Source organism: Mobula hypostoma, chromosome 16, assembly GCF_963921235.1.
Source record: "Mobula hypostoma chromosome 16, sMobHyp1.1, whole genome shotgun sequence".
NCBI lineage: Eukaryota > Metazoa > Chordata > Chondrichthyes > Myliobatiformes > Myliobatidae > Mobula > Mobula hypostoma.
Genome location: NC_086112.1, coordinates 45,052,251 through 45,157,049, shown reverse-complemented (window position 1 = coordinate 45,157,049; position 104,799 = coordinate 45,052,251). Strand labels below are relative to the sequence as shown.

Below are 104,799 nucleotides of genomic sequence, written 5' to 3'. Positions count from 1 at the left end.
GTGAGAATGGACAGGATGATGATAGGGCAAAATTGTAGTCAGTGGGATGAGTTTATGTGTAACATGGGGGCAAAATTGAAAAGGGTGATGAGTATTGGACTGAAAGTGTTATATTTGAATGCACACAGCATACGGAATAAGTAGATGATCTTGTAGCACAGTTAGTAATTGGCAGATATGATGTTGTGGGCATCACTGCGTAATGGCTGAAAGAGGATCATAGTTGGGAGCTTAATATCCGTGGATGCACATTGTATCGAAAGGACAGGCAAGTAGGCATGGTAGCTCTGACGGGTAAAAATTAAAATCAAATCCTTATGTAATGCCCTGGCTCATATTCTTACTGCAATGTTGTGTGCATGTCATTTTGGCAGTTCTGTGAGAGCTGCTTGTTTACATGCTTGTTTCATGAAGATAAGAGATGAGGAGAAATGTGTGTCATCTGGTTAGGATGGTCAGTTAGGGGAGGTTTCTCTGGTGAGGGACACTAAGGTTGGGCTTGTTTTTTTTTCGCGAGGAGATGAAGAGAGGAGACACTGGGGAGAACCGGTCACAGCATACAATCTGATGGGAGACCCATTCATTTGAGATGGATTCCAAGTGATGTTCGGAAGGTGGTGTGTGCTTTCACGTTGACTGAGGGCCCAGCGTGTGAGTGACAGAGAAGTTCAAGATGAGCTCCAACTTGGGCTCATTTGACTGTTTAATTAGAATGGGCCCTTTTCTTTCTGTTATTCTTCACTAACCCTTCAGTTAAGATTCATAAATATAATTCCTTTAATCTTACACAGTGTACTGTCTGTTATTTTGCGGCATTAATTTGTAACAGGGTAGCAAATTGCACAGCATCCACACAAACTGGGGTTTGGGGTGGGATCGAGCGCGCCTCAATCTTACGAGTTTGGAGAGGCCGGAAGTTGTCTTCCCTAGACTTGGGCAGCCAAGGAAACCAAGATGTTTCACTTAGAAAGAGATGACATTGGATCGGAAGATAATAGAATCCTTACTGATAGAGTTAAGAAACTGCAAGGGTAAAAAGACCATGATGGGAGGTATATACCTGCTACCGAACAGTAGCCAGGATGTTAGATATGAATTACAATGGGAGATAGAAAAGGCATGTAAAAAGGGCAATGTTATGAAATTCATGGGGGACTTCAATATAGGCTGGCAGGTAGATTGGAAAAATCAGGTTCGTCACGGATCCCAAGAGGGAATTTGTAGAATGCCTTTTACAGATGCCTTTTTAGAATGCTTTTTAGAGCAGCTTGTGGTTGAGACTACTAGGGGAAAGGCAATTCTGGATCGGGTGTTGTGTAATGAACCATTTGATTAGGGAGATTTAAGTTAAAGGAACCCTTAACAGGACATCTTGCTTGACAAATCAGTTCAAATTCTTTGAGGAAGCAGGATAGACAAAGGAGAGTTAGTGGATGTGGCTTACTTGGACTTTCAGAAGCAATTTGGCAAGATACTGCACATGAGGCTGCTTAACAAGATAAGAGCCCATGGTATTACAAGAAAGATACTAGCATGGATAGAAGACTGGCAGGAGGCAAAGAGTGGGAATAAAGAGAGCCATTTCTGGGTGACTGCTGGTGACTAACGGTTTTCCTCCTAGGTTGGTGTTGGGGCTGCTTCTTTTAACATTATATGTCAATGATTTGAATGATGGGATTGATAGCTTGTGGCCAGGTTTGCAGACAATACCAAGACAGGTGGGGAGGGGGGCAGATAGTATTGAGGAAGCAGGGAATCTGCAGAAGAACTTGGACAGTTTGGAAAAATGGTCAGAGAAGCGGCAGATGGAATATAGTGTGGGGAAGTGCATGGTCATGCACTTTGGTAGAAGGAATAAAGGCATAGACTATTTTCTAAATGAGAAGAAAATTTTAAAAATCTAGGGTGCAAAGGGACTTAGGAATATGTGTGCAAGATTCCCTAAAGGTTAACTTACAGGTTGAGTTATTGGTAAGGAAGACAAATGCAATGTCGCATTCATTTCGAGAGGACTAGAATATAAGACCAAGGATTTGATGCTGAGGCTTTATAAGGCATTGGTCAGACTGCACTTGGAGTATTGTGAGCAGTTTTGGGCCACTTATCTGAAAAAAAGATTGGATAGGGTCCAGAGAAGGTTCACGAGAATGACTCTGGGAATGAAAGAGCTAACATATGAGGAACGTTTGTTGGCTCCGAGTCTGTATTCACTGGAATTTAGATGAATGAGATGGGAGATCTCATTGAAACCTATCAAATGTTGAAAGACCTAATAGAATGGACGTGCCAAAGATGTATCCTATCGTGGGTGAGCCTAGAATCAGAGGGCACAGCCTCAGAATAGAAGGATATCCATTTAGAACAGAGATGTGGAGGAATTTCTTCAGCTGGAGTGTAGTGAATCTGTGGAACTCATTGCCACAGACAGCTGTGGAGGCAAAATCATGACTGTGGAAGTCAATAGTTTCTTGATTTGTCAGGGCATCAAAGTTTACAGTAGAAGGCAGGAGAATGGAGTTGAGAGGAATAATGAATCACCAATGATGGGTTGGTGGAGCAGACTCTTTGGGCCAAATGACCTAGATCTGTTCCTATGTCTTATGGTTTTAGAACATAAGAACATAAGAAATAGGAGCAGGAGTAGGCCATCTGGACCATTGAGCCTGCTCCGTTATTCAATAAGATCATGACCGATCTGGCCATGGACACATCGCCACCTACCTGCCTTTCCCCCATAACCCTTAATTCCCCTACTATGCAAAAATCTATCCAACCTTGTCTTAAAAATATTTACTGAGGTAGCTTCCACCCTTCATTGGGCAGAGAATTCCACAGATTCACCACTCTTGGGAAAAGTAGTTCCTCCTCATCTCTGTCCTAAATCTACTCCCCCAAATCTTTACCACTACTTATCTAGATTGCTTTTAAATGTTGCTAATATGCTTGCCTCCCCTACTGGTTCTGACAATTTATTTCAAAATATAAGGAAGCTGCCCCCGATGTCCATTTCAAATCTCTTACCTGCAAAGTTAATCCTATGTCTTCTTGTTTTTAGCACCATCTCCCTGGGGAAAAAAAAATCTTAATTTTTTCCCTGTCTGTGCCTTGTGATCTTATATACCTCTTTGACAACACACTTCAATTTCCTGTGTCCCAGGAAATGAGGTCCTAGTCTACGTAACCTTGCCTTGTAATGCAGTCCCCCAAGTTTAGGCAACACCTTCTCCACACTCCTAGTTTAATAACCTCCTTCCTGTGACAGAATGTCCACAATGTACCAATATTCAAAGTGTAGCTTCACCAATGTACTATATAACTGCAACATAACTTCCCAAATTCTTTACTCAGTGCCTGACTATTGAAGGCCAGATAGCCAAGCACCTTCTTCACCACCCAGTCTACATGTGATGCCACATTCAGTGAACTATGTACTTGCATTCCTAGGTCACTCTGTTCCATAATCCTCCCCAGGGCCCTACCATTAAATCCTAATCTGGTTTGATCAATCAAAATGCCATACCTCACATTTATCTGGATTGAAAGCCATTTGCCAACCCTCAACCAACATACCAAGGTGATTAAGATCTTCCTGCAATTTTTCAGAACTTTCTTCATCATCTACTACACCACCTATTTTATTATCACTAAAGATGCCTTGTAAATTCACATCCAAATTATTCATATAAATTAAAAACTACAAAGATCCCAGCACCAACCCCTGTGGCACATCACTAGACACCAGCCACCAGTCTGAGAAACAACACTCAGTCATCGCCCTATGTTTTCTAGCTTCGAGGCAAAAGATCGTTGGTGTATATTGTGAACAATTGTGGACCCAGCACAAACCCCTGAGGCACACCACTCACCACTGATTGCCAACCAAATAAGGCAATGTCTTATTTTTAAACAAGTGTAAACTTTGTCGATAACAAGTAATTAATGCGCTCAAAAGTGACACTGGAATGCTAAGTTCAGAGTGGGGATGCGAAAAGGAGAATTGCACTGTATCAATGGTCGTGCAATTAACAATAAAATGAGACAGCCGTACCTAAAATTTCAAGGCTTATTCTGACAATGCAATATTAAATGAGGGTGGAGTAGTTATAGATTGGAGATGACAATTTAGAAAATTTTAAAAAAGATTTTCAGTACGAATTAAGTCGAGGTAAGCATGAGACAGCACTTCTTGGAGTACAAGTGCGTATTCCGATTGGAAAATACACATTACGCACCCCCAAAGAGAAAAGAACTGAATCCAACTTTCATTGGTATGATTGGATTGCCACTATCCAACTGATCATAGCAGGAAAAATGTGGTTCTGTTTTTTTTTGCTTCGGACATTTGTGACCTTTTTCACAGCATATATAAATTGTGTTGGAGCAGAAGAAATGTCCTTGACATGTGAGACAGATCAAGTTTCTATAATTGGACCAGTAGACTTGGCAGCACAAAAAGAAAAAAACACTGTCCACTGGAATTAAAACCAAAAAAGAGCAGAACTAGAAATCGAGCAGATGGGGCAGCTAATGTTTCTGATCAATGGACTTGATCTACTTAGTGCTTCCAGCATTTTATGTTTTTATTTCAGATTTCCAACATCTGGATTTTACAGATTTTTCAGCCCCCTGGAATGTTCTTTTAAAGACATAAAAGAGCAATAGGTTTGTACCTGAAATAATTAACCTTTGTAGAAAGACAGAAAGGTGCAATGGGTAACTATAATTAACTACAGGCCTGCTGGGTACAAATGACCTTTGGAGGGATCCAACATCGGTCAATCAGTTGAATCAAGGGGCTGCTTGCTATAATTGGATAATAACCAGGGTCAGGCTCTTATTTCAGGTTGGTCAAGAAGTAACAGGTAAATATTTGTAGCTTGGCCAAGAAATACTCTTCTATGCCGTGTAAGCTTAGAATTGGATTGGTAATTGGTAATGGTTTTATTATTGTCAAGTAACCAAGGTACAGTGCAAAGCTTTTGTTTACGTGCCATTCAGAGTCAGAATCTGGTTTAATATAACCAACACACATCAAAGTTGCTGGTGAACGCAGCAGGCCAGGCAGCATCTGTAGGAAGAGGTGCAGTCGACGTTTCAGGCCGAGACCCTTCGTCAGGACTAACTGAAGGAAGAGTTAGTAATAGATTTGAAAGTGGGAGGGGGAGGGGGAGATCCAAAATGATAGGAGAAGACAGGAGGGGGAGGGATGGAGCCGAGAGCTGGACGGGTGATAGGCAAAAGGGGATAGGAGCGGTTCATGGGACAGGAGGTCCGGGAAGAAAGACAAGTGGGGGGGGACCCAGAGGATGGGCAAGAGGTATATTCAGAGGGACAGAGGGAGAAAAAGGAGAGTGAGAGAAAGAATGTGTGCATAAAAATAAGTAACAGATGGGGTACGAGGGGGAGGTGGGGCCTTAGCGGAAGTTAGAGAAGTCGATGTTCATGCCATCAGGTTGGAGGTTACCCAGACGGAATATAAGGTGTTGTTCCTCCAACCTGAGTGTGGCTTCATCTTTACAGTAGAGGAGGCTGTGGATAGACATGTCAGAATGGGAATGGGATGTGGAATTAAAATGTGTGGCCACTGGGAGATCCTGCTTTCTCTGGTGGACAGAGCGTAGATGTTCAGCAAAGCGGTCTCCCAGTCTGCGTCGGGTCTCGCCAATATATAAAAGGCCACATCGGGAGCACCGGACGCAGTATCTCACCCCAGTCGACTCACAGGTGAAGTGTTGCCTCACCTGGAAGGACTGTTTGGGGCCCTGAATGGTGGTAAGGGAGGAAGTGTAAGGGCATGTGTAGCACTTGTTCTGCTTACACGGATAAGTGCCAGGAGGGAGATCAGTGGGGAGGAATGGGAGGGGACGAATGGACAAGGGAGTTGCGTAGGGAGCGATCCCTGCGGAATGCAGGGGGGGGGGAGGGAAAGATGTGCTTAGTGGTGGGATTCCGTTGGAGGTGGCGGAAGTTACGGAGAATAATATGTTGGACCCGGAGGCTGGTGGGGTGGTAGGTGATGACCAGGGGAACCCTATTCCTAGTGGCGTGGTGGGAGGATGGAGTGAGAGCAGATGTACGTGAAATGGGGGAGATGCGTTTAAGAGCAGAGTTGATAGTGGAGGAAGGGAAGCCCCTTTCTTTAAAAAAGGAAGATATCTCCCTCGTCCTAGAATGAAAAGCCTCATCCTGAGAGCAGATGCGGCGGAGACGGAGGAATTGCGAGAGGGGGATGGCGTTTTTGCAAGAGACAGGGTGAGAAGAGGAATAGTCCAGATAGCTGTGAGAGTCAGTAGGCTTATAGTAGACATCAGTGGATAAGCTGTCTCCAGAGACAGAGACAGAAAGATCTAGAAAGGGGAGGACAGTGTCGGAAATGGACCAGGTAAACTTGAGGGCAGGGTGAAAGTTGGAGGCAAAGTTAATAAAGTCAACGAGCTCAGCATGCGTGCAGGAAGCAGCGCCAATGCAGTCGTCGATGTAGCGAAGGAAAAGTGGGGGACAGATACCAGAATAGGCACGGAACATAGATTGTTCCACAAACCCAACAAAAAGGCAGGCGTAGCTAGGACCCATATGGGTGCCCATAGCTACACCTTTAGTTTGGAGGAAGTGGGAGGAGCCAAAGGAGAAATTATTAAGAGTAAGGACTAATTCCGCTAGGCGGAGCAGAGTGGTGGTAGATGGGAACTGATTAGGTCAACGGAGCAGAGTGGTGGTAGAGGGGAACTGATTAGGTTCTGAAGGTTCTGATTAGATTAGGAACTGAAGGGCTTCCCTTCCTCCAGTATCAACTCTGCTCTTAAACGCATCTCCCCCATTTCACGTACATCTGCTCTCACTCCATCCTCCCACCACCCCACTAGGAATAGGGTTCCCCTGGTCCTCACCTACACCCCACCAGCCTCCGGGTCCAACATATTATTCTCCGTAACTTCCGCCACCTCCAACGGGATCCTACCACTAAGCACATCTTTCCCTCCCCCCCCCCCTGCATTCCGCAGGGATCGCTCCCTACGCAACTCCCTTGTCCATTCGTCCCCTCCCATCCCTCCCCACTGATCTCCCTCCTGGCACTTATCCGTGTAAGCAGAACAAGTGCTACACATGCCCTTACACTTCCTCCCTTACCACCATTCAGGGCCCCAAACAGTCCTTCCAGGTGAGGCAACACTTCACCTGTGAGTCGACTGGGGTGATATACTGTGTCCGGTGCTCCCGATGTAGCCTTTTATATATTGGCGAGACCCGACACAGACTGGGAGACCGCTTTGCTGAACATCTATGCTCTGTCCGCCAGAGAAAGCAGGATCTCCCAGTGGCCACACATTTTAATTCCACATCCCATTCCCATTCTGACATGTCTATCCACGGCCTCCTCTACTGTAAAGATGAAGCCACACTCAGGTTGGAGGAACAACACCTTATATTCCGTCTGGGTAACCTCCAACCTGATGGCATGAACATCGACTTCTCTAACTTCCGCTAAGGCCCCACCTCCCCCTCGTACCCCATCTGTTACTTATTTTTATGCACACATTCTTTCTCTCACTCTCCTTTTTCTCCCTCTGTCCCTCTGAATATACCTCTTGCCCATCCTCTGGGTCCCTCCCCACTTGTCTTTCTTCCCAGACCTCCTGTCCCATGAACCGCTCGTATCCCCTTTTGCCTATCTCCTGTCCAGCTCTTGGCTCCATCCCTCCCCCTCCTGTCTTCTCCTATCATTTTGGATCTCCCCCTCCCCCTCCAACTTTCAAATCCGTTATTCACTCTTCCTTCAGTTAGTCCTGACGAAGGGTCTCGGCCTGAAACGTTGACTGTACCTCTTCCTAGAGATGCTGCCTGGCCTGCTGCGTTCACCAGCAACTTTGATGTGTGTTGCTTGAATTTCCAGCATCTGCAGAATTCCTGTTGTTTTCTGGTTTAATATCACCGGCACATGTTGAGAAATTTGTTGATTTTGTGGCAGCCGTACAATGCAGTACATACATGATAATGGAGAGAAAACTGTGAATGACGGTAAGTATATACACACTCACACACACACTTCCGAGGCCGCCAGGCTGACACCGGGAACAGTCCGGGCTCCGCGGCGCAGGGGTCTGGGGTTCAGGTCCCGGGGGTGACGGCCTGGTAGGGATCTTGGACAGGACCCCTCACATTGTGCTACATCTGTCCACAAAAACCTTCAGATGAGACTGACAAGAACAAGAAGAGTCATGCCAGCTCAGACATCGTCCGGATGAACAAGGTCTGCGCCAGTGGTTGGGGAACAGATTCCATCTACTGAGAAATGGAACAAACCATAAATGGACAAGAAGACTGGACAGCATAGAATTAATGGAATGCTACTTTAACAGCAACCCACATGACAGAGGATACATCAAGCACACGTGGGGACTCTGGCAACAACAAAGATCATCGGCCTGCTTCACGGAAAAACAACTGGTTATCCAGCAATCAGTTACTGTCAACAGAGGATTGCTATCACATCTTGAATTGGAAGACATACAACCACACAGCAACTTTACCGTAGAACCGTGCTGATCAGGAAACGTGAGTTCAAACCCCACCTCCACAACTCACAGACGACGCAAAGATAAATGTATCACCTTGTACACGGGAAATGCAAGTTCGAACCTCACCTCGGGGCATATCGCCGCTGGTTGCTGCAACCAGAGAAATCACAGCTAAAACGGCGACTGTCAATCACTGAACTAGGCTCCCTGGACTTGGTGATAAAATTCCATCAGGCAGCATGCTAGAAGCAGCCAATGAAATATGACTCACAATCACAACCTCCAACAGAACTGAGATCAATAATTTGATATATGTATCAGCTGCACCAACGGTCCTAGAAATGCTGGGCTACAAAATGAAATACAGCGGAGAATAAGTGCTATAATAACTTGCCCCCCTCACTCCCGAGACAAGGATTGGAAGCCAAGATGAAAACCACAAGGGCGGAGATCAGCAGACTAACTGAGCTGCAGAAAGGTGGGAAGACCAAAGACTCATCTCGGCTACTAAGAAAGTGCAGAGGTATGTCCATAGCCGAAACCCTGGAAACTGCCAAGCAATGGTTAACCTCTCTGGCTACAAGACTACAGAGGTACACTAAAGATGCAGAGGCCCAGGCGAATAAGTGCACTCTTTTCCAAAACACCAGGAAAAGTTTTCGCACATTTCCAGAGCAACAACATGCCAGTACTTGAACCAACCGAAAAGGGAAGTGAGGAGTACTGAAGGAGTACATGGGAGAAAGAAGCATCACATAACACCAGTGCCCAGTGGCTGAAAGAACTACAAGTAAGTCTCTGCAACCTCTCGGAGGAAGAACCAGTCACCATCACAACAGTAGATGTCTAGCAACGGGTAATATGAAGTATGAAGAACTGGACATCACCAGGGCCTGACATGATCCACACCTATTGGCTTGAAGAAATGAACAGCAGTACATATATGATTGGCAGGTCAAATGAACCGGCTGCTAGAAGCAGGCTCCCACCCTGACTGGTTAGCTCAAGGAAGGACAGTACTCACAATGAAGGGTCCTCACAAAGGAACACCACCATCAAACTACCAGCCTATAACCTGCCTGTCAACCACATGGAAGCTCCTATCAGGCATCATAGCCACCAAATTGAAGGAACATGTGTGTAAATTCCTGAGCCCTGCTCAGAGGGGGATTGACAATGGAACCATAGGCTTCAAGCACCACTGGTAGACAAAACAAGACTCCAAGACCAGGCAAACCAACCTAAGCACAACTTGGATCAACTACCAGAAAGCATATGACTCAGTGCCCCACATAGGGATTAGATTAGATTAGATTATGAGGACACGCAGTCCTCTTTTATTGTCATTTAGTAATACATGCATTAAGAAATGATACGATATTCCTCTGGTGTGATATCACAAAAACACAGGACAGACCAAGACTGAAAAACTAACAAAAACCACATAATTATAACATATAGTTACAACAGTGCAACAATACCATAACTTGATGAAGAACAGGCCATGGCACAGTAAAAGAGTTCAAAGTCTCTCAAAAGTCCCACATCTCATGCAGACGGGAGAAGGAAGAAAACTTTCCCTGCCATGCCCAACCACAGTCCGACTCTGAGTCGTCCGAAAAATTTGAGCCTCCGATCAGCCCTCCAACATCGAGTACCGAGCACTATCTCTATCCGAACGATTCAACCTCAGCCTCGGTCGCCAGCAGCAGGCAAAGCCGGGGATTTGGGGGCCTTGCCTCCGGAAGATTCTTGATCGCCCAGTAACAGCGGCAGCGAACCAGCGTTTCAGAAATTTCTCCAGATGTTCCTCTGTGCTTTCACGTCTGTCTCCATCAAATCAGAATTGTCCACGGCCCCTATTTAACAGAAATTATATCATTTTCACCGGAGAGCTGCGCGCGCGCATCGCACTACCATCTTCTTCCCCCGCCTCATGCTGGAATGCCTGTCTCTGTACAAGGTCAACAAACACTAAGGACCTTCATCAAGAACTCAATGGGTCATTGGAGGACAATGCTAGAAGTTAACTTAAAGCCAATAGCACAAGTGTCCATCAGATGTGGAATAGACCAGGGTGAAGCACTATCCCCAGTGCTGATACCCCCTCAGCCAGATCATTTCAAGTGTCGATATGGGTATAGGTTCAAGAGTGGAGTGAGCATCAGCCATCTGCTGTACATGGACGACATCAAGCTGTATGCCAGAAATGAAAGAGACTAATCCACTGACAAGGGTGAACAGCAGAGACATCGGGATGTCATCTGGACTGGAAAACTGCAGCTGGATGGTGGTGAAAACAGGCAAACGCATCAACACTAAGGAGTCAGGTTACCTGAAGGCCACATACCAAATATACAGGACAACTACAAACACCTGGGGATCCTGCAGGTACATGGATGCCACGATGAGGACACAAGGAAGGCTGCAACATCCAACTACCTCCAAAGAGTAAGATAGATCCTCAAAAACCAACTGAATGGGAAGAACAAGGTGAGAGCCATCAACACACTCCTCCTACCAGTCATCAGATACGCAGCCACAATAGTGTGCTGGCCAAGGAATGAACTGGAAGCTGCTGACATCAAGACCCCAAAACTACTAACAATACATGGAAGATTCCATCCAACACCCAATGTCGAGTGACTGTACATCCACAGGAATAAAGGAGGATGGGGACTTGGAAGTGTCAAGGCCACAGTCCTGGAAGAAATGTGAAACATCCTTGAGTATTTCAGGAAGATGACCCTAAGGACAACTTGGAGAATACCTCAGACAGCAGGCAGGGGACATGGAAATGGAAGTGGGTGAAGCAGAGCCAGAGGACCAGAGGCCATGACAGGACAAGCCATTGCACGGGATGTACCATCGCCAGATATCAGAGGTTACTGACATAAGAAAGTGCCACCATTGGCTGCAAATGGCAAGGCTGAGGGACAGCACAGAATCACTGCTCACAGCTGCACAGGAACAGATACTGAGCACAAGAGCAATAGAAGCAGGGGTCTACCACACCAGACAGGACCCAAGATGCAGACTGTGCAAGGAATCCGCTGACACCATCCAACACATGGCAGCAGGGTGCAAGATGCAGGCAGGTACAGCATACACTGAATGGCACAACCAAGTTGCAGGAATTGTGTACAGGAACATCTGCACTGAGCATGGATTGGACTCTCCTAAGTCCAAATGGGAAACAACTGAGATGGTACTGGAGAATGACAGAGCTGAGATTCTGTGGCACTTCAAATACATGATGATAGGTACTGGCCAACCAACCAGACACCAGGCATGGTAATACTGGACAAGGAACAGAAGAAAGCAATAGTAATAGATGTGGCAATCCCAAATGACAGGAACATCAGGAGGAATATGAGAAACTAGAAAAATACCAGTGATTGAAAGAGCAAATAGAAGGGATGTGGAAAGCTAAAGCCAGAGTAATCCCGGCAGTGATAGGAGCACTTGGAGCTGTGACATCTGGACTGGGAGAATGGCTCCAACAAATCCCGGGGACAACATCTGAGATCTTGGGCCAGAAGAGTGCAACACTAGGAACAGCAAGGACACTACGCCAAACGCTCAAGCTCCCAGACCTCTGCAAAAGGACCCAAGAAAAAAATAGTTAAATTAAATAAGTAGTGCAAAAATAGAAATAAAATTAGTGACATAGCGTTCATAGGTTCAATGTCCATTCAGAAACTGGATAGCAGATGAAGTAGCTGTTCCTGAATCGTTAAGTGTCTGCCTTCACTCTTTTGCGACCCCATACCAGATGATGATGCAGCCAGTTGGAATGCTCTCCATGGTACATCTGTAGAAATTTTCCAAGTGTTTTTGATGACATATCAATTCCTCTCAGACTCCTAATGAAGTATAACTGCTGACCTGCCTTCTTTATAATTGCATCAGTATGTTGGGACCAAGTTAGGTCCTCAGAGATATTGACACCAAGGAATTTGAAATTGCTCACTCTTTTCCCTTCTGATCCTTCTGTGAGGACTGGTATGTGTTCCCTCGTCTTACACTTTCTGAAGCCCACAATCAGTTCTTTGGTCTTACTGACATTAAACAAAGTTGTTGCTGCGACACCATTCAACTGGCTGGCATATCTTGCTTCTGTACGCCCTCTCGTCACCTTCTGAGATTCTGCCAACAATGGTTGTATCATCAGCAAATTTATAGATGGCATTTCAGCTGTGCCTAGCCACACAGTCATGGGTGTAGAGAGAGTAGAGCAGTGGGCTAAGCACACATCCCTGAGGTGCACCAGTGATGATTGCTGTTTCGGATCTGCACAGACTGTGGTCTTCCGGTTAGGAAGTCAAGGATCCAGTTGTAGAGGGACGTACACAGGCCCAGCTCTGGAGCTTTTCAATCAGAACCAGAGGGATGATTGTGTTAAATGCGGAACTCTGCTCAATAAACAGCATCTTGACATAGGTATTAGCGTTGCCCAGGTGATCCAAGGCTGGGTGAAGAACCAATGAGATTGCACCCACAATAGACCCATTGTGGTGATAGGCAAATTGCAGTGGGTCCAGATTCTTGCTGAGGCAGGAGTTGATTCTAGCCATGACCAACCTCCCAAAGCGTTTCATCACCATAGATGTGAGTGCTACTGGATGGTAGTCATTAAGGCTACTCACCCTGCTCTTCTTGGGTACTGGTACAATTGTTGCCCTGTTGAAGCAGGTTGGAACTTCTGACTGTAGCAACGAGAGACTGAAAATGTTATTGAACACCCCACCAGTTGGTTGGCTCAGGTTTTCTGAGCCTACCAGTTACTCCATCAGGGCCTATTTCCTTGTGAGGCTTCACCCTCTTGAAAGACAACCCCTTCAGACTCATCATTCTATACATAAGTACATTAAGGTCGTACAAAAGGAGGGAAAAAACAGAATACAGAATATCTCAGAAGGGGAATTTATTTTTATTTCTTATTTTTAGTGATACAGTGTGGAGTAGGTCCTGCTGGCCCTTTGAGTCACGTTGCCCCAGCAACCTCCAACAAACCTGATTAATCTTAACCTAATCAAGGGACAATTTACAATGACTGATTAACCTATCCAGTACTAGAAGACATAGGTTTAAGCTGGAAAGGGAGAGATTTCATAGAACCTGAAGGACGGCTTTTTCTCACCAATAGGGTAGTCAGTGTACTGTATAGGCTGCCAGAGGAATGGTTGATACAGGTTTCTAAAGCAAGGAATAAAGGTGTGGACAATGTTCTAAATGGAGAAAAAAAAGAAAACTCAGAGGTGCAAAGGGACTTTGGAGTCCTCATGCAGGGTTATCTAGATGTTAACTTGCAGATTGAGTCAGTGGTAAGGAAAGCAAATGCAGTGTTAACACGAGGAATTCTGCAGATGCTGGAAATTCAAGCAACACACATCAAAGTTGCTGGTGAAGAGGTACAGTCGACGTTTCAGGCCGAAACCCTTCGTCAGGACTAACTGAAGGAAGAGCTAGTAAGAGATTTGAAAGTGGGAGGGGGAGGGGGAGATCCAAAATGATAGGAGAAGACAGGAGGGAGAGAGATAGAGCAAAGAGCTGGACAGGTGATTGGCAAAAGGGATATGAGAGGATCATGAGACAGGAGGCCCAGGGAGAAGGAAAAGTGGGCGGGGGGGGGGAAACCCAGAGGATGGGCAAGGGGTATATTCAGAGGGACAGAGGGAGAAAAAGGAGAGAGAGAGAAAGAATGTGTGTATAAAGATAAATAACGGATGGGGTACGAGGGGGAGGTGGGGCATTAGTGGAAGTTAGAGAAGTCAATGTTCATGCCATCAGGTTGGAGGCTACCCAGATGGAATATAAGGTGTTGTTCCTCTAACCTGAGTGTGGCTTCATCTTTACAGTAGAGGAGGCCGTGGATAGACATGTCAGAATGGGAATGGGATGTGGAATTAAAATGTGTGGCCACTGGGAGATCCTGCTTTCTCTGGTGGACAGAGCGTAGGTGTTCAGCAAAACGGTCTCCCAGTCTGCGTCGGGCCTCGCCAATATATAGAAGGCCACATCGGGAGCACCGGACGCAGTATATCACCCCAGCCGACTCACAGGTGAAGTGTCGCCTCACCTGGAAGGACTGTCTGGGGCCCTGAATGGTGGTAAGGGAGGAAGTGTAAGGGCATGTGTAGCACTTGTTCTGCTTACAAGGATAAGTGCCAGGAGGGAGATCAATGGGGAGAGATGGAGGGGACGAATGGACAAGGGATTTGCGTAGCAAGTGATCCTTGCGGAAAGCGGGGGGGGGGTAGGGAAAGATATGCTTAGTGGTGGGATCCCGTTGGAGGTGGCGGAAGTTATGGAGAATAATATGTTGGACCCGGAGGCTGGTGGGGTGGTAGGTGAGGACCAGGGGAACCCTATTCCTAGTGGGGTGGCGGGAAGATGGAGTGAGAGCAGATGCGCGTGAAATGGGGGAGATGCGTTTGAGAGCAGAGTTGATAGTGGAGGAAGGGAAGCCCCTTTCTTTAAAAAAGGAGGACATCTCCCTCGTCCTGGAATGAAAAGCCTCATCCTGAGAGCAGATGCGGCGGAAACGGAGGAATTGCGAGAAGGGGATGGCATTTTTGCAAGAGACAGGGTGAGAAGAGGAATAGTCCAGATAGCTGTGAGAGTCAGTAGGCTTATAGTAGACATCAGTGGATAAGCTGTCTCCAGAGACAGAGACAGAAAGATCTAGAAAGGGGAGGGAGGTGTCAGAAATGGATCAGGTAAACTTGAGGGCAGGGTGAAAGTTGGAGGCAAAGTTAATAAAGTCAACGAGCTCAGCATGCATGCAGGAAGCAGCGCCAATGCAGTCGTCGATGTAGCAAAGGAAAAGTGGGGGACGGATACCAGAATAGGTTCGGAACATAGAGTGTTCCACAAAGCCAACAAAAAGGCAGGCATAGCTAGGACCCATACGGGTGCCCATAGCTACCCCTTTAGATTAGAGGAAGTGGGAGGAGCCAAAAGAGAAATTATTAAGAGTAAGCACTAATTCCGCTAAACGGAGCAGAGTGGTGGTAGAGGGGAACTGATTAGATCTGGAATCCAAAAAGAAGCGGAGAGCTTTGAGACCTTCCTGATGGGGGATGGAAGTATATAGGGACTGGACATCCATGGTGAAAATAAAGCGGTGGGGGCCAGGGACCTTAAAATCATCGAAAAGTTTCAGAGCGTGAGAAGAGTCACGAACATAGGTAGGATGCGATTGAACAACGGGGGATGAAACCGTGTCGAGGTATGCAGAAATGAGTTCGGTGGGGCAGGAGCAAGCTGAGACAATAGGTCGGCCAGGACAGGCAGGTTTGTGGATCTTGGGTAGGAGGTAGAAACGGGAAGTGCGGGGTGTGGGAACTATAAGGTTGGTAGTAGTGGATGGGAGATCCCCTGAGTGGATAAAGTCAGTGATGGTGTGGGAGACAATAGCCTGGTGCTCCTTAGTGGGGTCAATGTTACTCATGTTGAGTGGACTAGAATACAAGAGCAAGAATGTAGTGCTGAGGCTTGTTAAAGCGTTGGTCAGCACTTGGAGTATTGTGAGCAGTTTTGGGTTCTTCGTCTAAGAAAAGATGTGCTGACATTGGAGAGAGGATCCAGAGGAGGTTCATGAGAATGATCCCAGGAATGAAGGGGTTAACATATGAGGCACTTTTGATGTGGAATTCATTGCCACAGACGGCTGAGCAGGCCAAGTCATTGGGTACATGTAAGGCAGAGTTTGATAGGTTCTTGATTAATCAGGGTGCTAAAGGTTATAGGGAACAGGCAGGAGAATAAGGTTAAGAGGGAAAATAAATCAGCCACGATGGAATTGTTGAGCAGATTCAATGGTCCAGGTGGCCTAATTGTGCTCCTATGTCTTACGGTTTTATAATGTTACAGTAACAGAGAAAGTGCAAAGCAGGTAGACAAATAAAGTGCAAGGTCATCTCGAAGTAGATGGTGAGGTCAGAAGTTCATTTTGACATGTATTTGAGAGGTCCATTCAGGAGTTTTATAATGGTGGGATAGATGCAGTCATTGAGCCTGGTAACACATGTTATTATGCTTATGGTAGAATAATGATTGTATGAGTTTAAGCCATTGTGGAACTGCGTATCTGGGTAGCCTCCTTGCATGTGCTCAAATAATACTGGTGAACAGAGGAATGAATCCAGACTGATTACTGTGGATATCAAAAGTGACTCAACTCCTGTAAGAGAACCTTACAGTGTGGTGTATGATGAGCCGACTTGTTTTGCAGGTTCGCCACTTCAAAATTCATGAGATCAAAGCTGTTGTGTGCAGTAGAATGGGACTTTCTCAGTTAACCCCTCAATGGCTCTTCCTTCACTCACATTGCAATGCCAGAGGAGAATAGAGTTTGCTCATGGTGTAGGAAAGCTTAGAGGATGCAGGGAGGTTCAGGACATTAGGCAGAGCCGGAACAGAATCTTCAGGGTTAGGCTAGGGTGTTGGAGTTGTACGTGCTTGGCAGGAGTGAAATTACCATCCATGGCATTATGAGTGGATGCTTCTAAGTCAGACTCCATTGTTAATGTAGTGACTTAGTGGCGAGCTATGAGGGTGTCTGGGGCGACGACTGATTTGGGGAAATTTTGGACTGTGGAGACTAGGCTTGGCCCAACGCAATGGAGAATTGTCATGGTGTAAATGCTTTGCGTCACTTACAGTGTGTCTATGTGATGCTGTTTTCCAGTGGTGCACATGGGACATTCAGTGTCTGTGCTATCTGTGAGCGATGACACACAGCTGCACTGGGCACCACTGTACAAATATAACTGCCTCTTTGTGTTCATGCATCAGACATGTTGAAGACCCTGAAAGAAATCCAAGAACTGGATGGGTTGCTCATTAAGTCCCGGATTGGAATTTCTTACCTCACAAGAAAGCTGTCCAACCTGACAGAATTTTGAGGCCACATGTCTCGTTGGTGACTCTGCTGTTTGGAATTCAGATCTTCAGCTGCAGTGACTGACCTCTCAGGAACCCAGCTATGGGCATCAAGCCGAGGAGATATGAACACACGATCTCCTAATTACCCTCTAAGTAATGCCTTACAACAGCCGACTTGAACTTACAGATGGACATGTACATATACAATATCCTTTACGGTTGGCTGCCCTGTTATTGACAACCTAGACTTGCAGCTCCTGATGGCTTCGTTAGGAAATGCATCCAACAGGGCTGTGCACTCAGAAGATTCCTGTCAGTGCCGGCTTCGTTTTTTTACAATTAGTGTGAATATTTTGACATGAATAGTGTTGACTCCCTTCCCAAGAGTTTTACCCCTATATGATATTCAATGGCCTTGACTGTAAATTGGCTTACATTAGGGTGCAAATGCATTCGGCTTATTGTGAAAAGAAGACAGGATTGATCTTGGCTATAATGCCCCTTCACTGGAATACCCTAACTTTGCTCAGAGCAGGTTGACCAGATTGGAAATCTTTGTTTCACAAAATGAGATAGTATTGTGTTTCTTGGTGGTGTTTCCCTGCACATTTAATATAGTCTAGAAGGCCTTTAACTTCTTTGTGGCTGAAAAGTTGATGCCTCGCTGTGGACACCACCCTTGGCTAAGGCACAGAGACAAGTCAGTGCCCGTGGAACTGTGGTAAGATGGCTGTTAATGCATTGGACAAAGAGCAGAATAGAAAATCTTTATAGAAGAAGTATGGCCACCTTGTAAAGGATATGGGCATCCATTCAACCACAGTCCCTCATGAACTGCTAACACTTTACATTGATGCTGGTTGTGTTCTAATTTGCTGCTATGTTTCTAACATGACAACAGAAATATTTTACAGGTTGTAAATTGCTTTAGGATGTTCTGAAATGGAAATGATGTAAAAACAAGCCTTTGTGAACAGAAAGATACTCAAAGAGAAAGATACTGAGAATAAAAGAGCAAAGGAAGAGATAAAGGCAATTCAAGAGATGATCCGTTTCAGTTTTGGAGCTATTTATTTAAGTAGGTGATGGATACAGCCAGTGCTTCTGAATCACAAAACACTTGTGTCAGTCTAGGACCAGAAATTCTGGGCCAAGTATTTGCTATATATGGGCAGCTGCTAAAATGGGGTATTTGTTGTTCCCTTCTGGATGGGACAATTTTCTCAGATAAGTGACATTCACCAAGAAGAAATTTGTCAATGCTATGCTCAGAATGGAAATTCAAGGCCAAATAATTTCAGGTTTTGTTACACAAAATGAGATGGCACCGTTTTTTAAAATTTGAAGATGTTTCCTTGTGTGATGGATATTCAAAGTCCAGGGACAGGGGGCATTTTTTTTTTGCCAAGCAAAGATGTCTAGCCTAGCAGCTGAAACTTTTAGAGATCAAGGGTTGTTTTTTCAGTAAGATAAACATCCAACCAATATTCTTTGTTTAGCATGTTGTCATAAATGGGAGCCAATCTTCAGTTGTTAATGTAAAAGTCAAGCAGTAATCAGTTTGAAGTTAAAAGAACAGCTTTGCAAACAGACACACTGCCTATTGATCACAGGATACTGGCCACAGCACCTGGACTGAGAGGGAGTGTAAGACAATGGGGTTATTTAAATGGGCTTGTTTCAAACCAGACAACATGTCTTAGTCATTTAGTTCAAGGAAGCTTGCAGACCAGATGGATACTATCACACATCATATCAAATAGCTGACCTGTTAATAGTTGTATGCTGTTAATAGTTAAAGGTTTGTATGCTTAGAGAGGTAGCCTTAGACTGTGTAAAAAGGGTTTCTGACAAAATATCATGTCTGCTTGAAGTCACGCAAGTGACAGAGAAGCAGTATAAATGTATCAAGCAGTTCATGCTCATCAGGAATGATTAAGGAATATCAAGAAGAAGGACAGAAAGACTGGTGACTAGAATCCATTCCGCTGACTTCAATTTCTGTGATGGACAATTTATCCACCTGCAGCACTTGTATGTCTTTTTAGCTTACAGGAATTGTATCTGTGTTTCAGAAATCCTTCCAGTTTTAGACAATTTTTGTAATTTGGACATCTTTTATAAGATAAAAATCCCCTGTGAGATTTAAATGTGCTTTGTGAGTTTTGTCTGGACTTAAACATGAATCACCAAAAATAAATGAACTGTGCTTAATCTACTTTGCCAGCTGGAAGTATCTCCTCCTTGGTACAGAGAGGTGACCCACTGCTCAAATAGAGGCTGTTGGTAGCTAAACTTGCTGTGAAGGATAAACAGGCGAGTGAACTACTTTTTGAAGAGTAATTGGCTACAGTGTAACTTCCCCTTTAATGAGGGTACCTGTAGCCATCTATATCAGATAGGGCTTAAGGTTTTCGTTTCAGATTAGAACTTTGTGGTTAGCAAACTGAAATCACACTTGCCGGTGGCCCAGAAGACCCGTGGATGATAGGAGATGGAGCGTGGTCGTGTTGTGGGAGTGAAGTCTGACGTGAAGGCGCTGCTCACCCATTGGGCTCCAGCGGGCAGTGCGGAACACACTCTGCTCACCTACAGATCTCAGCTTGGGTTCTCTGCAGTGACTGCATATCACTTAGCTAAATGTTATCTCCAGATATAGTTACAGAGAAAAGCTTTCCAGTCTGTCACTGAAGAAGTCTGGCATTTTCAGTCGGGGTGAGTTCCTTTCTCGTGCCAGTTCTTTACTGCACACATGGCACAAGACAAAAAAAGTCGACCTTTCAAAGCAGCATGATGTTAACATATTCTGTAGTCTTTTACTGAAGTCATCCCTGGAACAGATACACCTTCTGACATTTGCAACTGCTTTTGGTTTAACAAAGGTAGTTTAGTTACATACAGTTGTCAATTTAGCATTTACCTACTGGGTGATACCTAGTGAGGTGCTACAAAAGATCCTGAATTAACTTCAATTTGACAATGTCTTATATCTTCCCTGCTGGTGGGAGACATGTCTGTCAAAACAGTATGCATGTTCCAACCTCTGACTGACTTCAGTCTTGATTGCATAGTTCCAACAGCTGTTCAGTGCTGGCTTACCAACGGGGACTTTAAATAGATTCTCCAGTCCGATACTTCCACTGTGCTTCACTACGGCTGCAACTGCAGAAGAGAAAGGAATATTGCCACAATGTCGGACCAGTCGCCTTTTGACGTTGATGTGGAAACCATGACTCGATTTGTAATGGAACAGGGAAGGAAAGCAAAGGGGACGGGGGAGTTCACTCAGCTTCTGAATTCTCTGCTAACTGCAATCAAGGCCATCTCTTGTGCCGTGAGGAAGGCTGGTCTTGCCCATATGTGAGTCCTTGGCCTTTGGTTAGCTTGTATACTACAACTGCAATGTGTTGCAAAGTAAGCAGATGCATGCAGTTTGTTTAATCGTGCTTAGAAAATATACTCTATATTCAGAGAGAAATCAATGGTTTCTGTTTTTCTCAGAAATCCTGCAAATGCTGGAAATCCAGAGCAACACACACACACACACTCACACACACTCACACACACACTCTCACACACACGCACACACACTCACACTCACACACTCACACACACACAATCACACACTCACACACACACATACACATACACACACATACACACACACTCACACACTCACACACACACAAACACACACACACATACACACACACTCTCACATACACACACAGACACACACTCACACACACACACACTCACACACACACATACACACACACACACTCACACACACTCTCACACACTCTCACACACACACACATACACACACACTCACACACACACTCACACACTCACACACACTCACACTCACACACACACATACACACACACACATACACACACACTCACACACACACATACACACACACACACTCACACACACACACACACACACACACACACACACACACACACTCACAATGCCGAAGGAACTCAGCAGGTCAGGCAGCACCTATGGCAAGGAATAAACAGTCGAGGTTTTGGGCCGAGACCTTTCTTCACGCCTGATCTGCTGAGTTCCTCCAGCATTTTGTGTTGTTGCTCTGGATTCCCAGCATCTGCAGAATCTCTTCTGTTTATGATTATTTTTGACTTTCTCTTTAAAGCTACCCACTTACTATGATTTTCTATTAAATGGTTTGCTTAATTTCCACTAAAAGCTGCAGTCATGTTAAATAAGACAAAAGCCATCAATCCACTCACTCAGGAGTCAAACATGTAGAATTGGCAGAGGAAACCCTAGCTGATTTTGTTGCTCCTTTCCTCACCCTTCTCAAGGTTTTGCTGAGGCAGCAATCCCGATATTGCAACATCCATACCACAGCTCAGTGAACTGTAAATTTGTTTTTTAACTAATTCTGAGCAGTTCAAAGTACAGGGAGTTTTTACCTTAAACTTGAACGCTGGACAGATTATGTAATTTTAGATTCTTAAGAATCTTGCAATTAGAATAATTTTTTGCAAACTTTTATAATTGAAAACATTGACTGGGTGTTAATAAATACATATTTTATCTGTTTAAAGCTTAAGAACCATAGTAACAAATCAAAATTATGTTCTATAATTTGTCAGTGTAGTTTATTTCAATTTTAAAAATAGGTCTATTGATGGCGTGTTACTTGGCAGCAATATATTCAGATTGCTCTCCCTCATACAATACATCCTTTTCTCAGATGATAAATATAAAGGGAGCCAGATCAATTTTTTTTTACCAGATTTGAGGGTTTTCCTCGTATGACCTCTTCTTCAATTCACAGCATCTGCCTCAGGCTCTCAGCAAATTCATAGTTCTCACAAAGTCCGAAGTTCACAGGATCTCGACTGCTTCTCAGACTAGGTTCCAAAACGCCAACTTTGCTTGTTCCCGACTCGACATCAAAGTTCATAAAACTGAAGTGTCATGACTATTTCTTTCTCCAGAGAAGCCTGCGTATTTATGAAATGTTCTCTTTTCGGGATCTAAAACATTTTGCTGTTCTGTCATCTTCCAGCAACTATTTTTATTTTGTGCCACTTCAGAACAGCAATTATTGTCCAGTTCAGCCCGTTCACTTTCTTTAACCACCTATTTTTGATCATTGCAATGAGGTCCCTCAATGCCTCACACATTAACTTTTCCCAGTAACAACTCTAATCTGGCTTTCACCAGCTCCTTCGTGGAACTCTGCCTACGTCACATTTCTTCATCACTACTGCTAAAACCTAACCTGTACTTTCGTCAACTCTTCTGTTACCATGTGGAGCAACTTCTTCAATGCTCTTCACTCAGTTTATCGCCCATGTCTTCACTTATTCTCAAACTGCCCTTTATTCTGAATTCACAGGTTCAAATCATCTACATAAAGCTTCACAGTTCCATAATCTTTTTGCTCATCTAACTCTGCTTCTTCCATGTGTCCTATTAATCATAGTCCTTATTTCTGCAGCTGGCTTTATAAATAGCCCAATAAGCCTGACAAACAAAATCACCTCAACTCTGCACTGAAACCGATTCATTGCTTGTCTCCATTCATCCTGCCCTGCCTTGTGTCCTATCCTCTGCAATTTTACCACAGCCATCAAGTGTTGTTGATCGCTTCCTGAATTAATGCCTTCCTATTAACCTTTCTTTCTAACTCTAACACCATATAATTTTTAATATCTTTCCTTCCTCATCAAGGCCTCAAATGTTGCAAGTAATGAACTTTTACATTCTGGTAGCTGTGTCTATCAAATGGTTCTACTTTACAGTAAAAGACAAACTAACTAGTATATTCCTTGTTGTGTTTGATGAAGACGGAAAGAGCCGAGCACGCCAGGATGCAACATGCAGGATATTCAACTGAACTTTATTGATAACTCTGCTTGTACAGTATGTGAACTCCTCCCATGTGGGAGTGGCTATCTGAGTGATTAATTGAGTGATTCAGTTCACTTATGTTCCTTACATAAACATAAAAAAATTACCAACATTATAACAATCTTTCTCTTTGTTTTAATGGTCTCTCTCTCTCTTTATTTTTCTTCTTTTTTTCACCAATTCCTTTTTTTTAAGAACAGTCTCATTTTGTGAAATGTTTTCAACATTAGAACTCTTTTTAAAAAACGCTATATCTAACAAAAATCAGGGTAGACTTCCTGAACACTCTGGCCAAATGAGAGGATTATTCTGCCCAATTAGCCACTTGCCCTAACCTATTAGGCTACGGAGTGCATCTCTGTGGCGGGACAGATAAATGACCCAATTCTTGAATAGATCTGTCCACTTCTGGTAAGTGGTCCTTGTCATAACGATCAGGCCACTCTATTTCTTTCCCTACCTTTCGTGGACTTTGAAGATGCACAATTGCATGCCTGTTCCGCCTGATTTCACCTTGTGATGTTCTGATCACAACAATTGTGGTGCGTGCTGCCGGACTATTGTTCTTTGGTGAACTGGTCTGAAACCCAAACAGCTTCACCACTCCTGAGCAGCGACGAAGATGTTGTTCTATGTTTGAAATCCTGCTTGCTCTTCGTCTTCTCTCTCTGTGTTGAGTCAAAATTTCACACTTTGTCTAAGTCGGATAAGTGAGGTTGGAGAAGGGAAGGGAGAACGGGCAGGCTTGTTCTCGGTCTCTGGCTCATTGACAGCTCTGATGGACTGCAGCGATTCGCAAGAGGTGTGGAGCGTTAAGCTAGCCGTATTTTATAGGGGTCTTTTGCCTTTGCTAGGAGACTCTAAACTGTTCACACTGCTCTTTCCACTTCTCCATTTGCCTGTGGGTACTGTGGACTGCTTGTCTGGTGTTTGAACTCGTAATCCCTAGCAAAGGCTTTGAATTCTGAGCAGCTGAATTATGGGCCGTTGTCTGACCCAAGTGTTTTTGGTATTTCACAGCGAGTGAATACAGCTTTCAGATACTGTATAAATGCAGCTGAGGGTGTAGAGCACAGCTTGGACACTTCAGCGTTCTGTGAGTAGTAATCCACAGTGAGAAGGTATTTGTCTCTTTTCAGCTCGAAAATGTCTGTGCCTGCAATTTTCCATGGAAAGTCTGGGAATTCTGTGGGACAGAATGAGAGGTTCAGAAAGGTTCAGCATGATTTTTATGCAGTTTCCTGCATGTTTCACATTGCTTTAGATAACCTCCATGGTCTAACCCTCAGACCAGGTCACCACACAGATTGCCTTGCTCTTAGGCGATATTCTGTCCTTGGTGGATTTGACTGATGATTTGGGCATTCAAGCACTATGCTCTGGAGCACCTTAGCTGCAAACCCTCAAGAATAGTGAGTGTGTCTCTTTCAAGTTAGTAAGGTCTGAGTCTGTGAGCTCCTTTTAAAACAGCTGGCCATCCATGCTCACATTATTGCATGACCTTGCTGCAGATTTGGTCCTTTTTCAATTCAGCACAAATTTCCATAAGACCATAAGATATATGAGCAGAAGTAGGCTATTCAGCCCATTGAGTCTGCTCCACCATTCAATCATGGGCTGATCCAATTCTTTCAGTCATCCCAACTCCCCTGCTTTCACCCCATACCCTTTGATGCCGTGGCTAATCAAGAACCTATCTATCTCTGCCTTAAATGCACCCAATGACTTGGCCTCCACAGCCACTCATGGCAACAAACTCCACAGATTTACCACCCTCTGACTAAAGTAATTTCTCTGCATCTCAATTCTAAATGGACGTCCTTCAATCTTGAAGTCATGCCCTCTTTTCCTAGAGTCCCTACCATGGGAAATAACGTTGCCATATCTAATCTGTTTAGGCCTTTTATTATTTGGAATGTTTCTATGAGATCCCCCCTCATTCTCCTGAACTCCAGGGAATACAACCCAAGAGCTGCCAGACATTGCTCATACAGTAATCCTTTCATTCCTGGAGTCATTCTCGTGAATCTTCTCTGAACCCTCTCCAATGTCAGTATATCCTTTCTAAAATAAGGAACCAGTTTACTCTGTGATGCAGGAAAGCTTTCACATAGTTGAGCTTCTGTGAGGGTAGAGTCAGCTTCCATCCACTCACTTCTGCATGGCATCCTCGACCGAGTGAATGGTGTTGCGAAAGATTTGCCGGGGACATGTTCAATGTCACAACAGTATCACATAAGCCTCATCCTGAACCTTTGCAGACATGGAGGTAATTCATCCAAATGTTTCGAGCTGAGGAAGATGACAAAAGTAGCTGGTAGTCTGTTTCAAGTGGGAATTTAGTACCTAGCAAGTAGGTGAAGCGTTCACAAGCCCACATCAGAATCAGTGTCTCCTTTTCGATTTGGGCGTAACATTGTTCAGTAGGAGTCAGTGCTTTTGATGCATATGCCACTGGTTTCCATACACCACTGCAGTTTTGCATGAGCACTCCCCCTAGGCCAAGGAAGAGGCATCTGCTGAGAATTTGGTTGCTTTGTTCAGATCAAAGAACGTCAATGTTGATGGAGAGATAAGCTCTGTTTTAAGAGATGAGAATGACTTCTCCTCTGGTACATCCCAGGTCCAAACATTTCTCTGAGAGAGGAAATCACGTAGTGGCTTAGTTTTCTCTGCCAAATCTGGAATGAATTTTCCCAGCTGGTTTACCATGCCAAGGAGACTACAGATCTCTGATACATTTGCAGGTTGTTCCATGTTCTGAACTTACAGTTTGTCTGAATCTGGTCGCACTCCCTCCGAGGACAGTTGGTGGCCAAGGAACTTCAACTTCAACTTTGCAAATTCACATTTCTTTTTGTTCAGGGCAAGTCCAGCCCGTTTCAGTTTCTCTGAGGCATGTTCCTCACTTGAGCCTCCAAAGGTGAGTATACTGTTTATGTGGCAGACTACTCCTTCTAGTCGCTACAAAATTTGGTTCATCCTCATCTGAAAGAGTTCAGGGGCTGATGAGATGCCAAAAGGGTGTCTCTTGAAGACATAGCATCCATATGGTGTGATAAAGGTTGTGAGCTTCTGTGACTCAGGAGCTAAACAGATTTGCTAAAACCCTGAGTTTGCATCTAGTTTGGTGAAGAACTTTGCTCCACCCAGCATACCTAATGTATGCACCGCAGAGGGCAGAATAAACTTCTCACACCTCATTGCATTATTCAATTTTGTTAGATCAACACAGATCCTCACTGAGCCATCTGGCTTGGGAACAGTAACCATGCCCACACACCAGTCAGTAGGTCCATTCTCCCCATTCTCTCAAGGTCGGCTTTAGCTTTGTTCATCAATGCGACAGGTATACACCACACTGTGGTCAGAGCATAGGGCATCACTCCTGGCCTTAGCTGGATAAGGTACTCTTCTTTCATCAGCCCCAGGCCTGTGAACAACCTAGGGTACTTCTCCTGCCACTAAACATTGCTTAGTGAATCCTTTGCAATGAGGTTCAGCTTCTCGATAGCATGTCGTCCCAGTAGTGGTGAGAAGACATTCTATACAATGTACACATCCACTTCTAACTGGTTCTCATTTTTTACAGATGGACGTAGTAAACATTCTTTTCATGCCGAGCTTATGTTTCCCTGGCCCCATGAGCAGGTTTCTTGTTGGGTTTAGCATATTGCTTGTGTTCTTCACCAGTTTTGTGAACATACATTCAGGGATGGCTGTGACATCTGCCCTGGTATCCATTTTGCAACTGAATCGTAGTACACCAGCCTTTTCTATTTGAATCTAATGCCCCAGGGAAAGCTTTCTTTTCATCTGAATCATGGTCTTCTTTGGCCTCCTGAAGAACTGTTTTTGAGTGACAGTCCCTTTTATAATGGCCAACTCTATTGCATTTTTGGCATTTCACTCCTTTTGCTGGAGGGAGCCCTTTGATGTGCAATGGAGACTTGCTGCATCTCCTGCAGTTGGGCATTTTACCTGCTCTTTGTTTCACTTGTCTGGTCTGTTTAAGCTGAGCTCTACTGTCACCTCTTAATGACTGCACCTTGTTTCTACTGTTCTTTGTGTACAGCTTCTAGCTTTACCTCAGCATTGTTTTCATGCCTGAGTTCTGCCTGTTCTCACTCTGCCTGACCATAGTAATAGCCTTCTCCAGTGTGAGATTTGCCTGCAACTGCAGTCTCTCTGACAAGTTGATGTCTAGTAGCCCAACAACAATCCTATCTTTAATGAACTCATCTCTCAGATTTCCATATCCACAGTTGTCTGACAGAGCATACAATGCCGTGATACAATTTCATCTGGCTCCTTGTTTCTGGAGTTGAACTTTGCCCTCTCATATATCACATTTTGCTTTCATGTGAAGTACCCTTTATCCTGCACTATTTTGTACTCCTTTTTTTGAGCATCTGTCAGTCCTAATCCACCCATGATATCCTCAGCTTTGTCCCCCATGGAGTTTATCAGTATGCTTACTTGATGCTCTTCTAAATCCTGGGTGAGATTGCTTGAACCCTAAATCTCTCAATTTGAGACATCTCTCAAGGTCCCTGGGTTTAGAGAAGTCAGATGTCTCAGAGGGGCTTTATTAGGTAAATAGATGTAGGTACTGCAGGTATTTTCTCCATTTACCTGTTTGCTTGTTTAGAAGTTTATTTATTTGGACTACGAAGGTCTTCTTGTTTCTCTCTGAGAGTTTGATTGACTTCTCTGAGCTCTCAGCTGTGTCGATGTCTCTGTGCACTTCCCTAGGCTAGTGGCCCACAGATTATTACAATGTATTCACCTTTGGGTGCAGCTTGAAGGAGTTGTATAGCAACCCTGGCCCTCTCTCAGCTCAGCCTCACGGTGCATACAATTACCAACTAGCATAGGCAATTTAAGTTGATAAGCATCTGGATATTTGTTATAGATACAGTATATGTGATAAGAACAGATTTACTCTAAATTCTTTCTTCTTGGGGAATCTCACTTGGTCTGTAGCACCAATTCGTTAATGATCAACCACTTCTTGACAGCACGTTGTGTTCTATATTGAAGGAGAGTGCAGAGCACACCAATGCTCCAGCATGCAGGATATTCAACTGAACTTTACTGATAACCTCGCTTGTACAGTATGAGAACTCCTCCCATGTGGGAGTGGCTAACTGAGTGGCATTGGAATAACACTAACATGAGGAAATCTGCAGATGCTGGAATTTCAAGCAACACATTGCTGGTGAATGCAGCAGGCCAGGCAGCATCTATAGGAAGGGGTACAGTCGACGTTTTGTACCGGGACCCTTGGTCAGGACTAACTGAAAGTAAGAGATAGTAAGAGATTTGAAAGTGAGAGGGGGAGGGGGAGATCCAAAATGATAGGAGAAGACAGGAGGGGGGAGGGATGGAGCTAAGAGCTGGAAAGTTGATTTGCAAAAGGGGTATGAGGATCATGGGTCCTTCTCCTTTCTTTCTCCCTAGGCCTCCCGTCCATCCCACGATCCTCTCATATTCCAGGGTTCTGATGTTTCAGATGTGATAGAGGCAGAGGAACGAAAGGTGGGGGGGGAGCGGGTAGCATTGCTTGTCAGGGAAAATGTTACAGCAGTGCTCAGGCAGGACAGATTAGAGGGCTTGTCTACTGAGTCCTTATGGGTGGAGCTGAGAAACAGGAAAGGTATGGCCACATTAGTGGGATTGTATTACAGACCACCCAATAGTCAGCAAGAATTAGAGGAGCAAATCTGCAGAGGGATAGCAGGCAACTGCAGGAAACATGAAGTTGTAGTGGTAGGGGATTTTAATTTTCCACATATTGATTGGGACTCCCATACTGTTAGGGGTCTAGATGGGTTAGAGTTTGTAAAATGTGTTCAGGAAAGTTTTCTAAATCAATATATAGAGGTACCAACTAGAGGGGATGCGATATTAGATCTCCTATTAGGAAACAAGTTAGGACAGGTGACGGAAGTGTGTGTAGGGGAGCACTTTGGTTCCAGTGATCATAACACCATTAGTTTCAACTTGATCATGGATAAAGATAGATCTGGTCCTAGGGTTGAGGTTCTAAACTGGAAGAAGGCCAAATTTGAAGAAATGAGAAAGGATCTAAAAAGTGTGGATTGGGACAGGTTGTTCTCTGGCAAGGGTGTGATCGGTAAGTGGGAAGCCTTCAAAGGAGAAATTTTGAGAGTGCAGAGCTTGTATGTTCCTGTCAGGATTAAAGGCAAAGTGAATAGGAATAAGGAACTTTGGTTCTCAAGGGATATTGCAACTCTGATGAAGAAGAAGAGAGAGTAAACAGGGAATAAATAAGGTGCTTGAGGAGTATAAAAAGTGCAAGAAAATACTTAAGAAGGAAATCAGGAGGGCTAAAAGACTTTTGGTACATTGGCCTTTATTAATCAAAGTATTGAGTATAAGAGCTGGAATGTTAGGATGAGGTTGTATAAAGCATTGGTGAGGCCAAATCTGGAGTATTGTGTTCAGTTTTGGTCACCAAATTACAGGAAGGATATTAATAAGGTTGAAAGAGTGCAGAGAAGGTTTACAAGGATGTTGCTGGGACTTGAAAAACTCAGTTACAGAGAAAGGTTGAATAGGTTAAGACTTTATTCCCCAGAATGTAGAAGAATGAGGGGATATTTGATAGAGGTATATAAAATGATGATGGGTATAGATGCAAGTGGATGCTTTCCTGGTGTCATGGATTCTTGATTACCTGACTGGCAGACCACAGTACGTGTGCTTGCAACACTGTGTGTCCGACAGAGTGATCAGCAGCACTGGGGCTCCACAGGGAACTGTCTTGTCTCCCTTTCTCTTCATTATTTACACCTCGGACTTCAACTACTGCACAGAGTCTTGCCATCTTCAGAAGTTTTCTGATGACTCTGCCATAGTTGGATGCATCAGCAAGGGAGATGAGGCTGAGTACATGGCTACGGTAGGAAACTTCGTCACTTGGTCTGAGCAGAATTATCTGCAGCTCAATGTGAAAAAGACTAAGGAGCTGGTGGTAGACCAGAGGAGGGCTAAGGTACCAGTGACCCTTGTTTCCATCCAGGGGGTCAGTGTGGACATGGTGGAGGATTACAAATACATGGGGATACGAATTGACAATAAACTGGACTGGTCAAAGAACAGTGAAGCCGTCTACAAGAAGGGTCAAAGCCGTCTCTATTTCCTGAGGAGACGGAGGTCCTTTAACATCTGCCGGACGTTGCTGAGGATGTTCTACGAGTCTGTGGTGGCCAGTGCTATCATGTTTGCTGTTGTGTGCTGGGGCAGCAGGCTGAGGGTAGCAGACACCAACAGAATCAACAAACTCATTCGTAAGGCCAGTGATGTTATGGGGATGGAACTGGACTCTCTCACGGTGGTGTCTGAAAAGAGGATGCTGTCTAAGTTGCATGCCATCTTGGACAATGTCTGCCATCCACTACATAATGGACTGGTTGGGCACAGGAGTACATTCAGCCAGAGACTCATTCCACCGAGATGCAACGCTGAGTGTCATAGGAAGTCATTCCTGCCTGTGGTCATCAAATTTTACAACTCCTCCCTTGGAGGGTCAGACACCCTGAGCAATAGGCTGGTCCTGGATTTATTTCCTGGCATAATTTACATATTACTATTTAATTATTTATGGTTTTATTACTATTTAATTATTTACGGTGCAACTGTAACGATAACCAATTTCCCTCGGGATCAATAAAGTATGACTATGACTATGACTATGACTATAGAGTGAATGCAAGCAGGCTTTTTCCACTGAGGCAAGGGGAAAAAAAAACCAGAGGACATGGGTGAAGGGGGAAAAGTTTAAAGGGAACATTAGGGGGGCTTCTTCACACAGAGAGTGGTGGGAGTGTGGAATGAGCTGCCAGACGAGGTGGTAAATGTGGATCCTTATTTAACATTTAAGAATAAGTTGGACAGATACATGGATGGGAGGTGTATGAAGGGATATGGTCCGTGTGCAGGTCAGTGGGACTAGGCAGAAAATGGTTCGGCACAGCCAAGAAGGACCAAAAGGCCTGTTTCTGTGCTGTCGTTTTTCTATGGTTTCTAAGGTTTTTTACAGAGGGAACGGTAGATGTATAGAACATGTTACCAAGGGTGGTGGTAGAAGCAGATATGATAGAAGCGTTTAAGGTGCTTTTCAATAAGCACGTGGATATGGGGAATGAAGAAATATGGATCATGTCTCGGCAGAAGGGATTAGACTGGAACAAAGTTTGGTACAAACTGTGGACCACGCTGTCTGCATCTGATAGTTGACATATTTCTGTTGTTTTTCCTCCTTTATCTGTCAATGTATTCCTACTGATTCTGATCCTTGGTGAATTAATGCTAACACACACCCAGTGGTGATAATATCAACTACAAATGGATGCCAGAAGTAAACTGAAAAGTGGACAACATGTAAGAAAAGCAGTGAAAACCTGAGAGGTTCCAAACAGTCAGGTGCTTAAACAACCAGCAGATGGCGACAAAGGGCAATGGAATCTGTAGTTTGTCTGAGGAAATAGAGTCTGTGAAGAGAGCAGCGGAGTGAGATTTCAGCTCAGGGACACTTCCAATGAAAGATCACTGCCCAGAAATACTAACATTATTTCACTCTACAGGTATTCTGTGCCTGCTAAGTATTTCCAAGATATTCTGTTTTATTTCAGGTTTCTAGCATCTGCAGCATTTGCTTTTGGATCTCAAATATCAGTTTAGATCAGGGGTTCACAATCTTTTTATGCCAAGGACCCTTACCATTAACTAAGGGGTCTGAACCCCTGATTGGGAACCCCTGCTTTAGATAATTTGGCCCAGATTTTTCTACTTTGCAGAACCAACTGGTAGCTCATGTCCAGAGACACAGGGGAGTAAATATTCACAGCCAGCTGTGGTGGGAAATGAGCAGTGCTCATTCCTAAACTTGTAAATTCTACCCAAGATTTCCTTCAACAAAGATGGGCCTACATCTTACTTAACCTCCAGAGTACTGATTCCATCCTGAAATCTATGGATTTTTGTAAACTAAGGAATCTAACATTGTGAGATAATGCAGGAAGATGATTGACAGAGTAGGCTGAAGGGAACAGATGACCTACTCATCCATATAGTCATTTAGTTATAGACAAACCAGGACTGTGGTTTTATTGAACTACAAATCTGATTTCAGCCAAAGTGACAGTAAAGGTGTTTCAAGATGTCACAGCTATCTGTGCTGGAAAATTATCCAGTTCTTTCTCCTGATGGAACTATTATAAAAATAATAACTATTTGATGGGGGGGAGGTCAATTAATCAGATGGTTGCTTCACCTCATGGAGTCTTTCCTCAGTACTATTCAGGATGAAAGAGAAAAATTGGCGGAGGGGTGGTGAGTTCCCTGGTCTCATTATGAGCTGCTTTCTTGAACCACTGAATTCCTTGACTACAATGACAGAGGGCAACATAGTGACGCAACCAGAAGAGCCCATCCTCACAGCAGCAGCAGTCTGGGTTCAGTCTTCAGCTTGGGTGCTGCCTGTGTGGAATTTGTGTCTTCTCTCTTGAGACTATACGTGGTCCCCTGTGATCATGGCCACTTGGTCCCCATGTGTTCAACCTCAGTATGAAACAAGGTGTTGACAAACCAGGAAGAAATGCAGTGTGGGTGACAATAATCAGCATGGGACACTGATGCAACATCAGCTTTTGTTTTTCAAACCACACAATGCATTTTCAGATATAATCCCAAATTTCAACCTTACAAAAGTTGAACCCTAAAGCAACCCCTCAGCATTGAGAACGGCTTGCCGCCACACTGGTTTTGTGGGTGAAAATGGGTGGTTTATGCGGTAGTAGATTTTTCTATTGCTAATTTATGGAATTAAGCTCTCAGTACCATTTGGAACACTCCTCCACTTCGACCAGTCATGTCAGAAAAGCTTCAGGAATCAGTGTGGATGTTTCATTCCTTCAAGGAGACTCCGAGATAAAGCTACCCCTGGTAGGCATTCTCCTTAACATTCAGCTTGAACAAATCACATTCACCAGTACTAGATGACTCCACGTCACTCTGACCAGTTCTAATGACCCAATATATCTCTCTTATAAGAAATACAGCCTATCTTCACCTGGAGTTAGCTCCTGCTGAAATTAAATCAACATGACTGTGGGTTACCTTGGGCTGGATGTTACAGTAATGTTACTGCTCAATAATATGGTACCAGCTGGCTTTGAAAATGCAGGTATGTCAATTAGACTTGATGAATCCCCTGCCTGTATACATGCACACTTCACTTCACCTTCCATTAAATATAGAGAAAAATCATCAGAATTACTTCCATTAAATGGATAACCCTATCGGTTTTTTGATATCATGCACAAAGAATATATTAAAAAAGACAAAGCAATGAAGATAAGAAAGTGCAAAGGAAAGAAATAAAGGACACAAAAGGAGCAAAGAGAAAGGAATAAAGTAGATTTTCTGGTGCAAACAGATCTCATGGTATTATTTACAGTGGTTTGTAGGGTGGTTACTTCATATATGTAACTTGACAAAAATTGCATGATTTGATATGGAAAGTATGCTAACTCCCATCTGGTCAGTTCTAAGAAATATTGAACCATTCTCTTCAAATCCCATTGCCAGTGAAACTCCCTGGCCAAAAGTTATACTCATTTAATTATCGTAAACAACAGGAAATCTGTAGATGCTGGAAATTCAAGCAACACACATCAAAGTTGCTGGTGAATGCAGCAGGCCAGGCAGCATCTCTAGGAAGAGGTACAGTCGACGTTTCAGGCCGAGACCCTTCGTCAGGACTAACTGAAGGAAGAGGTACATTCAACGTTTCAGGCCGAGATCCTTCATTAGGACTAACTGAAGGATTACACATTTTAATTCCACATCCCATTCCCATTCTGACATGTCTATCCATGGCCTCCTCTACTGTAAAGATGAAGCCACACTCAGGTTGGAGGAACAACACCTTATATTCTGTCTGGGTATCCTCCAACCTGATGGCATGAACATTGACTTCTCTAACTTCCGCTAATGCCCCACCTCCCCCTCGTACCCCATCGTTATTTATTTTTATACACACATTCTTTCTCTCACTCTCCTTTTTCTCCCTCTGTCCCTCTGACTATACCCCTTGCCCATCCTCTGGGATCCCCCCCCCCTTGTCTTTCTCCCCAGGCCTCCTGTCCCATGATCCTCTCATATCCCCTTTGCCAATCACCTGTCCAGCTCTTGGCTCCATCCCTCCCCCTCCTGTCATCTCCTATCATTTCGGATCTCTCCCTCCCCCTCCCACTTTCAAATCTCTTACTAACTCTTCCTTCAGTTAGTCCTGATGAAGGGTCTCGGCCTGAAATGTTGACTGTACCTCTTCCTAGAGATGCTGCCTGGCCTGCTGCATTCACCAGCAACTTTGATGTGTGTTACATAGAAACATAGAAACATAGAAAATAGGTGCAGGAGTAGGCCATTCGGCCCTTCGAGCCTGCACCGCCATTTATTATGATCATGGCAGATCATCCAACTCAGAACCCCGCCCCAGCCTTCCCTCCATACCCCCTGACCCCCGTAGCCACAAGGGCCATATCTAACTCCCTCTTAAATATAGCCAATGAACTAGCCTCAACTGTTTCCTGTGGCAGAGAATTCCACAGATTCACCACTCTCTGTGTGAAGAAGTTTTTCCTAATCTCGGTCTAAAAAGGCTTCCCCTCTATCCTCAAACTGTGGCCCCTCGTTTTGGACTTCCCCAACATCGGGAACAATCTTCCTGCATCTAGCCTGTCCAATCCCTTTAGGATCTTATACGTTTCAATCAGATCCCCCCTCAATCTTCTAAATTCCAACGAGTACAAGCCCTCTTCATATGAAAGTCCTGCCATCCCAAGAATCAATCTGGTGAACCTTCTTTGTACTCCCTCTATGGCAAGGATGTCTTTCCTCAGATTAGGGGACCAAAACTGCACACAATACTCCAGGTGTGGTCTCACCAAGGCCTTGTACAACTGCAGTAGTACCTCCCTGCTCCTGTACTCGAATCCTCTCGCTATAAATGCCAGCATACCATTCGCCTTTTTCACCGCCTGCTGTACCTGCATGCCCACTTTCAATGACTGGTGTATAATGACACCCAGGTCTCGTTGCACCTCCCCTTTTCCTAATCGGCCACCATTCAGATAATAATCTGTTTTCCTATTTTTGCCACCAAAGTGGATAACTTCACATTTATCCACATTAAATTGCATCTGCCATGAATTTGTCCACTCACCCAACCTATCCAAGTCACCCTGCATCCTCTTAGCATCCTCCTCACAGCTAACACTGCCACCCAGCTTCGTGTCATCCGCAAACTTGGAGATGCTGCATTTAATTCCCTCATCCAAGTCATTAATATATATTGTAAACAACTGGGGTCCCAGCACTGAGCCTTGCGGTACCCCACTAGTCACCGCCTGCCATTCTGAAAAGGTCCCGTTTATTCCCACTCTTTGCTTCCTGTCTGCTAACCAATTCTCCACCCACACCAATACCTTACCCCCAATACCGTGTGCTTTAAGTTTGCACACTAATCTCCTGTGTGGGACCTTGTCAAAAGCCTTTTGAAAATCCAAATATATCACATCCACTGGTTCTCCCCTATCCACTCTACTAGTTACATCCTCAAAAAATTCTATGAGATTCGTCAGACATGATTTTCCTTTCACAAATCCATGCTGACTTTGTCCGATCATTTCACCGCTTTCCAAATGTGCTGTTATCACATCTTTGATAACTGACTCCAGCAGTTTCCCCACCACCGACGTTAGGCTAACCGGTCTATAATTCCCCGGTTTCTCTCTCCCTCCTTTTTTAAAAAGTGGAGTTACATTAGCCACCCTCCAATCCTCAGGAACTAGTCCACTATCTAACGAGTTTTGAAAAATTATCACTAATGCATCCACTATTTCTTGGGCTACTTCCTTAAGCACTCTAGGATGCAGACCATCTGGCCCTGGGGATTTATCTGCCTTCAATCCCTTCAATTTACCTAACACCACTTCCCTACTAACATGTATTTCGCTCAGTTCCTCCATCTCACTGGACCCTCTGTCCCCTACTATTTCCTGAAGATTATTTATGTCCTCCTTAGTGAAGACAGAACCAAAGTAATTATTCAATTGGTCTGCCATGTCCTTGCTCCCCATAATCAATTCACCTGTTTCTGTCTGCAGGGGACCTACATTTGTCTTTACCAGTCTTTTCCTTTTTATATATCTATAAAAGCTTTTACAGTCCGTCTTTATGTTCCCTGCCAGTTTTCTCTCATAATCTTTTTTCCCCTTCCTAATTAAGCCCTTTGTCCTCCTCTGCTGAACTCTGAATTTCTCCCAGTCCTCAGGTGAGCCACTTTCTCTGGCTAATTTGTATGCTTCTTCTTTGGAATTGATACTATCCCTAATTTCCCTTGTCAGCCACGGGTGCACTACCTTCCTTGATTTATTCTTTTGCCAAACTGGGATGAACAATTGTTGTAGTTCATCCATGCAACCTTTAAATGCTTGCCATTGCATATCCACCGTCAATCCTTTAAGTGTCATTTGCCAGTCTATCTTAGCTAATTCACGTCTCATACCTTCAAAGTTACCCCTCTTTAAGTTCAGAACCTTTGTTTCTGAATTAACTATGTCACTCTCCATCTTAATGAAGAATTCCACCATATTATGGTCACTCTTACCCAAGGGGCCTCTCACGACAAGATTGCTACTCATTTAATTTACAAACTTTCTGCTGGAAATCTTTAATTGCTCTTCACAAAGGCTATTTGCAAACCAATGAGGAAAACACACAAAATCCTCATTAAATAAGGAATGTTATCTTTATTGAGAATTTTCAATACTTTCACCATGATGTGAATCAATGGATCATGTCACTGTGGTAACCAGTGGAAGGCTCCCAGCCTGCAGGCATCTTGCCAGTTGGACTCTTACCTTAGAGAGAAAATGGAGGAGTAACATGAGGAGATTTTGAATGGTATGTGCTTGCCATTTAAAAGGGCTGTGTGGTCAGATTTCAAAACAGCTCAGAAAATGAAACAGTTACTAGCGTTGCTGTGCTATATTTAAGTGACAACTACCTGACAAATGCTTAAAGACCCTTCACAAATTGTTTTATTTAGGTATGGAATCGCAGGGACTGTGAATGTGACAGGAGATGAAGTCAAGAAGCTGGATCTCTTGTCTAATGACCTAGTCATTAATATGCTAAGATCATCATACAGTACATGCATACTAGTGTCGGAGGAGAACAAAGAAGCTATAATTGTGGATCCAGAGAAGAGGGTGAGTGTATAATGAATGTGATGGGTGGGTGATACTGTAATGACTGCACTGCCTGTTTCTGCCCTCTCAACGTCCATGCCAATTCTTCAGAAAAGTTGATTGGAAGTCATTGTGTAAGTGACTGAGGCTCATTACCGATGTAAGATAGAAAGTTAACCCCGTGAAACCTGGGTCCATGAATATGCGAGAAAATCACCGAAAACAAAAGAGGGAAAACTCAGCCATAATTCATAATTAAAACCTAAGTCCTGCTATTTTGCTCTCCAATGCAGTATTATTTATAGGGCACAAAACCAGATGCTGTAGCTTTATAATTAATCAGAAATAAATAAAATGGATTACAATCACAGTAAGTATTTTGAGGAAGAATGGGGTGTGGACATTTTGGTAAAGAAACGTTTCACAGAAATAACCTTAAAGTTCTAAAACATTGACTCAAAATTTGCCATAAGACTGATCAGAAAGATAATCAGGACTTATAACTATTCATGTCCTCGGCCAACATAAAACAAAAAACCTAATGTGTACAGTCCAAACATACCAGGGGTGATGGATAAGTTCGTGGCCTAAGGTAGAAGGAGTCAATTTTAGAAAACCTAGCACATTTATTTTTCAACATAGTCCCCTCCTACGTGTACACACTTAGTCCAGCGGTCGTGGAGCATATGGATCCCTTCTTTGTAGAAGTGGTCCACAGCAGGGATGATTGATAAGTTTGTGGCCTAGGGTAGAAGGAGATGAGTTATTAACTTCAAACTTTCTGCATTATCACTCAAAGAGTTGAACTGCACGTGCATGTAACGAGAGCGTCTTGGGCCTCCAGGTGGTCCACAGCAGGGGTGATTCATAAGTTTGTAACCTAAGGTAGAAGGAGATGAGTTATACAGCTCTCGTTAAATGCACATGCAGTTCAACTCTTTCTTTGAAAATGTAGAAAATTTAAATTAATAACTCATTTCCTTCTACCTTAGGCCACAAACTTATCAATCACCCCGTTCCACGTGGACCACTTTCTGGAGGTCCAAGACGCCAGCTTCTACAAAGTAGGGATCCGTATGCTCCATGACTACTGGACTAAGTGTGTAAATGTAGGAAAAATAAATGTGCTAGGTTTTCTAAAATTGACTCTGTCTACCTTAGGCCACAAACTTATCAATCACCCCTTGTATGAACAAGCCTTTGCAAGATCAGCTGGATGGATGTTCTGGCTGCTGTAAGGCTGCATGCATCTTCTGCCATGTGGGAATTTAGCTCACAGATATAATCTGCCTGAGTGGTCTCCTTCGGTAATCTCTCTGCTTTGCAAACTTTTTGGCTTACGACCAGTTCACAGGAATGGAACCGTGGTGTAACCTGTAACAGAGGACAGCAGATCATCATCTCCAGAGTACTCGGGCAAACAACAAAAGTTGTTGTCAATAGTCCATTGCTTTCCCCAGAAGCAGCATTGTCATACAGCTCTTTTTCAGTGCAATTGGCAGAAATCAACAAATTAGAGGAACTTCTTGCAAATCATTTCACAATACGAAAAGGAGGTGCTATCCCTTGTGAATGAAGTATAACTAAATTTTTTATGGACTACTAAGTCATAATTACTCATTAGCAAACTCCATAACGCCCAAAAGTATATATAATTTTACTTCCATCTATTCTTTGTGGTTTTAAAATAATAAATTTGCCTTAATATTTCCACCTTGCCCTTGCCTACATTTCAGTCTTTATCATGTATTCTGAAAAACATTTGGAAAGTTGGCTGAAGGTTTTTTTCCATTCCTGGTTCGCTATCTGAGACAATTCAGTGAAGTAGCTTGCAGCCTACTCTACTTGATGATACTACTGTTTGATCCCAGAGATCTGTTGAGAATGACATCTGGCTGCAGTCAAAGGAGAAAGAGTAAATCATGTTAAAGAGATTATTAGATTCCATGGCAGCTTTCTTCAAAAATACCAATGAGTATCACCATTTCACCATTGTTTATATAAATTTTTAATGTTTTATGGATATAACCAAGTGGAAAAATTCCCCAAAATAATTAACATGACATTGGTAAGCAATTACTAGTTTCACCTAGTAATCATAATTCATTTTGACAGAACAGTAATATACAATTTCTACATGTGTCAGGCTGTCTCACAAGGCATTTAAAATGATGAAAACATACTAGACAGCAGACTATTGGGATTAGGAAACTGTGTACATGAGAGGAAACCAGAAGCACAGTTGAAGAGAAAGGATTTTGATCTCTTTTTAAAAGGACTGTGTGTACATTATTGTTGCAGTCAGTTTAATGTACACTTGTTTTGTTCCAGGGGAAATATCTGGTGTGCTTCGACCCACTGGATGGTTCTTCGAACATCGATTGCCTTGCACCTATTGGGACCATTTTTGGTATCCACAGGAAGGTAAGTCTTCCTCTTTGTAACAGAAAATTTAATTCATTAGTCATATGGAGTTAGAACACAGAAAATTAATGCTAAAATATAATGTTTTCTTTAAACCATAAAAAGTATACCTATCCTTTTGTATTTAAATCAGTATTCTGGTTAACAATCAGTTTCCAGTCTTTATCGCGATAGTCTCTGCAATGCTGTCTGTGAAGGTCACTCCTCTGCTCTGTGCCCGCTAATATAATGAACTGAAAAGTCCATCAGAAGTCTGGAAGTCAAAGCCTGATGACTGAAGCCTGGAGCCTGGAGACTGGAGGCCTGTCCTAGGGTTGGAGGACCGTTTATGTGTGGGGAGGGAGGGAGGGAGGGAGGGAGGAAAGAGGCTTGTTTTGCTGTTGCACACACAAAATGCTGGTGGGATGCAGCAGGCCAGACAGCATCTATAGGAAGAAGTACAGTTGACATTTCGGGCCGAGACCCTTCGTCAGGACTAACTGAAAGAAGAGTTAGTAAGAGATTAGAAAGTGGGAGGGGGAGGGGGAGATCCGAAATGATAGGAGAAGACAGGAGGGGGAGGGATGGAGCCAAGAGCTGGAAAGTTGATTGGCAAAAAGGATATGAGAGGATCATGGGATGGGAGGCCTAGGGAGAAAGAAAGGGGGAGGGGAGCCCAGAGGAAGATGGAGAGCAGGCAAAGATTGATTGTGAGAGGGACAGAGAGAGAAGAATAAAAAGGGGGAATAAAAATAAATAAAGGATGGGGTAAGAAGGGGAGGAGGGGCATTAACGGAAGTTAGAGAAATTAATGTTGATACCATCAGGTTGGAGGCTACCCAGAAGGAATATAAGGTGTTGTTCCTCCAACCAACTTCCAACTTCTGTTAATGCCCCTCCTCCCCTTCTTACCCCATCCCTTATTTATTTTTATTTCCCCCCTTTTTTTCTTCTCTCTCTGTCCCTCTCACAATCACTCTTTACCTGCTCTCTGTCATCCTCTGGTCTCCCCTCCCCCTTTCTTTCTCCCTAGACCTCCTGTTCCATGATCCTCTCATATCCCTTTTGCTAATCAACTTTGCAGCTCTTGGCTCCATCACTCCCCCTCCTGTCTTCTCCTATCATTTTGGATCTCTCCCTCCCCCTCCCACTTTCAAATTTCTTACTATATCTTCTTTCAGTTAGTCCTGACGAAGGGTCTCGGTCCAAAACGTCGTCTGTACTTCTTCCTATAGATGCTGCCTGGCCTGCTGCGTTCCACCAGCATTTTGTGTGTGTTGCTTGAATTTCCAGCATCTGCAGATTTTCTCGTGTTTGGGTTGTTTTGCTGTTGTTGTTTTGTTGCTTGTTGTGTCCTGCGTTGTTCTGCTGAGCATTGTAGGCAAGCTACGTTAGCACCAGAATGTATAGTAGGCTAACCCAAGCATGTTATTGGGCTATGTTGGTTGGTAGAATCTCAGGTGGTGATGAGAGGGCATACATGAGTGAGAAATGCCAACTAGTGGAATGGTGCCACAGCAACAACCTGACACTCAATGTCAGTAAGACGAAAGAGATGATTGTGAACTTCAGGAAGGGTAAGACGAAAGAGCACATACCAATCCTCATAGAGGGATTAGAAATGGAGAGAGTGAGCAGCTTCAAGTTCCTCGGTGTCAAGATCTCTGAGGATCTAACCTGGTCCCAACATATCGATGTAGTCATAAAGAAGGCAAGACAGAGGCTACACTTTATTAGTAGTTTGAAGAGATTTCTTTAGGGAGCGGTGTCTCAGAAAGTCAACGTCCATTATTAAGGACCTCCAGCACCCAGGGCATGCCCTTTTCTCACTGTTACCATCAGGTAGGAGATACAGAAGCCTGAAGGCACACACTCAGCGATTCTGGAACAGCTTCTTCCCCTCTGCCATCCGATTCCTAAATAGACATTGAAGTTTTGGACACTACCTCACTTTTTTTAATATACAGTATTTCTGTTTTTACACATTTTTAAAAATCTATTCAATACACATAATTAATTTACTTGTTCTTCATTATTATGTTTTATTTTATTTATTATTATTCTTTTCTCTCTCTCTGCCGGATCATGTACTGCATTGAACTGCTGCTGCTAAGTTAACAAATTTCACATCATATGCCAGTGATAATAAACCTGTTTCTGATTCTGAAGTAACACATTTTACGATATGTTTTGATGTACATGCAATAAATAAATAAATGAATCTGAATCTGAATATCCTAAAATTCTTCAGCTTTATCTCACGCCTTTCAGAAGTTGAGGTAGAATTCCATGAGCAGAACAGGCTCCCAAAGTGACCTGGGATGATTAAAAGTGTTCCCGGCTGGATTCTCACCAGATGGATCATATAAAATTACAGCATGATTGGAAACAGGCCCTTCATCCCAGCTGAGCTAATCCATTTGTCTTCATTTGGCCATATTCATCTCAACCTTGCCTATCCATGTACCCATCCAAACGCTGTAATTGTATCTGTCTCTACTACTTCCTCAGGCAGCTTGTTCCATGTATGCGCCTCCCTCTGTGTGAAGAAATTGCCCCGCAGGTTCCTGATAAATCTTTTACTTTTGCGTTAAACCTTTGGCCTCAAGCTTTGAACTCCCCTATCCTGGTGAAACAATCGGCTATTCACCTTATCTATGTCATGACTTACGCATGAACTGCACAGATGTGCACATGTGCTGCTAACTTTTAATTTTTGGATTTAATATTAAATCAAAACTGCTCTGGAAGCTCAGAGTTTGTGCTTAACTGAAATACAGATCAGAATTTTAATTCCTGGTTGCTGCCCTTCAATCCAGTTTTCAGGGTACTTCATGATTAATATATTAATGTTTATAGGAAATTCAATGTAAGACAATATAAAATGTGGTTCTGAGTACTTCCATAGTTAGTATACTGCACAGAAGGATAGTAGGAAGGTTTAAAAACAGCAATAATCTGACACTTGGAGGGCTTGAAGAGCTTTATAACCTTCAAGTCAATAGCAGGAAAGAGGAATTAATCTACAGATCATTGTTGGCCGGCTGAACAGTAAAGGTCATAAATTTCTACAATTCTACTAGTGGATCAAATAATCTCCTGGAGTACTGCAACAACTCTAATTCTACATTTCATGGTTTGATAATTACCTCAGCTTTTCTAGTTTGAGCACACACTTAAATCTTCACTGTGCAACCTGCACTAAGGTTTTGCAACCTACATGTCTGCTGACATTTTGAATTCATTACGCCTTTGCAGACTGCATGAAAATGTGCTTCACTCCATTTAGTGAAAATCAGTGTCTATGCCGGTCTGTATGACGAAAAGGTTACAGAATCCACGGCTTCCCACAACTTCCTGCCGTCTATCACGCAGGTCTTAGACGACGGCAAGCGGGAGAGTCTGGATCAGCCACTGACCCTGGACGAGTTGACAGGCTCCGTCCGTTCCTTTGAGTCGAGTAAGACTCCCGGAAGGACGGCTTACCGGCTGAGTTGTATTCGGCTCTGTGGAACTGGATGGGCCCTGACCTGCTGGAAGTGTACAACGCTATGCTTCTGGCTGGCAGCATGTCAGAGTCCATGAGGAAGGGCATCATCACCCTCATCTACAAGCAGAGGGGGGAAAGGGAGGACAATAGGAATTAGAGGCCCATATCTCCTCTGAATGTGGACTACAAGATCCCGTCCAAGGCTATCGCCAACGGGGTCAAGTCTGCTCTGGGACAGGTGATCCACCCGGACCAAACCTGTGCTGTACCGGGCAGGAAGATCTCAGACAGCCTCACGCTGCTGAGGGACACCATCGCCTACGTGCAGGACAGGGGGGTGAATGCCTGCCTGGTCAGCTTGGACCAGGAGAAAGCCTTCGACAGGATATTGCACACGTACATGGCGGACGTGCTCTCCAAAATGGGATTTGGGGAGGGAATCTGGAATTGGGTTAGACTACTCTACACAGACATCTGTAGTGCAGTCCAAGTCAACGGGTGGGAAACAGACAGCCTCCCCATCAGGTCTGGAGTCAGGCAGGGCTGCCCTCTCTCCCCTGTCTAGTTTGTGTGCTGCATAGAACCCTTTGCCGAAGCCATCAGGAGGGATGAGGGCATAAGAGGGGTGACGCTGCCAGACCAGAGGAACCCAAGTGAAAACCTCCCTGTACATGGACGACGTCACCATCTTCTGCTCTGATTCGAGGTCAGTTCGCAGGCTGATCAGCATCTGCGAACAGTTCGAGGTAGCATCGGGGGACAGGATCAACCGCACGAAGAGTGAAGCCATGCTCTTTGGCAACTGGCCCGACCAATCCAGTGTCCCCTTCGCCATCAGGTCTGACCACGTGAAGGTGTTGGGGATCTGGTTCGGAGGGGCCGAGACGTGCAACAAGAACTGGCAGGAGCAGACTGCCAAGGTGAAACAGAAACTGGGACTGTGGGGAGGGCGCTCCCTATCGATAACGGGCAAGAACCTGGTCATCAGGTGTGAGGTGCTCTCAGGGCTGCTGTACTTGGCGCAGGTCTGGCCCGTCCCCCGCTCCTACAGCTTGGAAATCACCTGAGCTGTCTTCAGATTCATCTGGGGAGCCAAGATGGAGTGGGTCAGTCGGGCCGTCAGGCACAAGTCCCTGGACAATAGGGGCAAGAATGTCCCCAATGTTGCCCTTACCCTGATGGCCAGCTTCATGTGTGGCTGCATCAGGTTGTGTGTAGAACCCAGTTATGTGGGCACCAAGTACCACTATGTGCCCAGGTTCTACCTGTCGCCCTGGCTTCGAAGGATGGGTCTGGCTCCACTCTCGCGCAACGCCCCAGTCAGCTGGTCGTTGCCACCATACCTATCCTTCGTAGAAAAGTTCTTCCAGGTTAACGTCTTTGACCACAGGGCCATCAGGCAGTGGTCGGCACGTAATGTCCTGCAGGCACTGCAGGAGAAGGACGTGATGGACACAGTGGGGTGGTTCCCTGAGCAGACCGTCCAGTTCATCTGGCAAAATGCCTCATCGCCAGATATCACCAACAGGCACCAAGACCTCGCCTGGCTGGCAGTGAGAGGGGCCCTCCCAGTCAGAGCCCTCCTGTACGCCTGGAACGTTGTCTCTGCACCCCACTGCCCACGGGAGGACTGCAGTGAGGAGGAGTCTGTGACCCACCTCTTTGCACACTGTCAGTTCGCAAAGAGGGTGTGGAGGAGGATGGACGGGCTAGTGTCACGTTTCATCCCCAGCAGCTGCGTAACAGAGGACTCTCTGATCTACGGGCTGTTCCCGGGGACGCACACGGAGACCAACATCCGGTGCTGCTGGCAGATCATCAACTCGGTGAAAGACGCTCTTTGGTCGTCCCGAAACTTGATGATCTACCAGCACATGGAGATGTCCGTGGGAGAATGCTGCCGACTGGCACGTTCTCGGCTGCAGGAGTACGTGCTGAGGGACGCACTGAAACTCGGTGCAGCCACCGCAAGGGCCCGGTGGGAAAGGACCACGGTTTAGGGTTCTTCTCCCGCGGGAGTGGGAGGGGTTGGGTGGCGGGGAGTATACCCCTCAACAATGGTGTGGAAAGATGAAACAACAGTGCCACGTGGGTGACTAAAAGTGTGGAAATGTATAGACCGTAATGGAAACATCTGTAAATATTGACGGGCATTGAATGGTTTATTGTACCTAATTTTATTTTTGAATAAAGTATATTTTGTTAAAAAAAATCAGTGTTTCTGTAAACAGTTTCAGTCATCAACTGGGGTCATTGTCACTTAAATGGAATGAAATTTTTTGTACAAGTTATCACAGGATTGAAATGTTTTCATGAAATCCAGGTGAAATAACAGGCTGCTCCCCACCCCCCACAATCATAGGCAGAAAGCTAGATCAATTTAAAAGGATAAATCAGTGGTCCCGAACTTTTGGGGGTTACCACCCCCTTGGCTCCCAGACCACACCCCCAATGTCACTCTCTCCCTTTTCAGTCATTACATAAAAAGTAATTTTGATTTACAGTGCACAGTGAAAGAATATAGTAACTGCAAATTCAAAGCAGAGACAAATAATTGCAAAAGTCATTCAAATCTATTTAAATCTACAAATAAACTTAATTCTTTAATTATGGTAAAAACAATTTTCATCAACAATTTTAGAACATTCATTAGTGGTCCACTATTCACTACATCATTGCTTTTTCACTTTTCATTGAGATGGTTGGGCTTGATGCTGTGATATCAGCTCTCAACATCAGGCTGAATGTCACTCAGAAGGAGCCTCCGATCCCCACGTTCAGTAATTTTCAGTCTGTATCATTGCTTTGAAAGAAGTTGGGGCGACTGCACTGAAACCTTTAAATATAATGTTGGAAAGGCAATAAAGAACATCTTGACCTTTTTCCAAAGTGCTGGATAGTGCTTAGAGATTTCTTTCAGCAACCAAAAGTATTGATTATGATTTCTTGAACCTCAACTTCAGCTCAAATCATTTTGTAACGAGATCTGTTCTTCCTCCATCCTTCCTGTTAATTCCTCGTTACATATTCAGGAATGGAATCTGGAATTTGGATCAGGAGGAGATCCTGAAATCTCTCTGACATGTCTTTATGTTGCTCACCCTGGCGGGCACTGTATACTTGAAAATAATCATCTGGCATTCTTTCTTTCTCTTCCAAATCAGAGAGGCTTGGAGACCGGAAAAGCTCACAAAGTGCTGACAAACACGTTTTGAAGTGCTTTCTGAAAGTTATCACAAAGTGACTGAAAATAAGCCAAGTTCTTGTTTGCTTTGTCAGAGTGTATTCTCTTCAAGTGTTCATTGAGCCTGGATGGATTCAGTATCTCATTTGAAAAAGCTTTTTCACACAACAGGCACATTGGCTGCTGTTGTTTGCTTGGTGCTGGTGTAAATCTGTATTTCAGATACTCCACACTGTACTGTCTACACTTCTTTCACAATTGGTCTGCTTCTGATATTTTCGTTATGCATTGGTGACCACGGTCAGTCGCCTATTGTTTAAATCCCACCTCAAGCACTGCGATCAAGGGGAAAGTTACGACTTCATCATGGCACTGGCAAAACCTGACTCTGCCTGAAGTGAGGCAGCAACATCTGGGTTGGGTCGTCGGCTGGAGAAATGCGGCCACGTTCCTTCAAAGGGCAGATCCTGAACTCTACCCCATTGAATGCCATACCCTTATTGACAGGAATTGCATCACAGGATATGGGAATCGTACTCACACTTGTACTACAGTAGTGAACGGCAACAATGCACAGGCCAAACCCAGAAATAACATGATTTCTTCAGTCCACATTTCTCATGACGTGCCCGATGCAGAACTATTACATTGCTTTTCAATAACTACAACGTGCTTCGAGCAAAGTCTAAGAGAACGGTGGGTTAACAAAGATTATGTGATCATTGTAATCAGTTATGAAGCACTGAGGATCAAATGCTTATAATAAGTAATTCAGTTTTTAAATTAAGCCTGTTGTCCTTCAGCTGCCCCCCCCCCCGCTACTGAGCAGCCCCACTGCCCCCTTTATCTTTATTTCCCACTCCCTTAGAAACTCCCACCACGCCCAGGCGGCGATATCACCCACGTTGGGAATGACTGGGATAAATTATGAGGACAGAAGCTGTTTGGTGTGGATGTTTCTCTTCCAAGCCCTTTGCTTAATAAAGTCGCAAGCACATTTACACTCCATCAGATATCCAGATTTTTACCCTCAAGCCCATTCCACTATTTAATAAGATCGTCACATATCTGATTGTAACCTCAACTCCACAGTCCTGTTTACCCATAATCATCATCCCCTTATTAGCTATCTCTCTACCTCTGCCTACAGAATATGCACAGGCTCCGCTTCCATTGCCCTCTGAGGAATAGAATACATTGGCATTCTAAGGGAGAAGAATCAGCCCATCACACTCTTAGATTTGTGACCCCCCCGCCCAGTTTTAGATTTTCCCACAAGAGAAATCACCCTGTATATATCAACCTTGTCAAGATCCCTCAAGATCCTGTGTGTTTGATTCTGGACACATCTCGCTCTTCTAAATCCTAATGAATAAAAGCCCAGTTTATCTGATCTTTCCTCACAGGACAACCTATTTATTGTAGGTCTTCATCTACAAGCCTTTTCTTCCAACATATTAGCATCCTTCCTTAAATAAGAACATAAGACCATAAGACATAGGAGCAGATTTAGGCTATTTGGCCCATCAAGAGGAGAATAATACTGTACATAGTAGTCCAGATGTGGCCTCTTTCACAGGAGGAATGAGGAATATTGGATAAATTATTTTCAAATATTGTTATTAAATTAAAGCTAAGAGATGTGTGCTTATTACTGTTTATTGTTAGATGTGATGGAAAGTATTTGGGTGTCAGATCAGGTTTTTAAGTGACCACTAGATGGTGTTCTAAAACATTCCGCTGCTCTTTTAGATAAAGAATAATATTCTGAATCAAAAAAAAGGCAAGGAGCCTTTTTGTTCGGAGGAAACATGGAAATATGAACCTACAATGAGTTTCACATTCATTGCTTTTTACCGCCTGTGCGCTGCCAATGTATAAAGCATTTTGTGCATCCATAAATAAGTGCTGAAACTGGTTGATTTTGGTGCATACCCGTATCGGGTTAAGTGTGGCCACTGCGGTGTAAAATTGAATATGGAACTGAGCAGTCCAATGAAACTTTTTATGAGTGCAGTTGCAAGCAGAGCTCTTGAGGTGCCTGCTGGCAGTGATGATATGTGCATGGGTGCTGAAAGCTGTGTGTGTATTTACATACACCTCTCACGGAATGCTGGGGGAACTCAGTGAGTCAGGCCGCATCAACTGGGTCAATGTTTCAGGCCAAGACCCTTCATTAGGTTACAGCCTCCTGTGACTTGACACTTCTTCTTGTGACTTTGTAAATATGTGTAAGACTGAACTCGGCCGAGAACTTCTGTGGTAAACCATATATATGTTGTAACTGGGTTAACTGTCAGGACAAGCCCCTCTGCTGACTGCCCCTGTGGCTCCTCCCACAGATTCCTGAATAAAGGTGATTTCGCCTTGCCCCTCCCCCTCAGTCCGGGGTGCAGACACTCAACATGGAGGTCGTATTGTACAGCGAATAAAAGCCTTTCAGTATTTACCCAACTTCAGTCTTTTGGAGTTACTGAAGGTGCTTCAATTTCAAGAAGAGATGTCATTATTCAAGCGCAGTAATGGTAATTTATGTCTTTTGGTGATCCTTTGTTTCAAAAAACTGCAATAGAAATGAAAAGAAGTCCAGCCCAATGGTTATGTTATCAGATTTGTAATTTACAACCTGTGGTTATACATCTGGATCAGGAACTTGGAAGCTTTTAATTACTGGACTAATAATCCGAAGCCTCTGCTTATGTTACCCGGCCTGTAACCGCACAGCCTGTGGTAGTCACTGGAGTAGTAGTCTGTAAACCTGCGGGCAATGTCGAATTTTTAAGAAGTAACTTGTAGCGGCAACCACAAAACTGTTGGCCTCACAGCCACTGGATTGCCATGAATGATGGCATTTAGGTTTCCTAACACAAGAGGTTCCACAGATGCTGGAAATCTTCAGCAACACACACAGAATGCTAGAAGAACTCAGCAAGTGAGGCAGCGTCTACGGAGGGGAATAAACAGTCGATATTTCAGGCAGACCCTGCAGCTGAACTGGAGAGGAGGGGTGCAGAAGCCGGAATAAGAGTGGGGAGAGGGGAAGGAGCACAGACTAGCAGGTGACAAGTGATTGTTATCCCTACAACCTTTCTTGAAAAAAGGAATATCATTTGCCACCCTCCAGTCAATACTCACAGAAGCTATTTAAAGTCAAGAGTGCTACCAAGCAGCATTTAGTCTCCAATAATTGTCTCCCTCTTGCTCAGTTCTAGTCTTGCAAAGACCAGACCAATAGGCATGGACTATGCAGCTGAATTCCAGAGGCAAGTAAGGGTGACTGCCCTTGACATTGAGACCCTGGTAAAACTGAAGTGGAAAGGAAAACACCCGGGTGTTTGGAGTCATCCTCGCACAAAGATGACAGTTCTCTGGACCTCAGGACTTCATAAACCACATAGTCAAAGCGTTCTTTCAAAGTGCAATCACTGTTGTGGGGTAGAAAATTCAAAGAGCATGCCAAAAGTTCCTAGGGGAGAGAAACCAGATCATTTTTAATGCACAAACAAGAGAAAATCTCCAGAAGCTGGAAATCCAAGCAACACACACAAAATGCTGGAGAAACTCAGCAGGCCAGGCAGCATCTATGGAAAGTACAGCTGTCGTTTTGGGCCGAGACCCTTCAACAGGACTTTTAGTGTACTCCTGTATTGATTGTGAAATAACACACAGATCTTCTTTGAAATATCACAGATACTGTATATATTTCCAGAGCGCCGTGATCTCACCTGGGCCTGATGTAACTGAGCTGGGACATCATTCCTCGTCCCGATGATTTCTCTCAGCCCAAAGTTTTGACTGTCTATTCCCCTCAATAGACTTGCAGAGTTCCTCCAGCATTTTGTGTATGTTGCTCCGGAGTTCCAGCAGCTGTAGAATCTCTTGTGATTAAGACGTCATTCCCTTTGTCCTCAAATGGAAAGAATGTCAGGGGTAAGTTTTCCACACAGAGAGTGGTGGGCACTGCCGGTGAAGGTGGTGGAGGCAGATACAATAGGGTCTTTTAAGAGACTGTTAGATAGGTACATGGAGCTTAGGAAAATAGGGGGCTATGCGGTAGGGTAATTCTAGACAGATTTTAGAGTATTATGAACCGAAGGGCCTGTAATGTGCTGTAGATTTCCATGTTCTATGTCCAAATCCTCACCTAAAATAGTCTAGCATATTGTTTCCCATCCTAATTGTTTCATGTACTTGTATTAACTTACAGTGGTCAGTGTACAAGGCCTTTCACATCCCTCTAATCGCCAACAACTTTCAATCTCTCAACATTTAACAAATAATCCAGGTTTTTATTTTTTCTATGAAGAAACGCTGGAGCTCATATTTTTTGCACACAATATTCCACATTGTTGTCCATAAACTTTAACTGCCTACATCTATTTCCTCTATCGCCTGGCATTTTAATCATCAGCAAACATGGATATAGTACAGCTGTATCCTTTATCCAAAGTGTTTATACAGAGTGAAGAGCTGGGACACAGCAATGATCCCCACAGTCTCCCAGCCTGAGAACACCCTATCCACCAATGTATTTCTTTTTCTGTCAGCTAATCTTCATCAAACCCACTGTATTTATTTAACCCTATCAACACCATTCTCCTGCCTGCTAGCTGTAACCTTTGATATCCGTCTAATCAAGAACCGATCAACAACCTGTGGCAATGAATTTCACAGATTCACCATCCTCTGGCTAAACGTATTCCTCCTCATCTCTGTTCTAAGGGGACATCCTTCTACAAAGGCTCAAAATATAAACCAGGAGATTATAGGCCGATGAGCCAGACATCAGTAGTGGGAAAGTTATTGGAAAGTATTCTGAAGGATTGAATATATAAGTATTCAGATAGACATGGACTGATTAAGGATAGTCAATGTGGGTTTGTGCTTGTTAGGTCGTGTCTAACCAATCTTATAGAGTTTTTCAAGGAAGTTACCAGGGAAGTGGATGAAGGCAAGGTGGAGGATGTTGTCTACATGGAGTTCAGCAAGGCATTGACAAGGTCCCACATGGGAGGCTGGTCAAGAAGGTTCGCTCACTCAGCATTCAAAATGAGGTAGTAAATTGGATTAGACATTGGCTTTGTGGGAGAAGCCAGGGAGTGGTGATAGATGTGCCTCTCTGACTGGAAGCCTGTGACTAGCGGAGTGCCACAGGGATCACTGCTGGGTCCGTTGTTCCTTGTTATCTCTATTAACGGCCTGGATGATAATATGGTTAACTGGATCAAAAAAATTGCTGATGACACCAAGATAGGGAGGCGCAGTGGACAGTGAGGGACACTATCATGGCTTGCAGCGGGATCTAGACCAGCATAAAAAGTGGGCTGAAAAATGGCTGATTGAATTTAATGCAGACAGGTACGAGGTTTTGTACTTTGGTAGGACCAGCCAGGGTAGGATTTACACAGTGATCATCAGAGTACTGAGGAGTGTGGTAGATTAGATTAGATTAGATTGGATTATGAGGACACGCAGTCCTCGTTTATTGTCATTTAGAAATGCATGCATTAAAAAATGATACAATGTTCCTCCAGAAAGATATCACAGAAACACAGGACAAACCAAGACTAAAACTGACAAAACCACATAATCATAACATATAGTTACAACAGTGCAAAGCAATACCGTAATTTGATAAAGAGCAGACCATGGGCATGGTAAAGAAAAGTATCAAGTTCCGATAGCCCCATCATCTCACGCAGATTGCGGAAGGGAGAAACTCTCCTTGCCATGAACCTCCAAGCGCCACAAACTTGCTGATGCATTGGAAGCAACTGACCGCAGCCAACTCTGAGTCCGTCCGAAAACTTCGAGCCTCCGACCAGCCCTCCGATACCGAGCACGGAGCACCATCTCTGCCAAGCGCTTTGACCCTGCCCCGGCAACCGAGCAACAAGCAAAGCCGAGGACTCGGGGCCTTCCCCTCTGGAGATTCTCGATCACACAGTAGCAGCGGCAGTGAAGCAGGCATTTCAGAAGTTTCTCCAGATGTTCCTCCGTGCTCTCACATCTGTCTCCATCAAATCAGTATTGTGCTCGGCACCCTACTTGACAGATAACAGATATCATTATCACTGGAGTGGCCGCTGCGAGCTGCGTCGTGCTGCCATCTTCTCCTCCTTCCATAGGGATCTGGGAATACAGATCCATAATTCATTGAAAGTGGTCTCACATGTAGACAGGGTCATAAAGAAAGCTTTTGGCATATTGGCCTTCATAAATCAAAGTACAGTAGATGGAATGTTATGTTGAAGTTGGATGAGAAATTGGTGAGGCCTAATTGTGTGCAGTTTTAGTCACCTACCTACAAGAAGGATGCAAATAAGGTTGAAAGAATACAGAGAAAATTTACAAGGATGTTGCTAAGTCCGGAAGACCCGAGTCATCAGGGAAGATTGAATAGGTTAGGACTTTAATCCTTGGAACATAGAAGAATCAGAAAAGATTTGAAAGAGGTATATCAAATTATGAGGGGTATAGATAGGGTAAATGAGGTTTACTGAGGTTTGGTGGGACTGCAGCCAGCTGTCAACGGTTAAGGGTGAAAGGTGAAAAGTTTAAGGGGAACATCAGGGGAAACTACTTCACTCAGAGGGTTGTGATATTGTGGAATGAGCTGCCAGCACAAGTGGTGCAGGCAAGCTCGATTTCAACGTTTAAGAGAAGTCTGGATAAGTACATGGATGGTAGGGGCATGGAGGGCTGTGGTTCTGGTACAGGTCAATCGGAGTAGGCAATTAAAATGGTTTGGCATGGACTAGATGGGCCAAAGGGCCTGTTTCTGTGCTGTAGTTTCCTATGTCTCTATGACTGTTCTGGGGCTTTGCACTCTGGTCCTAGACTTACCCACTATAGGATATTTCCTCTCCATATCCATGTCCTCACATTTTATTTTATTTTTATTTATGTTATTTTATTTTAGCAATAGAGCGTGGAATGGGCCCTTCAAGCCACGCCACTCCAACAACCCCCAACAAATCCAAAATTAAGCCTGACATAATCACGGGACAATTTATAATGATCGATTAACCTGCCCAGTACGTCGCTGGACTGTGGAAGGAAAAGGCAGTGCTCAGGGAAAACTCACGTGTTCCACAGGGAGGATGTACAGAATGGCACCGGAACTCAACTCCGGACTCCAGAATGCCCCGAGCCAAAACAGCATCATGCTAACTGCAATGTTACCATAGCGACCAAACCCACTGCGCACCCTGAATTCCACGGGTTACAACTTTGTTCAGCTTCTTCTATTTGACATCTGACATTTGAAACAGACCAACATTACACGAGGAAATCTGCAGATGCTGGAAATTCAGGCAACACACACAAAATGCTGGTGGAACGCAGAAGGCCAGGCAGCATCTCTAGGAAGAGGTGCAGTCGACGTTCTGGGCCGAGACCCTTCGTCAGGACTAACTGAAAGAAGAGATAGTAAGAGATTTGAAAGTGGGAGGAGAAGGGGGAGATCCAAAATGATAGGAGAAGACAGGAGGGGGAGGGATGGAGCTAAGAGCTGGACAGTTGATTGGCTAAAGGGATACAAGGCTGGAGAAGGGAGAGGATCATGGGACAGGAGGCCTAGGGAGAAAGAAAGGGGGAGGGGAGCATCAGAGGAAGATGGAGAGCAGGCAAGGAGTTATTGTGAGAGGGACAGAGAGAGTAAAAAGGGAAAAGATAATAAATAAATAGATAGATAGATAGATAGATAGATAAATAAGGGATGGAGTAAGAAGGGGAGGAGGGGCATTAACGGAAGTTAGAGAAGTCAATGTTCATGCCATCAGGTTGGAGGCTACCCTGACGGAATATAAGGTGTTGTTCCTCCAACCTGAGTGTGGCTTCATCTTTACAGTAGAGGAGGCCATGGATAGACATGTAAGAATGGGAATGGAATGTGGAATTAAAATGTGTGGCCACTGGGAGATCCTGCTTTCTCTAGCGGACAGAGCATAGGTGTTCAGTGAAACGGTCTCCCAGTCTGCGTCGGGTCTCGCCAATATATAGAAGGCCACATCGGGAGCACCGGATGCAGTATATCACCCCAGCCAACTCACAGGTGAAGTGTCGCCTCACCTGGAAGGTCTGTCTGGGGCCCTGAATAGTGGTGAGGGAGGAAGTTTAACGGCATATGTAGCACTTGTTCCGCTTACAAGGATAAATGTGAGGAGGGAGATCAGTGGGGAGGGATGGGGGGGACAAATGGACAAGGGAGTCGTGTAGGGAGCAATCCCTGCGGAAGGCGGGGGGGGAGGGAAAGATGTGCTTAGTGATGGGATCCCGTTGGAGGTGGCGGAAGTTATGGAGAATTATATGTTGGACCCGCAGGCTGGTGGGGTGGTAGGTGATGACCAGGGGAGCCCTATTCCTAGTGGGGTGGCGGGAGGATGGAGTGAGAGCAGATGTGCATGAAATGTGGGAGATGCATTTGAGAGCAGAGTTGATGGTGGAGGAAGGGAAGCCCCTTTCTTTAAAAAAGGAAGACATCTACTTCGTCCTGGAATGAAAAGCCTCATCCTGAGAGAGCAGATGCGGCAGAGACGGAGGAATTGCAAGAAGGGGATAGCATTTTTGCAAGAGACAGGATGGGAAGAGGAATAGTCCAGGTAGCTGTAAGAGTCTGTGGGCTTATAGTAGACATCAGTGGATAAGCTGTCTCCAGAGATAGAGACAGAAAGATCTAGAAAGAAGAGGGAGGTGTTGGAAATGGACCAGGTAAACTTGAGGGCAGGGTGAAAGTTGGAGGCAAAGTTAATGAAGTCCACGAGCTCAGCGTGCGTGCAGGAAACAGCGCCAATGCAGTCATCGATGTAGCCAAGGAAAAGTGGGGAACAGATACCAGTATAGGCTTGGAACATGGATTGTTCCACAAAGCCAACAAAAAGGCAGGCATAGCTGGGACCCATATGTGTGCCCATGGCTAGACTGTTAGTTTGGAGGAAGTGGTATATAGGGACTGGACATCCATGGTGAAAATAAAGCGGTGGGGGCCAGGGAACTTAAAATCATTGAAAAAATCCGGAGCGTGAGAAGTATCACGAACATAGGTGGGAAGGGATTGAACAAGGGGGGATAAAACAGTGTTGAGGTATGCAGAATTGAGTTCGGTGGGGCAGGAGCAAGCTGAGACAAAGGGTCGACCTGGACAGGCAGGTTTGTGGATCTAGGGTAGGAGGTAGAAACGGGAAGTGCAGGGTGTGGGAACTATAAGGTGTGGGAACTATCCGTCTCCGCCGCATCTGCTCTCAGGATGAGGCTTTTCATTCCAGGACGAAGGAGATGTCTTCCCTTTTTAAAGAAAGGGGCTTTCCTTCCTCCACCATCAACTCTGCTCTCAAACGCATCTCTCCCATTACACGTACATTTGCTCTCACCCCATCCTCCCGCCACCCCACTGGGGATAGGGTTCCTCTATCACCTGCCACCTACCACCCCACCAGCCTCCGGGTCCAACATATAATTCTCAGTAACTTCTGCCACCTCCAACAGGATCCCACCACCAAGCACATCTTTCCCTCCCCCCCCCCCCACTTTCCACAGGGATTGCTCCATATGCAACTCCCTTGTCCATTCATCCCCTCCATCCCTTCCCATCGATCTCCCTCCCGGCACTTATCCTTGTAAGTGCTACACATGCCCTTACACTTCCTCCCTTACCACCATTCAGGGCCCCAGACAGTCCTTCCAGGTGAGGCGACACTTCACCTGTGAGTCGGCTGGGGTGATAAACTGCATCTGGTGCTCCCGATGTGGTCTTCTATATATTGGTGAGACCTGACGCAGACTGGGAGACCGCTTTGCTGAACACCTACGCTCTGTCCGCCAGAGAAAGCAGGATCTCCCAGTGGCCACACATTTTAATACCATGTCCCATTCCTATTCTGATATGTCAATCCATGGCCTCCTCTACTGTAAAGATGAAGCCACACTCAGGTTGGAGGAACAACACTTTATACTCCGTCTGGGTAGCCTCCAACCTGATGGCATGAACATTGACTTCTCTAACTTCCGTTAATGCCCCTCCCCCCTTCTTACCCAATCCCTTATTTATTTATTTGTTTGGTTGGTTGTTTGTTTGTTTGTTCATTTATTTATTTATTTTCCCTTTTTTTTTCTCTCTCTCTGTCCCTCTCACAATAACTCCTTGCCTGTTCTCCATCTTCCCCTGGGCTCCCCTCCCTCTTTCTTTCTCCCCAGGCCTCCCGTCCCATGATCCTCTCCCTTCTCCAGCTCTGTATTCCTTTTGCCAATCAACTTTACAGCTCTTAGCTTCCTGTCCCCCTCCTGTCTTCTCCAACCATTTCGGATCTCCCCCTCCCCCTCTCACTTTCAAAATATCTTACTATTTCTTCTTTCAGTTAGTCCTGACGAAGGGTCTCGGCCCGAAACGTTGACTGTACCTCTTCCAATAGATGCTGCCTGGCCTGCTGCGTTCCTCCAGCATTTTGTGTATGTTGCTAGACCCACATTATCTGATTTCCCCGCCCCCCCCACCCAGCTCTCAAGCCCTTTATCTATTTCTCCAGTTACGTTGTGAAAACACTACAGATTTCCCAAAATATATCCACGTTGGCCATGCCCAATTCTGCTGTCCTGTCACCATTTCTTAAAAAAAATGGATGTTATCATTTTCCCTGCTACTGTTATCAGGCTAGCTAGTGTGTGGTTTCTTCCCCTCGCCCACCCTTCCTCTGTAAATAGCTGGGACTAAAGTAGTCAAAATACGAAGTTTTTGAAAGCAGCAGTACAACCAGGGAATGCCGTAGTGAGGGAAATAATGTTGATGTTTCAGGTGGCTGATCTTTGCTGGACCCCTACCCCTACTTAAGTAAGTAAATTTTACTTACTTAATCTAATGCCACCAACATTAATCGTTGCACAGTTTCTGAGGAAACCGTTTAGAAATTTGCACCTTACAAATGTGGTGCAGCCCTGAGACTTTCTGCTTTTGGTTGGTGAATGTTTTTTGTTCACGTTCAGGAAACTCGAGCTGCAGGTTGATCAGGTTTTTATCATAGAACATAGAACAGAACAGGACATTACAGAACAATCAGCTCACAATCTTGTGCTGACTTTTTAACCTACTCTAAAATCAACCTTTCCCTCCCATTGAAGTGTCCTGAGGACTCGGCCCATAATTATCACCTGCTTTGCTGTATCAGATTCCTGCACTGCCTTTATCACCTACTTTATCGGATTACAATACAAGCGTTATCACCTTCTTTATTTATTAGATTTTGCCTCACACTATTAAACTTTTCGATGATTTTAAGTTCCCTGGCCCCCACCGCTTTATTTTCACCATGGATGTCCAGTCCCTATATACTTCCATCCCCCATCAGGAAGGTCTCAAAGCTCTCTGCTTCTTTTTGGATTCCAGACCCAATCAGTTCCCCTCTACCACCACTCTGCTCCGTCTAGCGGAATTAGTCCTTACTCTTAATAATTTCTCCTTTGGCTCCTCCCACTTCCTCCAAACTAAAGGTGTAGCTATGGGCACCCGTATGGGTCCTAGCTATGCCTGCCTTTTTCTTGGCTTTGTGGAACGATCTATGTTCCGTACCTATTCCGGTATCCGTCCCCCACTTTCCCTTTGCTACATCGACGACTGCATTGGCGCTGCTTCCTGCACGCATGCTGAGCTCGTTGACTTTATTAACTTTGCCTCCAACTTTCACCCTGCCCTCAAGTTTACCTGGTCCATTTCCGACACTGTCCTCCCCTTTCTAGATCTTTCTGTCTCTGTCTCTGGAGACAGCTTATCCACTGATGCCTACTATAAGCCTACTGACTCTCACAGCTATCTGGACTATTCCTCTTCTCACCCTGTCTCTTGCAAAAATGCTATCCCCTTCTCGCAATTCCTCCGTCTCTGCCCTTCTGCTCTCAGGATAAGGCTTTTCATTCTAGGACGAGGGAAATGTCCTCCTTTTTTAAAGAAAGGGGCTTCCCTTCCTCCACCATCAACTCTGCTCTCAAACGCATCTCCCCATTTCACGCACATCTGCTCTCACTCCATCCTCCCGCCACCCCACTAGGAATAGGGTTCCCTGGTCCTCACCTACCACCCCACCAGCCTCTGGGTCCAACATATTATTCTCCATAACTTCCGCCACCTCCAACGGGATCCCACCACTAAGCATATCTTTCCCTCCCCCCCCCCCACTTTCCGCAAGGATCACTTCCTACGCAACTCCCTTGTCCATTCGTCCCCTCCATCTCTCCCCACTGATCTCCCTCCTGGCAGTTACCCTTGTAAGCAGAACAAGTGCTACACATGCCCTTACACTTCCTCCCTTACCACCATTCAGGGCCCCAGACAGTCCTTCCAGGTGAGGCGACACTTCACCTGTGAGTTGGCTGGGGTGATATACTGTGTCGGGTGCTCCCGATGTGGCCTTCTATATATTGGCAAGACCCAACGCAGACTGGGAGACCGCTTTGCTGAACACCTACGCTCTGTCCGCCAGAGAAAGCAGGATCTCCCAGTGGCCACACATTTTAATTCCACATCGCATTCCCATTCTGACATGTCTATCCACGGCCTCCTCTACTGTAAAGATGAAGCCACACTCAGGTTGGAGGAACAACACCTTATATTCCGTCTGGGTAGCCTCCAACCTGATGGTATAAACATCTACTTCTCTAACTTCCGCTAATGCCCCACCTCCCCCTCGTAACCCATCGGTTATTTATTTTTATACACACATTCTTTCTCTCTCTCTCCTTTTTCTCACTCTGTCCCTTTGACTATACCCCTTGCCCATCCTCTGGTTCCCCCCCCCACCTTGTCTTTCTCCCTGGGCCTCCTGTCCCATGATCCTCTTGTATCCCTTTTGCTAATCACCTGTCCAGTTCTTGGCTCCATCTCTCCCCCTCCTGTCTTCTCCTATCATTTTGGATCTCCCCCTCCCCCTCCCACTTTCAAATCTCTTACTAGCTCTTCCTTCAGTTAGTCCTGATGAAGGGTCTCGGCCTGAAACGTCAACTGCACCTCTTCCTAGAGATGCTGCCTGGCCTGCTGCGTTCACCAGCAACTTTGATGTGGGTTGCTTGAATTTCCAGCATCTGCAGAATTCCTGTTGTCTGTGTGATCCTATTTATTTCCTTCCAGCAGTCTCTGCCTCATATTCCCCTACCCCCAAAGTGTTCCAACAAATACTCCTATTTTTCCCCTCTTTCTTTGTTGGCTTCTGTCTATCATTCAGGGATGGAATGGCTGCTGTCAATTGAAGAACTGCAAGCAAAAGAGGTTTACTTCGTTAAGGAGACACAGGAGATGGTAGATGAAGGGTCTCGACCCAATACAATGATAATTCTTCTTCCCCACACACAGTTCAATCCCACTGAGTTTTTTTCCCAGCAATTGTTTGAAACTTCACCAACAGTGAAACAGAGTCAAGTCAAAGTCAAAGTAAATTTATTATCAGGGTGTGTATACATCACCCTATACTACCTTGAGATTCATTTAAGACCATAAGACGTAGGAGCAGAATTAGGCCATTTGGCCCATTGAGTCTGCTCCACCATTTCACCGTGGCTGATTTATTATCTCTCTCAACCCCATTTTCTGCCTGCTCCCCATATGCTTTTACACCCTTACTAATCACGAACCTGTCAACCTGTGGCAATTAATTTCACACATTCACAACCCTCTGGCTAAAGATATTCTCCTCATCTCTGTTCTAAAGGGAGGTCCTTCTATTCTGAGTCTGTGCCCTCTGGTCCTAGACTGCCCCACTATAGGAAACTCATTGCACCGAGAGGCAACACAGAGCGTCATAGGAAGTCATTCCTGCCTGTGGCCATCAAACTGTACAACTCATCCCTTGGAGGGTCAGACACCCTGAGCCAATAGGCTGGTCCTGGACTTATTTCCTGGCATAATTTACATATTACTATTTAATTATTTATGGTTTTATTCTATTTAATTATTTATGGTGTAACTGTAATGAAAACTAATTTCCCTCGGGATAAATAAAGTATGACTATGACTATGACTATGAAACATCCTCTCCACATCCCTGTATCTCTGTGTTATATATTTATCCATTTAGCGATACAGCACCGTTTAGGCCCCTGGGGCCCTTTGAGGTACACCGCCCCAGCGAACCCCAACAAACCTGATTAACCCTAACCTAACCTAATCACAGGACAGTTTACAATGACCAGTTAACCTATCCAGTACGTCTTTGGACTGTGGGAGGAAACCGGAGCAACCGGGGAAAACCGATGCATTCCACAGGAAGGCATACAGACTCCTTACAGAACGGCGCTGGATTGAATTCCAAACTCCGGAATGCCCCGAGCTGTAATAGCGTCTCATTATCTGCTAAGGGACTGTGACCAATTAACCTACTAACCCCTTCGCCTTCGAAATGGGGCAGGAAACAGGAGCACACAGTGGAAACCCACACAATCATGGGGAGAAGGTATAATCTCTTTACAGGCAGAGGTGGGAATTGAACCCTCGTCAGCGGCGCTATAAAGCAAAGCGCTAAATGCCACACTACCATGCTACCCATGGAAGGGCTCCTTCCCCCCCTTTCTTCCAATCCTGATGAAGGGCCTTTGTTGAGGTCGTCCGGCAGTGTGTGTTTGTTCCTCGAGGGTTACGACCACAGTGGGATTACCCTCACCCTGGTTTACCAGGGCGGTGCAGTTTATAAAGATGTTTAGTTTCGGATTGCCCCAACGCCAGACCCCTGATTCTGAAAATAGTGGCGCTAACAAAGCAACATGGAAACGTAAATAATCAGCATAGACTGGGGATCTGAGTTGACTACATGCATTGATACACACCGGTTGTTGTACATTACAAACCATGTCACGGGAGTTGTTGGGGATGTGCGAACAAAGGCTCCCAGCTCTCTCCCCTCCCCTATCTAGATCTGCCTCCCTGTCAACTTTCCCCAGTCCTTGGTCCATCTCTCACATCAGACTCCTGTCTTCTCACCCCTTCTCCTCATTATACTGGTTATTTCCCCCACACCCCCTGCATTCTCAGTCTTGATCTGAAACAATATTTTTCATCCCAAAGAGGCTGCTGGACTCGTGGAGTTTCTCATACAGATTGCTTATTGCTCTAGATTCCAGCATGTGCAGCTTCGACGTCGATCCATAATGACAGTGTGACCTCATCCCCTCCCGTAAAGAGAATGCAGGGAAGGCTCTCTCACAAACAGAAAACAGAGGCATTGTTGGAAGGCTGAAGAAAGACTTCATGTAAACAGTATTTGTCTAATGTGATCTGATTAAATAAAACCATAATGTTCCTAGCCTACATTTCTGCGGCAATTAATCTCTGGAGTTTTTGCTCCTGATGTCTTCGACTCACTGGCGGTGCCAAAGATTTTTTCTTGCTGGTGCTACAGTGGGGCTGAATTATTCAGTGATGGTGCTGAGGGATGTGCTATATGGTAATAGGTATTCGCAAGGCCAGACGCGTGGTGTTCAAAAGTCAGTCTCAAGCATTATGTGCCTACTATAAATGCCTCTGTTGATTTACAAGCAACAGCAATTGATAGATGTAATATAGAAGTGAACTGTGACAGTGTCAACAGCATCGGAGACAACCCGGGCTACACAGAGCATAAACAAACAAACCAACAGAGCATCCGACCCATAGTGCACAACGTGAATCATGCACCAATCCCGCAATCAGCGTCAAATGCATGCTTTTCAACTGAAAAACACAACATTAACCTATTCGCATTGCATAGACAGACAATGCCAAAAGATACACCATTATTAAAGTCAAATAAGGCAAACAACAGATGCATGGCTTTACCAGGAGTTGGACAAATCATACTCTGACCATGCAATACCTCAATTAATTTGGCTACTGAATTTAAAACAAAAATCAACAGAATCACCGCTTGGAAGTCTAAGCAAAACCAGTAGGCTTAATAGCAGCAAATGTAATATTTTAGGATTTGCAAGAAACATAAGGACTATGGGGTATCCACCACAAAATAATAATTATAATCAGCATTAGTCTAAGCCCAAATTTAAAAAAAATCAACTGCACTCATCATTGCACAATCCATCTGTTGTTGTGATTGGTGGTGAAAGCATCAATGATTTTCTGGATGTTAAGTGCTTTGGTCCTCTGGCTGTTTATGGCCAACAGGGCCAAGTTGCTGTTCCGAGCATCACCGTTGCTATTCCTTGGGTAGTTTTTGATGCCTCTGAGGCAAGAGAAACTCCGTTCGCATGAGGCAGATGTCACAGGCAGAGTCAGTGATATGCAGGTTAGCTTGTATAAATCTATAAAATCATCGCGGTAGGGTCTCATTAGAGCTAGAAATTCCACTGTGTCATTCACTGTTTGTTCTTGCTTTTGTTTTGTTTCCAGCAGACGCCGAACCTGATGTAGCTCTGCAGTCAGGTTCACTTCAGTCACTCCATAGTATTGGGCCATTGGCCAAAGACAATTCTTGCCTAGAAAGAACTTGTGTTTGAGACTCAATGCTGAGACTCCAGTTAGAACACCCCCAGTCTCAATTGAGAACCGTCTTTTCATTTCAGTCAGAAGTCTGTCTATAACTGGATAGAAACAGTGCTTGTGAAGGTCATCAGCGGATATGACAGGTGTGCGTTCGGTTTGGGCCTCAACAACAAAATCATGTAGGTGGTGGAGTGGCTGGGTTTGTCTCCTTTCATGTGGTCTGCTCTGTATACTGGCCTTGACGCACAGGTCCCTAGCCCTTGTATGAATTTCACTCTGCGATTCCTCTCCCCGTTTTGCTGAGAGTGCATCGATAATAGACTGAGCCAAGTCCACAGCGGATGAAAGCTCCAAACTGGGAGATAGTAGCTGGTCTGACATGAACTTGGTGACTCAGTATAAATCCTCAAACAGAGTGAGAAGTAAAGCAAACTGCTTGTCAATCAATCCATTTACAGCTCTGGCCTCCGTTTTCCTCCGTGCATTTGGTTGACCCATAATATCCTGTAGTGTAGCTAGAATGGCAGGGAGTGATTTCCTTATAGCCCACAAAACTATATACTGCCATGCCCAGCGTGTATCTAACAATTTCTTCAACTCCACGGGCTGTACAGTTGATTCCAGTTCTCTCTGTTTCTTCATGAAAAGATTGTGGGCAACGGAGTTTGAAAAGAAGTTGTAAAGCAGCTGCACAGTTTCAAAATCTCACCCGCTTGTTGCACAATGCCTTGACACGCAGTATAGTGTAGAGACTCAACCACTGCTCGCATATACTCACGATTTTCTTGGACAATCTTTGCATGTCCTTTATCAAGCATATTTCCCAATCTTGAACCGTCTTACTTTCTCAATCTGAATTCGGCCCATGCCTCCATAGCAAATTTATGAGATGTACTTACATGGTGGGTTTTGAAAGCTGTTGCAGCTTTCCCCCAGTTGTGGTAACCGGTGACAGTGAAGGTAGACTCAGAATGGAACCCATGTCCTCCACACAGGAAATGCCTGCATGCGAAGCAGAACGTAGTATCTTTCGTGATCGAATATTCCAACCAGGAGTACAGGTCAAACCAGCCACGAATAAAACTCCTTTGCTGATTGCCAAGCTGTTGCGAAGGGTACTTTTTCAATGCTGGCCGACAGGGTCCTTCCTCAGGCTGCTGGCTAACATCGCTAACAGTATTCCCACTACCACTAAGAGCAGCTTCATCCATGTTCTCTTCCGAATCCCACTCCATTTCTTGTTCTTCTACTTCGCCCTCACACTCCTTCGATGAACTGCTGTCGTCCTCATCCCCACTTACTTCTTTCTGCGTGTCACTTTCAACTAAGACAGGCTCAGTCTGAGACACCACTGATTACTCTGGATGAGGTTGTTTTCTCACTAAAAATCGATCAATTTTTCATGCCGGCCAAAATAATGCACATGCCAGGCTCACTCTAGCTTGTAAAAGCATAATGTGTGTGTGTGGGGCATCCGTTAGTCTCGCGAGACCATGGATCTACACCTGGATGTATACTATCAATCTCTCGCTTAAGTGAGAGAGAGTGACATCACCACCTTAAGTCATCTTAGATCAGCTGAACTGATCTGAGGACAGCAACAGCAAAACATTGACAACGAACGAATAAGCAGAAGTGTAGAGTGGATCTGACAGAGTTTATAACTTCATTGCTGCGTGGGTGCTATGGTAATTGGGGGCCCTGTTTCACTAGATCAACTGGAGAAAAAGACTGTATTCAAAACTATACAGAGAAAGCAGCTGCAATTTGTATGTGAAATTTCAGTTAATTTCTTGGTGGTGCTATGGTGGTGCTATGGTGGTGCTATTGTAATTTCTGCTGGTGCTATAGCAGCACCGCCACTGCTTCGACCGCCCTTTTATACGATTTTCTCCCGAGTCATCCAAAGGCTTTATTTGTTCTAATAAACAAGAGATTCTACAGATTTTGGAAATCTTGAGCAACACACACAAAATGCTGGAGGAACTCAGCGGGTCAGGCAGAAACTTGAGGCCCTCCGTTTGGTCAGGGTAGACTATGGATGTTTCATCCCAGCTGTCTACGTGATACGCAAGTCAGGACAGTATGAAATGGACCACAAGCTGTTCTCCATGTAGCAAGCTCCCCCTCTCCATGCAGTTGAGGAATCCAAAGGAACAGTAGAGACTGATACAGTTTGCCACCAGCAGCATTGCAGAAGTTGCCAGTCAGCGGTGAACTCAACATAGGACTGCATTAGGGACTCCACCTCTGGATTTTGCCCTCAGGATTTGCTTCTGAAGCTCTTCCCATAAGTGGATATAGCCGCAAGGTTAACTTTTGTTATGATTTACATAGAACATAGAATAGTACAGCACATTACAGGCCCCTCGGCCCACAATGTTGTGCCAACCCTCAAACCCTGCCTCCCATATAACCCCCCACCTTAAATTCCTCCATATACCTGTCTAGTAGTCTCTTAAACTTCACGAGTATATTTGCCTCCACTACTGACTCAGGCAGTGCATTCCACGCACCAACCACTCTCTGAGTAAAAAACCTTCCTCTAACATCCCCCTTGAACTTCCCACCCCTTACCTTAAAGCCATGTCCTCTTGTATTGAGCAGTGGTGCCCTGGGGAAGAGGCGTTGGCTATCCACTCTATCTATTCCTCTTATTATCTTATACAGCTCTATCATGTCTCCTCTCATCCTCCTTCTCTCCAAAGAGTAAAGCCCTAGCTCCCTTAACCTCTGATCATAATGCATACTCTCTAAACCAGGCAGCATCCTGGTAAATCTCCTCTGTACCCTTTCCAATGCTTCCACATCCTTCCTATAGTGAGGCAACCAGAAATGGACACAGTACTCCAAGTGTGGCCTAACCAGAGTTTTATAGAGCTGCATCATTACAACGTGACTCTTAAACTCTATCCCTCGACTTACGAAAGCTAACACCCCATAAACTTTCTTAACTACCCTATCTACCTGTGAGGCAACTTTCAGGGATCTGTAGACGTGTACCTCCAGATCCCTCTGCTCCTCTACACTACCAAGTATCCTGCCATTTACTTTGTACTCTGCCTTGGAGTTTGTCCTTCCAAAGTGTACAACCTTACACTTCTCCGGGTTGAACTCCATCTGCCACTTCTCAGCCCACTTCTGCATCCTATCAATGTCTCTCTGTAATCTTCGACAATCCTCTACACCATCTACAATACCACCAATCTTTGTGTCGTCTGCAAACTTGCCAACCCACCCTCTACCCCCACATCCAGGTCGTTAATAAAAATCACAAAAAGTAGAGGTCCCAGAACAGACCCTTGTGGGACACCACTAGTCACAATCCTCCAGTCTGAATGTATTCCCTCCACCACGACCCTCTGCCTTCTGCAGGCAAGCCAATTCTGAATCCACCTGGACAAACTTCCCTGGATCCATGCCTTCTGACTTTCTGAATAAGCCTACCGTGTGGCACTTTGTCAAATGCCTTACTAAAATCCATATAGATCACATCCACTGCACTACCCTCATCTATATGCCTGGTCACCTCCTCAAAGGACTCTATCAGGCTTGTTAGAGACGATCTGCCCTTCACAAAGCCATGCTGACTGTCCCTGATCAGACCATGATTCTCTAAATGCCCATAGATCCTATCTCTAAGAATCTTTTCCAACAGCTTTCCCACCACAGACGTATGGCTCACTGGTCTATAATTACCCGGACTATCCCTACTACCTTTTTTGAACAAGGGGACAACATTCGCCTCCCTCCAATCCTTAGGTACCATTCCCATGGACAACGACGATATAAAGATCCTAGCCAGAGTCTCAGCAATCTCTTCCCTTGCCTCGTGGAGCAGCCTGGGGAATATTCTGTCAGGCCCCGGGAACTTATCCATTCTAATGTATTTTAACAACTCCACCACCTCCTGTCCCTTAATATCAACATGCTCCAGAACATCAACCTCACTTACATTGTCCTCACCATCTTCAAGTTCCCTCTCATTGGTGAATATTGAAGAGAAGTATTCATTGAGGACCTTGCTCAGTTCCACAGCCTCCAGGCATATCTTCCCACCTTTTTCTCTAATCTGTCCTACCTTCACTCCTGTCATCCTTTTTTCCTTCACATAATTGAAGAATGCCTTGGGGTTTTCCTTTACCCTACTCGCCAAGGCCTTCTCATGCCCCCTTCTTGCTCTTCTCAGCCTCTTCTTAAGCTCCTTTCTTGCTTCCCTATATTCCTCAATAGACCCATCTGATCCTTGCTTCCTAAACCTCATGTATGCTGCCTTCTTCCACCTGACTAGATTTTCCACCTCACTTGTCACCCATGGTTCCTTCACCCTACCATTCTTTATCTTCCTCATCGGGACAAATTTATCCCTAACACCCTGCAAGAGATCTCTAAACATCGACCACATGTCCATAGTACATTTCCCTTCAAAAACATCATCCCAATTCACACCTGCAAGTTCTAGCCTTATAGCCTCATAATTTGCCCTTCCCCAATTAAAAATTGTCCTGTCCTCTCTGATTCTATCCTTTTCCATGATAATGCTAAAGGCTAGTGAGTGGTGGTCACTGTCCCCACTGAGAGATCTGTGACCTGACCCGGTTCATTACCTAGTACTAGATCTAGTATGCCATTCCCCCTAGTCGGCCTGTCCACGTACTGTGACAGGAATCCGTCCTGGACACACTTAACAAACTTTGCCCCATCTAAACCCTTGGAACTAATCAGGTGCCAATCAATATTAGGGAAGTTAAAGTCACCCATGATAACAACCCTGTTATTTTTGCACCTTTCCAAAATCTGCCTCCCAATCTGCTCCTCTGTATCTCTGCTGCTACCAGGAGGCCTATAGAATACCACCAATAGAGTAACTGCTCCCTTCCTGTTCCTGACTTCCACCCATACTGACTCAAAAGAGGATCCTGCTACATTACTCACCCTTTCTGTAGCTGTAATAGTATCCCTGACCAATAATGCCACCCCTCCTCCCCTTTTTACGCCCTCTCTATCCCTTTTAAAGCACTGAAATCCAGGAATATTGAGAATCCATTCCTGCCCTGGTGCCAGCCAAGTCTCTGTAATGGCCACTACATCATAATTCCATGTATGTATCCAAGCTCTCAGTTCATCACCTTTGATCGTGGTGCTTCTTGCATTGAGGTACTGTTACGTACCCTGTAACTGGGTTGTCAAACCAGCAGAAATGGAACACTTGTTGGAGTCTGTGATTACTAGAAACTAATATTATTAAAGAAAGAAGTAATACAGTACACTAACTGCAAGGATATAAATGTAACAGGTTAGCAATGATAGTATACACATTTACACAGAAATAGGGTAATAGGAATCAATCAAGCTCTATCGCAGTCTAGGGGTAAAATGATCAGTCTTCAGGTGAAGCAGAGTCCAGTTCAGTCTAGTGCAGTTCGAAGTAATCGCTGTTGTTGTACCATTGGGGGGCGGGGTGGGGGGGGAGAGAGAGAGAGAGAGAGAGAGTGTGAGAGATGCAGTTGGTTTCAGGCAAACCCTTCGATGCCTTCTGATCCAGCTGTGGTCACCAACTGTGACCCCCTCCGCTCCGGATGCGATCGTTCTTCCGTGGTGAACCCGGCACCCAGGCAAGAGCGGACATACACCAGGTTCCCACCAATCGTACCTTTTCACCCTGTGAGCCTCTGACCAATTCCCGCGAATCGGTCCTTCAAACTCCCACCAACTTGTGGGGCACAATGCTCTTTCCAGGGTCTCGTGGCGTGCATGTCATCCTTAGCAAACCCGCTATTTTTATCCCCCTGATGGGGTATCACCTGTCCATCAAACTTCAAACAGTTCAGATTGAAAGCAAACTGTCTGTGGCAGACACCAACATCTGAATTATGTGTCTCTTTCTCGTTAATCTCTCTCTTCTCTCTTATTAGCATTTTGAATGGTTCTCCATTGTCTCTCGTTATCTCTCTCATTAGCATCATCCGTTCTGCAGCTCAGCTTGGCTTCACACATGACAGTACGCACACTTCAGCCCTTCTACCTTACTATCGTTACATTGTTTATTCTGCTTCTCTTTCCTCAAAGCCTCTCTATATGTTAGATCTGGCCTTACTCCATGCAGATTTGAGATCAGAGGTTTCCTTCTCTTAGATGACCTGCCAACCATGGCTGACGAGCCCCATCTTCCCAAAGCAATTGGTTTTAAGATGCCAGTAACCTGTCTCTGCCCCTTCTCCTAACAGTAGAAACTGTTCCACCGAACTTAATAGCTAAGCCGCACATGAAGGCCAGGAACTGGATTCGGTTGTCAGAGGCTTTTTGAGTAGCATGCTATTGGAAGCATTTAATAGGATGTGGGAGCTTATCCCCACTACCACCCCTGGGTATAACAACCTTAACAAACCTTAATCTTAAGGCAACAATAATGGAAAAGAATACAATCCATGTCTTTGTTCCTCTAGCATTTTGTGTGTGTTACTCCGGTTAACTTCGTTCTTTTTTCTGTTTATCTCCTATATATGAACCAGTCAGTAAGAAGTATGACATAAACTGCTTCAAGGAACGTAATGCAAGCTACAGCAGGAAGAATGACTGTTAATGAACAACAAAGTTCAAAGTAAATTTATTATCAAAATACATGTATGTCTTCATATACAACCCTGGGATTCATTTTCTTGCAGACATACTCAATAAATCCATAAAAGAAAAATAACCATAATAGAAGCAATGAAAAACCCTACTGTGCAAATACATAAATAAATAAATAATAATAAATAACTAAACAACATCTAGACATTAACCTACTGTGACTGTTTTCTTCTACCGAATAGCAAATAGTCTGTAGTGAACTTCTAAGTGTGAGCTAATTCAGAGTCTGTGTGAGCCTGGGATTTAGCACAGAATTATGAATGTAAACAAGTTTACTTACATATTTCCCAACAGCAGATTTTGCACGTATTTACAGAGAAATAAATCAAGTCTTGTTTTCTTGAACTAAAAATAAAACTATCTTTTCTGGAAAGCAATTGGAATTGATAAAAATAAAGCTAACTTAATGCCTGTAAGAATGGATTCTCCATTGTCCATGAGGGTACCTTCCTCAAAGAACCACTGCGCTGGTTAATATTTTACTTTAACCTTTTCCTTATCATTTCCACATCATAGTTTTGGCATAATGACCTATACCCCACTTCAGAGGCTGAGCAGAGACTCTTCGCTGTTTATTCTCACAGCAGCTCCCATTCCAAGAATCTCAATGACCAGGAAGGACAAGGACAGTGGGACAATGGAACCATTACCACTTGCGGGCCGCTCTCCAAGTCTCCAAGTTAGAAATATATTGTCAATCCTTCTTCATTACTGAGTCTCAGTCCTGCACCTCCCAGCCCAATGCCTCAGTGGAAGGACCGGTGGTTCAAAAGGCATTACATCATCAGCTTCTCAAGGGAAATTAACAATGATAAATAAGTATTGGCCAAAATGCATTCTATGCACGTTTTAAACAGGAATTTGGAATGTTACCACCCACCCCGATAGCCTCCAATGCACCTGAATCCACAGGATGTACAGTAAGATCAGTCTTCTAGATTGAACCCCTGGAAAGCATCTGGCTGGTGTCCTTAGATCTTGTGTTTATCAGCTGGTGGGGGGGGGGGTATTTGCAGACATTTTTAACCTCTCTTAGTTTCAAACTGAAATTCCTTCCTGTTTTAAGAATATCACCATCTTCTTGGTACTTAAGAAAAACAAGAGAATGTGTCTTAATGACCACAGTGTTCTGACATCTATCATCGTAAAATGCTTCAAGATGCTGGTCATGGCATGGATTAATTCCAAACTCCCAGACAACTTTGATCCAATGCAATTTACCTACACTGTGATACAGCCACCATCTCCCTGGTCTGACACTCATCTCTGGAGCATCTGGAGAGTAAGGACTCCTACATTAGACTTCTATTGATTGACTACAGCTCCACCTTTGGTACTATAATTCCAAGCAGATTCATCTCCAAGGTCCGGGACCTTTGAAACTAGATCTTTGACTGCCGGACACAGTAAGGATTGGCAACAATACCTCCACCACAATTATTCTCAACACTGGCACCCCACAAGGCTGCATTTTCAGTCCCCTACTCTACTCACTGTACGTCACAACTGCACAGGCAGATTTGCTCTAATACCACCCACAAGTTTGCAGATGATACCACTGTAGTGGGTCACAGCTCATGACGATGAGTAGGAGTAGAGGAAAGAGGCAGAAAGCCTAGTGACAGGATGTCATGACAGCAAAACAAAAGAGCTGGTTATTGATTTCTCCGGGGTGGGGGTGGGAATGGTGCACATGCTGAAGTTGAAAGGGTTGGCAGCTTCAAGTTCTGAGGAGTGAACATCATCCACAGCCTGAACCAGTCCAACCATGTAGACAAGACGGCAAAGCAAGCTCACCAGAACCTCTACTTCTTTAGGAACTAAAGAAATTTGGCACCTCCCCTTTGACCATTGCCAACTTTTACTGCTGCACCAGAGAAAGCACCCTACCTAACGCATCACAGCTTGGTGTGGGTACAAGAAACTGCAGAGGGTTGTGGACACAGCTCAGCATGCCACAGAAACCAGCCTCCCCTCTATGGACTCTGCCCATATTTCTCTCTGCCTCAGCAAAGTAGCCAGCATAACCAAAGACCCCGCCTGCCCCAGATATTCTCTCCTATGCCCTGTCCCATCAGGCAGAAGATACAAAAACCTGAAAACTTATACCATCAGGCTCAAGGACAGCTTTTTTCCTGTTGTAATATGACTATTGAATGGTTCCCTAGTGTAAGATGGACTCTTAGTTTACCTCTTTTTGACTTTTACACTTTATTGTCTATCTGCACTGCACTTTCTCTGTAACAATAACACTTTATTCTGCATTCTGTTATTGTTTTACCTGGTACTGCTTCAACGCACTTTTGAAATGAATTGATCTGTAGGAGTAGTATGCAAGACGTTTATACTACACTTACACAACATATGGCAACAATAAACCAATTCATTAATTCACCTTGCTTGCCAGTGATATCCAGATCGTGAAAATTAATAAATGGACAATTATTAAACTGAGGTATCCCACCATAAGAAATACCTGTCCCCTGCTTCATTTATAAAGGTCAGATGCCTGATCTCAGAGTTTCTGCCTCACTTATACACTGCTTACTTGGCAGTTGGACGGAGCTCTTGTGGCATCTCTGTGTTTTCACAGAGATGAGGGGAAACAGCGAAGAAGGAATGTAAGCAAAGAAGGATGATGGAAATTTGGACAGAGGAAACATTTAAAGCCACAATGTCACCTAATGAAGCTTCTTATATTTTCAAACTTCAAAGTAAATTTATCATCAAAGTATAGATACACGTACAACCTTGAGATTAATTTTCTTGCAGACACCCACAGGAACACAAAGAAGTGCAGTAGAATCCACATAAAACCACACATAACAAAGAATGATAAACGACCAATGTGCAAAAGAGGACAAATATAAAAAAGTGAACAGATAATACTGAGAGCATGCACTCTCGCCGAAAAGCAAAGTCTCTAAAAGTGAGTCTGCAGGCTGTGGAGGCTGTTCAGTGCTGAGGTGTGCTGATGGCGACAGACGCAAGCTCTCCCAAGCCTGGCAAGATTTCTGCACCTCCTGCCCAATGGTAGTAGTGAGATGAGAGGCAGACGGGTAAAATGCAGGCAAGTGGGATGGGCTTGGGTGAGGAATTTTGAGCCATTACTACAGTGGTGTTAATCAATGCTGTCTGTTTGCAAAGTCAGCACTTAAAGTCAATGCATGGTTCCCACCTCTCTGTATGACATTCTCCTTCTATAATTATGAGTGAACAATCACAGTAATAGGTCTCAAATTTTTGATCCAGTTTCGGACAATAGATCATTAGCATGGGTTGCATTCATCAATGGCGTTACTGCATATACAAAACACAATGAGGAATTTGTATTTTGTATATGGAATAACAATAATTCTTCTGCCTTGTCCCCATAAACTTTGATTAGTAAGGGGATCAAAGGTTATAGGGGAAAGGCAGGAGAATGAGGTTCAGAGGCATAATAAATCAGTCATGATTGAATGGTGGAGCAGACTTGATGGGCCCAAATGGCCTAATTCTCCTATGTCTTACGGTCTCGTGCTAATATCTATGCGTTAGGGTAAATTATAAACAAATGTCCAATGTTTTGGATGGGCAGCACTTAGGCATAAACATTTCAAAGCATATGTAAAAGTATTTTTATGTGTGATTTGCACGTAAAAAGCGCAGAAGTGTTAATTTCCTATCCAGTTTTTAGTTTATATGTTACTACTTGGGATGATCTTTGGTTCAATCCAAGATGTGTGTCAAGTTAACCGACCTCCTTTTGACTTCAGTGCATTCTATTTTGAGAGGGGAAAATTGTTGGGGGGAGGGGTAGTTCCAGTTGTTTACAACCTCCTGCTTTGGAACATGCGCTAAAAGGATAAGACTGTGAGATCCCTTAAAGCAAATGTTCAATTAGTCCATGACGAGACCCATATGAAAGTATTAATCTCAGTTTGGTAATGGACCAGTATTCATAAAATGGTAGATTATCGTAAGTCAAACACATGTCAGGAGGAGCAGCAATACGTGGAAAGAGCTCTGAGTCAGCGCAAGTTCAGGACAGAAATCTGTAGATGATGTCATGATGCAAGGATTATTTTAATATGAACATTCAGCTGGGCAGTCTGGTTGAACAGGAGAAAGAGCTAAATAAATGACTCACTATAAGAAAATCAAAACAGATGTATTGGTGGAATTGCTTGGGAGGAATGCCTGTCTGTGTACTGTAAAGATGAAGCCACACTCAGGTTGGAGGAACAACACCTTATATTCCGTCTGGGTAGCCTCCAACCTGATGGCATGAACATCGACTTCTCTAACTTCCGCTAAGGCCCCACCTCCCCCTCGTACCCCATCTGTTACTCATTTTTATGCACACATTCGTTCTCTCACTCTCCTTTTTCTCCCTCTGTCCCTCTGAATATACCTCTTGCCCATCCTCTGGGTCACCCCCCCCCGTCTTTCTTCCCGGACCTCCTGTCCCATGATCCTCTTGTATCCCCTTTTGCCTATCACCTGTCCAGCTCTCGGCTCTATCCCTCCCCCTCCTGTCTTCTCCTATCATTTTGGATCTCCCCCTCCCCCTCCAACTTTCAAATCCCTTACTCACTCTTCCTTCAGTTAGTCTTGACGAAGGGTCTCGGCCTGAAACGTCAACTGCACCTCTTCCTATAGATGCTGCTTGGCCTGCTGCGTTCACCAGCAACTTTGATGTATGTTGCTTGAATTTCCAGCATCTGCAGAATTCCTGTTGTTTCCTATCTTTTCAGTTTGAGTCTGGTGGAAGAAGATGTCTTGTATGACGCATAATAGATAAACTGGTTTCTGAAAGAAATGCAAAACTATAGAGTCTGCTAGACGTAACAAAAAGATGTTGTAAGATCTGCAAATAAATTGTGAGAAGTAATGAGAATCTGAAACACAACAAAACCAGTAAAAAGAGAAGCATATATAAAGATCTGACACTAAGAATTAAATCTCAAACACATTTCAGCGATAGGTGCAAGTTCATTTTCAGCAGATAATTACCAAACAAAAACATGTTATTAATTAACACAGAGCAGAGTATTTCTTAGGGAAGATAGCTTGGAAGAGGCCTTTGAAAGGAAGCTCTCCAAGTACGCAGGGCTGGTCAGCAACTGTCAGCAGGCTGGATGGAGAGCGAGGTGTCTCAGTGGAGGTTGGTTGTAGGGGATTCGTAGCCCGTTCTTTAGTTAGAGCCTTCAGCATTTTGGGCATCGAGGGAGAGAGGAAGAGGAGAGCCATCCGCAGTACCACCGATGCGGCAGAGAGGGCCTCAAGATGGCTGTGGCTCAAAAGAGGGGAGCCATGGAGTCATAAGTAGCTAGCCATCTGGTCACAAGCTGGGGTCTGATCAGCCCCGGCTGGGTCACCTGGAGGAGGGTGTATGATGTTGAAAGACCCGAAACACCCGATGATTCCAGGAACATCACTGAAGATGTGTCCAGAAGCATTAATAGATGTATGTACAGAGGAAGTCTGGAGAGCAGCATTATGTTTCTGCTCTTAGAGTATCATAAAAAGACAACGAACCAGGTGGGCAGATAGAGAAATTGGAGACTGGCTTATTATCCGCAGTCACAGGTTGGTTACATAGGATGTCATTTAATATTTCTCTTCCCCTTTAAGAACTTCTCCACCCTGTCACCCTGCCAGGGACTGGTATAGGATAGCAAAGCTTCCCGAAGTGAAGGGAATGTTCATTTGCTCTTAATTTTCATGTTGCTCAGTTTGATCAGGATTGTAGAACGTGCTAAGTAATTTTCTTCATGATAAATAATTGCAAAGTGATCGTTTGGCGTACAGTACGTAGTCAGTTCAACAATGAAGCATCTCTGTGCAGGTAACATGACGTTTATTTGGGGAGGAAAACCAGCTTTGAGCCTGCTCCTACATTCCACGTTGCAACCTTTGCTTTGTTGAGAGTTAAACTGGGGAAATACCCCAGCAATGCTAATGAAGGAGGACCAGAGGAAGACGAGAGACAGAAATCAAAATTAGAATTCTGAATCTCTTTACGTATAAAATAAGTTTGGCAATTTAGTTAAAATATAACTATCAAAACAATAAATGTATTCTTAAAAATGCAAACACGAGAATCTGTGAGTTGGCTGAGGTGATATACTGCGTCCGGTGCTCCCGGTGCGGCCTTCTATATATATTGGTGAGACCCGACGCAGCCTGGGAGACTGTTTCACTGAATGCCTACGCTCTGCCCACCTGAGAAAGCAGGATCTCCCAGTGGCCACACATTTTAATTCCATGTCCCACTCCCATTCTGACATGTCTATCCACGGCCTCCTCTACTTGCAAGATGAAGCCGCACTCAAGTTGGAGGAACAACACCTTATATTCCGTTTGGGTAGCCTCCAACCTGATGGCATGAACATTGACTTCTCTAACTTACGCTAATGCCCCACCCCCCCTGTGTACCCCATCCTTTATTTATTTACTTATTTATTTTTTTTTCTCTTGCTCTTTTTTCTCCCTCTGTCCCTCTCACTATAACTCCTTGCCCATCCTCTGGTGCTCCCCTCCCCCTTTCTTTCTCCCTAGGCCTCCCGTCCCATGATCCTCTCCCTTCTCCAGCCTTGTATCCCTTTAGCCAATCAACTGTCCAGCTCTTAGCTCCATCCCTCCCCCTCCTGTCTTCTCCTATCATTTTGGATCTCCCCCTTCTCCTCCCACTTTCAAACCTCTTACTATCTCTTCTTTCAGTTAGTCCTGACGAAGGGTCTTGGCCTGAGACGTTGACTGTACCTCTTCCTATAGATGCTGCCTGGCCTGCTGCGTTCACCAGCAACTTTTATGTGTGTTGAATGTATTCTTAACACATGATACAAAAAAATCTGATGTTTGAATAAATATTATTGATCACAATTACTTAGTCACTGCACGTCATCCTGTGTTTTTTTGCAACAATTACACATGTGCAGTACAGTATATTCAGTAAAACAGATGCAACAGGCTAACGGATCCATTCTTTCACTTTGGCAGGACTCTTTAGAGAATCCTACTGAGCGTGATGCTCTTGAGCCGGGGAGGAACATGGTGGCTGCCGGATACGCACTCTACGGCAGTGCTACTCTGGTAGCGCTCTCCACAGGACAAGGTGTCAACTTCTTCATGTTAGACCCAGTAGGTAGCTGATCTAATGACTGCCATTTTTGATCTAATATGCAACCAAAGTGTTTGTGCCATATAATATCTGGAAATGCTTTGTTGCTTTTGTTGTCCACTGTCAAATTTGGGGGGGGGGGAGGGTAGAGATGGCTGGGAGGGGTAAATAAAAGAATGGAAAGTTTTGTCGAGATTAGCACTTCAATTCACTTTGTGTCATTATCAGCAAATGCTCATTTCTACAGAAGGAGGTCAACAGACGACATAAGCAGTTTCTGGCAAAAGACGGTTGAAACTTTGAATGCACAAGAATAAATTATCAATCCTCAGTATTAGATGCACTGGGACAGTGTCAATGTCTCTATACATTGTTGTATCTTCCCATCCTCCTTGTGCCCCCATGTTTTAACAACAGCTCAAAGCCATAATTCATATTCATTGTATATCAAAGTTCAAAGTAAATTTATTATCAAAGTACCGTGTAGAACCCTGAGATTTGTTTTCTTGCAGGCATACACAGTAAATACAAGAAATATAAGAATCATTGAAAGACCGCACTTAACAGGATGGACAAAAAACTAGTGCAAAAGACAACAAACTGCAAATACAAAAGAAAAATCAATAAAAAGCAATAATTATTGAGAACGTGAGATGAAGAATCCTTGAAAATGAGTCCATAGGTTGTGGGAACAGTTCAGTGATGGAGCAAGTGAAGTTATCCCCTCTAGTTTAACAGCCTGATGGGTGCAGCGTAATAACTGTTCCTGAACCTGGGTTGTGAGTCCTGAGGCTCCTGTGCCTTCTTCTTGATGCAGCAGCAGGAAGAAAGCATAGCCTGGAGGAGCAGGTCCTTTATGACGGATACTGCCTTCCTGCGACAGCTCTCCGTGTAGATGTGCTCAATGGTGGGGAAGGCTGTACCTGATTTGGACAGGACCATATCCATTACTTTTTCACTGAAGGGTATTGTTGTTTCGATACCAAGACATGACGTAACCAGTCAATATATTCTCCACCCCACATCTGTAGAAGTTTGTCAAAGTTTTAGATGAGTTTCCGAATCTTTGCAAACCTCTAAGGAAGTAGGGGTGGTGCCGTGCTTTCTTCGTAATGACACTTATTTGCTGGGCCCAGGACAGGTCCACTGAAATAATAACACTGAGAAATTTAAAGTTGCTGACCCTCTCCACCTCTAATTCCCTGACGAGGACTGGCCCATGGACCTCCAGTTTCCTCTTCCTGAAGCCGATAATCAGCTCCTTGGTCTTGCTGACGTTGAGTGAGAGGTTGTTGTTGTGGCACCACTCAGACAGATTTGTCACCACCGTAGATTTGGCCAATAACAATGGTGTCATCAAACTTGAATATGATATTGGAGCTGTGCTGAGCTACGGTCATAGGTGTAAAGTGAGTCGAGCATTTCAGGAGACCTGCCTAGTACCCAGCATGTAAGTGCAATTAGGAGGAAAGCACAGCAGCGCCTCTACTTCCTCAGGAGTTTGAGAAGATTTAGCTTGACATCTAAAACTTTGACAAATTTCTATAGATGTGTGATGAAGAGTATTTTGACTGGCTGCATCACAGCCTTGTATGGAAACACCAATGCCCTTCAACAGAAAATCCTACAAAATATGGAAGATACGGCCCAGTCCGTCAGAGGTAAAGCTCTCCCAATCATTGAGCACATCTCTACGGAGTGTTGTTGCAGGAAAGCAGCACCCATCATTTGGGACCCCCCGCCCCACCACTCTGTTCTCACTGCTGCCTTTAGGAAGAAGGTACGGGAGACTCAGGCCTCACAGCACCAGGTTCAGAAACAGTTATTAACCCTCAGCTATCAGGCTCTTGTACCAGAGGGGATAACTTCACTCAACTTCACTTGCCCCTTCGCTGAAATGTTCCCACAACCAACGGACTCACTTTCAAGGATTCTTCATCTCATGTTCTCCATATTTATTGCTCATTTATTATTATTACTTCATCTTTCTTTCTGTATTTGCACAGTTTGTTATCTTTTGCACACCGGTTGCTTGCCTAGTTGTTGCGATCTTTCTTTGATTCTATTAAGGTTATTAGATTTATTGAGTATGTCCATAACAAAATGAACCTCAGGGTTGTATATGGTGATATATATGTACCTTAATAATAAGCTTACTTGAACTTTGAACATTAATGTTCTGTGCAAACCTTAGGCAAACACAGGAGGGACATTCTGACACAACAACCTGCTTATCACCTCCCTTTTCTTGACACGGTCAGTATTTCCAGCCTGATTCCCAGTGATAAGAGTTACTGACATCAATTTTTTAAAAAAACATCCAGTCATTAAAATTTGCAAAGCCTCGATAATCATGAGCTCTGTAAGTTGCATTATGAAGTGGGTGAGAAATTTGTGTGAAGTCAAGGAAAGGGTTTGTAATAACCAAATAATTATATAACAATTACAGCACGGAAACAGGCCATCGCGGCCCTTCTAGTCCGTGCCGAACGCTTACTCTCACATAGTCCCACCGACCTGCACTCAGCCCATAACCCTCCATTCCTTTTCTGCCCATATAGCTATCCAATTTTACTTTAAATGACAATATCGAACCTGTCTCTACCACTTCTGCTGGAAGCTCGTTCCACACAGCTACCACTCTCTGAGTAAAGAAGTTCCCCCTCATGTTACCCCTAAACTTTTGCCCTTTAACTCTCAACACATGTCCTCTTGTTTGAATCTCCCCCACTCTCAATGGAAAAAGCCTATCCACATCAACTCTATCTATCCCCCTCATAATTTTAAATACCTCTATTAAGTCCCCCCTCAACCTTCTGTGCTCCAAAGAATAAAGACCCAACTTGTTCAACCTTTCTCTGTAACTTAGCTGCTGAAATCCAGGTATCATTCTAGTAAATCTTCTTTGTACTCTCTCGATTTTGTTGACATCTTTCCCATAATTGGGTAATAGTTGGAGGAAGGAGGGCTGAGGGAGAGTGGAAAGGGTCAGGTGACACTGAAAAAGAGATTCAGGAATGGAAGGATCAAAAGTGAGAGGGGCAAGAGCCGTGTATGTGGAGGATGCTGGGAGAGGACAGGAGGCAAAATCATCCATGTTGATACCAACCATACATGCATGAGGATAGAAATGAATAAGTGCCTATAAGTTTGCCCTGCTAGGTGTGAGTGCAACAGTGTGTGATCTATACAGTAGTTGTCCTGAATCTAAACCCTACTGTATCAGGTCCATGTGCGTTGACTACCCCAGTTCAAATTTGTCACACACAGACAACTTCAAATCCACAATATGAAGTTCACAATCTGAAATGTCAGGGCAGGGCCAGCAGCAACGGACGTGAACAATGCTCCACTATCCTACCATGGGATCTCAGACACTTTGACAATGGCATTGCAGTGTTGAATGAGCAGGAAAGGACTCATAGAGCAAGAGGGGACAACAGCTCTGTCATCATGGGATCAGTTTTGCTGCCAAGAAACAGCATGTTTAAATTATTACCCTACGCCTCCTGTAGGATAACTGAATGCCTTATGACCCTTAGGCTCACTTCAACATAGAACTAACATGTTGGTACGTATGACCATCTGCGGAAACTGATGAAGTGGCTAAGAAAGACTTTGAAGAAGCTTTAGCTCTAGGGCAGTTTCAATCCCTGGGTTGAAGAAGAATGATCTGCACAGAGGGACTCATTCCAAAAGAGTTCTCCCCCTGACAAAATGCTTAAAGCACAGTCTTATTGTGGTACACACACTGGACAACTTCATGCCAAAGAAGCAACTTTATTTCGAACGTCAAAACTGTTATGTATCTACAGAAGCTTTTACAGCCCATACGACATGACAGGAACACTATACACAAAGCACCGGAAGTAAAAGGAACAGAAGTAAACCCCCCCCCATTATCCTAATTAGTATTAACTTATTTTTAATAATGCTCACATTACAACACTTCTCCTCCTTTAAAATCTAACATTCCCCAATTGTAAAAACTAGGAAATAAAAACAGTGGTGTTATTAACTTGCGTACCCCTGAAAACTTATACTAGTATCTGAGCAACAGTTTATCAATACAAAACATCTGGAAAACATGACAGATTCAACATTCAATCTAACAACAACAAAAAAAACCTGTCCCGTCAAAGATTCAGTCTGTCAGGAGGTTTGTGAGTGCACTGTGATCTGCAAACTACCCCCAGTGACCCAGCAGGCACCGCTGGTGAGGGTGTTTTGGGTGGATCTGGTTTTGGGGGCATGAGAGGGGTCTGTGTGTCTGCGTGAGACTATCCATCCTCCTCAGGGGACCCCGAACCCTCTGCCAGCATCTCGCCCTCTGGCAAAGTCACTGGTGGACATGCTTCCACTGTAGTCTGACTCACAAATGGAAACTCCATGGAACTGTCTGCCTCTGAGCCAGTATCATGACGCAGGCGCACATGGTCCTGATGTCTGTGGAAAACAGGCCCATCAGCCAGCTTAACAACATAGGAGACGGGGACCACTCTGCTTGAGAATAACCCCATGTGATTGTTTCTCATATAGACATTGTCATCCGGTTTTAACTGCATGTTGATCATGTCCCTCCTTCTGCTTTTCCTGCTTTCTCTCCACTTTTGCCTTCATGTCTGGACGCCGCAGGTCCAATCTTGACTTGGGCCTATGCTCCATCAGCATCTCTGCTGGAGTGTGGGCAGTTGGAGTCTGTGGCGTGAGGTGGTATTTAAACAGGAAATGTGAAAGCTGAATGCTAAGAGAGTCCCCCGTCATCTGCTCCAGGCCTTCCTTCACTGTCTGAACAGCCGGCTCAGCCAAACCCTTGGAGGCTGGGTGGAAAGGGGCTGTCCGAATGTGACGAATGCCATTCTGTTGCATGAACTCACTGAACAGCTCACTGGTGAACATCGGGCCACTATCAGTGACCAGAGTGTCAGGCAACCCGTGGACTTCAAACACTTGCCTGAGTGCGTCTGTGGTTGAAGGGGCTGTGATGTTGCTCATGATGTGAGCTTCGATCCATTTAGAATGCGCATCTACCATGACAAGAAACATCTGCCCCATAAAAGGGCCAGCAAAGTCCAAATGTAGCCTAGACCAAGGGTGGCCTGGTCACTCCCATGGGTGCAAAGGAGCTGGTGCAGTCATATTCTGATCAGTGTGACATTGCGTGCATGATTTTACCTTGTTCTCCAGATCCTGATCCATTCTTGGCCACCAAACGTAGGATCTTGCAAGACTTTTCATTCCAGACACCCCTGGATGAGTCTCATGAATTTCCTCCACAATCTGTGAACAGCCAGGGGGAGGCACAATGACCCTCGCCCCCCCAGAAAATGCAGCCATCCTGCAGACTGAGTTCTGTCTTGCGATGGCATAAGGCCTCAGTTCCTCTCCTTCCACGACTCTGGGCCAGCCTTGTAAAAGAAAAGTCTTGACTTGGGACAGGACTGGCTCCCTCTCTGTCCACTGCCTGATCTGGGTCGCCTTTACAGGTGTCTCTGACAGCCTCTCCAATGAAAACACAGTCTCTGGAGGCACATATGTAGTGACAGGTGTCTCAGGTAAAGGTAGTCGACTCAGTGCATCAGTGTCTGCATTATCCCCACCCACTCTGCACACTATAGTGTACTGGTAGGCTGACAGCGTAAGAGCCCAACGCTGTATCCTGGCTGAGGCTAGCGGTGGGATGCATCTAGTCTCACTGAACAGGCTCATCAGTGGTTTATGGTTCATATAAATTGTAAATACGCATCCATAAAGGTACTGATGAAAGCGTTTGACCACAAAAACAATGGCCAGACCTTCTTTGTCTAGCTGTGAATATCCCTTCTCAGCAGCTGTCAGGGTACGTGAAGCTAAACCAATAGGCCTCTCTGAGCGGTCCTCCATTACGTGTGAGAGAACTACCCCGACTCCATAGGGCGAGGCATCGCATGCCAGGGTGATCTCCTTGTCTGGGCCACAGTGAACAAGCAGCTTTGCTGAGTGGAGGAGTTCTTTCACTTCCCTGAAAGCTTTCCCCTGCTCTTCACCCGATTGCCACTTAGTGTCATTGTGAAGCAGCTTATACAGTGGGGTCAAAACCATTGAGAGGTCAGGAAGAAACTTGCCATAATAAATCACCATGCCCAAAAATGTTCTAAGTTCAGTGACGGTCTTAGGGCTTGGGGCTTCCCTAATAGCTCTCACTTTGTCCTCCACAGGGCAAAGCCCCTCAGCTGTGATCTTGTGTCCCAGGAAAGTCACAGTCGATGCCAGGAACACACATCTTCCGTGTTTCAACCACAGCCCTGCATCTGAGAGCCTCTTCAGCACCCGTTCTAAATTAGCCAGATGCTCCACCTCCATAGCCCCCGGATCAAAATATGATCAAGGTACACTGCTACGTGCAGAATCCCCTGCAGCAAAGTGTCCATTGTCCTTTGGAATATGGCAGGGCTGGACGCCACTCCAAACACCAGGCGATTGTACTTGAATAATCCCTTGTGCATATTAATTGTGACGTACTCCTTTGAATCCTCGTCGAGCAGCAGCTGTTGGTAGGTGTGGCTCATGTCCAACTTTGTGAACAGATTACCCCCTGACAGGGTCGGAAACAGGTCATCCACCCGTGGCAATGGGTACTCCTCCAGCCTAGAGACCTGATTCACCATAAACTTATAATCCCCACATATCCTCACCGTTTTGACTGCCTTCAAAACTGGAACAATGGGAGCTGCCCAACTTGAAAACTGGACGGGCTCAATAATGCCCAGCCTCTGTAGACATTCCAGCTCCCCCTCGACTTTGCCTTTCATGGCATAGGGCACCGACCTGGGCTTAAAAAAACATGGTGTAGCCTCAGGGTTGACATTGAGTTCCACTGTCACACCCTTCAGTGTTCCCAGCTCGTCCCTGAAAACGTCACTATACCACTGCAGAATGTCCTCCGTCATGTGTGCATACTTAATTTCATGCCAGTTTAGCCGGATTTTGCGAAGCCAATCGCGACCCAAAAGACTGGGCCCCCTGCGCTTACTTATCACTAGCCTGGCTTCAGCCTTCTGACCCCCGGCTGAAATGTCCACATATAACACCCCTAAATGAGGTATGGGCTGCCCCGTCTAGGTCCTGAGTGTGAGCTTTGATGGTCTAATGGGAGGCAGGTTGGACCCCCATGTCCTCCTGTAGGTCTCCTCACTAACGACCGATACAGTAACCCCTGAGTCAATCTCAAACTTAATGTCCTTTCCCCTGACAGTGACTGTAGCATAATATGGTTCAGGTGGCTCCTGATCTGTTTCCACTGCAAACATGTTGTAGGCACACGCTGCCTCTTCATCTGCTTCTTCTAGATGGTGTGTGGCTGCCTGAGCCCGTTGAGCTTTCTCCTGCCCAGGCTTAATCTTACCCTTTGAACTTCTGCACTTTTTAGCTAAATATCCCTTTTTGCTACAAGCATGGCAGACAGTGTCTTTGAATTTGCAATCATTTGCATAGTGCGTCCCTCCACACCGGAAACATTCCACCCGCTTTGCCTGTTTACCAGTCTCCCTCCTGACTTGGTGTACCGTAGCCGACTGCGATCCCCCATGTCCATTCTGGATATCCTTGACATTCTTAGCAGCCACCTCCATGCCTTGGGCAATCTCTAAGGCTTTCTTGAAAGTCAATGGTGGGGTTTCCCCTAACAGGCAGTGTTGTACGCCGTCACTATTAATGCCGCATACCAATCTATCACGCAGCATGTCTTCCAACACCACTCCGAAATTGCAATGCTCTGACAGCTGCTGAAGCTCGGCCATGAAATTGGCCACGGACTGACCTGGCTTCCTGAAACGGCTGTGAAACTTACACCGTTGGACTATCACAGAAGGTTTCGGATTGTAGTGGTTCCCGCCGAGCTTGACCTGTTCGTCATATGGAATGTCCCCCGGTTTCCGTGGTGTGGCTAAACTCTTTATTAGCTTGTAAGTCTTTGCCCCACACACACTCAGGAGAATAGAGCGCTTCTTAGCCTCCTCAGTAATTCCATTAGCACAGAGAAAGTGTCCCAACCTTTCCTCATACTCCGACCAGTCCTCCGTTACCTCCACAAATTCACTGATAGTCTCAAACGTAGCCATCTGAATGTGAGGCTCCTTAACGACGCTGCTGCTCCCGTTCGAAATGCACCGACACATCCACAAAACCAGTTCACCTCGTCGCCAAAAATATGTGGTAACTTCTGCTTTGAAAAAGGCACACTCGACAACTTCATGCCAAAGAAACAACTTTATCTCGAATGTCAAAACCATTATGTGTATACAGAGGCTTTCACAACCCGTACAACACGGCAGGGACACTATATACAAAGCACTGGAAGTAAAAAGAACGGAAGTAAACCCCCCATTATCCTAATTAGCATTAACTTACTTTTAATAATGCTCACATTACAACACTTATCATAACCAGCACTGTTCACCAGAAAATCAAGATCAGGACCTCATGGCAACACCCCCAAATTAAGCACTGATACCTGTTAGACAACATAACAACATAAAAAATAAAAGCTGGAGTTATTATTTAATTTGTTCCGTACAACATCATGAGCCAAAGGGCCTGTTCCCAAGCTGTACTGTTCTATGATCTATGAGTAGGCCACTTGGATTGTGGCCAATCTTCCAGGTAAATGTTTTCTGGCACTGTGTATTTCTCCAGGCAACCATACCCAGCAATGAAGCCCTGGGTAGTTCAGATAGTTCTGATAGGCAGGCCACTTGGTTTGCAGGCATGACACCAGACTTCAAAAGCAGATGGTTTCGTCCAGGTCCCCTCACAATAAGAGACTATTGAGTGAATTAAAGGAAAAATTCAAGGATGTTTTCAAGACCCTGAAAGAGTGTGACATCACCATCCGTTAACAGGGAGACTTGTTTTATGATAGCTTAAGAAGGAGTAGGAGCATTAGGGATGCCAGTAACAACCTTGACTCTAACGTTGGAAGCACACAGAAGCCAAGCATAAACAATAGGTGGAGTCCAAGATCCCCACCAATTTGTCCCATCAGGTACCTCCTGTCCCAAATGTGGCAGTCAGTGCCTCCTGCATTAGAGTCTTTACCTACCTCACACCCACAGAACTGGAGTGGAAGCAAGATCTAAGGAGGAGATGAAAAACAAACGCATCAAAGAAGTAACATTTATGGGAACTAAGAATGATTCACAAGTTCTTAAATGATAGGATCATAGTTAATTATCTTCCCAGTCTGTTTCATATTAATGGCAGTTACTTGACCACAAATGAACAACATTGCTGTATGTTGTAGTAATTACTGCAATAATCAGCGCTAAATTCCTGGATTGTTGCATGTAAGTATGAGAATATTTATCGATCTATCTCTCTATCTATCTATCTATCCACCCATCTATTTGTTTATTTATTTAGTTTTAAAATTAAGCTATACTGCATGTATTGTAAATATCTACCTGTACGGGCTGGAGTAGCTCCACAATCTTCTTGTCTTGAGCATCGACAATAAAGTTCTATTCTGTTCTGTAATTCTAACAGCCTAAATTTATATTGCCTGATGCTCCAATAATACTCTTTCCTTTTCTTCTCAGGCTATAGGTGAATTTATTCTTGTGGAACAGAATGTGAAAATAAAGAAGAAAGGAGTTATATACAGTCTGAATGAGGGCTATGCCAAATACTTTGATCCTGCACTCACGGAATACATCCAGAGGAAAAAATTTCCTGAGGTATGGACTTAGTTCAGTAAAAGGAAACACCACCAATCTTTTTGAAATTCAGATGTAACAGATTCAAGTGACTTTCATTAAGAGACAAAAATGGGTGAAGAATGTCTCTCAAATTCTTGAAAACATACTTTGATTTTTAAATCTTTTTTGTAAGTCAACTTGTTTAAGAAATTAAAGCTATTAGTGGAATTAGAGGAATGAAACACACTTTGATACAATCATCCAAAATCTGTCACGGTGCAACGTGCATAGACTTAGAGGTTCCTCCTACTCTGAAGGAGGCAGAAGATCCTTCCTTACTGTTTGATGCATAGCTTGGTACATCAAGACATATTAGAAATATGGATGCCTATCTCACATTCATCTTTTAAAGTTAAGTACAGCTAGTCTGCAGAAAATTTAAATCCATATTACCAAAATTCACCAATAAAATCAAAGTTTATTTTGAATGGGGCATTTTCAACCAAACTTGAAGCCAATGTCTAATCTACTACTGCATGTTCAATTGACAAATTATTACTTCGGTGGAAATGCTCCAACCAATGTCATTAGTATCCCATTTGTTTCCTACTGGGTCAGATATGGTAATACAGTTGACACTCATGAACAAGGATTATATGGTAAACCAAAATTACAGAGCAGCACAGTATCACGATGGTGTAGCGGTTAGCATATCACGTTACAGTACCTGCGATCACTGATTGAGGTTCAATTCCTGCCTCTGCCTGTAAGGAATTTGTATATTCTCCTTTGTAACCATTGGACTTCCTCCAATTCCCTCCCACTTTTCAAAGAGCTAAGGTTAAATTTAGTGTGTTGTGGGTGTGCCATGTTGTCAATGGAAGCATGGCGATGCTTGTGGCCTGCTCAGCACAATCCTTGCGGATTTGATTTGTTGCAAATAACGCAGGTCTCTGTATGTTTCAATGTACATGTGACAAATAAAGCTGATCTCTTGCAGATACTGGATGAAGACACCGGCAAAATAGTGCAATTATCAGACCATTTTTTTTTATTAGGTGAGGCATTGTGGAATGATGTGGACTGGCAAATGAGCAAAAACTATTTGACATGCAGGATTTTATGTTTAAGGAAGGTGCCCGCAGGTGGAGGTGGAAATGTAGCAGTATTGCTGGGGCTGGTATCCTGGATGCACAAAGCAATCCCAGTGTATGACAATGGCAGCGTGGCTTTCTTCTTCTTGCCAAATGGGTTTGGCAGGAAACTAACAGATGACATGAGTGCAAAATACAGGAATCCCGCATGTTACTTGAGCAGGAAGAATGCCAGTCCCTGAAGAACTTAACTACCATCAATGACAATAAGAGGAATAAGTTGCAGTGGTAAAGGAAAGTAGGCGGAGTTACTACCCAGACCCAGCAGGACCTGACCGGTTGAATGGTCTGTTTCTGTGTACCGTCTCTGTATTCACAGATGATAGTGTTGTACGGTTCCTTCAGGTTGTTATAACTGCGGATGGTACCGGGGATTAAATGTTCCCAATTAGCGTGTATCTCAAATAGCCTCTGAAAACCAAGTCCACCTCCTAGTTTTCATGTATGGCTTAGCTACTAAAGTCTGGCGGAACTGTTTCTATTGACAGCAGAAGGGGCAAAGGCGCGTTACTGGCAGTCACTTCGGGCAGATGGGGCTCATCAGCTGTGATTGGCAGCTCATCTAGGAGAAGGAAAACTCTGATCTCAAACCTCCACTTCTGGGGGCTATACCGACTCATGGGGAAGGCTTCGGGAGTAAACCCTGAGAGAAAAATCTGGAGCTAGAGTCCCTAAGCCAGTCCTTACGGTGAGCTCAATGCTGACTCCCGCGATGCCGCTGGGGCCAAACTCTATCGGTCTCTGCTGTCCCACTGGATTCATCATCTGTGTGGAGAGGGGGAGCCGGCTGCATGGGCAACGGCTTGCTCTCCATGTCGTGCTGCCCTGGCTTGCATATCACGTGGACAGCTGGGAAGCAATGTCCCTGGTCGACCCCGACCAGCGGAGAATGTTGTACAGAACATGGCAGGTTACATTGACTGCAGCTAGCCCTCAATAAAATAAGCCCACGGAGATACTGCTTAAGAAGTCCTGAAGTGAGTTTGATGGTATTCTTTGCACTTGCCTATTTCCTAATCTACAGTCAGCTGGCACTATTGTCATTTACTCCAAGCAATAGCCCAATTTTATTGACTTTATTTTGTACTATCTTGCTGAAAAACAAACTTTAAGAGCATAAGCAGACTATTCATTTAGTGCACTGTTTATTGGGCAGTCTGATCTTGGAACGATCTGAACGTGCAGCTAGTTTGGAGCTATTGACTGACGTTGCTCAACTGTCACGAGTTTAACTGGTGAGATTAGATTTTTTCTTAAAGAATGAATTACTGTTTGCATGGAGCTTGCATGCTCTTCTATTTCCTGTCACATCCCAAAGCTCCAGATTGGATGCAATTCTGAATGCTCATCAAAAGCAAAACCAGTCTCATGACAAATATCTTTGCCCCCACTAAATCTCTTCAGAGGACCTTGACATTTTGCCTGAACTAAGATGTTGTAAGTATGGGTTAACCTCCAGTGCCTGACTTACACAACATTTGTTCCTTTGTGTCCCTTCGCTATGATTGTCAGGATGGTTGTGTGTCTATGGTGCATTTTTCTTTTACTGAGATACAGCGCAGCGTTCTTACAGAAACATCTGCATGATGCTAAGCTGGGGCACATCATCGGTGATGTTACCTGGGGTCATCAGGTGTTTCGGGTCTTTCAACATCATACACCCTCACTCAGGTGTTGACTGGGGTTGATCAGACTCCGGCCTGTGCCCTAGCAGCAACCCACAAATCTGCCCTCTTTATCCAGAGCCATCTTGACACTTTCTCTGCTGCATCTGTGGTGGTAGCAATGGCTCTCCTTCTTCTCTCTCCCGTGATTCCAAGTGCAGTGTGTATTTTGCAGAGCGACTGGCCTGCAAGGCCACGACACTCGACCTCCACTGGCCAACACTTTGCTGTTTGGCAGTTGTTCTTCAGATCTTCATACTTGGCTCGTAAACCTCCTCCATGCGTTCTTCCCACGGCACGGTAAGCTCAAGTGTAGGAACGTGCTTCAGTGAGTCGGACCACAACACAATGTCGGGCCGCAGTGTAGTCTCTGTGATGTGGGGAGGAAACTGCAGCTGTTTTCCCAGGTCTGCTTTTAGCTTCCAGTCCTGCGCAGTGAAGAGCAACCTGGTTGCTTTCTGGTGTTCTGTTGGTCTTTTCCCCTCTTTGACAAAGCAGATGGTATTCTTGACCGGACTTGTTTTCCAGCAGATGTTAAGGGTGCAGCAGATTGTCTCAGCAATTGTCCAGAGGACTTGGTCATGCTGCCACCGATAACGGCTATCGGCAAGAGCTCTGGAGCAGCAGCTCAGAATATGCTCTAGCGTACTGGTCTTCTCACAGAGAGGGCAACCTGCAAGGCCCCAGCAGTGCAGGTTGGATGGGCTAGGAAGGACGTCATAAACAGCCTGGATAAGGAACTTGATGTGGTGTGAATCCACCTTCCAGAGATCGTTCCACGTGATCTTTCGCTCGATCACCTGCTCTCATCTGGTCCAGGCTCCTTGCTGTTTCATTGCCACTGCTCTGCTGGTCCTCTCCTCCTTCACAGCTTACCCTTACTTCATTCTGGACCAGTTCTTGTCGCTCTTTCCCTTGTACTTGGTCAAAATGGGGGACCTCAAGGCTTCCAAGTCCAACTCTTCCCATGGCGACTGCCCCCACCAGCACTTTGTGGCGCAGTCACATCTCACCTTCTTCCACTGCAGCTTCTGCTCTCCACTCTCTTCCAGTTCTCACTGCCACGCCTGCTCCGGCACCCTTTGGATCTGAAGATTCCCAGAACTGCAGCACCTCTCTTGCTCGCAAAACCTTGAACTCCTCCTCGATGGGTTTCAGGGGGAGCCTCGGTTTGCAGTTATCCCCGTACAGAGCAATGCTGCTGATGTTCCTTGGTAAACCCAGCCATCTTCGCAGGAACCGGCTGACTACCCTCTCTAATTCAGCAACAGTGGAAACTGGAAACTGATAGAGAAGCAGTGATCAGAGGATTCTTGGTAGAATTCCGTGCTGGTAAATCCGTGCCTTAAACTACCCTGGAAGGCCAGTCCTGTCAACCTCTTGCAACCATTGTTCAAACTCCCCACAGGTGTTTCCTATTGCCGCCTTATCTCTGAGTGTTGCATCAAACATCTTCCCGAGACTTTTAACAGGGTTCCCTGTGATGGTAGGAATTGGAATGTCCTCAATAGAGAAACAAAATTTCTCCTGTGCTCTCCCCTTCTTCAATACTACAGATCTTGATTTTGCAGGCTTAAAAGACATCCTTGCCCACCTCATCAACCTTTCCTGCCCCTTAAGAATCCACCTAGCACCAAGCACTGACTCCATAGTGATGGTCAGATCATTCACGAAGGCTCGTATTGGTGGTTGGTGGATCCCAGATCTTGATTTCAGGCCTCGACACTCTGGCTCTGCAGATTTTACCAGCATGTTCATTGCCAGGGCGAAAAGGGTGACTGAGATGGTGCAGCCTGTGATGATACCAGTCTCCAGCCTGCACCAGTCTGGTGTTATTGGCCCTGTTCAGACTCTCAGGTGGAACTCGTTGTAGTGGTCCATAAGGAGGCTTCTGATTCCTTCAGAAACATGGTGCCTCTTCAGAGCGTCTTCAACAGCCGTGTGGGGGATTGACCCACAGGCATTGGCCAAATCCAACCACAAAACCACTAAGTCACCCTTATTCTCTCTGGCCTCTCTCAGGAACTGTGTGATGACCCCAGTGTGCTCCAAGCAGCCTGGTACCCTCGGAACATCACCCTTCTGGACGGAGGTGTCGATGTAATTGTTCCTCAGGAAGTACTCTGTTAGGTGCTTTGCCACCACGCTGAAGAAGATCTTCCCTTCAACACACAGCAAGGATATTATCCTAAACTGGCTGATGTTCTCGGAGTTCTCTTCGTTTGGAATCCACACTCCGTTTGCATACTTCCATTGCTTGAGCACTTCGCCTCTCTTCCAGACGACCTTGAGGATTCTCCACAGCCACCGGAGAAGCTGGGGGCAGCGTTTGTAGATGCTGTAGGTGGTGCCACTTGGACCAGGAGCTGAGAGGGGGAGGCGGCTGCATGGGCAACGGCTTGCTCTCCATGTCGCGCTGCCCTGGCTTGCGCATCATGTGGACAGCTGGGAAGTAATGTCCCGACCAGTGGAGAATGTTGTACAGAATATGGCAGGCTACATTGACTGCAGCTAGCCCTCAATAAAATAAGACCAAGGAGATACTGCTTAAGAAGTCCTGAAGTGAGTTTGATGGTATTCTTTGCACTTGCCTATTTCCTAACCTACAGTCAGCTGGCACTATTCTCATTTACTCCAAGCAATAGCCCAGTTCTATTGACTTTATTTTGTACCAACTTGCTGGAAAACAAACTTTAAGAGCACAAGCGGACTATGCATTTAGTGCACTGTTTATTGGGCAGTCTGATCTTTGAACGATCTGAACGTGTAGCTAGTTTGGAGCTATTGACTGACGTTGCTCAACATTCACGAGTTTAACTGGTGAGATTAGATTTCTCTTAAAGAATGAATTACTGTTTGCATGGAGCTTGCATGCTCTTCTATTTCCTGTCACATCCCAAAGCTCCAGATTGGATGCAATTCTGAATGCTCATCAAAAGCAAAACCAGTCTCATGACAAATATCTTTGCCCCCACTAATTCTCTTCAGAGGACCTTGACATTTTGCCTGAACTAAGATGTTGTAAGTATGGGTTAACCTCCAGTGTCTGACTTATACAACTTATACAACCTCCTGTCCCATGATCCTCTCGTATCCCCTTTTGCCTATCACCTGTCCAGCTCTCGGCTCTATCCCTCCCCCTCCTGTCTTCTCCTATCATTTTAGATCTCCCCCTCCCCCTCCAACTTTCAAATCCCTTACTCACTCTTCCTTCAGTTAGTCCTGACGAAGGGTCTCGGCCTGAAACGTCGACTGCACCTCTTCCTAGAGATGCTGCTTGGCCTGCTGCGTTCACCAGCAACTTTGATGTATGTTGCTTGAATTTCCAGCATCTGCAGAATTCCTGTTGTTTTTTTTATATACAACATTTGTTCCTTTGTGTCCCTTTGCTATGATTGTCAGGAGGTTGTGTGTCTATAGTGCATTTTTCTTTTACTGAGATACAGCATAGCATAGCATGGGTCCTTCCAACCCTCTGAGCCAGCAATCCTCCGATTTAATCCTAGGACAATTTACAATGACCAATTAACCAACTGGTACCTCTTTGGAATGTGGGAGGAAACTGGAGCACCCGGAGGAAACCCTTGCAGTGGCCGGGAGATTGGATAAACTCCTTACAGGCAGCAGCGGGAATTGAACCTTGGTTGCCGGTACTGTAAAGCGTTGTGCTAACCACTACACTACCATGCCACCCATATCAATGATGATCCTGATCTCCAACTTAATAAAGGTCAATGTTTCGTGATGGAGGAAATCTAGGCAACTTTAAAATTTCTTAATTTGGGGACATTTATCCTTTCAGATTTCCTTGTAATGTAGAAGAAGGCCACTCAGCCCATTGAATCTTTACTACTAACAGAGAAATCCCATTTCTGCACTATTTTCCTATATTGTTTTGTCCTTGAAGTTGTCCATTAACAGTTCTTCGATACCCCCATTCACTTAGTGTAGGAATAATCTAGGAATTAATTAACTTTAAAACTACTGGAGCTTTGGGATGTGACAGGAAATAGAAGAGCATGCAAACTCCATGCAAACAATAATTCATTCTTTAAAAGAAATGAAATGGTGTTAATATTGTGGAAACATAGTAAAAAGATAAAAAATTAATGTTAAATAAAATCCTAGCATGCCTGAGGTTTCTTCCCGCTTGTATAGTAAGTCAAAAAATAGCAGAAGTACTGCATAAGCAAGCTGTAAGATATTGAAATTGGTCCGATAATGAAGGTGTAGATTCAGATCACTTACTTGCTTGTAGCTGCACTTACCTCACTACTGTAGTTATTCAGGAAGAGAGGAGGAGATTCTATTTAAACACATAAATGTGGTTTCCATCACATTTCCAGTGAAGTAATTATTATAGAAAAGGAGTGTGTTCAATAAAATTCCTCGCACAAATCTCTATAAAATGCTGGTTAGATCAAGCTAACCAAATTTGTCACCAAACTTAAGCGTAGCCTAACAGTTGGTGCAGCAGAAATTTCCTAGAAATGGTCAACGGGATTAAAGGCTTCAACTGGCTGTTGAAATTTCAGAAATTAGGCTTGTCTTTTATTAGAATGGAAACTATTAAGGGGAAATTAGATGGAGGTTTTAAAGATATGGAGATTCCATTGGCAGAATGGGTGGTATGGCCAGAACACAGATTTGAAATAATTATAACAAAAAAAAGGTAAAATAAGAAAATTAAAGAAGGAGCAGGTGGTTATGATCTGGAACATATTCTGAAACAAACTTGAAATTAATGGCAGCAGACTAAAGTGCCATAGTTTGCAGAACGTCCTGGCAATTCTACACAAAACATAGGTCAAATCATTGCCTAATCTCCAATTCAGCAATCACGTACAAACATGCAAACCCAGCATACACTGCCTGTTCAAAGTTGGTGATTTCCAAATACAGCTTCAACTTTAGATTCCACGAGAGCGTAAAACAATAAGACATAAGAGCAGAATTAGACTATTCAGCAAATTGAGTCTGTTCCACCATTCCATCATGGCTAATTATTATTGCTCTCAATCCCATTCTCCTGATTACTTTTAACACCCTTAAGAACCTATTAACCTTTGCCTTAAGTATGCTCAGTGACTTCGCCTCCGTATCTGTCAGTGGCAATGAATTCCACAGATTGCCTACCCTCTGGCTAAATAAATTCCTCCTCATCTCTGTTCTAAATGGGTGTCCCTCTATTCTGAGTCTGTACACGCCAGTCTGACACGCCTACTATAACAATTTCTTCACGAACTTATAATATTTGATAGGTTTCAAAGAGTTCCCACGCCCATTCTTCAAATCTCCAGCAAGTGCAGGCCATGAGCTATCAAATGTTCCGCTTACATTAATATCTTCAGGACACTCTCCAATGCCAGCACAACCTTTCTTAGATAAGAGGCCCAAAACTACTCACAGACCAAGTGTGGTCTGGCCAATAATTTATAAAGCCGCAGCTTTGCATATTTGTTCTTATGTTCTTGTCCCTTCCATATGTTGTGACATTTGTTGTCTTTGCGGCAGCGTCTAAATGCAATACATAATAATATAAGAAAAAACATGAATTACAGTAAGTATATATATAAAATAGTTAAATTAAATAAGTAGTACAAAAATTTACACGAACATTTTGAGGGAGTGTTCATGGTCCAATATCCATTCAAGAATCAGATGGCAGAGAGAAGAAGCTGTTCTTGAATCGTTGTGTGTGTGCCTTCAGACTCCTGTACCTCCTTCTTGATGGTAGCAATGAGAAGAGGGCATGTCCTCTGTGATGAGGTACTTAATGAATGAAACAGCCTTTTTAAGCCATTGCTCCTTGAAGATACCCTGAGTACTACAGAGGCTAGTGCCCATGATGGTGCTGACTAAGTTCACAACTTTCTGCAGCTTCTTTTGATCCCGTGTAGTAGCTCCCCCCACCCCCCCCATACCAGACGGTGATGTAGCCTGTTAGAATGGTCTCCACGGTACATCCATAGAAATTTGTGAGTGAGCATTCATCCTTACAAGAACTTGTAGCATCCTCCATGACTTCTGCATGAACACCTCAGGCAATGTTTACTTTCCTGCTCTGGTCAGCCAGAAAAAGTGACCACTGCCTCTACTTCTATGGCTCAAGTTCTTTCAGGAAACTCTTGGTGGGCTGCCCAAGTTAATCCCAGGAGCATTACTAAATGCGGTAGATTGCGGTAATAGAACAGATCTCTTCGCGAGTTGTGGACTCACGGTCATACTGCAGAGCCACAATGTGTGGTTAATAGCTCCCCAAGTGAAAAGAAACTGTTAGTGTGAGATAGTAGGGTCCTACACGTCAACACATGAAGTGATTGATGTTCTTAAGGTTGAAGAATTCTCTTTCCTTCACACATCCGCACTCCAGTGATGTCATACAATAATTTATCATGCAGGAAGACAGTATGGCTAAAATTAAGAGTATTGATGAGGTGAATTATGTTTAGAAATATGGGGTTTGAGAACATTAAAGTTGGGAATCTGCTGTTAGAACTATATGCAAAATCTAATGCCTTCTTGCAAAATGGCTCCCTAAGTCCCCTCTTTATGAGAGCTGTGCAAGATGATATTATACTATTATTATTTAGTATGTATAATGATAAACTGTAAATAACTAGTTAACTTGTGATAAAACTAAACTGTATTGGGCATGTGTTGGTGCAAGAGGATGGGGTCTGTGCTTGATGCCAGGATGAACAAGAATGAAAAACTTACATAAAGTATAAAAGAAAATACTGCAGGTGCTGGAAATCTGAAATAAAAGCAGGAAATGCTGGAACATTTGGTAGATCGGGCAGCACCTGTGGAAAGAAAACGGAGCCAAACGTTAGTGTTTCAGACCTTCTGTCTGCCTGCCCCCAGTGTTATGACAGATGATGTCAGACCTGAAACTTTTGCTCTGTTTCACTTTCTATAGATGCTGTCTCACCTGCTGAGCACTTCCAGAATTTTCTGTTTCCACCTTTAACAAAGATCAACCGTCACAGAGGCATTATGAACACATTATGACCTCGTATCATATTATCGCCATTTTGTACCTGCCCTGCTGAGAACAATGCTGTGTTGGAGTCCTGTGGTGAGGGAACTGGCAGTCATTCACAATTGTACATGAGTGGTCATTCTGGGAAGTTTGGTGGCTATCACACCAGCAGTCTCTTTGTTCCTCCTTCAAAGTCTTCCATGATGATTCAGGTCACCAAAGTTTCAACAAAGATCACAGTGTGCTTTGTTCCACTGTTTAACTGACATCCCCTGCTTCCTTGTTGGTACAGGTAATTCTGCCTCAATTAAAACATTGCTCAGACATGCAGACAAATAACTCGAAAGTATTGAAAGGGAAATGAAAACGTCAAGCATCTGTTACCAGCCAGATTGTGCAGCCCCCTCACCCACCCACTAATGTTCTACACAGGCTGCAATGCATTTAAGAAATTATGCAGATGTTTTGAGTTAACACCAAATCTGAACTGCTGAGAGGGCTCAAGTCCCACGTCCCACTAACACAAGGTTGGCATGCTAACTTCTTCAGAATTGTCTCCTAAACGAAAAAGGTGGGAGAGGGGTTCCAGTGGCAAACTATTGCCTTTGAGTAAAAAATAGATATATTTAAACTTTATTTATGGAATAGTTACATAAATAAATGGAGTGGAGTTTGTAGTTCACCATTTTATAGAATTAAATCTATAATATAACTATTTTTATGCAGGATGGCTCTGCTCCATACAGTGCAAGGTATGTTGGATCTATGGTGGCAGATGTCCATCGTACCTTGAAGTATGGAGGAATCTTCATGTATCCTGCCAGTAAGAAAACTCCAAAAGGAAAGGTAGGTTTCACTCATTCAAAGTGTGTTATCCTGGGTGTCCAGTGTACTAAAAATATAAACACAGCACAAATAAACAGAAGTCTGTCTTTTAATCATTTTCAGAATTGGGTTTAACATCACTGGCATATGTCATGAAATTTGTTGTTTTGCATGCAGCACTACGTTGCAATACAGAATAATAAAAAAACTATAAATTACAATAAGATACATATATATATATATATAATTAAAATAAATAAGTAGAGCAAAAAGAGAGCAAAAACAAAGTGCAGGTTTATGTAATAAAACAGAATATTTGCAGCTTCCTGTAGCTCAGTTGACAAATGATTTCCAAGGAAAGAAAATGATTATCAATTTTTGCTCCGTGTCAAGGAGATGATCCGAGACAAGGCATCATTACTCTCCAGAGGGCTGTCAGAATCTGGCTGGCAATTCCCTGTTTAGCTAAAGCTCTGGGGCCTCCACTAGTCTGAAATCTGCCTACTTGGATCACAACAGGAACCTTCATAATTTCCACCCAGTGTGATTGCTTGCATTTTATGATGTACTGTATATTTACCCAGAGAGTCATGGAGGCAATTAAAACTTATTGTCATATTTTGGATGCCTGGCTGGACTGTCACTTACTGTATCTGCCAGTGGCAACTCTGAGTTGTCCAGCTGTGTTTGTGTCCCAGTGAACTATTTCTGAATGTGGTGATGCTGCAGCAGTTAGGTATGGTTGGTTTTACTCTACCTTGCTTCAGTAGTAGTTTCAGTTTTGACGAAGTATTTTTAATATAAATGATCTAACCCTACCATTGTCAGTTTGCAACCAAATAAGCCAGACAGAATCTTTTTTTCATCAGCTTCTACAGGAAAACACACCTCAAGATGCCAATCACAATAGATAATATTTTTTGCTATCCAACATAAAACTGCTGTTATTGACCGAGTACTGGCTATAAATCTAGCTGGGCTTTCTTAGATTTGACTATTAAGACCATAAGACATAGGAGCAGAATTAGGCCATTCAGCCCATCAAGTCTGCTCTGCCATTCCAACATCAATCTCATTCTCCTGCCTTCTCCCCTAACCTTTGACACCCTGACTAATCAGGAACCTATCAACCTGCGTTTTAAATATACTCAATGGCCTGGCCTCAACAGTAGTCTGCGGCAGTGAATTCCACAGATTCACTACCCTCTGGCTAAATAAGTTCTTACTCATCTCTGTTCTAAAGGGACATCCTTGTATTCTGAGATTGTGCCTTCTGGGCCTAGACCCACACAATACAGGAAACATCCCTGATAAGATCCAAAGGGATCCCCCCCTCATTTTTCTAAACTCCGCCGAGTACAGGCCAAGAGCCATCAAACGCTTCTCGTACCTGGAGACTTGCCACGGCGTGAATGTTAGGAGAAGGAGAAGGGCACAGCCAGTGCAGTGTACAACTGTGGCTGCTCCCCTCAATCATGAGTACACAACTTCATTGAAATGAACTGACTTTATTTCTTACATCCTTCACAAACATGAGGAGTAAAAATCTTTACGTTACGTCACATTAAATGTGCAATGTGCAATCATAGTAATTTATGATAAATAGAACAGTCAATGTAACACAGAAATACACCCAAATCAGTGTGAGTAAATCAGTCTGATGGCCTGGTGGAAGAAGCTGTCCCGGACCTTGTTGGTCCTGGCTTTTATGCTGCGGTACCGTTTCCAGGATGGTAGCAGCTGGAATAGATTGTGGTTGGCGTGACTTGGGTCCCCAGTGATCCTCTGGGCCCTTTTTACACACCTGTCTTTGTAAATGTCCTGAATCATGGGAGATTCACAATTGCAGATGTGCTGGGCTGTCCGCACTACTCTCTGTAGAGTCCTGCGATTAAGGGATTTAGGTAACATTGAGGGGGATGATCTGCCTTGCAGGAACCACAGTGACCGGGTCTCTGGCACTGAGTCTGGTGCTGTGGCTCAGAAGAGCAGAGAGGTGAAGAGGTCAACAGTGGTGATAGGAGATTCCATAGGAAGAGGAACAGAGATGAGGTTTTGTGGATGTGATAAAGACACCAGATGGTATGTTGACTCCCTAGTGCCAGGATCAAGGACGACTCGATTGGATCAATGGCATGCTCAAGGGTAAGGGTGAGCAGCCAGAAATCTTGGTACATATTGGCACCAATGACATAGGTAGACAAGGTGAGGAGGTCCTGATGAGAGATATTAGGGAGCTAGTTAGAAAGCTGAGAAATAGGACTTCCAAGGTAGTAATCTCTGGATTGCTGCCTGTGCCACATGCCAATGTGGGTAGGAATTGAATGATTTGGCAGGTGAATGCGTGGCTGATGAACTGGAGGATGGGGGATGGGAACTGGAGTGATAGGGCTGAAGATGAGGTAGTTGGTTTACAAACAGAGGCAATGTTTAGTAAGGAGAGCCTGATGATAGGATGAATTTGTAGTCAACAGGATGAGTTGCAACATAAAAGCTGGACAAAATTGAAAAGGGTGAATACGGAACAGAATGCGTGCAGTATACGGAATAAAGTAGATAATTGTGTAGCACAGTTACGGATTGGCATGTATGATGTAGGCATCACTGAATCATGGCGGAAAGAAGATTATAGCTGAAAGCTTAATGCCCAAGGATACACATTGTATCGAAAGAACAGGCAGGAAGGCAGAGGGGGTGGCGTGGCTCTGTTGGTAAAAAGTGAAATCAAATCATTAGAAAGAGGTGACGTGGAGCCGGAAGGTGTTGGATTATTGCAGGTAGAGCTCAGGAACTGAAAGGGTATAAAGACCCTAATGGGAGTTGTATACAGACCTCCAAACAGTAGTAAGGTTGTGGTATTTGTAGACCACAACCTTACTTCTACAAATACTACAGGAGATAGAAAATGCATGCCAAAAAGACAATGTTACAATAGTTGTGGGGGATTTCAATATGCAGGTAGATTGGGAAAATCAGGTTTGCGCTGGATTCCAAGAGTGGGGAATTTCTAGAATGCCTATGAGAGGGTTTTTTTTAGAGCAGCTCATGGTTGAACACACTAGCTATTCTGAATTGGGTGTTGTGCAATGAACTGGAGTTGATGAGAGAGCTTCAGGTAAAAAAGACTCAGGGGCAAGTGATCATCATATAATCAAATTCACCTCAAAATTAGAAAAGGAGAAGCTAAAGTCAGATGTATGAGCATTACAGTGGAGCAAAAGGGAATTATGGAGGCATGAGAGAGTAGACGGCCAGAATTGATTGGAAAAGAACACTGGCAGGGATGATGGCAGAGCAGCAATGGCTGGTACTTCTGGAAGCAATTTGGAAAGCACAGGATATATACATCGCAAAGAGGAAGAAGTATTCTCAAGGTAACATGACGCAACCGTGCTAACAAGAGAAGTCAAAGCCAACATAAAGCCAAAGAGAGGGCATATAATAGAACGAAAAATTAGTAGGAAGTTAGAGGATTGAGAAGCTTTTGAAAACCTACAGAAGGCAACTAAAAAAGTCATTAAGAAGGTAAGGATGGAATGCAAAAGTAAGCAAGTCAATAATATTAAAAAGGATATCAAAAGTTTCTTCGATACATAAAGTATAAAAAAGAGGCGAGAGTGGATATCAGACTGCTGGAAAACAATGCTGGAGAGGTAGTAATGGGGGACAAGGAATAAGTACTTTTGCATCAGTGTTCACTGTGGAAAACACTAGCAGTATGGGGAAAGCTCCATGTGTCAAGTGTCATGAAGTATGTGAAGTTACCGTTACCAGGGAGAAGGTTCTTGGGAAACTGAAAAGTCAGCTAGACCAGATGGACTACACCCTAGGGTTCTGAAAGGGGTGGCTGAAGATATTGTAGAGGCATTAGTAATGATCTTTAAAGAATCACTAGATTCTGGAATGGTTCTGGACAACTGGAAAATTGCAAATGTCACTCCAAGAAGGGAGAAAGGCAGAAGAAGGAAATTATAGATCAGCTAGTCTGACATCAATGGTTGGGAAGATGTTGGAGTCGATTGTTAAGGATGAGGTCTCAGAATACTTGGAGGCACACGATAAAATAGGCTGTAGTCAGCATGGTTTCCTCAAGAAAAATCTTGCCTGACAAATCTGTTGGAAATCTTTGAAGAAATAACAATTAGGCTAGATACAGGAGAATCAGTTAATGTTGTGTACTTGGATTTTCAGAAGGCCTTTGACAAGGTGCCACACATGAGGCTGCTTAACAAGCTACATGGTATTACAGGAAAGATTCCTGCATGGATAAAACATTGGTTGATTGGCAAGAAGCAGAGAATGGGAAGAAAGGGAGCCTTTTCTGGTTGGCTACCAGTGACTAGTGGTCTTCCATAAGGGTCTGTGTTGAGACCAAATCTTTTTACATTATATGCCAATGATTTGGATGATGGTATCGATGGCTTTGTTGCAAAGTTTGCAGACAATACAAAGATAGGTGGAGGGGCAGGTATTTCTGAGGAAGTAGAGAGGGTACAGAAGGAAAAAGGATCTAGTGCTTTCCCGGCACCTCTGACAAGTAATCTCTTCTCAGACATCCAGCCGGGTACAAATACTGATTTTAATCAATGTTTCAATGACAATCTCTGGCATCTTCATCAGAGATGATGTCTAGGCATGTCTAATCTGGTGGCATATAGACCCCTGTCGTCCATCCCTCCTGATTGGCTGGTTCTCACCAATCAGGTTTCTGTTGTCCCACCTTGTTTACAGTTCTTTTCTTAGAGCGAGACCTTCATCTTTGTTAAAATTCTTATTCTCTAGGCTTATCTCAATGGCTTCCTTCACCAGACGATCCCAAAAGCTACTGGCACAGCATAGTAGTTTTGTGCCATTGAAGTCAATCCTATGGCTATTGTAGCCAGCAAGGATCTTAAGAGACTTTGGACAAAGATGCATGAGAAGGCTTTGGGGAGTAGGATTAAGTAAGTCCCCAAGGCATTCTACACATGCATGAAGAACAGGAGGATGACTAAGGTGAAGCTAGGATCACTCAGGGATAGAGAAGGAATTTCTGGATTCCTGGAGGAATTCCTGTGCCTGGAGTTGAAGGAGGTAGGGGATATCCTAAATGAATACTTTGCTTCAGTGTTCACCAGTGAGAGGGATCTTGAAGAATGTGAGGTCAGCATAGAACAAACCAATGTACTAGGTGGGGCATGTTGAAGTTAAGAAAGAGGTAGGGTTGGAGTTTTAGAAAAACGATTTGTAGATACTGTAAGTCTCCAGATCCAAAAGGGCTACACCACAGATTATTACAGGAAGTGGGGGAAGAGATTGCTGGGGCATTGAAGATTATCTTTGCATCCTCACTAGCCACATGAATCATAGCAGAAGATTGGATGTTGGCAAATGTTGAACCTTTCGTAAGCTTTCATTTTCTTCTTAACTAGATTTTCTACATATTTTGTACACCATGGTTCTTTATCCTTTCCCTGCCTAAATGGAACATACCTATGCAGAACGCCATGCAAATGTTCCCTGAATATTTGCCACGTTTCTGCTGTGCATTTCCCTGAGAGCATCTGCTCCCAAGTTCCTGCTTAATAGCATCATTTTCTCCCCTACCCCAGTTAAATGCTTTCCCAAATTGTCTGCTCCTATCCTTCTCTAGTGCTATGGTGAAGCAAAAAGAGTTGTGCTCACTACCTCCAAAATGCTCTCCCACAGAGCGATCTGACACCTGATCAGGTTCATTTCCCAATACCAGATCAAGTACAGCCCCTCCTCTAGTTGGCTTGTCTACATACTGCGTCAGGAAACCTTCCTGAGCACACCTAACAAACTCCACCCCATCTAAACCCCTTACACTAAGGAGATGCCAATCAATATTCGGAAAATTAAAAACTTCCATCACAACAACCCTATTATTATTGCACCGTACCAGAATCTGCCTCCCTATCTGCTCCTCGATATCTCTGTTACTATTGGGGGGGGTCTATAAAAAAACACCCAGTAGAATTATTGCCCCTTTCCTGTTTCTGACTTCCACCCACACTGACAGTAGACCATCTCTCCATGACTTCCTCCTTTTCTGAAGCCGTGACACTATCCATAATTAGCAATGCCACATCCCCACTTCTTTTGCCTCCCTCTCTGCTCTTTTTGAAACATCTAAAGCCCGGCACACTCAGCAGCCATTCCTGCTCCTGAGACATCCAAGTCTCTGTAATGATCCACACTCTTAAGTTCATGTGCCTTGCTTATGATACTCCTTGCATCAAAATAGACACATCTCACACCATCAGGCTGAGTGCGTCTTTGCTCTAACATCTGCCTGTCCTTCCTCACAAACTCTCTACTTGTGCTCCAACCTCCCCATCCTCTGCCTCTTCACTTTGGTTCCCACCCCCCTGCAAATCTAGTTTAAACCCTCCCCAACAGCATAAGCAAACCTCCCTGCTAGGATATTGGTCCCCCTCGGATTCAAGTGCAACCTGTCCTTTTTGTACAGGTCACACCTGTCCCAGAAGAGGTCCCAGTGATCCAAAAATCTGAATCCCTGCCCCCTGCTCCAATCTTTCAGCCACGCATTTATCCTCCATGTCACTCTTGTTCAGGGAGGTAATGTTAAGGGACCAGGTGAGGTCATCGTGATGTGAACTTCCAGGAACCTTTCTGTTTTATACTGTTCTACGTTCTATGTTCTATGTTTGAAATTAGTTTTTTTTTAATCACAGCTTCGCCTTCTGTATGAGTGCAACCCAATGGCCTTTATCATGGAACAAGCTGGTGGCATAGCCACTACTGGAACCCAGCCAGTGCTTGACGTGAAGCCAGAATCTATTCATCAACGAGTTCCACTCATTATGGGATCACCTGATGATGTTGAGGAATTTCTCTCCTTTGTAAAGAAACACCAAACTTCTGCATGAACTGTCAAATCTTATCAGTTATGCATCTTATAAATCTGTCAAAAAGAGCTGGATGCTGTTTAATTAAAGGGAATTGTATTTAATATTGGCATAAGAAAATGACTTGTTTAATGAAGAAGAGTGCTTATTACAAAATATTGATTTCCTGTTATCAAGTTTGGGATGTTGTTTCCCAGCCAGTCCTTCCAGGAGAGGCAGCACTTCACAAGTGAATCCACCGGTGTCATTTAATTTCATCCACTTTTCGCAGTGTGGCCTCTACATCACTGACACCTTCACTCCATCTTTTGTAGCAGCCAGATCCCCCGGTGATCAGCCATTTTAATTCCACTTCCCATTCCCACACTGACATGTTTGTCCACGGCCTCTTCTACTGACATATTAAGGGTAAACGCAGATTGGAGGAGCAACATATCCCGGTAGTCTCCAATCTGAGAGCATCAACATCAATTTCCCTAGCTTCCAATAACCGCTTCCCCGTGTTATTCCCTCAACACCCTTCTCCACATCTTGTTTTTTCTTAACCCTCTGGTCCCAATATCAGAATCAGATCAGATTCATTTATTTATAATATGCATATCAGAGTATACAGTGAAACATGCCTTTGTGTTCACAACCAACAACCTAAGGATGTGCTGGGGGTAGCCTGCAAGTGTTGAGTCACATTTTTTATTTACATATTCTTACATCCAAGGGAGGAAAAATCTTTACGTTGCATCCCCATTGAAATGAACAAGCAATAAAGTG

General features: G+C 44.3%; 1 protein-coding gene and 1 long non-coding RNA gene across 3 annotated transcripts; one reads left to right on the top strand and one right to left on the bottom strand.

Moving 5' to 3' along the window:
* Positions 1 to 20,439: 20,439 nt before the first annotated feature.
* On the top strand, positions 20,440 to 104,160 carry LOC134357372 (fructose-1,6-bisphosphatase isozyme 2-like). Of its 2 annotated transcripts, XM_063068868.1 has the most exons (7): positions 20,440 to 20,768; positions 37,451 to 37,613; positions 39,924 to 40,016; positions 76,737 to 76,877; positions 86,433 to 86,570; positions 97,061 to 97,180; positions 103,858 to 104,157. In XM_063068868.1, exons 1-7 carry the CDS (start codon positions 20,599 to 20,601, stop codon positions 104,050 to 104,052), a joined length of 1,020 nt encoding a protein of 339 aa, XP_062924938.1. In that variant the 5' UTR covers positions 20,440 to 20,598; the 3' UTR covers positions 104,053 to 104,157. The 2 variants fall into 2 exon arrangements, with proteins under 2 accessions (XP_062924938.1, XP_062924939.1); XM_063068869.1 differs by lacking the exon at positions 76,737 to 76,877 and having other exon boundaries at positions 103,858 to 104,160.
* On the bottom strand, positions 37,158 to 70,270 carry LOC134357374 (uncharacterized). The gene is made up of 3 exons (XR_010020604.1): positions 70,030 to 70,270; positions 38,870 to 38,966; positions 37,158 to 37,262 (listed from the first exon to the last, which is right to left on the bottom strand). It is a non-coding gene; the product is annotated as an uncharacterized LOC134357374 (long non-coding RNA).
* Positions 104,161 to 104,799: the final 639 nt, after the last annotated feature.

What these genes read in the sequence shown, in the direction of transcription:
- LOC134357372 (XM_063068868.1), top strand. Translation starts at nt 20,599, where the DNA reads ATGTCGGACCAGTCGCCTTTTGACGTTGATGTGGAAACCATGACTCGA. An exon ending in AGAGGAAAAAATTTCCTGAG is followed by an intron (nt 86,571 to 97,060) that starts GTATGGACTTAG and finishes ATTTTTATGCAG; the next exon opens with GATGGCTCTGCTCCATACAG. An exon ending in AGAAAACTCCAAAAGGAAAG is followed by an intron (nt 97,181 to 103,857) that starts GTAGGTTTCACT and finishes TTTTAATCACAG; the next exon opens with CTTCGCCTTCTGTATGAGTG.